The 126,691-nt window shown below is 42.7% G+C and overlaps 1 protein-coding gene across 3 annotated transcripts; it reads right to left on the bottom strand.

Annotated features, from left to right (window-relative positions):
* Positions 1-10,916: 10,916 nt before the first annotated feature.
* virma (vir like m6A methyltransferase associated) lies at positions 10,917-115,696 on the bottom strand. Of its 3 annotated transcripts, none has more exons than XM_073026185.1 (26): positions 115,604-115,696; positions 101,445-101,560; positions 99,271-99,357; positions 92,259-92,307; positions 89,244-89,466; positions 86,040-86,159; positions 83,070-83,315; positions 79,393-80,536; positions 76,928-77,404; positions 71,752-71,906; positions 68,218-68,300; positions 60,324-60,426; positions 58,382-58,926; positions 54,589-54,824; positions 51,872-52,124; positions 50,309-50,526; positions 45,270-45,402; positions 44,666-44,818; positions 38,029-38,189; positions 32,323-32,419; positions 29,791-29,957; positions 28,177-28,499; positions 20,443-20,502; positions 13,580-13,642; positions 13,012-13,146; positions 10,917-11,279 (listed from the first exon to the last, which is right to left on the bottom strand). In XM_073026185.1, exons 1-26 carry the CDS (start codon positions 115,661-115,663, stop codon positions 11,143-11,145), a joined length of 5,544 nt encoding a protein of 1,847 aa, XP_072882286.1. In that variant the 5' UTR covers positions 115,664-115,696; the 3' UTR covers positions 10,917-11,142. The 3 variants fall into 3 exon arrangements, with proteins under 3 accessions (XP_072882286.1, XP_072882365.1, XP_072882452.1); XM_073026264.1 differs by having other exon boundaries at positions 83,070-83,312; XM_073026351.1 differs by lacking the exon at positions 13,580-13,642.
* Positions 115,697-126,691: the final 10,995 nt, after the last annotated feature.

The following is a 126,691-nucleotide window of genomic DNA, read 5'->3' as shown; positions in this document are numbered from 1 at the left end:
CCTGCACAAGAACTCCCAAGTCCCCTTTAAACCTTTTTTTGTATTCTCTCTCCATTCAGAAAACAGACAATCCTTTTATTTCTTCTACCAAAGTGTATGACCATACACTTCCCAATACTGTATTCCATCTGCCACTTTGCCCATTCTGCTTATCTTGTCTGTCCTTCTGTAGCCCCTCTACTTCCTCAAAACTACCTGCTTCTTTACCTGTCTCCATATCATCTGCAAACTTTGCAACAAAGCTATCAATTCCATCATCTAAATCATTGACATATGTAAAAAGAATCAGTCCCTACACAGACCCCTGTGGAACACCACGAGACACTGGAAGCCAGTCAGAAAAGGCTCCCTTTATTCCCACTCTTTGCCTCCTGTCAATCAGCCACTGCTTTATCCATGCTAGAATCTTTCCTGTAATACCATGGGTTGCAGCTTGTTAAGCAGCTCATGTGTGGCACCTTGTCAAAGGCCACCTGAAAATCCAAGTACACAACATCAACTAATTCTCCTTTGTCTACCCTACTTGTTTTTCTTCAAGGAATTCCAACAGATTTGTCAAGCAAAATTTCCCCTTGAGGAACCCATAAGCATCCAGGTACCCTGAGACTTCATCCTTTATAATCAACTCCAACGTTTTCTCAAGCAGTGAGGTCAAACTAACTGGTCTAAATTTCCTTTCTTCTGCCCCTCTCCCTCTTGAAGAGTGGAGAGACATTTGCAATTTTCCAATCTTCCAAAACCATTCCTGAATCTAGTGATTCTTCAATGATCATTACTAATGCCTCCACAGTCTTTTCAGACATCTCTTTCAGAACTCTGGGGTGTATACCATCTTAATACCTTTCGGTTTCACTAAAACCTTCTAACTTCCCTCTTAATTTTTGCTCTCTTGGGTTTTTGTGTTGGCTTTGACTTCTCTTGTTAGCCACAGTTGTGTCATCTTACCTTTAGAATACTTGTTCCTCTTTGGGAGTTTGAATGGGGCACGACTGCGCAAGTGCGTGAAGGTCGGCCTTTGAGACAGCAGGAGAGTTTAAAAAGCAAACAGATTAACGGAGCGGGCGATGGAGTAGTGGGAGACAGAGTAGGAAGGCTTTGGCTCGAGAAGCTTCGGCGAGCAGAGGCTGAGGACGAACTTGCTCCCCAGTCAGGTAAGGCCGGTCAGCTCCTTTAATTAATCTAATTAACTTAGAAGTGGGTCTTTTTTTCCCCTTGGCGAATCGGCCCAGACAGACGGAGGAACAGCAGGGCTCACACAGCTAACGGTATGAGCTAACGGTTTAAAAAGTTTGTGTGTTTGGTGAATTAAATAGGTGAGTAGACTTATTTTTCCTTGTTTCATTCCTGTGGAATTAGGTAGCATGTCTGCAGGGTTAGTACTTTGTTCAGGGTGTCAGATGTGGGAATCCCGGGAGACCTCCAGCCTCCCTGATGGCCACATCTGTGCCAGGTGCACCGAGATGCAGATCCTCAGAGACCATGTTAGGGTTCTGGAGCTGCAGCTTGATGACCTACTGCTTATTAGGGAAAGTGAAGAGGTGATAGACAGAAGCTACAGGGAGATAGTCATCCCGAGGCTACAGGGGTCAGAAAACTGGGTGACTGTCAGGAGAGGGAAGGGAAACGCCCAGATAGTGGAGAGCACCCCTGTGGCTGCCCCCCTCAGCAACAAGTACATCGTTTTGGATGCTGTTGAGGGGAATGACCTGACAGGGGACGGCCACAGTGACCGGGTCTCTGGCACTGAGCCTGGCGCTGTTGTGCATGAGGGAAGGAGGGAGAAGAGAAACGTGGTAGTCATAGGGGATTCCATAGTCAGGGGAACAGACAGGAGATTCTGTGAGCCTGATAGAGATACCCCCATGGTGTGCTGCCCCCCAGGTGCCAGGGTACGGGATGTCTCCGATTGGGTCCAGAATATTCTGAAGGGAGAGGGCGAGCAGCCAGCTGTCTTGGTACATATTGGTACCAATGACATAGATAGGAAAGGGAGGAGGTCCTGAAGAGAGATTTCCAGGAGTTAGGAAGGAAGCTGAGAAGCAGGACCTCCAGGGTATTAATCTCAGGGTTGCTACCTGTACCACATGCTAGCGAGGGCAAGAATAGAAGGATCAGGCAGATGGATGTGTGGCTGAGAGACTGGTGTAGGGGGCAGGGCCTCAGATTCTTGGATCATTGGGATCTCTTCTGGGGGAAGTATGACCTGTTCAAAAAGGACGGGTTACACCTGAACTCAAAGGGGACCAATATCCTGGCGGGAAGATTTAATAGAGCTGCTAGGGAGGGTTTAAACTGATTTGGCAGGGGGATGGGAACCAGAATGATAGAGCGGAGGAGGTGGAAAACAGAAATAAATCTAAGATAGTGAGCAGTTAAGATGTCAGGAAGGACAGGCAGGTGATGGAGCAAATTTGCAGCCATTGGGATGAGTTGCAGTGCAATAAAGTTGCAGTACAATCAAAGCAAAAAGTACCAAATACTGGACTTAAGGTGTTATACTTAAATGCACACAGCATACAGAATAAGGTGGATGATCTTGTCGTACAGCTACAGATTGGCAGGTATGATATTGAGGCCATCACTGAGACGTGTCTAAAGAATTCATGTCTCTGGGAGCTGAATGTCCAAGGATACACAGTGTATTGGAAGGACAGGCAGGTAGGCAGAGGAGGTGGCGTGGCTTTATTGGTAAGAAATTATATTAAATCATTAGAAAGAGGTGGCATAGGATCGGAAGATGCCGGATCTTTATGGGTTGAGCTAAGAAATCGCAGGGGTAAAAGGACCCTGATGGCAGTTATATACAGGCCTCCTAACAGCTGCAGTGATGTGGACTACAAATTACAACAGGAAATAGAAAAGGCTTGCCAGAAGGGCAGTGTTATGATAATTGTGGGGGATTTTAACATGCAAGTGGATTGGTAAAATCAGGTCGGCACTCGATCTCAAGAGAGAGAATTTATAGAATGTCTATGAGATGGCTTTTCAGAACAGCTTGTTGTTGAGCCCACTAGGGGATCGGCTGTACTGGATTGGGTATTGTGTAATGAACCATAGGTGATTAGAGAGATTGAGGTGAAGGAACCCTTAGAAGACACTGATCATAACATGAGTGGGTTCACTGTGAAATTTGAAAAAGAGAAGCCGAAATCTGATGTGTCGGTATTTCAGTGGAGTAAAGGAAATTACAGTGGCATGAGAGAGGAACTGGCCAAGGTTGACTGGAAAGAGACACTAGCGGGAAAGACGGCAGAGCAGCAGTGGCTGGAGTTTATGTGAGAAGTGAGGAAGGTGCAAGACAGATACATTCCAAAGAAGAAGAAATTTTCAAATGGAAAAAGGATGAAACCATGGCTGACAAGAGAAGTCAAAGCCAAAGTAAAAGCAAAGCAGAGGGCATACAAGGAAGCAAAAATTAGTGGGAAGACAGAGGACTGGGAAGTTTTTAAAAGCTTATAAAAGGAAACTAAGAATGTCATTAAGAGGGAAAAGATGAACTATGAAAGGAAGCTAGCAAATAATATCAAAGAGGATACTAAAAGCTTTTTCAAGTATATAAAGAGTAAAAGACAGGTGAGAGTAGATATAGGACTGATAGAAAATCATGCTGGAGAAATTGTAATGGGAGATAAGGAGACATCAGTCTTCACTGAGGAAGACATCAGCAATATACCGGACACTCAAGGGCGTCAGGGAAGAGAAGTGTGCGCAGATACAATTACGACAGAGAAAGTACTCAGGAAGCTGAATAGTCTTAAGGGTAGATAAATCTCCCGGACCAGATGGAATACACCCTCGTGTTCTGAAGGAAGTAGCTGTGGAGATTGCGAAGGCATTAGAAATGATCTTTCAAAAGTCAATAGATTCTGGCATGGTTCTGGAGGACTGGAAGATTGCAAATGTCACTCTGCTATTTAAGAAGGGGGCAAGGAAGCAAAAAGGAAACTGTAGACCTGTTAGCTTGACATCGATGGTTGGGAAGTTGTTGGAGTCGATTGTCAAGGATGAGGTTACAGAGTACCTGGAGGCATATGACAAGATAGGCAGAACTCAGCATGGTTTCCTTAAAGGAACATCCTGCCTGACAAACCTATTGTAATTTTTTGAGGAAATTACAAATAGGGTAGACAAGGGAGATGCAGTGGATGTTGTGTATTTGGATTTTCAGAAGGCCTTTGATAAGGTGCTGCACATGAGGCTGCTAAACAAGAGCCCATGGAATTACAGGAAAGTTACATACGTGGATAGAGCGTTGGCTTATTGGCAGGAAACAGAGAGTGGGAATAAAGGGATCCCATTCCGGTTGGCTGCCGGTTACCAGTGGTGTTTCACGGGTCTGTGTTGGGGCTGCTTCTTTTTACGTTGTATATCAACAATTTGGATTATGAAATATATGGCTTTGTGGCTAAGTTTGCTGATGATACAAAGATAGGTGGAGGGGCCGGTAGTGCCGAGGAAACAGAGAGTCTGCAGAGAGACTTGGATAGATTGGAGGAATGGGCAAAGAAGTGGCAATTGAAATACAGTGTTGGAAAGTGTATGGTCATGCACTTTGGTAGAAGAAATAAATGGGCAGACTATTATTTAAATGGGGAGAGAATTCAAAGTTCTGAGATGCAACGGGACTTGGGAGTCCTCGTGCAGGATAGCCTTAAGGTTAACCTCCAGGTTGAGTAGGTGGTGAAGAAGGCAAATGCAATGTTAGCATTAATTTCTAGAGGAATAGAGTACAGGAGCAGGGATGTGATGTTGAGGCTCTATAAGGCACTGGTAAGACCTCACTTGGAGTACTGTGTGCAGTTTTGGGCTCCTTATTTAAGAAAGGATGTGCTGACATTGGAGAGGATTCAGAGAAGATTCACGAGAATGATTTCGGGAATGAGAGGGTTAACATATGAGGAACGTTTGACCGCTCTTGGACTGTACTCCTTGGAGTTTAGAAGAATGAGGGGGGACCTCATAGAAACATTTCAAATGTTGAAAGGCATGGACAGAGTGGATGTACCAATTTTTTTCCCATGGTGGGGGAGTCTAGTATGAGAGGGCATGACTTGAGGATTCAGAACAGAGATGCGAAGAAATTTTTTTAGCCAGAGGGTGGTGAATCTGTGGAACTTTTGTCACAGGCAGCAGTGCAGGCCAAGTGAAGGCAGAGATTGATAGGTATCTGAGTAGCCAGGGCATCAAAGGTTATGGTGAGAAGGCGGGGGAATGGGACTAAATGGGAGATTGGATCAGCTCATGATGAAATGGCAGAGCAGGCTCGATGGACCAAATGGCTGACTTCTGCTCCTTTGTCTTATGGTCTTATCCTGTGCCTTTTGGATCACTTCCAGAAACTCCAGCCATTGCTGCTCTGCCATCAGCCCTGCCAGTGATTTTTTTTCAATCAATTCTAGCCAGCTCCTCTCTCATGACTCTGCAATTCCCTTTATAATACTCCATTATAATACTGATACATATGACTTTAGCTGCTCGAGGTTATTTTACCTTAAGCTCTCTAATCAATTCTAGTTTGTTGCACAACATCCAATCCAGAATAGCTGATCTGCTGGTGGGCTCACCCATGAACTGCTCTGAAAAACTATCTGGTAGGTATTCTAGAAATTCCTCCTCTTGGAATCCAGAACCAGCCTGATTTTCCCAATATACCTGCATATTGACGTCCCCCATGATTATTTTAACATTGCCATTTTGGTATGCATTTTCTATCTCTTGTTACAATTTGTAGTCCACATTGTTACTACCATTTGGGGATCTGTACACAATTCCCATCAGGGTCTTTTTATCCTTTCAGTTCCCTGGCTCTATCCACAATGATTCAACACCTTCTGACCCTATGACACCTCTTTCTAATGATTTGATTTCATTGTTAACCAACAATAGTAATGCTGCCCCCTCTGCTTTCCTGCTTGTCCTTTTGATACAATGTGTATCCTTGAACATTACACTCCCAGCTATAATCTTCCTTCAACCATGAATCAGTGATGCCTAAAACATCATACATGCAGACCTGTAACTGTGCTACAAGTTGATTGACCTTATTCCATATACCTCACACATCCAAATAAAGGACCTTTAGTCCTGTATTCACCCTTTTCAATTTTGTCCACCTTTTACATTGCAACTTATCCAGCTACCATCACTCCAATTTCCATCCCCCTGCCAAATTAGTTTAAAACCTCCAGAACAACTCTAGCCAACCTACCCACAAGGATATTGAATCCCTCAGGTTCAGGTGTAACCCATCCCTTCCCCAGAAGAGATCCCAGTGATCCATAAATCTGAACCCCTGCCCCCTGCACCAGATCCTCAGCCACAATCATCCTATTCCTTCCCTCACTGGCATGTGGACAGGCAGCAATCCAGAGGTCCTATTTCTCAGCTTTCTACCTAGCTCCCTAAAATCTCTGTTCAGGACCTCCTCACCTTGTCTACCTATGTCATTGTGCCAGTATGCTTACCCTCACCCCTAAGAATCTCTATCGCGCCCATAGAATCTCGTCTCTGTTCCTCTGACTAGGGAATCTCATATCAACACTGTGGTCCTCTTCACCACTCTGCTCTCCTGAGCCACAGCACTAGATTCATCGCTAGAGACCCACTCACTGTGGCTCCCTCCTGGTTTAGAGAATTTGATTGTGGAATGATCGCTGGTGCCAGATTGGGTGGTTTGAGCATTTAGAAACTACTGGTCTCCTGGGATTTTCATGCACAACATGATCTAGAGTTTACAGAGAATGGTGCAATAAAAAAAACATCCAGCAAGTAGCAGTTCTGTGCACAAAAACGCCTTGTTAATGATAGATGGGTGGTTCACACTGACAGGAAGGCTACAGAAGCTGAAATAACCACACATTACAGCAGTGGTGTGTCAAAGAGCATCTCTGAATGCACAACACATCAAACCTAAATGTGGATAGACTACAGCAGCTGAAGACCACAAAGACACTCAGTGGCCACTTTATTAGGTACAAGAGGAATCTAATAATGTAGCCACTGATTGTAGGACAACACTACTCAATAAAGGTCCTTTGGCACATGATATTGTGCCGACTGTTTGTCCTTTCCCTCCATTATAGTCCTCCATTTTTCTATCATGCATGTGCCTGTTTCTTAAATGTCCCCAGTAGGCCTGCCTTTCCCACCACCCTTGGCCAGTACAATGCAAGAATTTAAATATCAAAGCTCCAGGCATATTACATGCATATCATTCTCAGAGCAGAAATGAAGATGTAGTGCGATCACATGAATTGAGACGGGCAGCTGTAGAGAATGATATGGGATCCACATATGCAGAATGTTAGGGTGGATTCCCTTCATGGGGAACTGTGTGACTTTGGTTAATGTGGGGAGGCTGATGCAAGGGCAGCCACCACATGGTCCTTGACAGATTGGGGTCAGGGTCCAGTAGCATGGAATGCAAAATGACTGGGGTCCCTCACTGCTGCAGCGTTCCTCCATTTTCACTGTTGTTGTGATATGTCATCATCTTCCACCAGCTCCACCACTAGGTAGTCTTCATCTGGAACCTCCCCTTGGCCTTACCACTGTGAGTGACCCTTCCAGGACCATAAGACATAGAAGCAGAATTATGCCATTCAGCCCATCGAGTCTGTTCTGCCAGTCCATCAAAATAGGCCCTTCTGTCTCTTAGATCCGTGCTGCCCAGCAATCCTATGATTGAACCCTGACCTATTCACTGGACAACTTAGAATGATCAATTAACCTAGTAACCAGTACATCTTTGTTTCTGGGAGGAAACTGGAGCACCCAGAAAAACACACGCAGTGACGGGGAGATTGTACCAACTCTGTATGGACAGCAGCAGGGACTGGTATTGTAAAGTGTTGTGCTAACCACTATGCTACACTGCCTCGTCTCCCTCTGAACCCCATTCTCCTGCCTTCTCTCCATCATTTTTGATGCCCTGATTAATCAACTTCCACCATAAATTTATTCAATGACTTGGCCTGAGCTGCCATCTATGGCAATGAATTACACAAATTCACCACCCTCTGGCTGATATTTTTCCTTATTTCTGTTCTAAACAGACATCCTTCTATTCTGAGGCTGTGCCCCCTGGTCCTTGACTCACCCACTATAGGAAACATCCCCTCTATCCAGACCTTTCAATATTCTGTAGGATTCAATGAGACACCCCCACCATTCTTCTAAATTCCAGTGAGCACAGAAACAGCCATCAAATGCTCCTGATATGTTAATCCTTTCAAAGAGAATATTTCCTGTCGTGGGAGAGTCTAAGAACAGAGGACACTGTCTCAGAATATTGTGTGCAGTTTTGGTCACCGAATTACAGGAAGTATATTAATAAGGTTGAAAGAGTGCAGATAAGGTTTACAAGGATGTTGCCGGGACTTGAGAAACTGAGTTACAGAGAAAGGTTGAATAGGTTAGGACGTTATTCCCTGGAGCGTAGAAGAATGAGGGGAGACTTGATAGAGGTATATAAAATTATGATAGGTATAGATAGAGTGAATGTAAGCAGGCTTTTTCCACTGAGGCTAGGGGAGAAAAAAAACCAGAGGAGATGGGTTAAGGGTGAAGGGGGAAAAGTTTAAAGGGAATATTAGGGGGGGTTTCTTCACACAGAGAGTGGTGGGAGTGTGGAATGAGCTGCCATTTGAAGTGTTGAATGCGGGCTCATTTTTAACATTTAAGAAAAACTTAAATGGGTACATGGATGAGAGGTGTATGGACGGATATGATCCAGGTGCAGGTCAGTGGAACTAGGCAGAAAAATGGTTCGGCACAGCCAAGAAAGGCCAAAAGGCCTGTTTCTGTGCTGTAATGTTCTGTGGTAACAGAGGGGCGTCCTTTTAGAACAGAGATGAGGAGGAATTTCTTTAGCCAGAGTAGAACCCTTTGCCACAAGCAGCCATGGAGGCCACGTCTTTATACATATTTAAGGCAGGGGTTGATAGATTCTTGATTGATCTGGGCATGAAGGAATATGGGGAGGAGGCAGGAGACTGGGGCTGAGAGGAAACTGGATTAACCATGATGAAATAGCAGAGCAGACTCGATGGGCCAAATGACCTAATTCTGCTCCTATATCGTATGGTCCTATAAAGCTTCAGCACATCTTTGCTTTTATATTCTCATCTTCTTGAAATGAATGCTATATTGCAATTGCCTTCCTTAGCACTAACTCAGCCTTTAGGGAATCCTGCACGAGAACTCCCAATTCCTTTTGCACCTGATTTTTGAGTTTTCTTGCCATTTAGAAAATAGTCCACACCTTTAATTCCTTCTACCGATGTTCATGACCATACACTTCCCTACACTAGGGCAGCGCAGTAGTGTAGTGATTAGCAAAATGCTTTACAGTAACTGGAACCCGGGATTTCCTCTGGGTGCTCTGGTTTCCTCCCACAGTGCAAAGACGTACCTGTTGGTAGGTTAATTGGTCATTTTAAATTGTCCCATGATTAGGCTTGGGTTAAAACAGTTGCTGGGTGGTGTGGAAGGATCTATGGACCACTGTATCTTAAATAAATAAATTATATAAGCCACTTCTTTGTGCATTCTCCCAATCTGCGTCGTACTGAAATAATACTGTTACGAGCTAAAATGAAAGATCATTGAAAAGACTGCATTCTAATTAAGAATGTTCTTATTAATTGTTAATGTGGATATCATCAGTGGGGATGTAAAGGTACATTAATTATTTCACGTCCATTTGGAGTAATGTGGGCGATAGATTTCCTGAAGTAAAGAACCTTAGTGAATCTGTTTTGGGCTGATGACAATGAGAATTCTACAGTCAATATTCATCAATAAATCACCAAATTAATCAAACTCAGTTTTACAATATGCCAAGTTGGAATTTAAACTCTTGGCCAAGGACCTGGAGTGAAATTACCTGTAGTGTACACACACACACACTTGAATTCAACACAAGGGGCTCGTTCCACTTTTTCATAACACGACTGATCAATTTGTTAACTTGACTCTGCATTCCTGCTCAATTTGTTCCATTTCATCCCTTGATACTCAATCTACTTTTGCCTAAGCAATCCACTTCCAATAAACATGAGAAAAAAGACCCAAAATTTTGTGAGAGTGAGTAAGGCCTCCATTGGTCAGGATCGACCCTGGATATTGCATCCTAGCTGTCTAGATATGCAAGCTTGGGCAGTATGACATGGAGAGAAGCTCTCCCTCTCCACGCAGATGATGAACCCAAAGGAACGGCAGAGACTAATACAGTTTGGCACCAGTGGCATTCCAGAAGTTGCCAGTCAGCGTTTAACTCAAGGCTTACTCCCAAAGCCTTCCCAAGGGTGGGTGTAGCCACAAGGCATCAGAGGTTTGAGATCAAAGTTTTCCTTCTCCTTCGTGAGCTACCAACCATGGCCGACAAGCTCCATGTGCCCGAAGCGACTGGTTTTAAGGCACCTTTGTCCCTTCTGTATAGCATACAAATACTGAAGTAACTGAGCAGGTCAGGCAGCCTCTATGGAAAGGAATAAACAGACAAGACCCTCTGCTGGAAACTTAGACTGTTTATTCCCCTCCATAAATGCTACCTGACCTGCAGAGTTGCTCCAGCATTTTGTGTGTGTTGCTCTGGATTTCCAGTATCTGCAAAATCGCAATTGAGTACATCTTGTACCAAGGCACTAAATGTCCTACTTTAACCTCCAGTTTTAAAGTACATTGCTAACAGTCATAAACACAAGGTACATACGTTAGGGCATCAAAAGTTATGGCGGAGAATGGGTTCCTTTCCAGTCCTGATGAAGGGTCTCGGCCCAAAATGCCAAATCTTTATTCCTTTCCATCGATGCTGCATGACCTGCTCCAGCATTTTGTGTGCGTTAATCTGCTCAAATGAAATTCGTGGAACCGCTTTTGTTCAATACACAGGGTTTCATCAATTATGAAATACATCTTTTTGATCAAGTTTATTAAAATTTCAACAGTTATAAAAGAACAACATCTTCCAAATTTCTTCAACAAAAATAACCACTTCTTTCAACTAAATCCCACTGCCAGAATTTACTGGCGTCAAACGTTGGTCCATCAGTGCCATGTACTCCACTACAGAACTCCTTTCAACTTCACCGTCGAGTGGGTAAACACTTAATTGTTCACGGATGAAGAGAAAATCTCCATTTAACGGGTAAATGATCGCACGTGTCTTCCCCTTCCACTACTTCCTCCACTGAACTTTCCTCGGGAACCACCTCCTCCCCACGATGGCCCTGCTCCTCGACCCCTTGATGCACGGTCACGGGGACTCTGTCGATAGCCTGGAACAACAAATCTCGTCAGGTAACAATTGGCAAGCATGTATTATTAAAATAGAGCAGCAAGTAAAGCGACTTTATCTACAAAGGAATGTTACAACTTCTAACATTCTGTAGTTACATTTCAAAAATTGTTAACCATTTTGAGATGCCTTTTGTTAATAGATCATTTAACTGTGTAAGTTATATCAAAAGCCTCTTTGGAGCGTACTTTTTCATAAACTCAGAATCGGGTTTTTTCATCACTGATGCAACGTGAAATTTGTTCTTTTGCAGCAGCAATACAGTGCAATACATGGTTGGGTTGAGTTGTTCTCCGATCTTGGCAACTTACTTGCAAATGTTTCGACACCGTTAGAGAAGACATCATCAGTGTGCTGTTAATTGTGTGTCCTCTGAATGCTTGGCCTTTATATACTAATCAATCAGCTGATTGGTTGTCATTTCAGAAACTCTATTGTGATGTGGGGAGGAAATTTCATCGCTGATTGGTTGTGTGGCAAACTTCATGCATCAGTAATTTTGCCTGTATTAGCTCATAAATTGGATAAGATCTACGTGTTTGTTTACAGAATTGTTCACAGAAAACACACCTCATGGAATTCTCTTGCATGCCGCATGTCTTCTTGCTCCACGACTTTCACTGATGCCCAGTCAAATCTCTGCCCCTCTTGATCTCCACGGGTAGAGACCAAGGAGAACTGGTCATCACAGCCAGTTGATGCTTATGGATCCTTGTTGATAATTTTCTCACAGTTTGGCCAACAATAGAGTTTCTGACATGATGACCAATCAGCTGATTGACAAGTATCTAAAGGCCATGCATGTAGAGCTCACACTTCACCACAATTAACAGCGCACTGATGATGTCACCTCGTATGGTGACAAAACATTTGCAAGTAACTTGCCAAGACTGAAGAACAACTCAACCCAACCATCAGTTTTTTCCAAATTATTTTCAGTGCAAAACATATATATAAAAATTAAAATAACCACTTTTTAATGTTATTTAAATTGTAAATATACACTGATATTTATGTATTTATGCACATTTCATTCCATATGTGCAGTTCTAACTTTATTTTTATATAATTCTTTATTGTTGAATTGTTGAATGTTTTTTTGTTGCATGTCGCATCCTGACCAGCACACTACAGCAAATTCCTGATACATGTAAATGTATATGGCAAATAAAGCTAATCTTTGATCCTTATCTTTGTCTCTGGCCATTAGAAGTTTAAACACTTCTATTTAGTAAGTGAACCATGAGTTTGTATGCTACACCTATTTGTTAGATTTTCATTTATCTATTCACGTTAAGGAACGGCACAGTAGAGATATGTCTCTACCAAAGGAAGTGTAAGGCATTCCTATCCTCTGCTAGCCTGCAGGTCTTGCTTGGACAAGGTGTAGCACCTGCTTAGCCCCCGATCAGGGTCACCTGAAACTATGTGAACAGGTGATGGATGGTTGTATGACCAGATATTGCATGTCACAAGTCCTGGTTATGTGACCACTGACACCAGGCAGGCAATCTCCGAAGAGTATTGATAATGCCTGGGGTTACCCGTCTTGTAAAGACACTGTCCAGAAGAAGGCAATGGCAAACCACTTCTGTAGAAAATTTTTTCCAAGAACAATCATGGTCATGGAAGATCTTGATCGCCACATCATATGACATGGCACATAATGAACAAACAATTCATATGTACTTTTGTAAAGTAGGCAGTCGTACCTGCAGACGGCTGCCTGGATGGAAGTGTTTTGTTAAAGTTGCCCTGAGCCCCTCTGTTTTCACCGTAGATGATCCGGGGGCTGTTTTGTGCATTCCAGCCAGAGCCACGCCCTCCTTCACGTCGGCTGTAACTTCCTACAAGGGAAAAGGAAACAGCTGTTCAAAGACCAGACCAGAAACAACTAATGGACACACAGTGCTTTAGAAGAAAGAACAGAAATTACAGCTGAAAACAGCTGCCTCAATGTCTAATGTTTGTAACGAGTGTACCTTCACCATGCAATCATTAAATACAGACACAGCAGGGCTTCCCGAGGGGGTGGGGAAATGGCACGTTTTAAAAGGTCAAAGAAGCCACGAGAAGACAAACAGCTATGCACAGAGGAGTGGGAGATTGATTTACAAGCCAAACCATCGCATGCTTCCCACTATTATCCTGGGTAAGTAGCGCTGTAATGGGCTTCCTTCTACAGAAGGACACCATCTTTTCTGTTGCATTTTCTTGATTTTTGTTAACAGTTAAATACTGTGCAAACAGAGAGAAGTAGGAAATGTAGTATTATAGTACCCCGTTCATCCTGACTTTTTGCTGCATAAAAAGGGCTTGAAATACCAGCGCACAAATGAAACTCTGTAGAAATGAAAGGGACTTTAAAAAAATTGCTTATTCATCAGAAAGCACAATTTTGATACTGTTAAATTCACAAAATAATCTGCAGGTGAAACATTTTAGCAGCAGTGACAAACACTTGCAGGAAGCTTGGCAGTTCTGAATCTGACATTTACAGGCAGACTGGGAATTAAATTATTTACAGGGCAGGATGCAAATTCACGTTAGCATGTATGTTATTTTTCTCTAGATAGTTTGCATTGCTGGAAGACATATTGAATGGAGTATTGTAAGCAGTTTTGGGCCCCTTATCTAAGAAAGGAGGTGCTGGCATTAGTGAAGGTCCAGATGATGTTCACGTAAATGCTCCCAGGAATTGAAGGGTTAACATATAAGGAACGTTTGATGGTTCTGGGTCTATACACTGGAATTTAGAAGAATGGGGGAGGGGGGAAATCACATTGAAACCTATAATTTCTAGGAGCAGAAGGCACAACCTCAGAATAGAGGGACATCCATTTAGCAGCAATTTGTTTAGCAAAGGGTGGTGAATCTGTAGAATTCATTGCCACAGGTGCCTACAGAGGCCATATCATTGGGTATATTTAAAATGGAGATTGATAGATTCTTGATTTTCTGGAACCTATCAGCCTGATCTTGAAAAGATTTGATTTGATCTTGAAAACCTTGGTTTTTGAGAGATACTGAGAACCTGGTTAAGAGAAAGGAGATGCATAGCATGTATAGGCAGGTAGGAACAACTGAGGCACTTGAGTATAAGAAATGCATAAGAACACTTGAGGAGGAAATCAGGAGGGCTAAAAGATATGAGGTTGCTCGAGCAGACAAGGTGAAGAAACATAAGGGCTTCTACAAACAAATATATGAAAAGAAAGGGAGGTCTTAAATGGATTTTTTGCATCTGTATTTATTTGGGAGATGGACACAAGAGTCTGTAGATGTGAGCAAGTGCAGTAGCGAGGTCATGAACCCGATACAGATTACAGAGGAGGTGTCTGCAATCTTGAGACAAATTAAGGTAGATAAATCTCCAGGGCCCAACATGCTGTTCCCTCAGACCCCATGGGAGACTAGTGGAGAAATTGCAGGGCCCTAGCAAAAATATTTACAACATTCTTAGCATTAGGTGAGGTGTTGGAGGATTGGAGAATAGTTAATGTTATTCTGTTGTTTAAGAAAGACTCTTAAGAATAGCCAAGAAATTACAGGTTGGTGAATAGTGGCAAAGCTATTGGAAGGTATTCTAAGGGACCAGACATACAAGGGATAGTCAATGTGGCTTTGTGTATGGTAGGTCGTTTCTAACCAACCTTATAGAGCTTTTCAAGGAAGTTACCAGGAAAGTTGACAAAGGCAGGCAGTGGTTGTTGTCTACTTAAGACTTTAGCAAGGTCCCGCAAGGGAGGTTGGTCAAGAAGGTTCATTCGCTTGGCATTCAGGATGAAGTAGTAAACTGGATTAGAGATTGGCTTCGCAGTAGAAGCTACAGAGTCTTTGTAGATGGCTGCCTCTCTGACTGTAGGCCAGTGACTACTGATGTGCTGCACGATTCGGTGCTGGTTCCATTGCTGTTTGTCATCTATATCAACAATCTGGATGATAATGTGGTAAACTGGATCAACAAATTTGTGGATGACACCATGATTGGAAGACTACCACTTAATGTGGGTTCTGGACTAGATGGGAAAATGGGCAGATGGAATTTAATGTACACAAGTGTGAGGTGTTGCACTTTGGGAGGACCAACCGGGATAGGTCTTACATGGTAAGAGGTAGGACACAGTGGAATGCGGGAGAACAGAGGGACCTGGGAATACAAATCCACAATTCCTTGAAAGTGGTGTCACAGGTAGATAAGGTCATTTAGCACCCCACTCACCCTGCTCAGGGACTGTTTGTCACACTCCCATCAGGGAGGAGGCTACAAAGCATCCACACCAGAATAACTCAAAGAGTTAATTTCCCCAAGCAGTAAGGCTGATCCACACCTCCACACCCCAACCACCACTACTTTATCACTTCCTTTCAGAGTCACCTTCTGTACAGACACTCCTGTACCTACCATCACTTTATGGACATTCAATCAATGTATATAAGCTATCTTATTTATTTACTTGACATACAGTGCAGAATAGGCCATTCTGGCCCTTTGAGTTGCACCATCCAGCAACCCGATTTGGACTGTGGGAAGAAACCAGAGTACCCGGAGGAAACCCCTGCAGCCACAGGGAGAATGTACAAACTCCTCACAGGCAGTGCTGGGAATTGCTGGCACTGTAAACCATTGTGCTGACCACTACGCTACCATACCGCCTCAAATTATGTATTTATATTTATTGTGCTTTTTATTATTTTATTTTTATTATTTTCAGCTCTTTATCTTACTGTGTTTTTTTGTGTGCTATTTATTTTGTTCCCCTTCACTCGTGTACTGGAAAAGACAATAATCTTGAATCTTGAAACTACACACAGGGCCTTTGGGTATGGATCCTGTTGGACAAATTTATCCAAAGCACAGGCCATGTAGACATTTCTGGAACCAGGAAAAATTTATTAACAGTATCACTCTTGGAGTACGACACTCCTCACACATCTTTATCCAACCCTCTATCTGCACAACAAATTGTAGCAAAATATCACACTTCCATACACAGACTTTAGAACTATTCAGTCAGTGAGTGCACAAGAGCATGTACTTTATTCACTTAGCAAGTGATGCCAAGCAGATCCACTGTTGTTTGTCATCCAAATCAACGATCTGGGTGATAATGTGGTAAACCGGATTAGCAAATTTGTGGATGACACCAAGATTGGGGGTGTAGTGGACAGCGAGGAAGACTATAACGGCTTGGAGAGGGATCTGGATCAGCTGGGAAAATGGGCAGGAAAATGGCAGACAGAATTTAATGCAGACAAGGTGAGGTGTTGCACTTTGGGAGGACAAACTAAGGTAAGACTTACGCAGGGAACAGTGGTACACTGAGGACTGCGATAGATCAGAGCGAACTGTGAATATAGATCCATAATTCATTGAAAGTTGCATCACAGGTAGATAGGGTCATAAAGAAAGCTTTTGGCCAAATCTGGAGTATTGTGTGCAGTTTTGGTCACATACCTGCAGAATAGAATGAAAATTTACAAGTACCTTGTCAGGACTGCAGGACCCAAGTTATAGGGAAAGATTGAATAGGAAATGAGATGAGATTTGATAGAGATATACAAATTGATGAGGGATAAATGTAAATAGTCTTTTTCCACTGAGGTTGGGTGAAACTAGAGCTAGAGGTCATGAGTTAAGGGTGAAAAGTGAAATGAGCTGCCAGTGGGTGGTGGATGCAGGTTGTATAATTTGTATAAGTACAAATTTGTATAAGTTTGTATATATTTGTACAAGTACATCATTGGGAGAGGTATGAAGGACTATGGTCCAGTGGTCCGGGTGCAGGTCGATGGGACTAGACAGATGAATAGTTTGGCATGGACTAGAAGGGCCAAAGGGCCTGATTCTGTGCTGTAGTGCTCTATGACCTCATATATCTCTCTCTAGCAACTCCAAAGGCAGAGCATACATTGGTGACCAAACTTTGTAAATGAAAATTCTCCAAACATCTCCATCAGAATCCTTTAAAACTAAAAGTTTGATCCAAGTCTTCCCTTATCCAGTGGAAATAATTCCGCTTTGATTAATTATCCCTCTACCCAATTCTCCTGCCTTCTCTCCCTAACCTTTGATGCTCTGACTAATCAAGACCCATCTACCTCTGCTTTAAATTTCCCAATGACTTGGTCCCCCACAGCAGTTTGGGGCAATGAATTCCACAGATTCATTTTTCACTACCTCAGCTTCTTTAATATACAGTACTTGTTTTTGCACATTTTAAAAAATAATCTATTCAATATATGTTATTGATTTACTTGTTTATTTATTGTTTTATTTTACTTTTTTTTTCTCTCTGCTAGATTATATATTGCATTGAACTGCTGCTGCTAAGTGAACAAATTTCACGTGACGTGCTGGTGATGATAAACCTGATTCTGAGATTCACCACTCTCTGGCTAAAAAAATTCCTCCTTATTTCTGTTCTAAATTGATGCCCTCTGTTCTGAGGCTGTGCCTTCAGCTCACCACTCTATCTAGGCCACAATGAGATTCCCTTTGTTCTTCCAAATTCCAGGAAGTAGAGCTGTCAAATGCTCTTCCTTCACTAACTCTTTCATTCCCAGCATCATTCTTGAGAACCTCCTCTAGATGCTCTCCAATAGCAGCTCATCTTTTCTTAGATAAGGAGTCCAAAACTGCTCACAATACTCTTAAGTACAATCTGACCAACGCCTTATAAAGCCCCAGCATTACATCCTGGCTTTTATATTCTACTCCTCTCAAAATAAAGGCTAACATTATACAGTAAAATTAGAGAACACCACATGAATTGGACTTCATGATCAAAACTGTGAAAAATGCGAGATTCAAGTGTTATTTTAATTTCCATTCACTAAATTTACCTCTAAATACAATGAACTTTGGTGAAATTAGTTCAGGGTCAGAACCCATAGCAACCCAGCCTAAATCTCAATTGCCCGGGAACAAAATGGTTAACACTGAGGAGTATTTGATTGCTCTGGGCCTGTGCTCACTAGAGTTTAGAAGAATGGGGTGGGGGGGGGGGGGGGTCTCACTGAAACCTATCAAATATTGAAAGGCCTCAAGAGAATGGATGTGGAAAGGATGTTTCCTATAGTGGGGGTAGTCTGGACCAGAGGGCACACCTTCAGAAAAGAACAATGTCCATTTAGAACAGAGATGAGGAGGAATGTATTTAGCCAGAGGGTGACGGGTCTGTGCAATTCATTGGCTAAGGAGGCCAAGTCATTGGATATATTTAAAGTGGAGGTTAATAGGATCTTGATTAGGCAGGGCATGAAAGGTTTTGGGGAGAAGGCAGGAGAATGGAATTGAGAGAGAAAAATCAGCTGTTATCAAAGGTGGAACAGTCTTGATGACCCTAACTCTGACCCTATCTTTTATGATCTTATGGTCTTAACGTCACCAGTTTATTATTTCATCAGCCACCAGATCAGGAGGCACAAGGACCGGTCAGTTGGCACACTCAGAGTTCAAGCCATGGGGTTCCATCATTGGCTAGTCCAAGGGTCGAAACTGAAGATCAATGCTCGAAAGCTGATCAGGTGTCCCAAAGTCTTAGCCCGTGGCTGAAGCCTGCAGGGCTGGAGACCTGTCCTGGAGTTGGAGAGCTGTCCGTGCGTGTGGGTGGGAGAGGGAGGGAGATTGCTTTGCTGTTGTTGTTGTTTTGTTGCTTGTTGTGTTCTGTGTTGTTCTGCTGAACATTGTGGCCATGCTAATTTAACGCTGGAATGTGTGGCGACATGCATGGGCTGCCCTCAGCACATCTACGGGTGTGTTGCTTGTTAACCCAAACAAGACATTTCACTGCAAGTTTCCCTGTACGTGATAAATCAGAATCTGAAACGTATATAGTTTTGAATTCGAAAAAGAATTTTGGAAAATCAGACAATTTAACATAGAGTAACACACACAAATTGCTGGAAGAACTCAGCAGGTCAGGCAGCATCTCTGGAGAGTCAAAGTTTCTCACCGAGACCCTTCATCAGGATTGGAAATGAAGGGGAAATGCCAGAAGAAGGTGTGCGGGGAGGGGAATGAGGACAAGCTAGAAGGTGAAGCCAGATGGATACTGTTGTCATATTCAGGCATGGTAATTTGAATGTGAAAGCTGGTGGAAAGACGTTTGTTCTGGAGCCACAATATGTAGTAACCCAAGCTCATGAATCATTTCATTTTAGTTATTTTTAGTGATATGGCACAGAATAAATAGACCCTTGAGTCACACAGCCGCAGCACTGAGCACATCTACACAGGAAAGCAGCATCCAACACTAGGGACCCCCCACTATCCAGCCCATGTTCTCTTCTCACTGCTGCCATCAAGGAGGAGGTACAGAAACCTCAGGATTCATACCACCAGGTTCAGGAACATTTATTACCCCTCAAGCATTGGGCTCTTGAACCAGATGGGATAACTTCGCTAACCCAACACTGAACTGTTCCCACAACCTATGAACTCACTTTCAAGGACTCTTCATCTCATGTATTTGGACTCTACCTCATTTTTTTAATATAAGCATTTCTGTTTTTGCACATTTTAAAAAATCTATTCAATATATGTAATTGATTTACTTGTTTATTATTATGCTTTATTTTACTTATTATTTTTTTCTCTCTCTGTTAGATTATGTGTTGCATTGAACTGCTGATGCTAAGTTAACAAATTTCACATCACATGCCGGTGATAATAAACCTGATTCTGATTTATTATTATAATATTATTTTTCTTTTTGTATTTGCAGTTGGTTATCTTTTGCACATTGATTGTTTGTCCATCTTGTGTGCATTTTTTCACTGACTATTGTGTTTCTTTGTATTTACTGTGAAAGCTCACAAGATAATGAATCTCGGGGTTGTATAAGGTGACATACAGGTACTTTGATAATAAATTGACTTTGAATTAATCAAATTTAATATCATTAGTCAGGGATGGATTCAAGCCCCTTTGCGCCAATAACCATGAAGGATGGAATAAGGTATAGGAGCAATTACAGTCAAACACCTAATACAAGGAAAGATATTTATTGCCCAAATAAGCTCTGATAAATGTAACTATGATTAATAATTATAACTGATAGTGAGTTATAAATTCTTTTGACTGGACACTTGAAACAACGTATTACCCCATATGCAGATTTAGACAACAAATTACTTACGATTTCTGGTGCTGGGGTGCAGTAGTCCTACAGCATGACCTGGAATAAAAGGCAGACCTTCTACAGAGAGACAGAGTAAAAAGATTAATAAATGCACCATATATATTGCACCTAACTTAAGCCTATAGTCATTGAATGAAAATATTGCATCTTCCTGAGCTAAAACATGGATATAACTTAGCAATAGGTCATCAAAATATTCTCCAATAACTGGCACTTTACACCACTTTAAACTGCAATGGAAATTAAAGTGACACCAATTTACAAAGTAACGTTCACACAAAATGCTAGAAGAACTCAGCAGATCAGGCAGCATCTATGGAAAGGAATAAATTGTCCAATCAAGACCCTTCCTTTCTACACTGGGTGAGGAATCTCGACCCAAAATATTAATTCTTTATTCCTTTCCAAAGATGCATGCTGACCTGTTGAGTTCCTGCAGTGTCTTCTGTATGTTACGCTGGATTTCCAGCATCTGCAAAATCCATAAGACCATTGGATGCATCCTCCAAATCATTTACCAACTTACAAACTGTGGTTAGATGTATTTTTCCCTTAAAAGATAATTTGTTTTTGTGGGTGAAAAGAAGTTTTTAGATATACAGTGGATTCCAGTTAATTGGGGCATCCGTTAATCGGGGTAGCTGCCTATTTGGGCCAACGCTGAGAAAACAAGAACTAATTAAGAAAATAACTGGGATTCCCATAATTTATTTGGGGCAGGAGACTGTTGTCAGGTTCTAACTGGCTTCAGTCACATGCACTTAAGACCATAAGATATAGGAGCAGAAGTAGGCCATCCGGCCCATCGAGTCTGCTCCGCCTTTCAGTCATGGCTGATCCAATTCTTCCAGTCATCCCCACTCCCCTGCCTTCATGCCATACCTATTGATGCCATAGCTAATCAAGAACCTATCAATCTCTGCCTTAAATGCACCCAATGACCTGGCCTCAACATCCGCTGGTGGAAACAAATTCCACAGATTTATCACCTTCCGACTAAAGTAATTTCTCCACATCTCTGCTCTAAATGAACGTCCTTCAATCCTGAAGTCATGCCCTCTTGTCCTAGACTCCCCCACCACAGGAAATAACTTTGCCATATCTAATCTGTTCAGGCCTTTTAACATTCTGAACATTTCAATGAGATCCCCCCCCTCATTCTCCTGAACTCCAGGGAATACAGCCCAAGAGCTGCCAGATGTTCCCCATATGGAAACCCTTTCATTCCTGGAATCATTCTCATGAATCTTCTCTGAATCCTCTCCAATGTCAATATATCTGTTCTAAAATAAGGAGCCCAAAACTGCACACTTCAAATGTGGTCTCAGGAGTGCCTTATAGAGCCTCAACATCACATCCCTGTTCTTATATTCTATACCTCTAGCAATGAATGCCAAAATTGCATTCACCTTCTTCACCACCAACTCAACCTAGAGGTTAACCTTTAGGGTATCCTGCACAAGGACTCCCAGGTCCCTTTGCATCTCTGCATTTTGAATTCTCTCCCTATCTAAATAATAGTCTGTCCGTTTATTTCTTTCACCAAAGTGCATGACCATACACTTTCCAACATTGTATTTCATTTGCCCCTTCTTTGCCCATTCCCCTGAACTATTTAAGTCTCTCTGCAGGCTCATTGTTTCCTTAACACTACCCACTCCTCCAACTATCTTCGTATCATCAGCAAATTTAGCCACAAATCCATTAATACCGTAGTCCAAATCACTGACATACATCGTAAAAAGCAGTGGTCCCAACACCCGACCACCAAACTCCACTGGTAACTGGCAGCCAGCCAGAATATGATCCCTTTATTCTCACTCTCTGCTTTCTGCTGACCAGCCAATGCTCCACCCATGCTAGTAACTTCCCTGTAATTCCACGGGCTCTTATCTTGCTAAGCAGCCTCACGTGCGGCACCTTGTCAAAGGCCTTCTGAAAATCCAAGTACACCACGTCCACTGCATCTCCTTTGTCTACCTTACTTGTAATTTCCTCAAAGAATTGCAGTAGGTTTGTCAGGCAGGATTTTCCTTTCCAGAAACCATGCTGGCTTTGGCCTATCTTGTCATGTGCCTCCAGGCACTCCGTAATCTCATCCTTAACAATCAATTCCAACAATTTCCCAACCGCTGATGTCAGGCTACCAGGTTTACAGTTTCCTTTCTGCTGCCTCCCACCCTTTTTAAATAGTGGAGTAACATTTGCAATTTTCCAGTCACCCGGTACAATGCCAGAATCTATCGATTCTTAAAAGATCATCGTTAATACCTCCACAATCTCTTCAGCTACTTCCTTCAGAACCCGAGGGTGCATTCCATCAGGTCCAGGAGATTTATCCACCCTCAGACCATTAAGCTTCCTGAGCATGTTCTCAGTCGTAATTTTCAATGCACAAACTTCACTTCCCTGACACTCTTCATGGTCCAGCATACTGCAGACGTCTTCCTCTGTGAAGACTGATGCAAAATACTTTCATTACAATATCTCCAGCACCATTTTGTATTGGTCCTATATTTACCCTTGACTCTTTTACCCTTTATATACTTAAAAAAGCTTTTAGTATCTTCTTTGATATTAGTTGCCAGCTTCCTTTCATAATTCATCTTTTTCCTTCCTAATGACCTTCTCAGTTTCCTTCTGCAAGTTTTTAAAAGCTTCCCAATCCTCTATCTTTCCACCTGCTTTGGCTTCCTTGTTTGGCTCTCTTTACTTTGGCTCTGACTTCACTTGTTAGCCATGGTAGTGTCCTTCTTCCATTTGAAAATTTTTTCTTATTCGGAATATATCTGTCTTGCACTTCCCTCATTTTTCACAGAAACTCCAACCATTGCTGCTCTGCTGTCCTTCCTGCAAAAGTCCCTTTCCAGTCAACTTCGGCCAGTTCCCCTCTCATGCCATTGTAATTTCCTTTATTCCACTGAAATACCAACACATTGAATTTTATTTTTTCCCTCTCAAATTTCAATGTGAACTTGATCATATTGTGATCACTGTTCCCTAAGGCTTCCTTAACCTTCACTTATCACTTCTGGATCATTGTACAACACCCAATCCAGCACAGCCGATCCCCTACTGGGCTCAACAATAGACTGTTCTAAAAAGCCATCCCTTAGACACTACATATTCTCTCTTGAGGTCCGGTACTGACCAGGTTTTCCTAATTCACTTTCATGCTAAAATCCCCAACGATTATAATGATATTGCCTTTCTGACACGTCTTTTCTATCTCCTACTGTAATTTGTAATCCACATCCCTGCTGATGTTTGGAGGCGTGAATACAACTGCCATTAGGGTGTTTTTACCCTTGCCATTTCTTAACTCAACCCATAGAGACTCTACACCTTCCAATCCTATGAGTTAGTTAGAGCTCTTATAGATAGCGGGGTCAAGGGATATGGGGAGAGGGCAGGAACGGGGTACTGATTGTGTATGATCAGCCATGATCACAGTGAATGGCGGTGCTGGCTAGAAGGGCCGAATGGCCTACTCCTGCACCTGCTGTCTATTGTCTATTGTCTACTGTCATCTCTTTCTACAGATTTAATATTATTTCTTATACACAAAGCCTCACCACCCCCTCTGCCAACTAACCTATCTTTTCAATACACCGTATATCCTTGGATATTCAGCTCGTAATGGCAGCCATCCTTTAGCCAAGTTTCAGAGATGGCCACAACGATATATTTGCCAATCTGTAGCTGAATTGCAAGATCGTCCATGTTATTCCTTATGCTGCGTGCATTAAAATTTAACACTTTCAGCCCAGTATTTGTTGCTTTCTGTTTTAACTGCACCACGCCTCTATTGCCCTGTAATTCATCCCACTGGCTGTGATTAAGCCTCATCTCCTACCTGTTCTTTCTATAATCTGTTGCATGTTATCTTTGATTTATTTCTGTTTTCCCCTTCCTCAGCCTTATTACTCTGGTTCCCATCCTCCTGCCAAATTAGTTTAAACCCTCCCTAACAGCTCTATTAAATGTTCCTGCTAGGACATTGGACCCCTTTTGGTTCAGGTGTAACCTGTCCTTTTTGTACAGATCATACCTCACCCAGAAGATGCCCCAATGATCCAGGAATCTGAAGCCCTGACCCCTACACCAGTCTCTCAGCCACACATTATTCTTGCACTCACTAGCATGTGGCATAGGCAGCAATCCTGAGATTACTACCCTAGAGGTCCTGCTTTTCAGCTTCCTACCCAACTCCCTGAATTCTCTCTTCAGGATCTCCCCCTTTTTTCTACCTATGACATTGGTACCACCATGTACCAAGACTTCTGGCTGTTCACTCTCTCCCTTCAAAATACTCTGCACCCAATCCAAGACATCCCGTACCCTGGCACCTGGGAGGTAACACACCATTGGCTATCTCTATTATCCTGACAGAACCTCCTGTCTGTTCCCCTCACAATGGAATCCCCTATGACTACTGCATCCCTCATCTTCATCTCTCTCTTCTGCACCGCGGAACCAGGGTCAGTTCCAGAGACCCGATCACCGTGGTCGTCCTCTGTCAGGTCACTCATCTCAACAGCATCCAAAACGAGATAATGATTACCGAGGGTGATAGCCACAGGGGTGCTCTCTTTTATCTGAGCTCTTCCCTTCGCTTCCCTGTCACTCACTTGTCTAACTCCTGCAGCCTCTGGGTGACTAGCTCCCTGTAGCTCCTCTCCATCTCCTGTTCACTCTCCCTAATAAGCTGTAGGTCATCAACCCGCAGCTCCAGATCCCTAACACAGTCTCTCAGGAGCTGCATCTCCGTGCATCTGGCACAGATGTGGAGATCTGGGAGACTGGAAGACTCCCAGGATTCCCACATTCGACACCCAGAGCAAAATACTAACCCTACCAACGTGCTCTCTATTCCTCAAAATAAATGCAAAGAAAAACCAAAAATGAGGTCCACCTACCCACTTACCTCGCCGAAGCCTGAATGAGCCAAAGCCTGTCACTTCTACTCTCGCCACTGGCCTATTCCCCACCTGTGGGGCCCGTTAAGACACTACACCATGCTTAGAAAGAACAGTTTCTAAGTAGCGTCAGTTGCATGTACTTATGTTCAAAAAGCAGTGATTCCTGTCATTAATAGTTGGCAAGAAATAAAGCAGTGTCAATTCAGAATTGTTCACCGTGTTTTCAAGCATTCAGGCTTGGAGATGCCAGAAACGGACGGGAGTAAAAATGAAACAATCTTACTACTTCAACAGGTTAGGTACTACAAAGAATTTCAAGATATCTGCAATCATCCTGAACGTTACAATGAAAATGAGGATTTGGAGGATGTAATCATCAAAAGCAGTGTATGGAGGCAGTCCATTATCTACACTAGGCGTCTGCGTCGACCTTGTTCATTTACAGTCAATCAAAAGAACAAGGCAGTGTACACTGGATGAATTCCTCCGATAGTAACTATTAGGAACTAATACACAGTTTTATAGTACTGTAATAGTAGTGTTCTAAGTTGTTTTCTATTTCATTTAAATACATAATTTGTTATTCAGCTAAATAGTAGTCTTGTTATACCTTTTTAACTAAATCCATGAAAATTTGGCTAATTGGGGCAGCCAGTTAGTTAACTGTACCAAAATGTACTGGTCCTAATTAACCAGACCCCACTGCATATTACATTCATAATCAGTTGGGAGAAAACTGCATCTAATAAAGGAGAAGTTAGGGCAGAAAGGTAGTACAGTAGCTCTCATAATGCTATTACAATGCCAGTGACTTTGTACGTTCTCCCGTGTGGATTTCCTACTAGCGCTCCAGTTTCCTCCACACTCCAAAGACCTACGGGTTAGTATGTGAACTAGTCATATATGGGTGTATTTGGGTTGCTAGGACTCACTGGGCCAGAAAGAATTGTTACCATGTTTCCTTCTTAACCTGGGGTCCACGGATCCCTCAGTTAATGGTAGGGATCTATGACATTAAAAAGTGTACAAAACCCTGCTTTAAATTGTGCCAGGAAAGGAGAATTTGGATAGGAACTCAATGGCCAGTTTATTAAGTACACCTGCTCATCACTTTATAAAACCATACAGATGTGGTCAAGAGACTCAGTTGTTGTTCAGCTCAAATAGAATAGGGAAGAAGTATGATCTAAGTGATTTTGACTGTGGAATGTTTATTGGTGGTTGATAGGGTGGTTTGAGTATCTCAGAAACTACTGATCTGGAATTTTCACAAACAACAGTCTCCTAAAGACTATTTCTAGTTGGAACTTCAGTGGGCAAAAACATCTTGTTAATAAGACAGGTCAGAGGAGAATGGTCAGACTGGTTCAAGCTGGTACCAGTAATTCAAATAATATTGCATTACAACAGTGGTGTGCAGAAGAGCTTCTCTGAATGCACAACATGTTAAACTTCAAGTGGATCGGGTACAGCAGCAAAAAACCAGCGGGACATTGATAGGATGCAGAACTGGGCTGAGAAGTGGCAGATGGAGTTCAACCCAGACAAGTGTGAGGTGATTCATTTTGGTAGGTCAAATATGATGGCAGAATATAGCATTAATGGCAAGACTCTTGGCAGTGTGGAGGATCAGAGGGATCTTGGGGTCCAAGTCCATAGGACACTCAAAGTTGCTACACAGGTTGACTCTGTGGTTAAGAAGGTGTACGGTGCACTGGCCTTCATCAGTCGTGGGATTGAGTTTAAGAGCCAAGAGGTAATGTTGCAGCTATATAGGACCCTGGTCAGACCCCATTTGGAGTACTGAGCTCAGTTCTGGTCACCTCACTACAGGAAGGACGTGGAAACCATAGAAAGAGTGCAGAGGAGATTTACAAGGATGGTGCCTGGATTGAGGAGCATGCCTTATGAGAATAGGTTGAGTGACCTCGGCCTTTTCTCCTTGGAATGATGGAAGATGAGAGGTGGCCTGATAGAGGTGTACAAGATAATGAGAGGCAGTGATCGTGTGGTTAGTCAAAGGCTTTTTCCCAGGGCTGAAATGGCTAGCATGAGAGGGCATGGTTTTAAGGTGCTTGGAAGTAGGTGCAGAGGAGATGTCAGGGGTAAGCTTTTTTTACGCAGAGAGTGGTAACTGCATGGAATGGGCTGCTGGCGTCGGTGGTAGAGGCGGAAACGATAGGGTCTTTTAAGAGACTACTGGATGGATACATGGAGCTTAGAAAAATAGAGGGTAAGCCTAGGTAGTTCTAAGGTGAGGACATGTTCAGCACAGCTTTGTGGGCTGAAGGGCCTGTATTGTGTTGTAGGTTTTCTATGTTTCTAACCACGAACATACACTCAGTGCCATTTTAATAGGTACAGGAAGTAGCTAGTATGCACACAAGCACTGTGGGGAAAAGAGTGCAAGTGCCACCATACTTCTGGCATCGACACAGCATACCCATAACTCACTGATCCTAATCCATACGTCTTTGGAATGTGGATGGAAACTGGAGCACCCGGAGGACTTTCAGGGACTCTGCAATTTATGTTCAATGTATTATTTAATCTTTATATATACATATGGTATATGTAGTTTGATAATAAATGCACCTTAAACTCCACACAGTCATGGGAAGAACGTACAAACTCCTTATGGACAGCCTTGTGAATTGAATCCGAGCTTATCGCTGCCACTGTAAATTGGGGGCGCTAACTTCTACACAACCAAGCCATTCCATTTATACTATATATAAATCATGAATTGTATACATTTATATATTGCAAACACTGTATCATATTAAATCAATGGACAATATTAACAAACCTTTGGGTGCAGGAGGCGAGAAGAAGCGGTTTTGACTGTGAAAGACACCTCGTCCCCTATTCCCAGAGAACCCACCACGAGGAGCTTTCTGCAGCCCTTTATTTGCCCTCTTTGGTGGAGGCGGCCCAGAGGAAGGAACATCTTTGCATTCTGCGGCAACAAAATCGTCCACGTGCATTGAGGGTGGCCGACTTGTATTCTGCTTCCGTTGCCTGAATATATCGTGAGGTCGGCAATTCGGCCCAAATCCCCCTCTGCCTCGTCCTCGTGGAGGTGGTACCACATGAGCGCGTTTAGCGGGCTCTATATATTCTGATTTTCCACTGTAGCGTAGATAAAAATCACAGAAAATTTTTAAATAGTTCTACAATGTTCTACTATGCAAATTATTAGATAGCACCACAAGACACAGGAACAGAATTAGTCCATTCAGCAGACTGGGTCTGCTCCACCATTCCATCATGGCTGACTTATTATTAAAGAGAAATTTCTTCAGCCAGAGCGTGTGAATCTGAGGATTTCCTTGCCATAGACGGCTGTGGAGGCCAGGTCATTGGGTATATTTAAAGCAGAGGTTGATAGGTTCTTGATTAGTCATGGTGTCAAAGGTTACGTGGAGAAGGGAGGGGAATGGGATTGAGAGGGATAATAAATCAGCCATGGTAAAATGGCAAAGTAGACTTGAAGGCCTAATCCTGCTCCTATGGTCTTATGGGTAAGACGGAAGCCAAAACAGGGAATGGAAAAAAGGGAGAAGAAGAGTAGGAAGTGGGGAAGAAATTACTGGGAGATGGAGAAATCATGTCGTAAGCTTGTATGCTACCCAGACGTGGAGTATGAGGTGTTGCTTCTCCAACCTGAGTGTGGCCTCATCGAGCTCATAAACCAAGATGGACAACAAAATGAATCCCTGGAGCATTCAAATGGCCTCTCACTACCAGCTACTTTCAAAGGGTTTTTAGCTGCTTCAAAAATCTCCTGGGTAATCAGTAGATTGAAATTAATTGACAAGGTTAGAAATCACATATAAATGAGTGAACTTAGTCTCAACATGCTGCACAGTCTGCTGAAGGTTTTCGGCATTTCATTGTTAACTTGGGATTTCAGGCATCTGGAGTTTTTAATTTTCAAATGACTGAAGACTAGATAGAGTGGATGTGCAAAGATGTTTCCAAAAAAGATGATCAGAAAAGAGCCCATATTTCCAGCTTAACTAGAAATAAGCCATACATTATAAGAAAACTATTTTCACATTGCAATAATATGGCTAGGAAAGTGGAAATTACTTGAACCTTATTCAGTTCTGAGGGAAGAAAAAGAACAGTTTTAATGTATTTTAGAATATTGATAAAACTAGTCAAAAGTGAGTAGTGGAATAAGAGAACCACCTTAAAGAGTTAAGAAGTTCTCTCTACAAACATGAAGATGTGAATTTTGAGTCCACACAATTGGCACATCAATATGGGATAATAGATAACCAAAAGCCAAGTATAATCTGGTTTTATATTCATACAATATGTATAAATGTACGGCATCAACAGAAGATTCAATTTATTTTCCTGTTTCTTAACCGTGTATATCAAATGAAAGCTGTTAAGTTTATTGACATCTCACCTGGAAGTGATGAAGGTCTCGTGTTTATGTTTTCCCAATTTAAAGCCCTTGGACACCTTGGCTCTACCAGGGGAGGGTGGCTCTGAAAGGAAAGATCTCTCCAATTCTGCCTTCAAATCCATATCACAGCAGCACTTCTCAGCCAAGTCAATCAAGTCAACCTTGACCTACAAAGAAAATTGTTGTAAAGATGATGATGTGTGAAAGCAACTCTCAGCTCATACAGTAACACACACAAATTGCTGGAGGAACTTGGCAGGTCAGGCAGCATCTATGGAGGGGAATAAAGAGTTGGTGTTTTGGGGTGAGACTCTTCTTCAGCAATGGAAAGGAAGGGGGAAGATCCTAGAATAAGAGGGTGGAGGGAGGGGAATGAATATAAGCTACAAGATTATAGGCCTTCTTACATTATATGTCAATGATTTGGATGATGGAATTGATAGATAGATAGATAGATAGATAGATAGATAGATACTTTATTCATCCCCGTGGGGAAATTCAACTTTTTTCCAATGTCCCATACACTTTTTGTAGCAAAACTAATTACATACAATACTTAACTCAGTAAAAAAATATGATATGCATCTAAATCACTATCTCAAAAAGCATTAATAATAGCTTTTAAAAAGTTCTTAAGTCCTGGCGGTAGAATTGTAAAGCCTAATGGCATTGGGGAGTATTGACCTCTTCATCTTGTCTGAGGAGCATTGCATCGATAGTAATCTGTCGCTGAAACTGCTTCTCTGTCTCTGGATGGTGCTATGTAGAGGATGGCTTTGTTGCAAAGTTTGCAGACGACACAAAGATAGGTGGAGGGGCAGGTAGTTTTCAGGAAGTATCGAGAAGCTACAGAGGGACTTAAGACAGATTAGGAGAATGCGCAATGAAATGACAGATGGAACACAGTGCTGGGAAGTGTATGGTCATGCACTTTGGTAGAGCAATGAAAAGGTTGACTATTTCATAAATAGAGATAAAATACAAAAAACTGAGGTGCAAAGGGACTTGGAAGTCCTTGTGCAGGATTCCCTAAAGGTTAATTTGAAGGTTGAGTTTGTGGTGAGGAAGACAAATGAAATGTTCGCATTTATTTCAAGAGGACTAGAAAATAAAAGTAAATAACATTGAGACTTTATAAAGCACTGGTGAGGCCTCACTTGGGAGTATTGTGAGCAGATTTGGGTCCCTTATCTTAGAAAGGATGTGCTGAAACACAACACCTATGTCAAGATGCTGTTCATCAACTATAGCTCAGCATTAAATACCATCATTCTCACAATCCTGACTGAGAAGTTGTAGAACCTGGGCCTCTATACCTCCCTCTGCAATTTGATCCTCGACTTCTAACCCGGAAGACCATAATCTGTGCGGATTGGTGATAGCATCTCCTCCTCACTGACGATCAACACTGGTGCATCTCAGGGGTGTGTGCTTAGCCAACTGCTCTGCTCTCTATAAAACCATGACTGTGTGGCTAGGCATAGCTCAAATACCATCTATAAATTTACTGATAATACAACTATTGTTGGTAAGGTGACAAGAGGGTGTACAGGAGTGAGATAAGCCAACTAGTGGAGTGGTGTTGCAACAACAACCTGGCACTCACCGGCAGTAAGATGAAAGAGCTGATTGTGAACTTCAAGAAGGGCAAGATGAAGGAACACATTGGAGAAGGCGAATGAGGGAGGCTACCAGAAGGGTGTGATTGCTGGGTGAGAAGAGGTTAGAAAGAAAGAGCGGGAAATTGAAGAAGAGGGAAGGGGAAGGAGGAAAAAATATTACCAGAAATTGGAAAAATCAATGTTCATACCATCAGTTTGGAGGCCAACTCATAGCACTGCCAATGTGAACGTAAATAAGAATTGCAACACATTCTATAAAATTCCTTCCCCCCCCCCCCTCCCCAAACCCCGAGTCCCACATTCTGTTTGTGACACCTAGCTCCTCCAGCGGATTGTTGGATGATGCCAAAGCCTGTTTCTTCTCTGAAGAACTCAAATCAGACCTCTCCAACATCACTGGCATATAAGAGGATAAGATATAGGAGCAAACTTACACCATTTGGCCCATCCAGCCTGCTTTAAATATACTCAATAACTTGGCCAACACAGTTGTCTGTTGCAATTAATTCCACCGATTCACCATCCTCTGACTAAAGAAATTCCTCCTCATCTCTGTCCCTCTTTTCTGAGACTGTACCCTCTAGTCCTAGACTCCTCCACTATTATAAATATCCTCATTATATCCACTCTTATCTAGTCCAATCAACATTTGAAAGGTTAGGAATAAATGGTGCTGTTAAAGATCTTTTGATGTGACACCCTGACTAATCAAGAACCTATCAACCTCCACCTTAAACAGACCCGAAGACTTGGCCTCCACAGCCGTCTGTGACAATGAATTCCCCAGATTCACTACCTCCTGGATAAAGTTGTTCACCCTTATATCTGTTCTAAAGGTGTCCCTTTTGATAAAACCTGTTTTCCTCAGATCAGCGTTTACAAAACTGAAGATGTCTATTTTTGCACTTACCATATCCAAATCAGTTTCAAGCTCCTCAGCTTGGAATGGTGAAAGCCAGAGGGTCTTTAATTGGTCATCCACTACATCTGCTAACACATATACAGTCCTAGAATAACCAAAACATTTTGTCACTTTGTTAGAAATACAAATGTGTGCAGCTGAAAAAAACTCAAATTTAACACTGAAATCTTAAACACAAGAGATTCTGCAGATGCTAGAAATCCAGAGCTACACACACAAAATGCTGGAGGAACTCAGCAAGTCGGACAGCATCTAAGGAGGGGAATAAACAATCAACATTTCAGGCCAAGGCCCTTCATCAAAACCTCTCCACAGATGCTGCCTGACCCGCTGAGTTCCTCCAGCATTATGCATGTATGGCTCTAAAATTCAATGCTTATTGCTTTTTCAGAATACAAAATGATTTGTGCCATTTTAAATTTGAGGCAGGAATTCCAATGATACAAGAGATGTTACAGACCCATTATAAAAATGTTTTAAATGAAATTTACGACTTGTATTATGTTTCAATACATTGTACAAAAATGGAAATATATCACATAACCATAATTAATTTGGGAGTGACAATCTCAATTTGAACAAATTCAAATTACAATATCTTTGTCTCATAATTTTTTCCACACAAAAGTGACATGAAGATAATTTAGTTTTAGTAATAGCTAGTCTTCAAATAAGGCAAATTTTGAAACTTTAAGCCTTTAAAAGTTAAAACAAGATTATATTGGTTTGTAATTCAGTTTTCATTCAAGTTGTTAAGCGTACACCAGACACTAAAATTTCAATAACGACTAACCAGCAAGCAGCAATGATTAATCTATTTTAAAATCAAAAATCAAAAGCCAAGTCATTTGTTCCTAGTTAGAATATTTAAATTATAAACCAGTTTTCCACAAGGAAAAATAACTTTTCATTATCATCTTAATATTGAGAAATCATTTTCCAGTATGTTTTTATGATTTCTTTCTTGATTTCCTTAAGAGTCTGTGGAGATTTGGCATGACATCTAAAACTTTGATAAACTTCTATAAATGTGTAGTGGAATGTGTATTGACTGGCTGCATCCTGTCCTGGTATGAAAACACCAATCCCTTTGAATGGAAAATCCTACAAAATGTAAAGGATTCAGCCAGTACATCACAGATATAGCCCTTCCAACCACTGAGCCCATCTACATGAAATGACATCAGGGAAAGCAGCAGAGATCTGCACCACCCAGGCTTTCTCACTGCTGCCTTTAGGTAGAAGGTACACGTGCCTCAGGAATCTCACCACCAGGTTCAAGAACAGTTACTACCCCTTGATCATCAAGTTCTTGAATGAAGGCGATAACCACACTCAACTTGTCCCATCCATTGAGATGGTGCTGCAACTAACGATCTCACTTTAAGTACTCTTTACCTTGTTATCTCATGTTCTTGTTATTTATTTATATTTGCATTTGCACAGTTTGTTGTCTTCTGCACTCTGGTTGATCTTTCATTGATCCTGTTGAAGTTGCTATTCTATAGATTTGCTGAATATGCCTGCAGGAAAATGAATCTCAGGGTTGAATATGGTGATGTATCTGATAATAACATTTACTTTGAACTGAACACCCTTTTGGAACTGAAGAATCCAGTGAGGAATGAATATTGTGTCCTACTGAATGAGGCAGATTAATAGTAAATCTGACATAAGACAGCCAATATAACTTCCTTAAATTCTTCATTTCATATAAGCCAGCAACAAATATACAGAATACTATCACCACTATTCTTAAAATACTGGAAGCTTGGAGATGAATCTGTGACTGGACCTTGGACTTGTTGACAGAAAGACCAGTCAGTCCGTGTTGTGAAGGTCCATCAAGCTGAGGGCTGTGTGCTCAGCAAGTAGCTGTTTATGCCACTGATGCACAACTATGCTGCTAGATCAAGTTCAAGCCAAATCAAATTCACTGTTGACACAATGAAGGTTGGAATCATCAACAATGATGTAACATCTTACAAAGAGTAGGTAGAGTGACTTCTAGAATGTTGTGAGCACAAAAACCAGAGTCTCAACGTGCATACAACTGAAGAGATGATTGTGGACTTTAGGAAGGTGCAGGCTGGCCACTACTCACTACACATAAACGATTTCTCCAAGGAGAGAGTTAGGAGTGAGGCTCCTCCCCCCCACCTCCCCCCCCCCACCCCCCCCCCCCCCCCCATTCTAACCAATTTTCACAGGAGCACCACTGAGTGTCCATACATCAATGTCTGGTATGGGAATTGCTAGGCATCTGACCGAAAGTCCCTAGTCATGGCCTTAGCATTGGCAAAGATAACTCCCATCCATCCCACAATCTCTCTGACCCCTTACCATCATTGAGGAAGTACCACAGCATTAGAACAGGAACTGTTAGGCCATGAGACCACTGAACTCCCTACCACCACCCAGATCTCATCATGTATAAACGCCAGTAGCATTATACTGTTTACTTTTTAAATTGTGTTGTAAATGCACCTCATGTGAAATGTCAATCATCTGAAATATATTTTAATATTTGTTAATTTATTTGTGGTAATATTACTTTATGTATCGTGTGTAAGTTATATGTACTGTGTTGTGCACCTTGGTCCAGAGGAACGTTGTTTAATTTGGAACAAGGTGCAGCTATATGGTTGAATGACAATAAACTTGAACTTGAATTTTCCAATATTGTGCCATTGCTATTTTGTGCCTTCTCCTTCCTCCACTGCAAGAATCATCCAAGTGAGAACTAGCACCAACCAATACTACATCATCTTGAAGCTTACTGGCAATGCCAGATAGATGCTGAAGACACATCTAACTACTTCCAAACTGATTCACTGCATTTAAAAACAAAATCAGGGCTTCCAATAATGACAACAGTAGTTGGAAAGTTATTGAAGTCGATCCTCAAGGACAAGGTTATGAAATACCTCGAGGTGCATGACCAGATAGGCCAACCTATTGGAATTTTTTGAGGTAATCTCAAATAAGATCGACAAGGGAGAGGCTGTGGATGTTGTGTATTTGGATTTTCAAAAGGCCTTTGATAGGTGCCACATAAGAGGCTGCTTAATAAGATGAGAGCCCATGGAATTACAGGAAAGATATTGGAATGGGTGGAGCATTGGCTGATAGGCAGAAAGCAAAGGGTGGGAATAAAGGGATCCTATTCTGGTTGGTTGCCAGTTACTAGTGATGTTCTGCAGGGGTCGGTGTTGGGGCCGCTTCTTTTTACACTGTATATCGATGATTTAGATTATGGATTACATGGTTTTGTGGCTAAGTTTGCGGATGACACCAAGATAGGTGGAGAGGCAGGAAGTGTTGAAGAAACAGAAAGTTTACAGAAAGACTTGGTCAGTTTAGGAGAGTGGGCAAAGAAATGGCAGATGAGATACAATGTTGAGAAATGTACGGTTGTACATTTTGGAAGAAGAAATAATCAGGCAGATTATTATTTAGATGGGGAGAAAATTCAAAAATCGGAAGTGCAAAGGGACTTGGGGGTCTTCGTGCAGGATGCCCTAAAGGTTAAATCGACACGTACAACACGCTGGAGTAACTCAGCAGATCAGGCAGCATCCGTGGAAACGAGCAGTCAACGTTTCAGGCCGAGACCCTTTGTCAGGAGGGAGGGGGCAGGGGCCCTATAAAGAAGGTGGGGGGAGGGTGGAAGGTGCCAGGTGAAAAACCAATCAGAGGAAAGATCAAGGGATGGGGGAAGGGGAAGCAGGGAGGGGATAGGCAGGAAAGGTGAAAAAGGAATGCAAGGGGAAAGTACTAAGGGTAGTAGAAGAAGGCAGAATCATGAGAGAGGTGATAGGCAGCTGGAAGAGGAGGCAGAGTGAAACTGGGATGGGGGAAGGGAGAGGGAGGGAATTACCGTAAGTTGGAGAATTCAATGTTCATGCCTAGGGGCTGGAGACTACCCAGACGGTATATGAGGTGTTGCTCCTCCAGCCTGAGTTTGGCCTCATCATGGCAGTAGAGGAGGCCATGTATGGACATATCCGAATGGGAATGTGAAGCAGAGTTGAAGTGGGTGGCAACCGAGAGATCCTGTCTGTTGTGGCGGACGGAGTGGAGGTGCTCGATGAAGCAGTCCCCCAATCTGCGTCGGGTCACGCAATGTAGAGGAGGCTGCACTGGGAGCACCCTAAAGGTTAACCACCAGGTTGGATTGGCAGTAAGGAAAGCGAATGCTATGTTGGCATTCATTTCAAGAGGAATAGTGTATAAGAGTAAGGAGGTGTTGATGAGGCTTTATGGGGCATTGGTGAGACCTCATTTGGAATACTGTGTGCAGTTTTGGGCCCCCTATCTTAGAAGGGATGTACTAATGTTGGACAGAGTTCAGAGACGATTTACGAGGATGATTCCTGGAATGCAGGGGCTAACATATGAGGAGCGTTTGTCGGCTCTTGGACTATGTTCATTAGAGTATAGAAGAATGAGAGGGGATCTCATAGAAACATTTTGAATGTTGAAAGGGTTGGACAGAGTAGATGTGGAAAGGCTGTATCCCTTGGTGGGTGAGTCCAGGACAAGAGGCTACTGTCTTAGAATTAGAGGGTACCCATTTAAAACAGAGATGAGGAGAAATTTTTTTAGCCAGAGAGTTGTGGATTTATGGAATTTGTTGCCACATGCAGCTGTGGAGGCCCGATCTTTGAGGGTGTTTAAGGAGGAGATTGATAGGTATCTAATTAGTCAGGGTATCAAGGGATATAGGGAAAAAGCCAGAAATTGGAACTAGATGGGAGAATAGTTTAGTTCATGGTGGAGTGGTGGAGCAGACTCAATGGGCCGAATGGCCTACTTCTGCTCCTTTGTCTTGTGATCTTGTGAATGATGTTAAGGATATGTTTAAAATATTTTCACCACTATTATAGAGTCTGGTAGCCTTTAAACTTTTCATTGTTCAGCTGTCATTTAACCACTAACTATCCTGAGCAGCACAGTAGCATAGTGGTTAGCACAACATTTTACAGTACAGGCAACCTGGGTTCAATGTAAGGAGTTTGTACATTCTCCTTGAGAGTTTCCTCTGGGTGCTCCAGATCCCTCCCAGAGTCCAAAGACATACCAGTTGGCAAGTTAATTGGTCACTGCAAAATGTCCTGTGATTAGGTGAAGACTAAATTCAGGGATTGGTGGGCGGCATGTCTCGAAGGGCCAGAAGGGCCTATTCTGCACCGTATCTCAATTAATAAATCAATCAATAAATAATAGTAAATATATAAATAAATAGCACATAAATAATAGGTTTAAAATAAAAAAATTAAACACCAAATATATTATACAAAATCAGCCTTTAATTGATATATATTAATCAATTTAATAAATTATACCAAATCAGCCTTCAGCATATAGTAATCAGAATACAGAGGCCTGTTCAGATGTTGTTGTAAAATGAAAGCTTTACAGCAGTATAGCAGACTGTCCCCATCAATTCATCAGGGTGTGTTGGTTGTTAATGCAAACTATGCATTTCAATGTACGTGTGATAAATAAATTACTATGATTCTGAAGAGTATTTGTAATGTTTCATTTACATTACACAACTAGGCTTTATGATAGGTTCCTGTCTGAAAGAACAGTTCAGATTTATTTTTGTTTAGTCCTCACCACATTAATTTAGATTTGGAACGAAACAAGAAGATAACACTTGCAATTATTGAGATGCATAGTGTGTACCTGTTGTTAAACTGGACAGGAAGAGCTTCTGGAGCTGGAAGAACGGGTTCCACATCCTGCTCAGTAGTGGGCAAAACATCTGGAGTACTTTCCAAGATCTGTCGCAATCCAACAACACTTTCCAGTAAAGAGTCAAAACTGTCATCCTCTTTACACAGCTCCTGTGACAAAAATAAATGTTTGTTTGTTTGTTTATTTATTTATTTACAGGCTTTTACGCTTGGAGCATTGTGTTCATTTCTGGTCGCCTCATGAGAGGAAGGATGTGGAAGCTTGAGAAAAAGTGTACAGAAGATTTACCAGGAAGCTCTCTGGACTAGAGAGCACATCTCATGTGGGTAGGTTGAGCAAGCTGGAGCTTTTCTCTTTGGAGGTAACTCGATAGAGGTGTGCAAGATAATGAGAGGCATAAATAGAGTGGACTGCTGAGGATACTAAATTGAGTGGAAAAGCAAATTGTGCAGAAGATACAGAGAATCTGCAGAGAGATATAGATAGGTTAAGTGAGTGGGCAAGGGTCTGGCAGATGGAGTACAATGAAGGTAAATGAAAGGTCATCCTCTTTGGAAGGAAAAATGGAAGAGCAGATTATTTCTTTACTATAGCACTGGACAGAGATAGGCACAGAGACGTTAGGAAAGCATTTAAATGGAGTAAGGGGAAATATGAGGCTATCAGGCAGGAACTTGGAAGCATAAATTTAGAACACAATGTGACTAAACACATTGATGAAGGTAGAGCCATAGCTGCAGTGTATATGGATTTCAGCAAGGCATTTGATAAGGTACCCCATGCAAGGCTTATTGAGAAAGTAAGGAGGCATGGGATCCAAGGGGTCATTGCTTTGTGGATCCAGAACTGGCTTGCCCACAGAAGGCAAAGAGTGGTTGTAGACGGGTCATATTCTGCATGGAGGTTGGTGACCAGTGGGGTGCCTCAGGGATCTCTTCTGGGACCCCTACACTTTGTGATTTTTATAAATGACATGGATGAGGAAGTGGAGGGATGGGTTAGTAAGTTTGCTGATGACACAAAGGTTGGGGTGTTGTGGATAGTGTGGAGGGCTGTCAGAGGTTACAGCAGGACATTGATAGCATGCAAAACTGGGCTGAGAAGTGGCAGATGGAGTTCAACGCAGATAAGAGTGAAGTGGTTCATTTTGGTAGGTCAAATATGATGGTAGAATATAGTATTAATGGTAAGACTCTTGGCAGTGTGGAGGATCAAAGGGATCTTGGGGTCCGAGTCCATAGGACACTCAAAGCTGCTACACAGGTTGACTCTGTGGTTAAGAGGGCATATGATGCATTGGCCTTCATCAAACATGGAATTGAGTTTAAGAGCCGAGAGGTAATGTTGTAGCTATATAGGACCCTGGTCAGAACCCACTTGGAGTATTGTGCTCAATTCTGGTCACCTTACCACAGGAAGGGCATGGAAACCATAGAAAGGGTGCAGAGGAGATTTACAAGGATGTTGCCTGGATTGGGGAGCATGCCTTATGAGAATAGGTTGAGTGAACTCGACCTTTTCTCCTTGGAGCGACAGAGGATGAGAGGTGACCTGATAGAGGTGTAGAAGATGCTGAGAGACATTGATTGTGTGCATAGTCAGAGGCTTTTTCCCAGGGCTGAAATGGCTAACACAAGAGGGCACAGCTTTAAGGGGCTTGGAAGTAGGTACAGAGGCGATGTCAGGGGTAAGTTTTTTTAAGCAGAGAGTCGTAAATACATGGAATGGGCTGCCGGCAACAGTGGTATACGCAGATACAATAAGGTCTTTTAAGATACTCGTGGATAGGTTCATGGAGCTTAGAAAAATAGAGGCCTATGGGTGACTCCAAGTCATTTCTTTTGATCGGCACAGCTTTGTGGGCGGAATGGCCTGTATTGTGCTGTAGGCTTTCTATGTTTCTATTATTATTTAAATGGTAAAAATTGCAGCATGCTGCTGTGCAGAGGGACTTGGGAGTGCTTGTGCATGAATCACGAAAGGTTGCTTTACAGATACAATGGAATGTTGGCCTTCATTGCTAGAGGGTTTGAATTTAAGAACAGGGAGTTTATGCTGCAACTGTACAGGGTACTGGTAAGGCCGCACCTGGAGTACTGTGTGCAGTTCTGGTCTCCTTACTTGAGGAAGGATATACTGGCTTCAGAGGTAGTGCAGAGGAGGTTCACCAGGTTTATTCCAGAGATGAAGGAGTTAAACTATAAGGAGAGATTGCCTGGGACTGTACTCACTGGAATTCAGAAGAATGAGAGGATATCTTACAGAAACATATAAAATTATGGAAGGGATAGATAAGGTAACGGCAGGAAAGCTGTTTCCACTGCTAGGTGAGACTTGAACTCGGGGACATAGCCTCAAGATTCGGGGGAGTAGTTTTAGGACAGAGATGAAGAGGAACTACTTTGCCGAGACAGTGGTGAATCTGTGGAATTCTCTGGCCAATGAAGCAGTGGAGGCTACTTCAGTAAATATATTTAAGACAAGGTTGGATAGATTTTTGCATAGTAGGGGAATTAAGAGTTATCGGGGAAAAGGCAGATAGGTAGAGATGAGCCCATGGCCAATTCAGCCATGATCTTATTGAATGGCAGAGCAGGGTCATTGGGCCAGATGGCCTACTCCTGCTCGTATTTCTTATGCTCTTTTTGAAACTTGCTAGAAATCTATGACAGAGAACAAGAATGGAGGGAATCTGAAACAAGGGAGTACATTGGCAAAATCAAACAGATCAGACATGAACTTGGAGAAAAATTAATGTTACAGGTGTACAGTTGTAAAGAATTGTGAGAACTTCCAGGAGTTGAACTGAAACAAATATTAGTTGCTTATCCTCAAGCTTACACTGTACATTGCAGTCTTCAACCAGGCAAGGTCAACATCGATTTCTCTAACTTCTGATAACCACTTCCCTCTGTTCTCCCACTCCTCTAACACCTCTGGCCCCTTCACCCCTTCTCTTTCTCCTGCCAGCTCCTGGAACCAGCCCATCTTCCCACCCTTTCTTCCATGGTCTACTGTCCTCTCCTATCAGATTCCTTCTTCTTTTGCCAAGTAGCTTTTTATTGTCATTTCGACCACAAACTGCTGGTACAGTACACAGTAAAAATGAAACAATGTTCCTCCAGGACCATGGTGCTACATGAAACAACACAAAACTACACTAGACTATGTGAGACAACATAAAAACTGTTCTAGACTACAGACCTGCACAGGATTACATAAAGTGCACAAAACAGTGCATGGCAGTACAATAATTAATAAACAAGACAACAGGCACAATTCAAATTTCAATATAATTCAAAAAGGACAAATTTCAATATAATAATATATGATGTAGATGTCAGTCCAGGCTCTGGGTATTGAGGAGTCTGATGGCTTGGGGGAAGAAACTGTTGCACAGTCTGGTCGTGAGAGCCTGAATGCTTCGGTACCTTTTGCCAGATGGCAGGAGGGAGAAGAGTTTGTGTGAGGGGTGTGTGGGGTCCTTCACAATGCTGTTAGCTTTGCGGGTGCAGCGTGTGGTGTAAATATCTGTAATGGCGGGAAGAGAGACCCCAATGGTCTTCTCAGCTGACCTCACTATCCGCTGCAGGGTCTTGGGATCTGAGACAGTGCAATTCCCTGTAGAATGTGATGAGGACGGGGGGGGGGGGGGGGGGGGTGGGAGATGAACTTTTCTCAGCCTTCGCAGAAAGTAGGGACACTGCTGGGCTTTCTTGGCTATGGAGCTGGTTTTGAGGGACCAGGTGAGATTCTCCGCCAGGTGAACACCAAGAAATTTGGTGCTCTTAACGATCTCTACAGAGAGCTATCGATGTTCAGCGGGGTGTGATCGCTCTGTGCCCTCTTGAAGTCAACAACCATCTCTTTTGTTTTGTTCACATTAAGAGACAGGTTGCTGGCTCTGCACCAGTCCGTTAACCACTGCACCTCCTCTCTGTAAGCTGACTTGTCGCTCTTGCTGATGTGACCCATTACGGTCGTGTCATCGGCGAACTTGATGATGTGGTTCGAGCTGTGTGTTGCAGCACAGTCATGGGTCAGCAGAGTGAACATCAGTGGACTGAGCACACAGCCCTGGGGGGCCCCCATGCTCAGTGTGATGGTGTTGGAGATGCTGCTCCCGATCCGGACTGACTGAGGTCTCCCAGTCAGGAAGTCTAGGATCCAGTTGCAGAGGGAGGTGTTCAGGCCCAGCAGTTTCAGCTTTCCAATCAGGTGCTGAGGGATGATTGTGTTGAATGCTGAACTGAAGTCTATGAACAGCATTCGAATGTACATGTCTTTTTTTGTCCAGGTGGGTGAGGGCCAGGTGGAGGGTGGTGGTGATGGCGTTGTCTGTTGAGCGGTTGGGACGATACACGAACTACAGGGGGTCCAGTGACGGGGGCAGCAGGCTCTTGATATGCCTCATGACAAGCCTCTCGAAACACTTCATGATGATGGATGTGAGTGCAACGGGACGGTAGTCATTGAGGCAGGACACTGAAGACTTCTTCAGCACGGGGATGATGGTGGCGGCCTTGAAGCACGTTGGAACAATGGTGCTGCTCAGGAAGATATTGAAGATGTTAGTGAGAACATCTGCCAGCTGGTCTGCACACCCTCTGTGCACTCTGCCAGGTATATTATCTGGCCCAACAGCCTTCTGGGGGTTGACCCTGCATACAGTTTTCCTCACATCAGCCACAGTAAGACACAGCACCTGGTCATTGGGAGGAGTGATCTTCCTCACCACCACATCATTTTCCGCCTCGAAACGAGTTCAACGCATCTGGAAGGGAGGCATCACCAGCACAGGCAGGTGATGTTGTCCTGTAGTTGGTGATGTCCTTTGTCTCTTTTACTTATCACCTTCTAGCTCCTTACATTAGCCCTGCCTTCCATACCTTCCTGCCTTCACCCTCTCACCTGGATTCACCTATTATACTCCAGCCCCTCCCTTTTTATTCTGATATCTGCCCTTTTCCTTTCTGTTAGACTAGGAGGCTTAGCAGCAGAATTAGTCTATTTGGCCCTTCGAGTCTGCTTCGTCATTCCATCATGGCTGATTTATTATCCCCCTCAATCCCATTCTTCTGCCTTCTCCCCGTAATCTTTTTCACCCAGACTAATAAAGCTACGCTTTAAAATAACGTAGCCTCCACAGCCACCTATCGTAGTGAATCCCACAGAGTCATTGGTTAGTAAAAACTGACAAGAGGATCACTGGTGTCTCCCTCTCCCCTATTTGTGTCATTTACCTGGAGCAAAGGGCCCAAGGCTTGTTGAGGATCCCTACCACCCATCCACAATTACTTTGACCAACTACCATCAGGAAGGAGGTACAGGAGCTTTAGGACTAGGACTGCCAGACTGGGTAACAGCTTCTTCCCTCAGGCTGAGAGACTAATGAAAACCCTGTCACCACCAAGATCTTGTCACTAGGACAGTGAGCTGTTTACTGTTTACCTGTGCTGTGCATGACATGCATTCAGAATTATATTTTATTAACATATTTGTGGTAATACTTTGTTTCATGTGATATATGTTGTGTGCTGCACCACGGACCAGAGAAACATAGTTTGATTTGGTTGACTATATGTGCAGTCAGATGAAAATAAACTCAAACTTGATTAACCACCCTCTGGCTAAAGAAATCCCTTTCATCTCTGTTCTGATGGGATGTTCTTTTAATATGAGGTTATGCCCTGTGGCCCTAGACTCTCCCACTATTGAAAACTTCCTCTTCATGTCCATTTCCAATCCTGATAAAGGGCTTTGCACAAAAAGGTCAACTGTTCATTTCCCTCCATAGATGCTGATTTGGAACACTCAGTGTTTAAGATGCAGCTTTGCCCCTTCTGTCATCAGATTTCTGAATGGTCCATGAACACAACCTCATTAGTTTCTTCTCCTTTTGTACTATTTCTTGATTATGTATATTCTTAATGTAATTTATAGTAATTTTAAGTAACGAACTATACCGCTGTCGTAAAACAACAAATTTCACGATATAAGTCCCGATTCTGAGTTCCTCCAGCATTTTGTGTGCATTGCTCTAGTTTTCCAGCATCTGGCCTGTCTCGTGTCACCACTGCACACTGGTGGAACCACACAGGAGGCTAAAGACAGAGCTCTGCGTTGGAATAGGATGCAGAATTAAAGTGATAGGTAATTGACAGCCATTTAAAAACTATCCAGGAAAGAATTTGACAACTCTTATTTTCCTTGGATGTGCTGAACCAATTAAATTAGTGATCAAAACTCTTGCCCCTCAAATCTCCTTTGAAATTACCCCCCTCTCATCTTAAAATGCATGCCCTCTGGAATTAGTCATTACAATCCTGGGAAGAAGATACTCACTATCTATCTGTGCCTCATGATCTTATAAACCTCTACCAGATCTGCCCTCAGCCTCTGCTGCTCCAGAGAAAACAACCCACATTTCTCCAACCTCCCATTACAGCACATGCCCTCTAATTCAGGCATCTCTTATGATGTTACGGATTCTCATCATTAGGCTCCAGATAAAAGACGTAATATTCATGAGAAATACAAATAGCATTTTACACTGCTGTTATTTCAAAAACTTAAAACACAGGTGGGCTGCTGAAGAAAACCTGCACAAACAGAAAACTCCTACCGTTACAACTTTATCCAGTTCCAATAGCAAGTGATCGTCAGTAGATTCTTTCCACTTTAACAGCTGCTTCACTTCCGCAGCACTGAGTGCTGAAGATCGGGGGGTCTGGAGCCCATCTACCTCCATAGGACCACCTTCTTCTCCACTGCTGGCCTACGAGACGATTTACAAGCACCATTCAATCAAACTTACATAGCACGCCTACAACCTACTAATCCTAACCTGTATGCCTTTGAGTGTGGAATTTAAATGGAGCACCTGGAGAAAATCCATGTGGTCACGAAAAGAATGTACAAATGCCTTACAGACAGTGGTGGGAATTGAATCCCAACTGGAGATCGCCGGCATTGTAAAGCAATTGCACTAACCATGGTGTAGTGTTGAGGAGGTCCAGTACTGCACTCTCCTGAGCAGGGCTCTATATATTGTCTCATTTACCTATACCCCAAACAGCAAAGATTTGAACATTATCTAATTTTACAGTAAAATGCACACTCACAAATATATTGCCACATTTTAAAAAGACACAACTATGAATGTAGGATTGTTAAGATCTTTTTTTTAAGCTGAAGTACTGATGAAATAAGTTATATTCATCACTTACCAAGTTGTCTGTATTTATGATCTGCCGCAGGAAGTCTAACAAAGTGGAAGCCAGGTCAGCCATTTCTTTGTTGAAATTATGAACCACACGTTTTAGCAGAGAATAAAGTGCGTTATTAAATTGTCTCAAAGCACTATAGGAGAGAGAAAAAGATTAAAACCATTCAGGTTAATTCCATGTTCATATTCAAGCTTTCTCCAACATCTATTCGTTCAGATAGGTAAACCTGAACAAGGTTTTCAAGAAAAGGTTAAGATGTCAGCAAGATTAACAAATTCCCATTATGGTAATGACGCTTTCAGTTATATTTAAAGACTAGATTTATTTGCCACATGTACATTGGAACATACAGTGAAATGCATCGTTTGCATCAAATGTCTCTCATATCAGTGAGGATTGTGCTGGGGTGTACACGTACATGTATCTCCACACTTCTAGCATCAACATAGCTAGAACACAGTAACCTTAACTTTGGAATGCAGCAGGAAAGTGGAGCAAGTGGAGGAAACCCACGTGGTCATGGGTATAAAGTACCACTCATTACAGACAGCAGTGGTAATTAAACCCTTATTGCTAGCGCTGTAAAGTGCTGCACTAGCTAGTACACTACCACACTACCCACATTACATATACATATCATTACATAATGCATCAAAATGGTTGCATCACAACGTTTGCCAGGGAGGGACCATTGCACAGGATCAGAAAAAGCTGCAAAGTACTGTAAACCCTGCCAATTCCAACACGGGCACTAGCCCTCACCACCATTGAGGACATCGTCAGAAGTTGATGCCTTAAGAAAGCTGCATCTATCATTAAGGAACCTCACCATCCAGGGCCCGCCCTCTTCTCAATGCTACCATCAGAGAGGAGGTATAGGAGCCTGAAGACACACTCAACGTTTTAGGAACAGTCTCTTCTTCTTCACCATCAGATTTGTGAAAATAACCAATTGCGGAAAATTGCAAAGGTGCAAAGGCATGCCAACAAATCAGAAGACAACTGATAGACAATTGTAGCAGTTAGCGCACTGCCTTACAATGCCAGCGATCACTGATGGGATTCAATTCCTGCTGCTGAAATTGTACGTTCACCTCGTGACAGCATGGGATTCCTCTAGCTGCTCCAGTTTCCTCCCACAGTCCAAAAATGTATGGGTTAGGGGTATGCTGGCACTGGAGGCATGATGACACTAGCACAATCCTCGATGATGTGATTTGATGCAAACGACGTATTTCACTGTATGTTTCAACATACATGTAACAAATACAGCTAATCTCATCTTTAGAAGCATATGCTAAGCGATCATATTTTAAAAAGTGAAAGGTATATGCATATGGTTGAAATGACAATAATCTTGAATTTGAACTTGAACTTGGAATGTACCTCCAGGCGGAGAGTCAAGCATCAAAAGTTAGCACAGACAAGACAGTTACAGCAAGATGTCAAATTTGGTTTTGTATCAAGAGATGCTGAATACAAAATCAAGAAGGTAGCACTGAACTTGCAAAAGATCTTGGGCTAAATTTGAAGTCCTCTTTTCAGTTACGATTAGAATACAAGAGCAAGGGTATAATGCTGAGACTTTATGAGGCATTGTTCAGACCACACTTGGAGAATTGTGAGCTAAGAAAAAGATCTGCTGGTATTGGAGAGGGTCCAGAGGGGGTTCATGAGTATGATTCTGGGAATGAACGTGTTAACGTATGAGGAGTATTTCATGGCTCTGGGCCTGTACTCACTGTAGTTTAGAAGTATGAAGGTGGCTCTCATTGAAACCTATCATATATTGAAGGGCCCGGATGCAGCAGATCTGGAGAGGATGTTTCCTATAGTGGGGGAGTCTAGGACCAGAGGGCACAACTTCAGATTAGAGGGACGTCCACTTAGAACAGAGATGAGAAGAAATTTCTTTAGCCAGAGGGTGGTGAATCTATGGAATTCATTGCCAAGGACAGCTATGGAGACCATGTCATTAGGGTTATTTAAGGCGGAGGTTGATAATTCTTGATTAATAAAGGGCATCAAAGGGAGAAAGCAGGAGAATGGGGTAGAATGGTGTAAATCAGCCATGATGGAATGGCAGAACTCAATGGGCTGAATGGCCAAATTCTGCTCCTATGTCTTATGGCTAACCCAAATTATCCTTAAAAGAATTATTTTTTTTAAAGTTATTTTTTAAAAATCATTTTTCTTAAATTTCTCTGATTTCTCGGAAGAAGCAGCAGATGGTTGTAAACTCAGCCAAGCTCCATCATGGGCACTAGCCTCCGCAGTATCCAGAACACCTTCAAAGGGCAATGCCTCAAGAAGGCAGTATCCAACATTAAGGACGCCTATCACTCAGGACATGCCCTCTTCTTGTTGCTACCATCAAGGAGGTACAGAAGCCTAAAGACACACACTCAATGTTTTAGGAACAGCTTCTTCCCCACCACCATCAGATTTCTGAATGGACACTGAACCCATGAACACTACCATGCACTTTTTTTTTGCACTACTTATTTAATTTAATTTTTATAGTTTTGCAAGATGGCACATGCGAACATGGCAACATTCTGGTGGCATGGTATTTTAATTGATTATATTAAAATTATTAATCTATTATGGATTAATTGAGTGTGTCTGCAAGAAAATGAATCTCAGAGTTGTATATGGTGACATATCTGGACTCTTGGTAATAAATTTACTTTAGATTTTATATATATATATTTCTCTTAGTGTAATTTACAATTTTTTTTATTATTATGTATTGCAATGTACTGCTGCCGCAAAGCAACAAATTTCATGACATATGCCAGTGATATCAAACCTAATTCTGATTCTGAAAAAGGAATCAAAACTGAATGAGGTATTCAAATATATTACACAGTTCTCCATCATAGTCCTGCAAGAGAATAGGGTACAAAATCAGCACCAGAAACTGTAAGCCACCAGCTATAAGCTGTACCAAAGACTAGCATTCCAGGAAGATACAATGAGGACATTACTTCAACAGCCATTTCAAAATACTGTAAAGATGAGCAGCAAAAGCCGATCTTTAGACTTTGTCATTTTATTAATTTATTCTAATGACATCCCTTCAAATCACCATGAATTCTCAACTTCAGAACATAGAAAAGTACAGGAACAAGCCCTTCAGCCTACAATATTGTTGTAAACCAATTAAATTAGTAATCAAATGGCCAACTAAACTAATCCATTCTGCCCACACAATGTTCATATACTTCCAATTTCCTCACAGTCATCTGCCTACCGAAACGTCTCTTAAAAAGTTTCTGATATATCTGCCTCTACCACCACCCCAGGCAACGCATTCCAGGCACCCAACACTCTCTGCGTAAAAAAACCTGCCCCTCACATCTCTTTTGAAATTACTCCCTCTCATCTTAAATACATGCTCTCTGGTATTAGACATTTCACCCCTTAAAAAAGACACTGTCTATTCTATCTATGCATCTCATAATCTTATAAACCTCAAGATCTCCCCTCAGTCTCCACCACTCCAGAGAAAAAAATCCTAGTTTATTCAGCCTCTCATGATAGCACATGCCCTCTAATCCAGGCAGCATCTTGATGAACTTCTCTGCACCCTCTGCAAAGCATCAACATCCTTCCTATAGTGGGATGACCAGAACTGTATGCAATTCTCCAGATATACCCCAACTAGAGTTTTATAAAGGTGCAACATGCTAATCGGTAAATTATATGAGTGCTAAATTTTAGTAATGATAACAATTCTAACAATGGTTGATTCTTACAGGAATCTACTGCAGAGGAGATTGAGAATGTTGCCGGGATTCAAGGGACTGAATTATGGAGAGAGGTTGAGCAGGTTGGAGCTTTTATTTCACTGGAGGGTAGGAGATCTCAGTGAAACCTATCAAGTCTTCAAAGGCATAGTTAGAGGAATTTTCTTGTAATGGGGGAGTCTAGGACAAAGGGCACAACTTTAGAAACGAGGGACATCCATTTAGAAAGAGATGAGGAGGAATTTCTTTAGCCAGAGGGTGGTGAATCTGTAGTACTCATTGCCACAGATGGGTATGGAGACTGAATCATTGAGTGTATTTAAGGTGGAGATTGATATATTCTTGATGTCGAATAACCCATTTTGTAATTAAGACTCATCTTTGGAGGTAATTAAATGGTCCAAACAGTATAAATGGAATTATCCTGTTTGCATCTATCTTGTGAGGCACCACAGCAGCACAACACCATTACACTCAGGGGTTTGGATTTCAGTTCTGTCATCATCCGTAAGATATTTGAATATTCTCCCAGTGAACTCCCCCCAGGTGCTCCCGTTTCCTTCCAGTCCAGAGATGTACCAGTCCATCGGTCATTGTAAATTGTCTTGTGATTTGGCTAGGGTTAATTCGGTGTGTTAGGCAGTGTGGCTCGTTTGAGCCAGAAGGGCCTGTTCTAAGTTGTATCTCCAACTAACAAACTACATAAATGTCTTTCACCATTACTGACATGTTATCTTAGTCTGTAATTATTGGCTAAGATTCTTTCAAATGGAATAAAATCCTCTTCGCCTCATCAGAAGCTTATTCAGAGCAAATCCACTCATGCCATCATTTTAATTAGCAGCTTACAATTTTTTAAGCAATTTGAAAGACCCTCTCAATCCCATTCTCCTGCCTTCTTCCCATAGCCTTTGATGCCCTTACTAATCAAGAATCTATCAACCTCCGTTTTAATTATACCCAATGACTTGGCCTCCACAGTCATCTGTAACAACGAATTCAACATTCACCACCACTGACTAAAGAAATTCCTCCTCATCATCTCTGTTCTAAATGGAATCTGAAGCTCTGACCTCCAGTCCTAAACTCCCCCTGCTATAGGAACCATCCTCTCAATGAGATTTCCCCTCATTCTTTTATAGAGTACATGACATCAAATGTTTCTCATACGTTAACTCTATAATAAATCAGCCATGATGCAATGGCGGAGCAGACTTGATGAACCAAATGGCCTAATTCTGCTCCTATGCCTTATGGTCTTTTGGAAAGCGAGTCCAATAACATTACCTTTTCAAATAGAAAAATCCATATTCATGTTCTGCCAAAAATATCATGGTCCTGAGGCAGGTAAGAACTGTGGTAAACGTGGTCTCATTATTAGCCAGTGCTTGCAAGAAAGTATCACAAATTAATGACAAAAACTCTCCACTGGGCAGGGAACTGGACAGCTGCTCCAGATCAGTACCAGATCCCTCAGATGAATTATTCAAGATTAATGAAATGTCCTGCAAAGGTGATAAGAATTTAAAAAACTTATTAGAACACTGTTGATAGCTTACATTCCACTTGCATTAAAATGTAACTCAAGAACCCCCCCATATATTTAAGTCTAATATTTCCACTTCCTATATGTAATATTTTACACTTACCGGTACTTACATTAAATATCATCTGCCATTTATCTGCCCACATCTGGACTTTGTTTACATCTAACTGTACTGATTCTGCTGTGTGAATGTTACCAGCCTGCCCCCCCCCCCCCCCATTTTGTGTCATCTGCAAACTTAATTAGTTTATTTGTTATCTGCTTATCCAAATTATTAATGTAAATTAAAAACAGCAGTGGCCCCAAAACAGATCGCTGTGGAACCCCACTTTTAACATTTTCTAGGTGTGAAAATGATCCTCTCACCAAACTCACTGCTTTCTGTTTTTGAGCCAAATCTGCACCCATTCGCACATCTTACCCTGAACCACTACGTCCTGAAATTTGATTATTAACCTCTCATGGGGCACCGTGTCAAAAGCCTTCTGAAAGTCCAAGTAAATGATATCAGCCATTCTATTGTTATCATAAAGATCTTCTTCTTATCGCCAGCATATTAGTGAAACATTATTTCCCCTTTATGAACCCATGCTGGCTTTCTGCTAGCAAGCCTGTTCTTTTCAGCTGTTTTTCCATCTCATTCTTTATTAATGCTTCCATTATCTTACCTGCAATACATGTTAAGCTTACTGGTCTATGGTTACCAGGGTCAGTGCAGTCACCCTTCTTACATATTGTGTATATTGCAACATATATGTACTTTGTTAATAAATCTGCTTTGAACTTTGAACTTGCTTATACAGAATAAGCAATGTAAAGATTTGTAATTGTTTCTTAATAACTTGGCACTTGTTGGATTAGCATTTACTGTAGAGTTGTTATTTTTCTTGTAGTTTAATTCTCCTAAGCTTGCTTATAATTCTTATATAATCATCTACTGTAAATACATATCATTATTTCTAGTAATTGTGGTGTAGCTACATATTTTTCTAGAAGCTTCTCAGTGTTTTTTCTGCAGTAGGTGTTATGTTACTTGAATCTATTTCATAGGTTAATTGTTATCACTGGAGAATTGTTATGAAGTATGAGAATGAAATAACCATGACATATTTTTCTTTGCCTTCCTTGTTTGTCTCTGTTCTGGTAATAACTAGTAAAACATAAGCAGGTTTTATGCCTTATTCTTTACCACCAAAGAACCTCTGGATCAATATCACCTCAGTGAGGAAAAGATCTCCATTTAAGTAAGCAGGATAAATGCAAAAGCAATGCGAGTCAACAATCAGATTTTTAAATAAGTTTACCTGGTCACAGAGGGATTGCACTAAAGAAGTGACATACTCAGCACAATGCTGATGATGTACATTGTCACCCACTGTCGGTAACAATTCCAACATCTCCCGAAATACTTCTGCAAATCTCTCATCACCCTTGCTTGCTCCACTTAGAAGATGCAGGAGAGCAGCTTTGCAAGCTCCATGGGAAGCTAGGGAATCCAGCAATGCAATTAGCCGTCCAGTCTGGGCAGTGAAGGTCTTCTCTTTCCCTTCTAAAGGACTGTAAGATGAAAGCATTTGATTATTACAACAAAACATTTCTAATCTGTCTCAAAACAAAGATTTGTGCTGACATTAAGAAAACGTGTCAAGAGCACAAGAACCATAATACATAAGCAAAATTCAGCTCATCGAGTCTACTCCACCATTCCATCAAGGCTGATTTATTATTCCTCTGCCTTCTCCCCTTAACCTTTGACAGCTAATTAATCAAGAACCTTCAACCTCAATGACTTGGCTTCCACAGATTCATTACCTTCAGACAAAAGAAATTCAGTAAGTTCAAATTGGCAACAACATCTCCTCCACAATTTCCATCAGCATAGGTGCATCACAAAGCTGTGTGCTTAGCCCCCTGCTCTACTCGCTTTACACTTATGATGGTGTGGCTAAGCACAGCTCCAATGCCATATTTAAGTTTTCTGATGACACGACGATTGTAGGCCGAATTAAAGATGGTGATGAATCAGCATATAAGAAGGAGGCTGAAAATCTGGCTGAGTCATCCCACAACAACGATCTCTTACTCAACGTCAGCAAGGCCAAGGAGCTGACTATTGCTTCAGGACGAGGAAAGTGGAACTGGATATCCTTATCAGAGGTGAAGAGATTCAGCAACTTTAAATTCCTCAGTGTTATCATTTCTGAGGTCCTGTATGGGCCTAGCACATAAGGGCAATTGTGAAGAAAGCACAGCAGCATCTCTACTTCCTTAAGAGTTTGCGAAGACATGGGATGACATTTAAAACTTCTATAGATGAGTCGTGGAGAGTATATTGAGTGGCTGCTTCATAGCCTGGTAATGGAAATATCAATGCCCTTAAATGGAAATTGTACAAAAAGTAGCAGATACTGACCTGTGCATCATGGGCAAAACCATCCCCACCATTGACAACATCTACACAGAGCGCTGTCGCAGGAGAGTAGCATCCACCACACGGGCCATGCTCCCTTCTCATTGCTGCCATCAGGAAGACGATACTAGAGACTCAGAACCCACACCACCAGGTTCAGGAAAACATACTACACCTCAACCATCAGGTTCTTGAACCAAAGAGGATAACTTCACTCACCCCATCACTGAACTGTTCCCACAACTTATGGACTCAGTTTCAGGGACTCTTCATCTCATGTTCTTGATTTGCATTGCTTATTTATTATTATTTATTTTTTGTATTTGCACAGTATTTTGTCTTTTGCACACTGGTTGTCCACCCTGTTGGTGCAGTCTTTCATTGATTCTATTACGGTTTTTGGATTTATTGAGTATGCCCTGAAGAAAATAAATCTCAGGGTTGTATATGGTGACATATATGCACCATTACAATAAATTTACTTTGAACTTTGAAATTCCTCCTCGTGTTTGTTGCAAATGGACATCACTCTATTCTGAGGCTGGTCCTGCACTCCCGCACTATAGGAAACATCGTCTCCACCACTTCGGCCTTTCAATATTTGATTTTTCCTACCCCCAGCCCCCCCCATTCTTCTAACCTCCAGCTAGTTTCTCATATGTTAACCCTTCTATTACCAGAATCATTCTTGCGAACCTCTTTTGGACCCTCTCCAAAGCCTGCACATCTTTTCTTTGATAAGGGGTCCAAAATCGTAAGAGTTCCTTTACCTTAAACTCCCTAATGAAATCTGGGTCATCACACATCACTCAATCCAGAATTGCTTTTCCCCTAGTAGGGTCAACCACAAGCTGTTCTAAAAAGCCATCTCATTTCCTCTCCTGGGATCAAGCACGATCCTAATTTTCCCAATTCCCCCATGTTTATCGTAACATTGCCCTTTTTACATGTCTATTTTCTCTTCCAAATCAAAGAAGCTTTTTCAGAATTTTAAAAATATTCCTTAGCAGCTCCCATGAATGAAACACAGAGAAACACACCACAATAATCAAGTACACAAAATGCTGGAGAAACTCAGCAGGTCAGGCTGAGCAACCATGGAAAGAGGCAACACCTGGGTAGCCTCCAACTTGATGACACGAACATCAAATTCTCTAACTTCCTGTAATTTCTCCCCCCTCCCCCATCTCTCTCTTCCACTCCCCATTCTTGCTCCCCTCTCATCCCTCCTCTTCTCCTCACATGTACATCACCACTGTGCCCTATCAGATTCCTTCTTCTTCAGCCCTTTACATCTTCCACCTATCACCTCCTAGCTTCTCACTTCATTGCCACCTCCCCCACCCATCCACCTTCCCCGTTGCTTGGTCTCACCAATCACCTGTGAGTTGGCACTCCTTTCCCTCCCCCCCACTTTCTTATTCTGGCATCTTCCCCCCTCCTTTCCAGGGCTGTTGAAAGGTCTCGGCCTGATAAATCAACTATGTAGATTTGTCAGACCTGCTGAGCTCCTCCAGCATTTTGTGTGCATTGCTCTAGACTTCCAGCACCTGCAAACTCTCGTGATTACAATCAGATAAAATTGCATGAAGTACATGAACAAAAAATTACCTGCTTAATTCTTCAATGATCAGATCTAATACGGTCCTCAGGATAAGAAGGGCTGTGGGAGAAGCCAGATCACAGAGTTGTATGCACACGCGCCTGAGAATCTGTTGTAAAGGCTGACAGATGGATGCAAAGCTGGACCGAACTATCTCCTGCAAAAACTTTCCCTGTATCTGGAGGTGAATACTCCACAGTTTCCTGGTATTCAAGGCAATAGCTACACCTTCTGCTGAAATCGGCTGTCAAATTAAATACAAATCCTCTGGTTAATAAACAAAATACAAAAATATATGCCACTCTCAAAAGCTTCAAAGATATGCTATATATTAGCAAAATGGCAGTATTAATGTATAAATTGCATTTCAGGTAACAGTATGCTAGAACTTCTGTGACATGGCATACAAAATCAACCTGAGAAAATTGTAGCCATTGCCATCTTCTCAGTGTCATAAAAACTTAGAAGAGAACCCAGATTATGGCTAATATAAGAGGAAATAACTTTAAGGTGATTGGAGGAAAGTATAGGGGAATGTCAGAGGTAAGTGTTTTTTTTAAAACACAGTGAGTGATGGGTGCATGGAATGCCCTTACAGGGGTGGGGGTAGAGGCAGATACATTAGGAGCATTTAAGAAACTCTTAGATAGGCCCACGAATGATAGAAAAATTGAGGGCTATGTAGGAGGGAAGGGTTAGGAGCACTACGTGGGAGGGAGGGCTTAAATAATTTGGCAGGGAGGTGGGAACTAGAGTGAAGGGGCTCAGGATAGCACAAATAATAAAAATGCAAAAATAGCATGCAGACAGTCAAGAAGGGCAGGCAGATGAAAGGACAAAATTGCAGCCAGCAGGGTGAGTATCAGTACATTAGAGATGCAGAATCAGCAGGGGAAGCAAATACTGTACTCAAAGTGTTTTATCTCAATGCACAGAGTATAAGAAATAAGGTGGATGATCTTGTTGCACTATTACAGATTGCCAGGTATGACACTGTGGCCATCACTGAATCGTGGCTGAAGGATGGTTGTAGTTGGGAGCTGAATGTCCAAGGTTACACGTTGTATTGGAAGGATAGGAAGGTAGGCAGAGGGGGTGGCGTGATCTGCTGGTAAAGAATGGCATCAAATCAGTAGAAAGATGTGACATAGGAAGATATTGAATCCTTCTGGGTTGAGCTAAGGAACTGCAAGGGTAAAAAGTCACATGGTAGCAGCTATATACGGGCCTCCAAACAGTAGCTGGGATATCACAGATTACAGCGGTAAATAAAAAAGACGTGTCAAATGAGCAATGTTATGATAGTCATGGGCGATTTCAACATGCAGGTCAATGGGGAAAATCGGGCTGATAGTGGATCTCAAGAGAGTGAGTTTGTTGAATGTCTAAGAGAAAGTTCTTTACAGCAGTTTGTCATTGAGCCTATAAGGGGATCAGCTACACTGGATTGGGTGTGATGTAATAAACTGGAGGATTAGGGAGCTTAAGGCAAAAGAACCCTTAGGAGGCAGTGATCACAATATGATTGAGTTCAAATTGAAATTTGATAGGGAGAAAGTAAAGTCTGACGTAGCAGTATTTCAGTGGAGTAAAGCAAATTACAGTGGTATGAGAGAAGAGTTGGCCAAAGTATATTGGAAGGAGATGCTGGCAGGAATGACAGCAGAGCAGTAATGGCTTGAGCTTCTGGGGAAAATGAGGAAGGTGCAGGACAGATGTACTCCAAAAACAAAGAAATACTCAAATTGCAAAATAGTACAACCGTGGCTGACAAGGGATGTCAAAGATAATGTAAAAGCAAAAGAGATGGCAAACAACAAAGCAAAAATTCGTGGGAAGTCAGAGGTTTAGGAAGCTTTTAAAAACCTAGGGAGAGAAACTAAAAGAATCATTAGGAGGGAAAAGATGACATATGATAGTAAGATGGCAAATAACATCAAAGTGGGTAATAAAAGCTTCTTCAAGTAAAAGAGATAAGAGTGGAAATAGGACTGCTAGAAAATGAGGCCGGAGAAGTAATAATGGTGAACAAGGTGACAGCAGATGAACTAAGTGCATATTACGCATGTCTTCATTGTGAAAGACACTAGTAGTGTGCCAGATATTGAAGGGAGTGAAGGAACAGAAATGGGCGCAGTAACTATTACAAGGGAGAAGGTGCTCAAAAAGCTGAAAGACCTAAGGGTACCCGACCCGATGAACTGCACTCTAGGGTTCTAAAAGAGATAGCGATAGAGACTGTGGAGACATTAGTAATGATCTTTCAAAAATCACTGCAATTCAAAAATTGCAAAGGTCATTCCACTCTTTAAGAAAGGAGGAAGGCAGCAGAAAGGAAATTATAGACCTGTTAGTCTGATCTCAGTGGCTGGGAAAATGTTAAATCAATTAATAAGGATGAGGTTATGGACTACTTGGTGACAAAGGACAAGACAGGACAAAATCAGCCTGGTTTCCTTAAGAGAAAATTTTGCCTGACAAACCTGATGGAATTCTTTGAGATTACAAGTAGGATAGAAAAAAGGGGTGCAGTGGATTTTCTATATTTGGACTTTAAGAAGGCCTTTGACAAGGCTGCTCACCAAGTTAAGAGCCCATGGCATTACAGGAAAGTTACTGGCATTGTTAGAACATTGGCTTATTGGTAGGAGGCAAGTGGGAATAAAAGGATCCATTTCAAGTTGACTGCAAGTGGTCAGGGTTGGCGTTGAAACCGCTTCTTTTTATGCTGTATATCAATGATTTAGATGATGGAATAGATGGCTCTTTTGTCAAGTTTGCAGATGATACGAAGATTGGTGGAGGGGTAGGTAGCGTTGAGTAAACAGATAGGCTGCAGAAGGACTCTGATGAAGAGAATGGGTAAGAAAGTGGCAAATGAAATACAATGTTGGAAAATGCATGGTCATGCACTTTGATAGAAGAAATAAATGTGCAGATTATTTCTAAATAGGGAGAAAATCCAAAAATCTGAGATGCAAAGAGACTTGAGAGTCCTTGTGCAGAATACCCTAAAGGTTAACTTACAGGTAGAGTCAATGGTGAGGAAGGCAAATGCAATTTTGGCATTCATTTCAAGTCAAGAATACAAGAGCAGGGATGTGATGCTGAGGTTTTATAAGGCGCTTATGAGGCCTCACCTTCATACTGTGAACAGTTTTGGGCTCCTAATCTAAGAAATGATGTGTTGGCATTAGAGAGGGTTCAGAAGAGGTTCACAAAGACGATTCCGGGAATAAAAGGGTTATCATACGAGGAACATTTGATAGCTCTGGGTCTGTACTCGCTGGAATTTAGAAGGATGAGGGGTTATCTCATTGAAACCTTTCAAATGTAGAAAGGCATAGACAGAGTAGATGGGGAAAGGATGTTTCCAATAGTGGGGGAGTCTAGGACAAGAGGGCACAGCCTCAAGATAGAGGGGCACCCATTTAAAACCAAGATGTGGAGTAAGTTCTTTAGCCAGAGGGTGGTGAATTTGTGGAATTTATTGCCACAGGCAGCTGTGGAGACCAGGTCATTGGGTGTATTTAAGGCAGAGCTTAATAGGCTCTTGATTGGACATGGCATCAAAGGTTACAGGGAGAAGGCTGGGGAGTGGGGCTGAGAGGGGGAAAAAGGGATCATCCATGATTGAATGGGTGAGTAGACTTGATGGGACAAATGGCCTAATTCTGCTCCATATCTTAAGGTTAGATTGATCTTAGAGTAGGTTAAAAGTTCAGCACGACATCATGGGCTGAAGGGCCTGTACTGTGCTGCAGTATTCTATGTTAGGTGCAAGCAGATGCTGAATCTCACCTGAGTTGTCTGCATGGGCAATGGGAAAGGTAGAAGCTCAGAAAGTAATGACATCCCAGAGAAAAATCCTTCTGGACTTTTCAGTACAAAGGAAAGGACTTCCTTTAACATTAACGACCATGTGTTGTTTGCCAGAGACTCTTCAGAGTATGCGACCTGTTCATTAACGCCTTGAGTAAAAGTAAGTAGAATATCAACTATGTCATTTTGAATCTTTTGTTCTTCATCATCCAGTCGCCCAGACAAAGGTATGGAGCAAAGGACCATGTGGAGGGTTGCCAGTGCAGTAGGGATACGTACATCCTTAAATTCAAAAGACCCTCCCTTCAGAAGTTCAGTCAGCATTGCCTTTAAAAGGGAAAGGGTGCACCTTGTAATGGAAAGGATCATAATTCTCTGCAAAGTAGTTCCCATGTTTGCATGCAGCCTCCAAGGCAGTAGAAGGACATTGTTTAGCTTTTGCAGTATTCGAATAAATATGTCAACTCCTTCGGCTGAAAACAACTGGATAATTGCAAGGTTCCACTTTAGATCTTTCTGTTGACCTAGTGAAATAAGTATCAAAAAATACAAGTCAAATATACAGCTTGTTGAAAGAAAATTAAAACTAGTTTGTTCACTACCCATCAGCTTTCTGGAATGTGAGTTAAACTAAATTGATTTTAAGACTGATTGCTTAGAAATTTGCACACGCGCGCACGCACACACACACAGATACAAACAGTATATAAAGTGAATCATGGCAAGCATTAACAACAGTGTTTCTATTGCAAATATGAAAGCAGCCTTGTCACAAACAGTACTTAGCTTGATACATCAGAGGAATTCATTGCCACCAACGGCTATGGAAGCCAAGTTATTGGGTTTATTTTAACAGGGGTTGATAGGTTCTTGATTAGCCAGGGCATCAAAGGTTACAGGGAGAAGGCAGGAGAATGAGGTTGGGAGGGATAAAAAATCAGCTGTGACTGAATGGCAGAGCAGACTCAGATGGGCTGAATGGTCTAATTTGCTCCTACATCTTATGGTCTTACATGACAGGGTCGTAAAGGATATTGTTAGAGTTACTGACAAGATAAGATAGCATGTAACATTTTTAACTTAGTTAAGTGAGGTTACTTTAAGAAAATAGTGTTAAAACATAATTACCATTCTGTCAACAAAAGACTATAGATGCTAGAATATGGAATAAAAAATTGTGGGAGCAATGCAACATCTGTGGGGTTGGGAAGGAGTAGGGCGAAGAGGTAGTGTAGCAGTTATTGTAATGCTCAATTCCCACTGCTATCTCCAAGGAGTTTCTTCCCGTGAGCATGCGGGTGCTCCCACAACGCAGAGATGTACCGGTCAAGGTTACTGAGTTGTGAGCATGCTGTGGTCCTTGTGGTCTGTCCCATGCTTCTGGCACATTCCTGAACAGTGCTGGTCATCGATGTAAATGACAAATTTCACTGCACATTTCGCGTACACTTGACAAATAAAGCCAATCTATAATCCTTTCACTGTACATTCACGACTACATGGCCAGATCATGCTCCAACTCCATCTACAAATTTGCAGATGATACTATTGCAAGGGGCTGTTTCTCAAATAACAATGAGTCAAGAATAGAATGCTAAGGTCACTGAGTTCCGGAAGAAAGGCAATCTAATTCATCTAAAATTAGATTAAAATCAATCTCAATTTCATTTAGATTAGATTCAACTGAAATGAAATCTTTACCTCTAGTATCGTTAGTTTTTCAAGTCATGACCCTGCATCATAATCGAGTGTGGAGAGGGAAGATAATCAACTTTCCTTTCAACTCCCCATCTTTATGCAGAGTCTATAACCGAGCTGTCCACAATTTCTTCCCCACCTCACAAATGCACTCTAACTACTGAGTTCTTTGAGCAATTAGTTTTTCATGCTACCATGCTATCAATTTCATCATATATCATACCTTCAAGTGGCAGAGGTGGGCAGGCAACATGGCAAAGGACACGCAGAGCGGTGGTTAAACCAGCACCTTCCTGAGTCATCTGAATGGTCAGATTATCCAGGTTCTGAAAAAAACAATGAAAGCCAATTTAAGTAATCTTAATCTGAACTGGCAGATACCTGAAACAATTTATCAAACATTTCTTTGATTAAAAACAGTGGTAACAATGAAGGCTGTACCTTGAAAATCAATCATCTTGCAGAATAATAAACACGATTTTTTAATTAAATACATCTTAGAATATTTGGAGTTTACCGAAATAAAACTCAGGACCACTACCTATGTAGCTTGTAGCCTTCAATTCCTAGAGCAAGCAAACATCAAATTATTTACATCTTCCACTAGAGAAAACAAGAATACAAAAAAAATGCGGACAGCACAGTGGCTGCATGCCAGTGATTAGGGTTCAATTCCTGGCGCTATTTTTAAGGAGACCTGATTGCATGTGTTTCCTGTGGATGATCCAGTTTTCTCCCACATTGCAAAGACGTACAGTATCATGCAAAAGTCTTAGTCACAGATATATTGCTAGGGTGCATATTACCATATTTGTCTATGTGGAGCACAGAGTGAGTTTGGTGACGGCAAAGCATATTGGGAATGGTGAGTGTGGAATGTCGTGGGAAGGGTGTGGGACAGATGGCAGACAAGGAGTGTGAGGGGCAGGAGGTGGCGCAGGTACAGACACACCCAGGCAAGATTATTTAATTCCAAACATTTCATTGATTGATCATTACAGAATGTCTCTCTGGTGTTTCCTGCTCCCTCCTCTTCCTCTTCCTTTTTTCCAAACAATGATTCCCTTCTCCCTGTTCCTTTCCCAATCTGTACTCAATAGAGAAGTTGTGGTACATATTGATACCAACGACAAAGGCAGAAAAAGGGAGGTGGTCCTGAAAACAGAATACAGGGAGTACGGAATGAAGCTAGGAAGCAAGACCTCAAGAGTAGTACATTCCTCCTTAGAACACCTGGAGAATACAGACGCATACGTAAGGCTCCTTTTCATCGACTACAGCTCTGCCTTTAATATCATCATTCCAAATAAACTGATTCCTAAGCTCCGGAACCTGGGTCTTAGCACTCAGATCTGCAGCTTCCTCACAGACAGGACCCAGGCTGTAAAAATAGAGGACAAGCTCTCCTCTACAATCACTCTGAGCACCAGTGCCCCACAAGGCTGTGTACTCAGCCCCCTGCAGTACTCACTGTACACCCATGATTGTGTAGCCAAGTTTCCATCAAACTCAATATATAAGTTTGCTGATGACACCACAATTGTAGGCCGCATCTTGGGTAATGATGAGTCTGTGTACAGAGAGGAAATTAAAAACCTGGTGGCATGGTGCGAAGACAATAACCTATCCCTCAACGTCAGCAAGACGTAGGAACTGGTTGTTGACTTCAGAAGGAGTAGTGGACCGCATGACCCCAACTACATTGGTGGAACAGGTCAAAAGCTTTAAGTTCCTGGGGTGAATATCACAAATGACCTGACTTGGTCTAACCAAGCAGAGTCCACTGCCAAGAAGGCCCACCAGCGCCTTTACTTCCTGAGAAAGCTGAAGAAATTTGGCCTGTCCCCTAAAACCCTCACTAATTTTTATAGGTTCACCATAGAAAGCATTCTTCTAGGGTGCATCACAACCTGGTATGGAAGTTGTCCTGTCCAAGACCTGAAAAAGCTGCAGAAGACGGTGAACCTAGCCCAGCACATCACACAAACCAATCTTCCATCCTTGGACTCACTTTACACCACATGCTGTCGGAGCAGTGCTGCCAGGATAATCAAGGACAAGACTCACCCAGCCAACACACTTTTTGTCCCACTTCCCTCCGCGAAGCATGAAGACTCGTACGGCCAGATTTGGGAACAGCTTCTTTCCAACTGTGATAAGACTGCAGAATGGATCCTGACCCGGATCTGGGCCGTACCTTCCAAATATCTGGACCCGACTTGCCCTACCGCACTTTCCCTTTTCTATTTTCTAATTATGATTTATAATTTAAATTTTTATTATATTTACTTTGATTTGTATTTCAGGGAGCACGAAGCGCAGAAACAAATATCGCTATGATGATTGTACGCTCTAGTGTCAATTGTTTGGTGACAATAAAGTAAGTAATAGTAATAGTAATATCGGGACTGCTGCCTGTACCACGTGCAGTGAGGATAGGAATAGAATGAAGTGGCAGATAAATGTGTAGCTGAAGAATTGGAGCGGGCACAGGGATTCAGATTTTTGGATAACCTGAGGATCTAACCTGGCCAAACATACTGATGTAGTTATAAAGAAGGCAAGACAGCAGCTAGACTTCATTAGAAGTTTGAAGAGATTTGGCATGTCAACAAATACACTCAAAACTTCTATAGTTGCACCGTTGTATTGTGGAGAGCATTCTGACAGGCTGCATCACCGTCTGGTATGGAGGGGCTACTGCACAGCACCGAAAGAAGCTGCAGAAGGTTGTAGATCTAGTCAGCTCCATCTTGGGTACTAGCCTACAAAGTACCCAGGACATCTTTAGGGAGTGGTGTCCCAAAATTTCTCACTGTTACCATCAGGTAGGAGGTACAGAAGCCTGAAGGCACACACTCAGCGATCCAGGAACAGCTTCTTCCCCTCTGCTATCCGAATCCTAAATGGACACTACCTCACTTTTTTTAAAAATACACAGTATTTCTGCTTTTGCACATTTTTAAATCTATTCAATAAACCTAATTGATTTACTTGTTTGGTAAAGAAGGGAAATGCAATGTTGGCATTTATTTCAAGGGGAACAGTATATAAAAGCAAGGAGATTAGGTTAGTTAGGTGGCATCCGTCGGTCTCAAGAGACCATGGATCTGCGCCTGGAGTTTCCAGGGTGCAGGCCTGGGCAGGGTTGTATGGGAGACCGGCAGTTGCCCAAGCTGCAGGCCTTCCCCTCTCCATGCCACCGATGTTGTCCAAGGGAAGGGCACTAGGACCCATGCAGCTTGGCACCGGTGACATCGCAGAGCAATGTGTTGTTAAGTGCCTTGCTCAAGGACACAAACACGCTGCCTCAGCTGAGGCTCGAACCAGTGACCTTCAGGTTACTAGTCTGATGCCTTGCCCACTAGGCCAAGCGCCAACACACAATGCGCAAGGAGATAATGCTAAGGCTTTATAAGACACTAGCCAGGCTACACTTGGAGTATTGTCAACAGTTTTTGGCCCCATATCTCAGAAAAATGTGATGTCATTGAAGAAAGAGCCCTCCAGAGGAGGTTCATAGGGTTGTTTCCAGACTGAGAGGGGGTTAGCATATGAGGAGTGCTTGGCAGCTTTGGGCCTGTGCTCACTGAAATTTAGAAGAATGCGGAGGGATCTTATTGAAACCTACCGAATGTTGAAAGGACTAGATAAGGTGGATGTGGAGAGATGTTTTCTATGGCGGGGGTTTCAAGATCTAGAGGGCACAGCCTCAAAATTGAAGGGCGACCTTTTTAGAACAGAGGTAAGGAAGGATATTTTTAGCCAGAGAGTAGTGAATCTGTGAAATGCTCTGCACAGACAGTGGTGGAGGCCAAGTCCTTGGGTATATTTAAAGCATAAGTTGATAGCTTACTGACTGGTCAGGGCACCAAAGGTTATGGTGAGAAGAGAGAGTATGGGGATGAGTGGGATCCAGGATCAGCCATGATAGAGTGGTTAAGCACACGCAATGGGCTGAATGGCCTAATTCTGCTCCTATGTCTTATGGTGGGCCACTGCACAGGATCAGAAAATGCTGCAGAGGGTTGTAAAGTCAGCCCGGTCAGTCATGCACACTAACCTCCCCAGCATGGAGGATAACTTGAAAAGGTGATGGCCCAAGAAGGGGTATCCATCCTTAAAGACTCCCATCACCTAGGACATGCCCTCTTCTCATTGCTGCTATCAAGGCCTGAACTTTTGAGATTAAGGCCAACAAGGTTTATTTACAGCAATAGGGACCACAGTCAGGTGAGAAGCTTTTGAAGATGGGATGGAACTTAAGTTCTGTGTGTTCCTGTTAGAGGATAAGATTGACACGAACGGGGACATTGACCCCCTGGCCAGGAAAAAGGAGGCATGGGCACAGTGCCAAGGTAGTGTACTGGTTAGCAAGATGCTACTATAGCTTGGGGCGTCAGAGTTCAATTGCAGCATCCTCTGTATGAAGTTTTGCACCTGTAAGTGTCTAGGTTTTCTCTAGGTGCTCCTGTTTCCTTCCACATTACAAAGACATACAGATTAGTAGGTTAACTAGTCATTGTAAATTGTCCTGTGATTAGGCATTGGTGGGTTGCTGGGCAGTGCGACTGTTTGGGCTGCAAGGGTCTGTTCCACATATATAGATGAAGTGTTGACAGTGGAGTGCAGCGACTGAGGTCATAGATAGAGGGGAGTGGGGCTAACTAGAATATTAATCAGAAGAACTGCCTAATAACAAATAATAAAGGAGGCATGAGTAGGGCACCATGGTAGCATAATGGTTAGTGCAATTTTATTACAGCATGGAGCGTAGTTCAGAGTTCAGTTCCAGTGTTCTCTGTATGAAGTTTGCATTCAGTGCCTCCTCTACTGTGATGTGGACTATCCCCACGAACTCTCCACTTACTTTTCCTAGCTCCATGTCTTTTCCAGGATCTTGCTCATACCCTGCAGCTCCACCAAAGGAGTCCCTTTTGGTTAATGAAAGGTTTTTGTATTTTCCTTAATCTTCTCTGCCAAAGCTATCCTGCTTTGTGATCTCCTGATTTCCTTCTTGAAATCTTTATACTCCTCCAGGGATGTGCTTGATCTCAGCCGCCTGCACCTGACCCATGCCTTCTTTTTCCTGGCCAAGACCTCAATATCCCTCATCATCCATGGTTCCTTGCTCCTGCCAGCCCTACCCTTCACACAAACAGGAACATATTAGTTCTTCAGCTCTATCTTATCTTTAAAAGCCTCCCACTTGCCTGTGGTCCCTATTGCTATGAATAAATAACTCCAATCAACCCCTTCAACTCTGCCATGGATGGTCGCAAGCCCGGCTGTGGGAGGGGGGGGGGGGGGCTAACAACCCCAGTGCTATGGAAATATCAACAGAAGCTGCAAAGATCTCGTTCCTGAGAAAGATTTTCACCCTAAAGATGTGTGAAGTTGCATGATGCAAACAAAAGCCACGAGGCCGATCAACCACCTAACAGCCCAGAACAAAAGATTCTGGAGAGCTGCTGTCAGCAACCTCCGCCCCAATAAGGGTGATGGGCTTAAGAAGAGGAATCAACCTCTTCATATTACTGTCTCCTACTGCCATGGTTAGAACATGAACCTGTGGATCAGTTCTGTCCCTTTCCATAATCAGTTTAAAACTAATAGAACCATGGTCATTGGTCCCCTACTGTCACCTCAGTGATTTGCCCCACCCTATTGCCCAAGAGCTGGTCAAGTCATAGAGCAGTACAGCACAGAAACAGGCCAATCGACCTACCTAGGCCATGCCAAACTTGTATTGTGTCCGATCCCATTGACCCATACCTGCACCATAGCCCTACGTACCGTTCCCATTCATGCACTTATCCAACAGCTTGCTGTCCATATCTAGATAGCTAGGATGCAACATCCATGGTCAACCATGACCAACAGAGGCCTCACTCACTGATCTAAACTTTGACCTCTCCCTATATATTCCCCAAAGGAGGATTTCTGAACATTTTTTTTTATTTATTAAATTTTAGAAATTACAAAGAATAAATGTGATGATAAAATAATAAGAAAAATAATATTAACCCTCCCCCCCTTAACCCTTATCTAAAGAAAGAAAAAAGGAAAGAAGAGAAAGATTGCCTGGATATCGGAGAATCCCCACATGCTCCATGGAGTTCAAAATAATTTTGATATTTATTTTTACTTTCCCCCATTACTTTATAATTTTATCTTCAAAGGACCTATGCATTTAATCCTATCTTTTGTAAGTATGGGAACCAAATTTTCAAAAATATATCATATTCATTTCTTAGATTGTACGTAATTTTTTCAAGTGGAATACAACTATGTATTTCATTATTCCAACGATCCATAGTTAAATATAAATCAGATTTCCAAGTAACTGCGATAACTTTTTTGGCTACTGCCAATGCAATTTTTATAAATTTTTTCTGATACTTATTCAATTTAAGTTTCAGTATTGTCCCTTCAATGTCTCCTAATAAAAATAATAGTGGACTATGTGGGAGTTGTACTCCAGTAATTTGTTCCAATAAAAGTCTTAAATTTATCCAAAATGGTTGAATTTTAAAACAAGACCAAGTAGAATGTAAAAAAGTACCAATTTCTTGATTACATCGAAAACATTGGTCAGACATATTTGAATTTAATCTATTTATTTTCTGTGGTGTTATATATAATTGATGTAAAAAATTATATTGTATTAATCTAAGTCAAACATTTATTGTATTTCTCATACTATCAGAACATAATCTTGACCAGTTTTTTCCATCAATTTTAACATTCAAATCAGATTCCCATTTTTGTCCTGATTTATGAATTCCTGATTTAATTGTCTGTTTTTGAATCAAATTATACATACAAGATGTAAACTTTTTAATTTTTCCTTTCTGAATTAATATTTCTATTTCACTAGGTTTTGGTATCAACATTGTTTGACCCAGCTTTTCTCGTAAATAAGCTTTTAATTGAAAATAACAGAAAAGAGTGTTATTTGATATTTGATATTTATTGTTTAATTGATCAAACGACATCAATATACCTCCTTCAAAACAATCACCTATATATTTAATCCCCTTTTGGAACCAATTATGTAAAAGTTTATTATCCATTGTAAAAGGAATAAGCCTATTTTGAATTAAAGTTCTTTTTGCTAATAAAGATTTCTTTATCTCATCGTCCATATTTACCTTATTCCATAAATCAATCAAGTGTCTTAATATAGGAGATTCTTTTTTTTCCCGTATCCATTTGGATTCCCATCTTTAAAAGAATTCCACCCCATCTAAGCCCCAGTATGGCTGTCCCAGTCTAAGTTAGGAAAGTTAAAATCTCCATGACAGCCCAAAAGATGATCACATCACTTTAACCACCTCTCTAATTGTTGCAATTTATTCGGTATTGTTATTGTTTTACCTTGTACTCTCAATGAACAGTGTAATGAACTGACCTGTGTGAACAGTATACAAGACAAGCTTTTCACTGTACCTCAGTATATAAGGCCCTCCCTCCATTGGTCAGGGTCGAACTTGGACGTTGCATCCTAGCCTTTCATGTTGCATATGCAAGCCAGGCCAGTATGATGTGGAGAGCAAGCCCATATCACAGACCCTCCCTCTCCACATAGCTGATGAATCCAAAGGAACAGCAAAGCCCAATACAGTTTGGCATCAGTGGATCGTACAAATTGCCAGTCCACATTGAACTCAACATAAGCCTGCTTTAAGGACTCCAGCTCCAGAGTTTTCCCTCAGGGTTTACTCCCAAAGCTTTCCCCATGAGTGGGTATAACCGCAAGGCAGCGGAGGTTTGAGATCAGAGATTTCCTTTGATTAGATGAGCAGCCAACCATGGCTAACAAGCATCATCTGCCCAAAACGACAGGTTTTAAGGCACCAGTAACCTGCCATTGCCACTTATGTCAGTAGAAATGATCCCACTGGGCTTAGTAACTGAGCCACACGTGAAGGCCAGGAGATGGACTTCCCAAAGTCTATTCGAGATGCATTCCATAGGGAGTATTTACCTCAGTGCACGTGACAATAACAAACCAGTGTCAATGATTAACAGATAAATAAGCAAAGTAATCATGAAATTTAGTGGAAGCACCAATACAATGAGGTATAAAAACAGACACCTAACAAACAACTCACCTGCTTGATATATTCAAGAAGTGTAGGAATACAATTAATTTCAAACTTCAGATTTTTCAGTGGTTCCAGCCATTTACTTAACTCTAAAAATCAAGAGACATTGAATAAGTTAGCAGAGAAAATACATTTCAAGATAGTTTATTTCATTCTTCAGTACACGAGTACAAAGGAGAACAAAATGATTATTACTCCAGATCCGATGCAGTAGAAAGTACAAGAATAAGCATAAAGAACACAATTGAAGAAACATAAATTCAATATAAACATAAAGCAATCCTATAAAACACAACATATACTCAGTGGCCACTTTATTGGGTACACCTGCTTGTTACTGCAAATATCTAATCAGCCAATCATGTGGCAGCAACTCTATGCATAAAAGCACGCAGACATGGTCAAAAGGTTCAGCTATAGTTCAGAGCAAACATCAGCATGGGGAACAAATGTGATCTAAGTGACTTTGACCATGGAATGATTGTTGGTGCCAGAGTGGTTTGAGTATCTCAGAAACTGATCGCCTGGGATTTTCACACACAAGTCTCCAGAACTTACAAAGAATGGTGTGAGAAACAAAAAAAAACATCCAGAGAGCGGCAGTTCTGTGCACGAAAATGTCCTGTTAATGAGAGAGGTTAGTAGAGAATGGCCAGGCTGGTTCAAGCTGACAAGAAGGTGACAGTAACACAAATAACCACCTGTTACAACACGAGTGAATCTGCAGATGCTGGAAATAAATAAAAACACAAAATGCTGGCAGAACTCAGCAGGCCAGACAGCATCTATGGCAGGAGGTAGTGACGACGTTTCAAGCCAAAACCCTTCATCAGGGTTGAAACTCCTGATGAAGGGTTTTCGTCACTACTTCCTCCCATAGATGCTGTCTGGCCTGCTGAGTTCTGCCAGCATTTTGTGTTTTTACACGTTACAACAGTTGTGTTCAGAAGAGTATCTCTGATTGCATACATGTTGAACCTTGAAGCGGACGGGTTATAGTAGCAGAAGACCACAAACATACACTCAGTGGCTACTTTATTGGGTACAGGAGGTACAGTATCGTCAGGTCATTCCACGACAGCATTATGGCCAGGATCATCAAAAATGGCTGCACCTCTGATTCCTGCCAAGTAACTAACAGTGTCAAGCAGGGCTATGTCCTCGTGCCTACTCTGCTCAGCTTGCTGTTTGCCACGATGCTGCTCTCTGCTCTCTCACAGACTGATGCAGGAATAACAATTTGCTACAGGTCTGATGGACGCTTCTTTGATCTGCAACACCTCAAGGCCAAGACCAGACTTCCACTTTGCAGGCGACTGCACTCTTGCAGCACACAGTGGAAGGAATCTGCAGGACCTCGCTGTGGCAGCAAGAAAATTCGGCCTAACCATCAGCCTACAGAAGACAGAAGTTCTACTTCAGCCCGCGCCCCATATCAACCCTCTGGAACCACAAATTGAGATTTAAGGCTCTCAGCTCAACAACGTTGATGCCTTCACCTACCTGGGAAGCTGCCTCATCTCCTCCTGCAGCCTAGATCGAGAGGTCTCAGAACTGCAAAAGCTGAGGCATCCTTTGGCAGGTTATGAACATGTGCATGGGGAGAATGTGGCATCCAGCAGAAGACCAAGATGGCAGTCTTGTCCTGACATCTCAGCTGTATGGCTATCAAACATGGACCCTATACCACAGTCACATCAAGATGCCTGACCAGTTCCACCTGCAATGCCTTCACAAGATCATGGATATCTCATGGTGAGACAGTCTCCGCCACAGAAATGCTACGAAGGGCTGAGGGCTTTGGCAAAGAGACACTGGTCATGAAGGCTCATTTTCAATGGGTTGGACATGTGGTCTGGATGGAAGACAACCACCTTCCAAAGATGGCATTCTTTTCTGAGCTGGCACAAGGCATCAGAAAGCAGGTAGGCCCCACAAAGCACTATAAGGACTGTGTGAAAGCATCCTTGAAGGCATGCAATATCCCTGTGACTGGTTGGGAGGCCCTGGCGAATGACTGCAATGCCTGGTGCCTGGCAGTCTACAAAGGCACCAGCACATTTGAAGAGCAGCGGTTGAAAGACCTTGATCAAAAGTGCCAGGGCCACAAGGAGAGACAACCTAACCCTCCAATGGCTGTAATGTGCCTGAGCTGCTGACGCATCTGTGCTTCCCAGTTCATCAGAGTCATCACTGACATTATCATCGTTCCTGATGGGCTTCCAGGAAGAAGATCTATATGAAGTGACACTTGGTGATATAGCGATGGTGGGGTGGGTTAATGAATGGAGATGTTGATCAGTCTGATGACTTGGGGGCCATTAGCTAATTTAGCAGTTAATTTGCTAATTTGGTCATTTATCAGCTATTGAAGGATTTCTGTAATGTATTTCATATTCTGAAAGTTGAATTTAAAATTTCCAAATGTATTACAAATTTTTAAGTTAAATATTTATACTTGGATGCAGTACATATAACTGTTTTGAATTGTAGATTTTCGAATTTCTTCTTTCTGAGAAGGGTGAAGGAAGCTGGAATATATACATTTATACTCACATCAATCTACTAATGTAGAGCATCTACAGAGCATCCTAACATGTTGCATCACTGTGTTGTACAGAAACTGCACTGATGGACAGGAAGGCTCTACAACAGGTAGTCTAAACTGCCCAACGCATCACCAGCACCAGCCTACCGGCCATCGAGGAGATACAGACCGAAAAGTGCGAGAAAAGGACCAGTAACATCATGAAGGATCCCACCCACTCTGCTCATGGACTGTTTGTCCCACTCCCGTCAGGGATGAGGCTACTCATACTCACATTAGGACCACCAGACTCAAAAACAGTTACTCCCCCCAAGCAGTTAGGCAGATCAACACTTCCACCCACTAACCCACCCCTCCATACCCCCAACCACCGCTACTTTATCATTTCCTGTCAATCACCTTATGTACAGACACACCTGTACCTGCTGTCACTTTATAGACATAGACATATTTTCAATCTAATGTATATAAGCTATTTTATGTATACATCGGGTCATAGTTAGAGAAGCGCAGAAAAGTACAGTTCGGAAACGGACCATTCAACCCATTTTGTCTGTGCTGAACCATTTAACTTGCCTATTCCCATTGACCTACACCCTGACCACAGTCCTTCATAGTCCTCCCATCCATGTACCTATTTATTTATATATATTGCTTTTTAATTATTACTGTGTTCTTTATCTTATTGTGATTTTTAGAGCTGCATTGGATCCGAAGTAACAATTATTTAACTCTCTTTTACAGGTGTGTACAGGAAAGAACTTTAAGCAATCTTGAACAATCTTAAAAAATATTGAATCTGCTTTAATCCCCTTATGAATGTTAAGCACAACTTGTACTTAAATACTTGGGAGGTAAGTGACTTTCCTGTATTCACCCAATATCTATAAATGAGCTAAGTACTTTGACAGCATCATAAATAAAGGATGAACCCACATTTAATCATTCCATGTAGACAGAGTGTGAAAAGAAAATGATTAATGTGACCTTACCCTGTAGTTTGGGGTTGGTGTCATCAGCTTTGCAGAGTCTCAGAAGTCCAGCAGAATGCTGTTCCAACATTTGTCCATCGTGGATAGACTGCACTGTTAGCAGAATAAGCATGCATGCATAATTGCATGCAACAGATTTTCTGGACTTTGTGTCCCTGGAATTTTAAATAAATGGAATGTATCATTTATCTTAAACACAAGAGGTTCTGCAGATACTGAACCTATAGTAAAATCTATAGTGAATAGATTTTAAAAATTGTGCAAGAACAGAAATAGTACATATTTAAAAAATGAGGTAGTGTTCACGAGTTCAATGTCCATTTAGTAATCGGATGACAGAGGGGAAGAAGCTGTCCCTGAATCACTGAGTGTGTGCCTTCAAGCTTCTGCACCTCCTACCTGATGATAACAGTGAGAAAAGGGCATGCCCTGGGCGCTGGAGGTCCTTAATAATGGACGCTGCCTTTCTAAGGCACAATTCCTTGAAGATTTCCTGGGTACTTTGTAGGCTAGTACCCAGGATGGAGCTGACTAAATTTACGAGCCTCTGCAGCTTCTTTCTGTCCTGTGCAGTAGCCACCCCCCCCCCCCACCCCACCTCCATACCAGATAGTGATGCAGCCTGTTAGAATGTTCTCCCCAATACATCTACAGAAGTTTTGAGTGTTTTTGTTGACATACCAAAACTCTTCAGACTCCTAATGAAGTATAGTCACTGTTTTGCCTTCCTTATATGCATCAATATGTTGGGACCAGATTGGGTTCTCAGAGACCTTGACACCCAAGAACTTGAATCTGCTCACTCTCTACACTTCTGATCCCTCTAAGAGCATTGGTATGTGTTCCTTCGTCTTACTTTTCCGGAAGTCCACAATCAGCTCTTTCGTCTTACTGACGTTAAGTGCCAGGTTGTTGCTGCGACACCAATCCACTAGTTGGCATACCTCACTCCTTGAGCCTCATCTCCATCTGAGATTCTACTAGCAATGGTTGTATCATCAGCAAATTTATAGATGATGATATATGAGCTATAGCTAGCCATACAGTTATGTGTATATAGAGAGTAGAGCAGCGGGCTAAGCCTGAGGTGCACCAGTGTTGATCGTCAGCGAGGAGGAGATGTTATCACCATTCTGCACAGACTGTGGTCTTCTGGTTAGGGAGTCAAGGATCCAATTGCAGAGGGAGGTACAGAGGCCCAGGTTTTGTAACTTACCAATCAGGATTGTGGGAATGATGATATTAAATGCTGAGCTATATTCAATGAATAGCACCCTGGTTCAACACAGGTTGCTTGTATTGTCCAGCTAGTCTAAGCTATTGAGATTATGTCTGCCGTTGACCTATTGTGACGATAGGCAAGTTGCAATGGGTAGGTGAAGGAGGACTAGCTGAAAGTGTGATAGGTGAAGCCAGATGAGGGGGAAGATGGATGGGTGGAGGAGGGGGATGATCTAAGAAGCTGGGAGGTGATAAATAGAAAAGGTAAAGGTCTGGAGAAGAAGGAATCTGATAGGAGTAGAGTGTGGATCATGGGAGACAGGGAAATGGGGGCACCTGCGGGAGGTGATACGCAGGTTAGGAAAAAAAAGGTTAGGAAGCCACAACGGGGAATAGAAGAGGGAAGGGGGAGGAAAAAAATTTACCAAAAGGAGAATTCATTATTCATGCCATCAGGTTGGAGGCTACCTAGACAGAATATCAAGTTAGTAAAATGAGTAGGTGGCAAAAAGTCAGAGGAAAATCCGGAATTCCAAAAGTTAGGGATAATGTGGCTTAAGACCTTAAGATCTAGGAACAGAATTAGGACATCTAGCCCATGGAGTCTGCTCTGGCATTCGATCATGGCTGATTTATGTTCTCTCAAAAATCTATCATTCTTAAGGATGTTCCTCTAGAACAGAGATGCAGAGAAATATCTTCAGTCAGTGGGTGGTGAATCTGTGGAATTCATTGCCACAGACGGCTGTGGAGGCCAAGTTATTAGGTATATTTAATTCAGAGATTGGTAGATTCTTGATTAGTAAGGACATGGGGGATATGGAGAGAACAGGAGAATAGGGTTGAGAGGGAAAATAAACAAAAATAATAGCTCATTTATAGAGCACTTTCCATACAGATGATGTATTTCAAAGTGCTTTACAATGGGATAAAGTGCAAACATGAAAATAAAATAAAAATTTAAAATAAACATGAAAATAAAAGACAGAAAGATGAAATGGAAAGAAAGATGCAAGCTAAAAGCAAGGTTAAAAGCAAGGACCGAGGGTCTAGTGAGATGGAGGAACTGAGGAAAATACATGTTAGTAGGGAAGTGGTGTTAGGTAAATTTAAGGAATTAAAGGCAGATAAATCCCCAGGGCCAGATGGTCTGCATCCCAGAGTGCTTAAGGAAGTAGCTCAAGAAATAGTGGATGCATTAGTGATAATTTTTCAAAACTCCTTAGATTCTGGATTAGTTCCTGAGGATTGGAGGGTGGCTAATGTAACCCCACTTTTTAAAAAAGGAGGGAGAGAGAAACCGGGGAATTATAGACCAGTTAGTTTGACATCGGTGGTGGGGAAAATGCTAGAGTCAGTTATCAAAGATGTGATAACAACACATTTGGAAAGAGGTGAAATCATCGGACAAAGTCAGCATGGATTTGTGAAAGGAAAATCATGTCTGACGAATCTTATAGAATTTTTGAAGATGTAACTAGTAGAGTGGATGGGGGAGAGCCAGTGGATGTGGTATATTTAGATTTTCAAAAGGCTTTTGACAAGGTCCCACACAGGAGATTAGTGTGCAAACTTAAAGCACACGATATTGGGGGTATGGTATTGATGTGGATAGAGAATTGGTTGGCAGACAGGAAGCAAAGAGTGGGAGTAAACGAGACCTTTTCAGAATGGCAGGCAGTGACTAGTGGGGTACCGCAAGGCTCAGTCCTGGGACCCCAGTTGTTTACAATATATATTAATGATTTAGACAAGGGAATTAAATGCAGCATCTCCAAGTTTGCGGATGACACGAAGCTGGGCGGCGATGTTAGCTGTGAGGAGGATGCTAAGAGGATGCAGGGTGACTTGGATAGGTTAGGTGAGTGGGCAAATTCATGGCAGATGCAATTTAATGTGGATAAATGTGAGGCTATCCACTTTGGTTACAAGAACAGGAAAACAGATTATTATCTGAACGGTGGCCGATTAGGAAAAGGGGAGATGCAACGAGACCTGGGTGTCATTGTACACCAGTCATTGAAGGTGGGCATGCAGGTACAGCAGGCGGTGACAAAGGCAAATGGTATGTTGGCATTCATAGCAAAAGGATTTGAGTACAGGAGCAGGGAGGTTCTTCTGCAGTTGTACAAGGCCTTGGTGAGACCGCACCTAGAATATTGTGTGCAGTTTTGGTCCCCTAACCTGAGGAAAGACATTCGTGCCATAGAGGGAGTACAGAGAAGGTTCACCAGATTGATTCCTGGGATGACAGGACTTTCATATGAAGAAAGACTGGATCGACTAGGCTTATACTCATTGGAATTTAGAAGACTGAGGGGGGATCTTATTGAAACGTATAAAATTCTAAAGGGATTGGACAGGCTAGATGCAGGAAGATTGTTTCCGATGTTGGGGAAGTCCAGAACGAGGGGTCACAGTTTAAGGATAAAGGGGAAGCCTTTTAGGACCGAGATGAGGAAAAACTTCTTCATACAGAGAGTGGTGAACCTGTGGAATTCTCTGCCATAGGAAACAGTTGAGGCCGGTTCATTGGCTATATTTAAGGGGAAGTTAGATATGGCCCTTGTGGCTAAAGGGATCGGGGGTATGGAGAGAAAGCAGGTACAAGGTTCTGAGTTGGGTGATCAGCCATGATCATACTGAATGGTGGTGCAGGCTCGAAGGGCCGAATGGCCTACTCCTGCACCTATTTTCTATGTTTCTATGTTTCTAAATAAATAGGTTTTGAGCTAGCGTTTAAAAGTGTCAACTGAGTCTGCATCCCTTAGACTTTTAGGTACTCAGTTCCATAGTTTAGGAGCGTAGTTCAAAAAAGCTGACTGGCCAATTACTCTGTGAAGATTATTTAAATCTGGTGGAAGTCGTCCTGAGCGCTTGAGCAGGATTATAAAATAAAAACTATTGTTACATACTTCGATCCGACATGATTGAATGGTGGAGCAGATTCAACGGGCTGAATGACTGAATTCTACTTCTAAAATGTTTTTTTTTAAAATGCTATTCAGTGAGCTTATGATGATCTGCTTTCACCTCTCACCACCCTTTGAGCTTAACTGTAACCATCTCAGCACTCCTTTCCCATTCACCACCCAATCATATGTGGTTCTCCATAACAAATCCTCCCCACCTTCTCAGCTTTAGCCCTGTAAAGCAGGCTTCCTGCTCGATAGGCCAGACTGCGTAGAGCAGGAAGTTAAAAGAACACAAACTTGGCGACCATACTTCTTCTTAAGCTCATCACCTTTACCGAGGCGTAGGCAGCTGAAAGAAGCTCACCCCAGAGTCCTCTCTCCTGGGCCAGTCTTTCAGGGTGTAGCCCATCAAAGATCCTTCCTCTCCCTGCAATGAAGTCTTTGGAGCTTCTGTTGGCATTTCTGTAACTCTGTGTTTTTACCCATGGTTTCACTATCACCTCTTTCCACTCCCTCTCCACCCTCACCGCCCCATCTCCCTATTCTGGCTTCTGCCCTCTTCCTTTCCAATTCTGATGAAGGGCCATAGATTCAACTCCATAGATGCTGTCTAACCTGCTGAGTTTTTCCAGCAGTTTGTGTGTATTGAACGAGAAATAATTTAAACATTGTTATAGACCTAAAAAATAAACTAACTCACCATGGACAGTCCCAAGCTCGGCTGCAAAGGGAAGGGAGGTGTGGTTGGGCATGGGGCTAGCAACCCCATCCTAGTCCCATACTATAGAAATGGCAATAGAAGCTCCAAATAACTCATACCTGAGAGGAAGGTTCTCTGAAGATGGGCTACACCTGGGGACATCTTGATATTGGATAGAGAACACTGGTGAGCTGCTGTTAGCTGTCAATTCCAGTAGGGGAGATGGGCTTAAGAAGAAGAAAAAAGAAACTACAGAAAAAAAGTACCTGCAAAAAGCATTAAAAGCATTCATCGATGGTACAGTCAACAACATAATGATTCATTGAAAAAGATGCCTTACCCCAAGAGTTCTTTGGAATAGTATTCCATTAGTGTAATGAGACTGGAAAGATTTTTATCCAGGTGTAGAACGTGAGACACAGCACTTCTTCCAATCGGATTGAAAGTAATGAGGTAGAGGCTATGAAGAGTTCCCAATACATCCGCACGGTCAGATTCTTCAGTTGCCAAGCCTCGATTCAGATAATCAAACAGTTCAGAAACATACTGTAATGCCTGTAATGAGTACAAGAGCCAGATGGCCAAGGCATCATCATTGCCGCTGTCATCTTGATCCTGATCAGATATCTGAGCCAAAGCATTGATCAGCAGATTGGTTACTTCACACTCTGCACTGAGGAATAAAAGGCCATTCTGTATCTGAATGAGGAACTTAATAAATTCTTTAATGGACTGCAGTAAGCCAGGGTGAGCATTGGTTGCAGGAATAGACAGAAGCAGGGTGAGCGATTCCAGAAAACGACAGCTGTTGAGATACCTAAAAGAAAAACAGATCAATAAACAAAATACTCCAGATTACTAAATCTTGAAATAGTTATAAAACCATAAGATATGGGAGCAGAATTAGGCCATTTGGTCCATCAAGTCTGCTCTGCCATTTTGTCATGGCTGATTCATTTTCCCTCTCAGCCCCAATCTCCTGCATTCTCTCTGCAGCCTTTCATGCCCTGACCAATCAATCTCAGCCCAATGACCTGGCCTCCACAGCTGCCTGTGGCAAACGAATTCCACAGATTCACCACTCTTATCCATCTCTCTGTGATCTGTTCAATTGTCAATGAATATGGAAGACTCACTGATGTGTTTTTGATTTTATTTATTTAGCCCAGTAACAAGCCCTTCTCTCCCAATGAGCCCATGCCACCCAATTACACTCTTGTGACCAATTAACCTACTAACCCGTACATCTTTGGAACGTGAATGGAAACCAGAGCACCCAGAGGAAACCCATGCACTCCTAGAGAAAATGAACAAACTCCTTACAGAGCAGAGTAGGAATTGAACCCAATCTTACAGCTGGTGGTGTAAATCGTTGCACTAACTGCAAGGCTAGAGTGCTGCAAGTGAGATTGGTATTGATAGGCATAATAGTCAAGATAGAAAAGATGAGCAAAAGGGCCTGTTTCAATGCTTTACAACTCTGACTCTGTGATTGGCAAGGGAGCTTAGGATGTCATAGCCAGGGGTGGTAGTGATGATAAGCTCCCACTATCTATTAAAAGTTTCCAATGGCAGGCATCTCAAATAGTCTTTGACAACTATCCAGCCCATGGCCTTCATGTGTGGCTTAGCTACAAAGTCCAGCGGAACTGTTTTTACTGAAAGGAGGGGCAGCATTACAGCACAGTGGTTAGCACGACACTTTACTGTAACAGCCACCCACTGCTGTCTGTGAGGAGTTCCTCCGTTTTCCTTGTAACTGCATGGGTTTCCTCCCAGTGCTTCAGTTTCCTCCCACAACCTGAAGACATACCAGTAGTAGGTTAACTGGTCACCGTAAAATGTCCCATGATTAGGCTAGGGTTAAATTGGGAGTTGCTGGGCTGCCACTCAAAGGGCCAGAAGGGCCTGTTCCGTGCAGCATCTCAATCAATCAATCAATAAATAAAGGGCAATGGTAAGTTACTGGCACCTTAAAACCAGTAGCTTCAGGCAGGTGAGGTTCCTCAGCCTTGGTTGGCAGCTCATCAAAGAGAAGGAAAACTCTGATCTCAAACCTCCGCTGCTACCCATGGGGAAGACTTCAGAAGTAAACCAAGGAAAAATCCAGAACTACAGTCCATAAGGGATTCCTAAGTTGAGTTCAATGTTGACTGGCAACTTCTGCAATGCCACTGGTGTCAATCTGTCTCTGCCGTTCCTTTGAATTCATCAGATATGTGGAGAGGGAGAGCTTGCTTGCTCTCCATATCATTCTGTCCTGGCTTACATATCTAGACAGCTTGGACACAACATCCACATTTGACCCTGACCACCCAACCCTTTTTTTAAAATCCATAAATTTGACTCATTTGAATATTGGAGCACCCAAAGGAAACCAACACGGTCACAGGAGAAAGTAACAAACTCCAAACAAAGACAAAAATTGAACCCCAATCTTAAAGCTGGCACTGTAAAGCAAAGTACTAAATGTTAAGGTACTGTGACATGTGTTGCTTTCATCAAATCAAATCAGTGAAGACTGTACTGGGGACACCCTGCAAGTACCACCACACTTCCAGCACCAACATAAGATGCCCACAGCTTTACTAACCTTAACCCTTACGTCTTGGGACTGTGGGAGGAAACCAGAGCACCAGGAGGAAACCCATACAGTCACGGGGAGAACATACAAACTCCTTACAGACAGCGGGTGAATTAAAGTACTGTAGTTCAAACGGATATTTCACCACACTCTTCTCAAAGGCAATTATCCTGAATAATGACTGATTAAATTAAAATCAAAATACACATTCACAGACTCACCTGAACAAAGCAGGTGCAGGATCATCCCTTTCTGGGGGACCTGTGATTCGAGCTGCTGTAGGAAATGACTTAACAGGTGGTTGTATCATAGAGTAAGGTGCAGCCTCCAACAAGTGCAGAAGTTCATCAAGAATGCTTACAAGTTTTTCCATTTCCACCTCACTAATATTGGAAGCTTCCAACAAATGGTCCAAATCCGTGGGAGTCTCAAGATCCCCTTCGTCGTTATCTTTACTCGTTTTTTCTCGTCCAATATCATGATCTGCCTCGTTTATATTTGATGGGACAGGAGTACTCTCTGCAATGTGGGCTGCCGTCTTTTCGAGATCTGATAATATTTCGTAGAAATGGCATTTCTGAACGATAGCACTGCCAGCAGTCACAACTCTCACGGTCTGGTCAGTCAAAATTAGCTCCATTAATCTTTGATATCCACTCTTTCCTTGCTCGCTTACTTTGGGATTCAAGAATTCTTCCATGCCTTCTGTAATACTAATGACACTGTCCAAAGCTTTGAGTGTGTTTAGCTTCAACGAAGATGACATGTGTTCTGCAAACAGCAGAACAAAGAGTCTATCAATAATACCTGCCTCTGAAAGGGCCGAAACGCCTTCAGAACCACATTCAGCTAAAGATGAAACAAGTTTTGTCCCAGCCTTCAGCTGTCTTACGTTCAAAGCTATGGGCTGTGTTACAGCTGTGGGAAGGCTTAAAGCATCCATAGTACAGTCTACAAGTTGTTTGAGATAGTCCTGGTCACTTTCAAATATCTGAATATAACTCAAACCTTTAACCAGTAAACTCGGTATCTCTTCCAATGCCATTACCCATTTGGCACCTCTATCATCTTTGTAGAGTTCAAGAAGCTCCTTTAACTTAACTGCAGCATCTATATTCCCCACACTTGCCTTCTCTAGATCAAGTTCCTTTAATCTAACCACTTCATTCTCATATTTAGTCCTATAGGGAGGATTAAAGTACAAAAGAGGTCCTATCTCTCGGTCATATGAGTCATACGCCAAGGGAGGCACAGATGTCAGGTCTTCGACAGAATAGTCGAGGTCAAAACCCAGTTTATAATTTTCACGTTCCAGATCTGCAATTCCATCTTCATCACTGGATATTTGTTCATACCCGTCATCTTCTACAAGATAAAAATCAGAAACGATTACACCGTTTTTCAGAATCAGATTTACCATAACTGACATATGCCATGAAATTTGTTATTTTGAAGCAGTACACAAGAACATAAGAAATAGGAGCAGGAGTAGGACATCTAGCCCATCAAGTCTGCTCTGCCATTTAATAAGATATCATGGCTGATCTGGCCATGGACTCATCTCCACCTATCTGCCTTTTCCCCATAACACTTAATCACCCTACTATGCAAAAATCTGTCCAACCTTGTCTTAAATATATCTACTGAAGTAGCCTCCATCACTGCACTGTGGAGGGGTGAGTTAGTGGGTGGAGGTGCTGACAGACTCACTGCTTGGGGAAAGTAGCTGCTTTTGAATGTTGAGGTCCCTGATGGGAGTGAGACAAACAGTTCATAAGCAAGGTAGGTGGAATCTTTCATAATGTTATTGGCCCTTTTCCGGCACCTTTCGTTATATATAAGACCATAAGATATAGCAGCAGAATTAGTCCATTTGGCCTATTGTGTTTGCTCCGCCATTTCATCATGGCTGATCCAATTTTCCTCTCAGCTCCAATCCTTTTGTGTGCTGGCCAATCGAGAATCTAATAAGCTCTGTCTTAAACATACATAAAGACTTGGCTCCACAGCCTTCACCTCATCTTTGTTCTAAAGTATGCCTCTCTATTCTGAGGCTGCATCTTCTGATCTGAGACTCTCCCACCATTGGAAACATCCTCTCCACATCCACTCTATCGAGGCCTTTCACCATTCAGTGATTCCTTGGTGGCGGGTAGGCTGATGCTGATGTTGCATTGGGCAGTTTTCACTACCCATTGTACAGCCTTGCTGGGATAGGTTGCAAAGATGAAATGGCACAAAGATGCTAATTCAAAGCAAGGTTAAATAAATAGGTTTTGAACTGGCATTTAAAAGTGTCAACCAAATCTGCATCTCTTACAGTTTTAGGTGGTGAATTCCAGTCTAGGAGCGTATTTCAAAAAAGCTGACCCAACAATTATCTTTTGAGGAAGATTGTTTAAATTTAACAGACTGGCAGTGGACATCTCTTTGTAGGTACAGAGGGATATGTACTTGCAGATGTTCAGATGGGAGGACTGATAATGCTAGAACAATTGGGTAGTCTATTATGTAATGCAAAGTGCTACCGACATAAAATTGTCAGATTCAGATTTATTTATCAAAAGTATTGTGAAACATGTTGTACACATTCACAACCAACACTCCAAGCTTGCGCTGGGGACAGCCTGCAAGTGTTGCCACACATTCCAGTGCCAGACTAATATGCCCACAATGCTTAGCAGAACAACACAGAACACAAGCTTCTTCGAATTTTTTTAAATTCCCAATGTAGATTCCCATCCTATTTATTTAACCTTGCTTTTAACTAACATCTTTTTGTCTTTTAACATGCTCTCTAAACCAGGCAGCATCCTGGTAAGCCTCTTCTGCACCCTCTCCAAAGCCTCCATGTTCTTCCTATAATGCGGTGACCAGACCGTATGCAATACTCCTGATGCAGCCCAACTAGTTTTATAGAGCTGTAACTTAACTTCCTGACCTTTGAACTCAAGTTTGTACAATAAAGAGATCTCTGGGCTGGGGAGAGCTAAGCAGCAACTTCCACAGTATCTCATAAGAGTGGACAAATGAAAACAGAGTAGAGGAAGTAATGCCAAATTATCGTTTTCAAGTTATCCTTTAGAACAGGGGTTCCCATCCTGGGGTCTATGGACACCTCAGTTAATGGTATCAGTTCACAGCATAAAAAGATTTGGGAAACTGCTTTGGAACACAGAACATTATACGACAGTGCAGGCCCTTTGTGTGGCTCATTGGGCCGGAAGAGCCTATTCCACGCTGTATTTCTAAATAAATTAAATGTCCCAAATGATTCTGCCTCTACCACCATCCCTGGCAGGGCCTTGGACTGGCCTTTTAATAATAAGTACAGCATATTCAAGGAACCATGTTTATAATATTGTGACCTCTGCAGTTTAGTATGAACTGCAAAGGGTTTATGAATTTATTCACAGTAAAGCTGAGGTACAACTCTGTCATGGAGAGCTCAGCTGTGAAAGGAGGAGGGTTGCGCATGCAGCTTGCAACCCTATCCTGTAAAAACCCAGAGCTGCATAAATGCCAAGAGAAGCTCCAAAGACCTCACCCCTGGGAGAGGAAGGATGTTCACTCTGAAGACATATGATGTCGTGCGGTGAAAGGGGAAGCCACAGGGCCGATTAACTTTCAGCCCAGGACAGAGGACTCTGCTGAGCTGCTGTTAACGACCTATGCCCCAGTAGGGGTGATGGGCTTAAGAAGAAAGCTGAGGTACAAAACACACTGTTATTTTGCACTTCCAATGCTCTCATAGCTAGCTGACAAATCAAGTACTGCACCTCAGTTTCCCTCATTTTCTTCAATTTGCTCAGATGCTGACTTTATTTCACAATAACATACCCAATTTTTCCTTTTGAATGTGGAACTTGTTTTTTTTTTAAATGAAGAATTCACATACCATCAACTTCCGCTTCTTCCTCTACATCCTCTTCTTCTTCAGCACTCTCCACAGTACGCTCATCTTCGTCCTCCCCCTCTGCTGCTGCATCTTCCTCCTCCTCCTCTTCATCTTCCTCCTCTGGCGGTTCTACCTCTTCCTCACCATCAGAAAACTGTGCCTCTTGCTGATTGGAAGAACGATCTGGAGAAATGGGTTCAAAGTAATCCTCTCTGGGCTCACTTTCATCCACTTTTTCCGCACCTTCTGAAACAATAAATTAGATCGATCACCTTAAACTTTGATCTTAATTTCAATAGTGCATATAAAATCAACAACATTATTATAGCATCATATAACAATACACCACAGAACAGGCCTTTCCACCCATCTAGTCTGTGCCATACTGTTATTTTGCCTCGACTCACTGGCCCACATCTGGACCAGAGCTCTCAACACCCCTCCTGTCTGTGTACCAATCTAAATGTTGAAATCAAACCCACATCCGCCACTTCCACTGGCAGCTCGCTCCACCCTGAGTGAAGTTTCCCCTTAGGTTCCTCTTAAATATTTGATCTTTCACCCTTAACCCACGACTTCTAGTTTGGGTCTCAATGATTCAGAGTGAATAAGCTTTCTCTGAGAATAGTTATTGAACAATGAAATCCCTGGATATTATTCATTGTTTTGTGCCCTCAGAGAATAAAACAAATTACTTTCTGTTGCACAAACCATTCCCTTTAAGTATGTCTACAGGTGACAATATAAGAAACAGAAATGGGAGACGGACTTCTGGACCCCTTCAAACCCTGTTCCACTGATCATAGGATTATGACTGATTTTTTGCCTCTACACCATTTTCCTCCACTAGTCAGGTGTCAGGTCTCTCAATGGGAGAGCATTTTGGAGATAGATAGATAGATAGATAGATAGATAGATACTTTATTCATCCCCATGGGGAAATTCAACTTTTTTTCCAATGTCCCATACACTTGTTGTAGCAAAACTAATTACATACAATACTTAACTCAGTAAATTCTATCTCCTTTACCATAGTATTGCAGAGGGATAGGAACAGACAAGTTAGGGAAACGCTTAACTGGAGTAAGGAAAAATATGAAGCTAACAGACAGGAACTTGGAAACAGATGTTCTCAGGGAAACGTACGGAAGAAATGTGGCAAATGTTCAGGGGGTATTTGCGTGGGGTTCTGTGTAGATATGTTCCAATGAGACAGGGAAAGGATGGTAGGGTACAGGAATTGTGGTGTACAAAGGCTGTTGTAAATCTAGTCAAGAAGAAAAGGAGAGCTTACGAAAGGTTCAAAAACACAGGTAATGCTAGAGATCTAGAAGATTATAAAGCTAGCAGGAAGGAGCTTAAGAATGAAATTAGGAGAGCCAGAAGGGGTCATGAGAAGGCCTTGGCAAGCAGGATTAAAGAAAAGCCCAAGGCATTCTACAATTATGTGAAGAGCAAGAGGATAAGACATGAGAGAATAGGATCAATCAAGCGTGACAGTGGAAAAGTGAGTACGGAACGAGAGGAGATGGCAGAGGTACTTAATGAGTACTTTGCTTCATTATTCACTACAGAAAAGGATCTTAGCTACTGTAGAGATGACTTGCAGCGGACTGAAAAACTTGAGCACGTAGATATTAAGGAAGAGGATGTGTTAGAGCTTTTGGAAAGCATCAAGTTGGACAAGACACCAGGACCGGACAGATGAACCCCAGGCTACTGTGGGAAACAAGGGAGGAGATTGCTGAGCCTCTGGCGATGATCTTTGCATCATCAATGAGGACAGGAAAGGTTCCAGAGGATTGGAGGGTTATGGATGTTGTTCCATTCTTCAAGAAAGGGAGTAGAGATAGCCCAGGAAATTACAGACCAGTGAGTCTTACTTCAGTGGTTGGTAAGTTGATGGAGAACATCCTGAGAGGCAGGATTTATGAACATTTGGAAAGACATAATATGATTAGGAATAGTCAGCATGGCTTTGTCAAAGGCAGGTCGTGCCTTATGAGCCTGATTGAATTTTTTGAGGATGTGACTAAGCACATTGACGAAGGAAGAACAGTGGATGTAGTGTATATGGATTTTAGCAAGACATTTGATAAGGTACCCCATGCAAGGCTTACTGAGAAAGTAAAGAGGCATGGGATCCAACGGGACATTGCTTTGTGGATGTTGCCTAGATTGGGGAGCACGCCTTATGAGAATAGGTTGAGTGAACTCGGCCTTTTCTCCTTGGAGCGACGGAGGATGAGAGGTGACCTGATAGAGGTGTACAAGATGATGAGAGGCATTGATCGTGTGGATAGCCAGAGGCATTTTCCCAGGGCTGACATGGCTAGCATGAGAGGGCATAGCTTTAAGGTGCTTGGAAGTAGGTACAGAGGAGATGTCAGGGGTAAGTTTTTATACAGAGAGTGGTGAGTGTGTGGAATAGGTTGCTGGCAGCAGTGGCGGAGGCGGAAACAATAGGGTCTTTTAAGAGACTCCTAGATGGATACATGGAGCTTAGAAAAATAGAGGACTATGGGTAAGCCGAGGTAGTTCTAAGGTAAGGGTATGTCCGGCACAGCTTTGTGGGCCGAAGGACCTGTATTGTGCTGTAGGCTTTTTTTTGTTTCTATGTAAATTGACATCCCTCTTTTCTAAAGCTGTGCCTTCTGGTCCTAGACTCTCCCACTCTTGGAAACATCACCTCTACATCCACACTATCAAGGCCTTTCAATATTCAATGAGATCTCCACTTATTCTTCTAAACTTCAGCGAGTACAGGCCCAAACCCATCATATACTCCTCATATGTTAACCCTTTCATTCCGGGAATCATTCTCATGAACCTCCTCATGGTTCTCACCAATGCCAACACATCTTTTCTTAGGTAATATATTTTCTCAAAGGATATTAGCAACACTTTATGTCAGAACATTTTGGATTGGGAATTGAATTTTAGTACCAGTACTGAATTATTTTGCTTTACCAGTCTGAGGTAATGCTTCTTCTTCATCATCATCGGGTGGAGGGGGACCTGGAGGTGTTCGTGGTCCCCTTGGCTGTGGTCTTGGGGGATTTTCATTGTATTGATCCTCCTTGTCCCAATCTAAAAGAATATACAAAAGAAAAAAGAAAAAGCATTAATCAATGTATAGTAAATAGTATACATTGTTCAGGCTTTTATTTTCGAAATATAGCCCTGCCGACTTTTATTTTGAAATTCAGTTGGACCTCATCAGGAGAGCAGCCATTTTGATTTTAGTGGTGTTTTTCAGTCAGACTGATGTAAATATTCATAATCCTGTGTTTCCTTCTTCTGTATGTGCCACTGATATCATCATCTATGTGTTGTTTTAGTTCACAAAGGGGAGAACGCTATCTGAGCAATATTTTGAGTTAACATCTTTGATTAGTGTTTGACCACTAATGGCAATAGCAAACCAATTCTGTAGAAAGATTTGCCAAGAAAGATCACAGTCAAGGATAAAACCATATAAGGAGCAGAATTAGGCCACTTGGCCCATCGAGTCTGCTCCGTATTGATCGCCCATGTCAATACACACGACAAATGATGTTAAGCGTTTGACCAGTCTTAGTAATTTAAGGAACACCTACATGATATTAAACTTCCTGCATACTTAGAAACTTTGCCTAATCGTGGTGTGTATAATATTTGGCTAGTTTCATATATTCCAAATTTTTTTGAACGTGTAACATTCTGCATTATTCTATTTGCTGCTTTAAACACTTACAGCAATTTTCTGGTTCTCTCTGTTTTACTCTAATTGAGTTGTATATGTGAGTGCTGAATTGTGTAATTCGTACTTCACGCACAAGGAGAGCACTACAAGCACATTAAGAAGCGACACAGCAGCATAGCAGTTAGCCCAATGCTACTACAGCACCAGCAACCTGGTTTCAGTTCTGCCTCTGCCTGAAAGGAGTTTGGGTGTTCTCCCTGTAATCGCATGGGTTTTCTCCAGCTGCTCCAGTTTCCTCCCATATTACAAAGACACATGGTAATGTAATGCTCCAGACGCAGCCCAACTAGAATTTTATAAAGCTGCAGCATAGCTTCCTGACTTTTGAACTCAATGCATTGACTAATAAAGCATGCCATATGCCTTCTGAACCACCCTACTATCAACTTGTGTAGCCAGGCTGGAGGTCAGGGGCAGGAGCCAGTGTTCAGAGTTCAGGTTGGAACGCTCCATGGTTGAAGGTCAGTGATCCAGAGGTCCGGTCGACAGGGACTAAAGAAACCAGTGATTCCTAGGTCAGAGAAGAACTGGTACGTCACCAGTGACCCAAGTTCAACTCCCGCTGCTGCCAGTAAGAAGTCTGTACGTCCTCACCGTGATGACGTGGACTTCCTCCGGATATTTTGGTTTCCTCCCACAGTCCAAAGACATATTGTTTACACAAACACAAGAAAGTCCAAAGCAACACACACAAAATGCTGGAGAAACTCAGCAGACCAGGCAGCATCTATGAAAAAGAGTACAATTGACGATTCGGGCCGAGACCCTTCATCAGGTTCAGATTAAGTAAATCCGAATCTGAATGCCTCAATACCACAGCACGCAGCATATCTAAACACTTATTTTTCAACAGAATAATCAAGCTTTGTTGGTTGTCTGTTGAATACGACAATGCTTTGTGGATCCAGAACTGGCTTGCACATAAGAAGGCAAAGAGTGGTTGTACATGGGTCATATTCTGCATGGAGGTTGGTGACCAGTGGCGTGCCTTAGGGATCTGTTCTGGGACCCCCTTCTCTTCATGAATTTTATAAATGACCTGGATGAGGAAGTGCAGGGATGGGTTAATAAATTTGCTGATGACACAAAAGCTGGGGTGTTGTGGATAGTGTGGAGGGCTGTCAAAGGTTATAGTGGGACATCGATAGGATGCAAAACTGGGCTGAGAAGTGGCAGACGGAGTTCAACCCAGATTAGTGAGAAGGGTTCATTTTGGTAGGTCAAATATAATGGCAGAATATGGTATTAATGGTAAGACTCTTGGCTGTGTGGAGGACCAGAGGGATCTTGGGGTCTGAGTCCACAGGACACTCAAAGATGCTGCGCAGGTTGACTGTGTGGTTAAGACGGCATATAGTGTATTGGTCTTCATCAACCATGGGATTGAGTTCAAGAACCGAGAGGTAATGTTGCAGCTACACAGGACCCTGGTCAGACCCCACTTGGAGTACTGTGCTCAGTTCTAGTAACCTCACTACAGAAAGGATGTGGAAACTATAGAAAGTGTGCAGAGGAGATTTACAAGGATGTTGCCTGGATTGGCAAGCATGCCTTATGAGAATAGGTTGAGTGAACTTGGCCTTTTCTCCTTGGAACGACGGAGGATGAGAGGTGACTTGATAGAGGTGTATAAGGTGATGTGAGACATTGATCGTGTAGATAGTAAGAGGCTTTCCCAGGGCTGAAATGACTAACACGAGAAGACAGAGTTTTAAGATGCTTGGAAGTAGGTACAGAGATGTCAGGGGTAAGTTATTTTATGCAGAGACTGGTGAGTGCATGGAATGGGCTGCCGGCGACAGTGGTGGAGGCGGATATGATAGGGTCTTTTTAGAGATTCCTGGATAGGTACATGGAGCTTAGAAAAATAGAGGGCTATGGGTAATCTGAGGTAATTTCTAAAGCAAGTACATGTTTGGCACAGCATTGTGGGCCAAAGGGCCTGTATTGTGCTGTAGGTTTTCTATGTTTCCATGTTTCTAATGACATGAAACCTGTGTGGAAGAATTTTTAAAGTGAAAAGCTATTGCATGGTACAGTTCCATGACCTTGACTTCGGAAGTCTAGGTCCAGTGGTATGAGGTGTCTCACAAACTGGGATCTTCCTTGGTTGCAGTGGATAACCATGATACCCTCAGTGCCTTATCAAGCCCCTCACTCTCCTCGGTGCCCTGCAGAATCGCTTTCCTTGCTGTTGGATCTTACATTTGATCTCATCCACCCAGTCCATCGGAGCTGACTTCACATGCAAGGACAGTCCGCCGGCTACCTCACTCAGCCCACCTGTCAAAGTGGCTTATCAGGGAGTGGTTTCTGTCACATGCAAACATCTACTTGGAGCCACAGGTGAGAGCCGAGTGTCCAATGGGGATCAGAGGTTTTAAATAACACAAAAAGACACCCTGACAAACTTTCCAAGCATGTCTTACCATGTTTTACACTCCTTTTAGGAGTCGGTTGCTGTTGCGGTGGTTGCTGCTGCTGAGCCTGTGGTTGCTGTTGTTGTGGCTGCTGCTGCTGTGATGGAGGGGGAGGAGGTGGAGGTGGAGGAGGAGAGTCTCGGTCATGACTTATCACACGGTCTACAGTCCCATAAATCGCCAAGGTCAGACAGTTGTACCAACCTCTCAGAACAATTCCATCTGTATTCACCTGTGCAAATTAAGAAAGTAATGTTGAAAACAAACTCAAATGAGTAATGACCAAGCAAAATTGCACCACACCTCTGATCTAAACTTATATATGACTCAATAAAATGACTTGAGTTGTAGAAAAATTTGGAAAACTGTCCTGAAGCTGAACGTTATCATAAAAACATTTACAGTACTTTTCCTGTAGAAAATTACAAAACAATTGTCTAGAAAGTGTGGATATTTTGTTTTATTTAGAGACACAGCATGGAATAGTTCCTTCTAACCCAACAAGCCACACCACCCAGCAACCCCCCTACTTAACCCGAACCTAAGCACAGGACAATTTACAATGACCATTAACCTACTAACCAGTACATCTTAGGACTGTGGGAGGAAAACAGAGCATCTAGAGAAAACACAAGTGCTCACAGGGAGCATGTTCAAACTCTTTACAGACACCACCAGGGCAGACTCCAAACTCCGGAATGCCACAATGCGCTAAGCTGCAATGTTGTCGCTCTAACCATGATGCTACTGTGCACATAAAGCTGTTCTGTGCAAATATATTTATGCAGCTTTTAATGCACATCTCTAATTTTCATTAATAAGTCATAAGACCTTGGATCTAAGTAGGCCATTCGGTCTATCGAGTCTGCTCCGCAGTTGATAATGGTTGATTTATTACTCCTCTCAACATCATTCTCCTGTCTTCTCCCGTTAACCCCTGACACCAATACTAATCAAGTACCTATCAACCACCACTTTAAATATATCCAAAGACCTGATCACCCTCTGGCTAAAGAAATTCTTCCTCATCTCTGTTCTTGTATTCTGAGGCTGTGCCCTCTGGTCTTAGATTCTCCCACTACAGGAAGCAACCTCTCCATGTCTATTCTATTTAGGCTTTTCGATGTTTCAATGAGACCCCCCCCCCCCCCATTCTTCTAAACTGCAGCAAGTACAGGTCCAGAACCATCAAATGCGCCTCACACATTATCCCTTTCATTTGCAATCATAAGTGCTAGTGGTACATCACATAGGGTTAACAAGTGTGAAATCAATTTAAATGATCTGTTCTGCACTGCAATGTCTCAGCAAAATGTTATGTAATTCACATAACTTCTTCCACCAATCACAGCATGTGTTTTCAAACAGTGCTTGCGATCTTCATCTAAAGATCACTCGCCCATTGAACTGCCTACAGCTTACTGCAATATTGTGCCACTTACATTCAGATATTTATCACAAGTACACTGAAACAAAGTGAAATGAGTCATTTGCATTTACAACCAATGTACTCAAGGATGTGCAGGGGTCTGACCGTAAGTGTTGCCACATATTGTGGCACAACACAACAAGCCCACAAGGCATGGAAGAACAATACAAGCAGCAATAAAAAGAAACAAGCCCCTTTACCACCCTGCCACTCACCAAATCCCCCCCAAATGTGCAGACACAAAGATGTAAAATTGTTGTGTGAGTGCTGTTTTTCTTTCTTCTTTAAAGTTCAAGTCCAATTTATTGTCATTCAATCATACACATGCATACCACCAAACGTGGACAGGCTTTTTTCCATTGAGAGTAGGGGAGATTCAAACAAGAGGACACGAGTTGAGAGTTAGGGGGCAAAAGTTTAAGGGTAACACGAGAGGGAACTTCTTTACTCAGAGAATGGTAGCTGTGTGGAACGAGCTTCCAGTAGAAGTCCATTTGGTCCATCTAGTCCATTCCAAAATAGTCCAAACTACCTGCACCATAGCCCACCATGCTCTTCCCATCCATGTACCTATCCAAATTTCTCTTAAATGTTGGAATTAAACCCACATCCATCACTTCTGCTGGCAGCCCATTCCACACTCTCACCACTCTCTGAGTGAATAATCCAGCACTTCCTACAGATGATTGGAACACAATTCCCCTTAAACACTTAACCTTTCACACTTAACCCATGACCTCTAGTTCTAGCCTCACCCAATCTCAGCGGAAAACACCTGCATGCGTTTACCCTATCTATACCTCTCAATTTTATTTACCTCTGTTGAATCTCCCCTTATTTTTCTACACTCCAGTGAATATTCAACCTTCCCCTATAACTCAGGTCCTCAATGTTCTCAGTTCAAAGCAAAGTTATTATCAAAGTATGTATACTATATAAAACCTTGAAATTCCTCAAGTCCTGGCAACATCCTTGTAAATTTTCTCTGTACTCTTTCAATCTTATTGACATCTTTCCTGTAGGTAGGTGACTAAAACTGCACACCATACTCCAAATTAGGCCATGACAAAGCAAAGGGAGGTCAATCAAGAATACATTTTTACACGTTGTAAAAAGCATGTACTTCTCAAAGTACAATACACTGTCAACACACTGTTAGACCCTGGTGATTTTAATCCAAGATTCTTTCAGAAGTCAGGAAAGAGGCACAAAACTTGTTGTTTCAAGATCATATTATTAAGCAATAATGGAACAAATAAAGTTGGAAGTTGATAGTGAAGAGGTCTAGTAAGTTAAAAGAAGGAATTGTCAAAAAAAAAGATGTGCTGCCAGGTGGTTAGCTTTTTATACCCATAGATAAGAAACATTCCATTCAGATTTTCACACAAGAGTCAGCCAACCAGATACCCCCTATTCAAATAATGCAGCAACAGAGAAGTTTCCACAGCTTTCCAGAATTATACAATTGTAACTACTATATACATATTGTGACCGTTAGGAAACATACATTTGTATGTAAGTAGCCATATACAAGCAACTAATTTTTAAACTGCAAAGAAGATAATAATTAAACAGGCTTTTCCAGCAACACATACCTTATTGTTTGGTCTGAAAATTATAGATGCATTTTCATCATAATCAAGGCTGAGGGAAGAAAAGCAAACAAATTGAAATAAGCTAAACCAATCCCCTGCTTCATGAAATCATGTATCTAAAATGGAGAACACCACAATCTTCATAGGATGTTTTATAATACACACCTTCAGATCACTTTTTAATTCTGCCAACTTTAAAAATTCATACATCATCTCAATAAAGTTTAAACTTACTTTATCTATCTCCAACATGAAATCGATGAAACCTTTATCCAAACCCAGAAAATGATACCTTCCTCTCGCAGAAGACAATACTAAAATATGCCCTTGAATGGAAGGTCCCACAAAAAATGGTGGATACAGCCCAATCCATCAGAGATAAAGCCCCTCCTCACCACTGAGCACGTTTACATGGAGTGCTATCACAGGAAAGCAACATCCATCAAGGACCCTAACCATTCAGGTGACGCTCTTTTCTCACTGCTGCCATCAGGAAGGAGTTACAAGGGTCTCAGGACCAGTTATTATCCCTCAACCATCAGGTTCTTGAACCAAAGGGGATAACTTCGCTGAACTGTCAATGACTCTTCATCTCATATTCTCAATATTTATCACTTGTCTATTTAGTATTATTATTTTATTTCTTTTTGTATTTGTACAGTTTGTCGTCTTTTGCATATTGGTTGTCCGCCTTGTTGAGTACACTCTTTCATTGATTTTATTGTGTTTCTTTGGATTTACTGTGAATGCCCGCAAGAAAATGAATCTCAGGGCTGTATATGGTGAAAGATATGTACTTTGATAATAAATTTACTTCTGAACTTTTGATCAGGAAAGGACAGATTTACTTGCCAGTTCCTTGGAAATTACTGCCACACATTTTGTGCAAGTGAGCCCACAATTCAACAGTTACTGATGAATGGCCATCGGGATATGGTGATAGCTTTAATGGAATACTTGAAGAGATGCACCAATATTAGCAGAATAATTTTTTTATCCATCCCTGACTCTGTCACAATGTGCACTGTTAATTATTCCATCACCACAAAATGAAAATTAGACAATTTAAAAACTGAAAATGCTGGAAACACTGCAGGATCAACAACATCTGTGGAAAGAGAAACAGAGGTAATGCCTCGAATCATAACAGGTAACGGTTATTAAATTCACGATTCAAGATTGTTTAATGTCATTTTCAGTACACAAATATAAAGAACAAAATAATTGTTACTCCAAATGTGAAGCAACACAAAAAACAAGATTTTAAAAAACACAATAACATAATAATAAAAAACAATAAATATAAATACGTAACATAGATTATAGATAGCTCAGAGATTGTATGTCCATAAGGTGACACTTGGTACAGGAGTGCCTGTACATAAGGTGACTCTGACAGGATATGATCAAGTAGTGGTGTTTGGGTGTGGAGGGGTGTGTTAGTGGGCACAAGTGTTGATCAGCCTTACTGCTTAGGGAAAGTAACCATTTTTGAGTCTGATGATCCTGGTGTGGATGCTACGTAGCCTCCTCCCTGATGGCGGGTAGGTGGGTATTGGTGATGCGTTGGGCAGTTTTGACTACCCGATGTACAGTCTTGCTGTCTGCCGCAGTACAGCTCTGTATCACACAATGATGCAGCGTGTTAGGACCCGAAAATGCTGAAACATCACCTGAAACATAAAGTCAGTTTCTCTTTCCAAAGATGCTGCAGTGTTCCCAATCCTTTTTGTCTTGTTTTCTGATTTTATAGAAAATTACAGCACAGTACAAGCCCAATGACCCATGATGTTATGCTGACCTTTTAACTAACTTCAAGATCAATCTAACCATTCCCTCCAGCATCTGCAGGTTGCTTTTAATATTGAATAATAGATTCATTGTTTTAAAATAAGCTGCACACTTTCAACACATTTTGACCTCCTATTAAATATACAGAGTTTGGGAATTATATAAGAAAATCATTTTAATAAAGTGGGCATTCATCAGAAACAATTGGAAACAAACCTCAGAAACAGTCAAAAACAGTTAAGTAATTAAGTAAGAAGGGGAATTATTGACTCTCTCCATCTCTCTGTTCTAGTTACAGAATTGATGCGTTACGATGGTGTGCCTCATTTTTCTTGCGATCTGTTGGACACTGGTAATGTAAATGTTTATTAAAAATTTCCAGGTCTCAGCCTATTTTTGAGGAAGATTAAAGATGTAGTTGTAATTTCACTCTATCGCTGAGTATAAATTTTCTCAAATAAATAAACAATTAACAGCAATTTTTTTCTTATTATCCTGATTAAAATGAAAAATAATTTTGCATCATCGCATGGGTGCAAGTCTTATTCTTTGCACAGAACAATGCTTCAGATGCCCATTAGAACACATATTAATTCAATGGCCACTTTATGAGGTACACCTGTACACGAGCTCATTTACACAAATATCTAATAAGCCGATCATGTGGCAGCAACTCAATCATAAAAATTTGTAGACATGGTCAAGAAGTTCAGTTGTTGTTCAGACCAAACATAAGAATGGGGGAGAAATGTGATCTAAGTGACTTTGACTGTGGACTGATTGTTGGTGCCAGATGGGGTGGTTTGAGTATCTTAGGAACTGCTGACCTCCTGAGATTTTCACAAACAACATCCTCCAGAGTCTACAGTAAATGGTGCAAAAGCAAACAAAAAAATCCAGTGAACAGAGATGGAAATACATCTCCAGAAAGAGGTGACATAGGGTCAGAGAATGTTGAACCTTTGTGGGTGGAGTTAAGAAACTGCAAGGGTAAAAAAAAATTATGGGAATCATATATAGGCCTCCAAATAGTAACCAAGATGTGGAATTGAGATTGCAAAGGAAATTGGAAAAGGCATGTGATAAGGGTAATGTCACAAATCTAATGGGGACTTCAATATGCAAAGGGATTGCAAAAATCATGTTGGTGTCAGATCACAAGAGGGAGAATTTGTTGAATGCCTACGAGATGGCCTTTTAGAGCAGCTTGTACTTGAGCTTACTCAGGGAAAGGCTATCTTAGATTGGGTGTTGTGTAATAACCCAGATCTTATTAGGGAGCTTAATGTAAAGGAACCCATAGGAGACATTGACCAAAAATGATTGAACTCATACTGCAACTTGAGAGGGAGAAGCACAAGTCAGGTGTATCAGTTTTGCAATGGAATAAAGGGAATTACAGAGGCCTGAGAGAGGAGCTTGCCCAAGTAGATCAGAGGAGGATATTGGTAGGAATAACGGCAGAGCAGAGATGGCTGAAGTTTCTGAGAATAGTTCACAAAGCACAGGATAGATATGTCCCACAAAAGGAGATTTTAAATGGCAGTAGTAGACCACCATGACTAACAACATTTCCATTAAGGGTTACATAAAAGCCAAGCAAAGGCCATATAAGATAGCAAAAGTGAGTGGGAAGTTAGATGATTAGCCAACAAATGGCAACTAAAAAAGCTATAAGAAAGAGAAAGATTAAATATGTTGGCAAATAAGCCAATAATATAAAATAGGATACTAAAAGTTTTTTCTGTTATATAAAGAGTAAAAGGGAGGCAAGCGTTGATATTGGAAAATGATGCTGGTGAGGTAGTAATGAGGGACAAAGAAGTGGCAGATGAGCTTAATGGGTACCTTGCATCAGCCTTCACAGCAGAATACTCTAGCAGTGTGCCAGAGGTACGTAAGGTCAAGGAGCAGGATTGAATGCCATTGCTACTACAATGGAAAGAGTGCCAGGGAAACTCAAACGTCTTAACGTGCAAAAGTCACCTGGACCAGATGGACTACATCCCTGGTTGCTGAGGAAATAACGGATGCCTTGTTCATGGTCTGTGAAGAATTACTTGATTCTGGCATGGTCCCAGAGGGCTACAAGATCTCAAATATCACTCCGCTCTTTAAGAAGGGATGAAGGAAAAAGAAGGAAATTATCGACCAGTTAGCCTAACCTCAGTGCTTGGGAAAGTGTTGGAATCAGTTACTAAGGACCAGGTTTCAGAGTACTCAGAGACTAATGATAAAAATGATATTATTATAAATTTTAGTTGCCTCTTCATAGAACTCCAGCATATTAGTAAAACATGATTTCTCCTTTCTGAACCCATGCTGGCTTTCTGCTAACATGCCTGCTCTTATCAGCTGCTTTTCCATCTCATTCTTTATTAATGTTTCCATTATTTTGACTGCGATACACGTTAAGTTGACTGGTCTATAGTTACCAGGATCAGTGCAGTCACCCTTCTCATATACTGGGATAACATTAGCCAATTTCTAGTCCTTAGGGATTTCACCAGTCTTCACTGACTTTTGAAAAATACATGTTAGGGGTTTGTTTATATAACACTGGACAACAAAGATTTTGCTTCCTGAATACCTTTAGGTGTACCTTATGTACTTTGAACTACTGATCATGAAAATCACCATGAAATTTCCCTATCACGCACCATTTTTTAAATAAACTTATGTTTATTATAATTAAAGTCAATTAAAATGTTGCCTACAATGTAAGCTGGAAAGTTTCCGATCTTATTCAGGCATGCTTGGGCGTGCTTAAGGCGGCGCAACTGCTGCATGGTAGGACAGGTTTTGGTAATAATTATTGGGTTCAGAACTGTAAGGATCACCAGGCACAAAAATTTCTATGAAGAATTTTGATATTTGAGACAGATGCTTCCCAGAATAATTGATGCCAAGATTTAAGGAAAGCATTTTTGTTGGTCCACAAATCAAACTGGTCATCAATGACAGGCAATTTGAAGAATTTCTAGTGGGACCGGAGAAAAATCACATGGAAGGCATTCAAGGAAGTTGTTGAAATTTTTCTCAGCATCTACATCATTCTCACCAAACTACATGCAGCTGGTTGAAAGCATGCTTCAAGCATATAAAACCATGAAACGCAACATGTCACTAAAGATTCATTTTCTGCATTCCCATTTAGACTTCTTCTCTACAAATCTTGGTGCTGTTAGTGACAAGCATGGTGAAAAGGTTTCACCAGGACATCACGGTCATGGAGAAAAGATACAGTACCAGAGCAACTGGAATCCATCAATGCTGGCGAATTACTGTTGTATACTTAAGCAAGAAGCCTCAGACACTGAGTACAAATGAAAATCATTAACAAACTATTTTTAACTTAGTTGAACTATTGCAAAGCATCAGCACCATTATGCAATTAAACACATTATATTCAATAAAAGTTAATTTGTTGTTTCTCTAAATTCCTACATGATATAAGTAGTCTGAAATTATATGTGTTCACCTTCAAGCAGTCTATCATAAACAAAAAAAAAAATTCTGAGGAAGCAACACTTTTGAAAAAATTTGTTGTCCAGTGTAATCACCTCTAAATATCCATGGATAAATGTTGTCTGGCCTTGGAGATTTATTAACTTTCAGCCTTTGCAGCTGAAGCAGAACCTCACTTTCTAAGATCTCCAAGTCATTTAAAACACATGCAACACATTCTAAAGCTTAAGAGAAATTATGAGCAGAAAATAGACAATAGGTGCAGGAGTAGGCCATTCGGCCCCTTGTGCCAGTGCCGCCATTCAATGTGATCATGGCTGATCATCCACAATCAGTACCCAACATTCCTGCCTTCTCCCCATATCCCTTGACTCCGCTATCTTTAAGAGCTCTATCTAACTCTTTCTTGAAAGCATCCAGAGAATTGGCCTCCACTGCCTTCTGAGGCAGAGCATTCCATAGATCCCCAACTCTCTGGGTGAAAAAGTTTTTCCTCAACTCTGTTCTAAATGGCTTACCCCTTATTCTTAAACCACGGCCTCTGGTTCTGGACTCACCCAACATCAGGAACATGTTTCCTGCCTCTAGCGTGTCCAATCCCTTAAAAATCTTATATGTTTCAATCAGATCCCCTCTCATCCTTCTAAATTCCAGTGTATACAAGCCCAGTCACTCCAATCTTTTAACATATGACAGTCCCACTATCCTGGGAATTAACCTCTTAAAACCTACGCTGCACTCCCTCAATAGCAAGAATGTCCTTCCTCAAATTTGGAGACCAAAACTGCACACAATACTCCAGGTGTAGTCTCACCAGGGCCCTGTACAACTGCAGAAGGACCTCTTTGCTCCTATACTCAACTCCCCTTGTTATGAAGGCCAACATGCCATTAGCTTTCTTCACTGCCTGCTGTACCTGCGTGCTTACTTTTAGCGACTGATAAACAAGGACACCTAGATCTCGTTGTACTTCCCCTTTTCCTAACTTGACACCGTTCAGATAGTAATCTGCCTTCCTGTTCTTGCCACCAAAGTGGATAACCTCACATTTATCCACATTAAACTGCATCTGCCCACTCACCCAACCTGTCCAAGTCACCCTGCATTCTCATAACATCCTCCTGACATTTCTCATTGCCACCCAGCTTTGTGTCATCAGCAAATTTGCTGATGTTACTTTTAATCCCTTCATCTAAATCATTAATGTATATTGTAAATAGCTGCTGTCCCAGCACCGAGCCTTGCGGTACCCCACTAGTCACTGCCTGCCATTCTGAAAAGGACCCGTTAATCCCTACTCTGTTTCCTGTCTGCCAACCAATTTTCTATCCATGTAAGTACCCTACCCCCAATACCATGTGCTCAAATTTTGCTCACTAATCTCCTATGTGGGACCTTATCAAGGGCTTGCTTAAAGTCCAGGTACACTACATCCACTGGCTCTCCCTTGTCCACTTTCATAGTTACATCCTCAAAAAATTCCAGAAGATTAGTCACGTATGATTTTCCCTTCATAAATCCATGCTGACTCGGACCGATCCTGTTACTGTTACATATAAAATGGTTTACATGATTCGATTTAATTCAGTTCCAGCAGAAAACTTAAATTAAAGAAAGAGAACTCAGCAAGTCAAGCTATGGAAGAGAATAAACAGTAAACTTTTCAGGCCAAGACTCTTCATCAAGACCAGAAAGGAAGGGAACAGAAGTCAGAATAAAGTGGATTATTATAAGGAGTTTGAATTACACTTACCTTCCCAATCGGTCGAAAACGGGTGCACTTGGTTTGCTTACGTTGTTGAAAAATAGATCCAACTGAAAAGCATGTGGGGAAGTCTCCCTGAAGAAAATTAAATATTACATTTCAAACAAAAGACTACATTCTGACCTGCAGAATTTACATAAAAAAATCAGTGAGGCACTCTTTTTATATACCGTAGATTCCGGATTTTAAGCCGCTACTTTTTTCCCACATTTTGAACAGCTTTGAACTTTGCGGCCTTTAAAACGGAGCGGCTAATACATGATTTTTTTCATGCCGCCTCGTAAACATTTTGCCTCGTAACAGTAGACCAATAAAATTGATGAGTAGTTCACAGAGGTCCAATGAAATTGTACGATAAATCAAGCGCACTTTCACAATTAAATTATTGTAAATCAGTCATTTGTACTCACCCTCATCAACATGGAAAACACTCGAAGAAAAGCATTGTGCTGCCTTTATGGCAGTTATTTAGTTTATAATATTTTCGCTTAGTAATTCATTTTCTAGTTAAAGTTAGAAGAGTTTTAACTATATTTGTTTTCTGTACTACATCGTGGGATGCTATGACGTCACACCCGGTTTCGCCGCGTCTTGTGGGAAAACGCCGGTTTGCGATAAAACGGGACGGAGGGAGGGAGCGCATTACGCGAGCGGCTTTGGATCTGAGCGAACGCTGCTTTTAAGTTAAAGGCGATCAATAACTTTTCCTGGTAGGCTGCAGTATATATATTTTTTACCAGTCGTTAGGAGATATTGGAATGTTGTTCAGTAAAGAAGTATACGCAACGTATATTTAAAAGTAGCCGCGTTACGGGCACGGTTCGAAAAAAAGCATTTGCAATATGTATTTGTTTTTGTTACCATATGGATTTAATTAAAAGTTAAAAAATCCTCACGTGTAATATCTTTCTGTGTAAATATCTCATATTACAACGTGGGACACCTGCGGCCGAAAATCCGGTGCGGCCTAAAATCCGGTGCGGCCTATACAATTAAAAAATTGATTTTATTTCTAAAATTAGAGCCAGCGGCTTTTAATCAGGTGCGCTCTGTAGTCCGGAATCTACGGTAAGTATAAAATCCTAATTATTTGTCTGCCAGTAGTTTAAATAATTCACAAGCATTTTTTCTCTCTTGATAGATAATTATTTAATCACCCATTTTAGATGCAAATATACATGAATATTAAGGTTGTCATAGCTGAGTGGGGCAGTGGAGATAAGCTGTCATGACGTGCTTCTCAAATAGCCTTTGCCAACCAAATCCAGCTCTGGCCTTCACATGTGGCTTAGCTGCTAAGACTGGCAGAATTGTTTTCTAACAGGAAAAGTGGCAATGGCAGGTTACTGACTCCTTAGAACCCAGTCACCATGAGCAGATGGGCATCATCAGCTGTAGTCGCCACCTCATCTAAGAGAAAGAAACTTCTGATCGCTGCTGTCTTGCAGCTATACCTATTCATGGGGAAGTCTTTGGGAGTAAACCCCGAGGAAAAATCCAGAGCTGAAGTCCCTACATTGTGTTCAACACTGACTGGCAACTCCTGTCACACTGCTAGTGCCAAACCGTATCAGTCTCTACCGTTCCTTTGGATTCATCTGCTGCATGAAGAGGAGGAGCCTGATGCCTGGGCAACAACGTGTTCTCCATATCATACTGTCCTGGCTTCTGTATGACAGCTAGGACACAACATCCATGGTCAACCCCGACTAATGGATAGTCTCTATACCAGGGGTGTCAAACTCATTTTAGATTACGGGCCGGATTGAGCAAAATGCAGCTTCATGCGGGCCGGATCAGTCGGACGCGTGCGAATGCAGCTTTCGTTGCCTCCGTTTTTTCAGCCTGCTCTCATGTGTCTCAGTCTCTGCTATAACTACAAAGTGTTTCACTTTACAAATTCCGTTTCTTATGAAGAAGACTGCCGAGCAAGACTGCCGAATAAACACTAAAAACCCTGAAAACCTGGTACCTGAATAAACTCAGCATTAGCCATATCATACGCCATAGGCGCTTCGATTACTGGGGCCAGCTTTAATAGTAATTAGATATTATCTCGCGGGCCAAAGATAATTCCACCGGGGGCCTTGAGTTTGACATATATGCTCTATACAAAAACAAGACCACGAGCCAGAGAGATATCCCCACCCATTGTCACTTACCCATACGCCCTGCTGTCAGGCAAGCTATTGTGAGCTTTAACTCCTGGAGGAATGACACGAACTTCATTTATGTAAACCACACAAGGAAAGCGGACTACATCCACATGGGTGTTTTGCTGAAAAATGTAAGAAAGAAAGCTTTTAAGTATGGTTTTTGTATTTGAGCTCCAATTTTCAACAACAGTGTTTTTCAGTTACATGAGTGACATTTGTAGATGCATGTCATATCTACATTTTTCTGTCGTTACACAATCCATCTTAGTGCACAAAACCTATATGGAGGAGTGGGGCCTGGAAAAAATAGGGCAAATGTAAGATATTGGGACTAACTAGGTGGACAACTTAACTCCGCCATGGACGGTCCAAAGCCCAGGCTGCAAAAGCAGAAGGGCTGGATATGAGGCTTGCAACCCCATCCCAAAAAACCCAGAGCTACAGAGTTGCCAACAGAAGCTAAAAAGGCCTCAACCCTGGGAGAGGAAGGATACATCAAGATGGGTTACACCTGGGGACACTTAAAGACTGGCCCAGGACAGAGGACTCCGGTGAGCTACTCTTAATGGCCTATGCTCCAATAGGAGAGATGGACTTAGGTAAGTTAAGTAGGTGGACAACATGGTTGGCATAGCTATGATGGGCTGAAGGGCCTGTATCCAGGCTGTATAGCTCTATAACCTTTGTAAGAAATTGACTGGAAAATCCTACAAGAAGTACTGGCAACTCCATCATGGGTAAAGCCCTGCACACAACTGAGCACATCCACATGGAGCACGGCCGCAGGAAGGAATCATTCATCATCAAGGACCCCCACCATCCAGGTCACCGCTGCCATCAGAAAGAAGATCAGAAGCCTCAGGGCCCACACCACCAGGTTCAGGAACAGTTATTACCCTTCAACTATCAGGCTCTGGAACCAGAGGGGATAACTTCACTCACCCTCACTTGCCTCATCACCAAACCACTCCCACAAGCCCTGTACTCACTTTCAATGACTCTTCATCTAATGTTCTCGATATGTATTCCTTACTTACAGTATTTGCACAATTTGCCTGCCTCGTCCCTGTACCGAAGATGCCGCACCCCAGTGGCTCCAATGACTACAGACCAGTGGCATTGACCTCCCACATCATGAAGACCCTGGAGAGTTTTGTTCTAGAGTAGCTTCGGCCTATGGTTAGGACACACTTAGACCCCCTCCAGTTCGCCTACCAGCCCCGACTAGGATTGAGGATGCCATCGTCTACCTGCTGAACCGTGTCTACGTCCACCTGGACAAGCCGGCGAGCACTGTGAGGGTCATGTTTTTTGACTACTCCAGTGCATTCAACACCATCCACCCTGCTCTGCTGGGTGAGAAGCTGACAGTGATGCAGGTGGTTGCTTCCCTGGTGTCATGGATTATTGATTACCTGACTGGCAGACCACAGTACGTGCGTTTGCAACACTGTGTGTCAGACAGAGTGGTCAGCAGCACTGGGGCTTCATAGAGGACTGTCCTGTTTCCCTTTCTCTTCACCATCTACACTTCGGACTTCAACTACTGCACAGAGTCTTGCCATCTTCAGAAGTTTTCTGATGACTCTGCCATAGTTGGATGCATCAGCAAGGGAGATGAGGCTGAGTACAGGGCTACGGTGGGAAACTTTGTCACAAGGTGTGAGCAGAATCATTTGCAGCTTAATGTGAAAAAGACTAAGGAGCTGGTGGTGGACCTGAGGAGGGCTAAGGCACCGGTGACCCCTGTTTCCATCCAAGGGGTCAGTGTGGACATGGTGGAGGATTACAAATACCTGGGGATACGAATGCACAATAAACTGGACTGGTCGAAGAACACTGAGGCTGTCTACAAGAAGGGTCAGAGCCATCTCTACTTCCTGAGCAGAATGAGGTCCTTTAACATCTGCCGAACGATGCTGAGGATGTTCTACGAGTCTGTGGTGACCAGTGCTATCTTGTTTGCTGTTGTGTGCTGGGGCAGCAGGCTGAGAGTAGCAGACACCAACAGAATCAACAAACTCATTCGTAAGGCCAGTGATGTTGTGGGGGTGGAACTGGACTCTCTGACGGTGGTGTCTGAAAAGAGGATGCTGTCCAAGTTGCATGCCATCTTGGACAAAGTCTCCCATCCACTCTATAATGTACTGGTTAGGCACAGGAGTATGTTCAGCCAGAGACTCATTCCACTGAGATACAACACTGAGCATCATAGGAAGTCATTCCTGCCTGTGGCCATCAAACTTTACAACTCCTTCCTCGGAGTGTCAGACACCCTGAGCCAATAGGCTGGTCCTGGATTTATTTCCACTTGGAATAACTTACTCATTATTATTATTTAATTATTTATGGTTTTATATTGCTATATTTCTTCACTATTCTTGGTTGGTGCGACTGTAACGAAACCCAATTTCCCTCGAGATCAATAAAGTATGTCTGTCTGTTATTGTTTTTTGCATATTGGCTGTTTCTAAGTAAATTTATTATCAAAGTACATATATCACCATGTGCAAGCTGAGATTCATTATCTTGCGGGCATACTCAACAAATCCATAACAGAATAGTAACCATAAGACTACACCAACTGGGCATACAAAAAGTGTGAAAAAGACAATAAACTGTGCAAATACAAAAAGAAAGAAATGATAATAAATAAGCAATAAGCATCGAGGACATGAGATGAAGGATCATTGAAAATGAGTTAATAGGTTGTGGGAACCGTCACTAGGGCAAGTGAAGTTGAGTAAAGTTACCCCCTTTGGTTGAAGAGCCTGAAGTTTGAGGAGTTCTATTCTGATCGATTCACTGTGTATGCCCACAAGAAAATGAATCTCAGGGTTGGATATGGTGACATATACTGTGTGCATTTTGATGATAAATTTACTTTGAACTTGATTTTCTGGTCTACATAGCACCCTGTCTACAAAACACTGTGCAGCATACCAAATAACAAGGAAATGGAGGCTTGGCTGAAACACACCTTATCTAAATCAGGTTTAATATCACTGGCATATGCTGTGGAATTTATTGCTATGCGGCAACAGTGCAGTGCAATACATAATAACAAAACTATAAATTAAAATAAATACATATATAAAAATTAAGTAAGTCGTGTAAAAAGAGCAAAATAAAATACTGAGGAAGTGTTCGTGGGTTCACTGTCCCCATTCAGAGATCCTATGGTAGAGGAGAAGAAGCTGATTCTAAAATGTTGACTGTGCGCCTTCAGGTTCCTGTACCTCATCCCTGATAGTTACAATAGGAAAGGACAGGTACTGGGTGATGGGGGTCCTTCATTATGGATGCCGCCTTTTTGAGGCATGAGGTAAGTCCCCTCAATGGATCAGGTTAAGTTTTGAACTTTCTGCAGCTTTTTCCAATCCTGTGCAGTGGCCCTTCCGTACCAGATGATGATGTAAAACCAGTTAGAATGCTCTCCATAGCACACCTGTAGAAATTTACGAGAATCTTTGGAGGGAACTCTTAAAGAACAAAAACAAAACTGAGAACACGACGCGATTCCCTTTATTTGGGACACTATGCTGCTTAATTGGGGCAGAAGACTGTTGCCAAACAGTTTCTAACTAGCTTCAGTAGTGTGTGCTTGCGTGACTGTTAGACCCTACCCCATGCTTAGATCAATCCGCTTTTAAATAATGTCAGTTGCATGCGTTTGTGTTCAAAAAGCACTGACTTTTGTCACTGATGTGAGGCCTCTGTCGGTCGTGGTCGACCATGGGTACTGTGCCTCCGGTAGTCACTGGTTTGTCGAGCAGCATCGACTGTGGCTACTGAGGCTGATCCTGGAACGGTAGGCTCTGCCACAGTTGCTGCATGTGTAGGGCATCGTGGAATTGTGGTCCGTTTAGCTCTCCACTCCTCAAACTGACTCAGGATCACTCTTTCGCCTTGTTCTAGGTGTTGCTGAAGAGTACCTCGCCACTTGTTGTGGTCATCTGCTGTGTCCTCCCAGCACTCAGTGCTGATTTTTAAGGCTTTCATATCGCGCTTGCAGATGTCCTTGAAGCAAAGCTGGGGTCTACCAATGTTCCTCTTGCCTGTTGCTGTTGCTAGAGGACGTGGCCCAGCCAGCGTATTCTGCGTTGTCTTAAAAGCATGAACGTTGTGGGAAGTCCAGCGCGGGAGAGGACCTCAGAATTTGGGACTTTGTCTCTCCGGGTGATGCTGAGGATGTGACGAAGGCTGCACAGGTGAAAACTGTTGAGTCTCCTCTCCTGTTTGGAGTAGATGATCCAAGTCTCTCTACCATACAGGGGGAGTGCTGATAACGCATGCATTGTACAAGGCAGTCTTGGTCTTTGTAGCGAGTTTTGGATTCTCCCAGACCTGCAAGGAGAGTCGAGCAAGGATCGATATTGCTTTGCCAATACGCCTATTGATTATAGCATCGAGGGACAGAGTGTCGCTAATGGTTGACCCCAAGTATGTGAACTCATGGACCACTTCTAGATCATAATTGTCGATGGTAATGACTGGTGTCTCCACTACGTTCTGGGCAAAGACATTTGTTTTCTTTAGGCTGATGGTAAGCCCGAAGTCCTTGCATGCCTTAGAGAAGCAGTCCACGAGAGTTTGTAGTTGCTGTTTGGTGTGTGAGGTTATAGCAGCGACATGAGCAAAGAGTATGTCACGTATTAAGATCTTTCGCAGCTTTTCTCTTGCTCTCAGGCGTGCAGGGTTGAACAGCCACTCATCAGACCTGGTGTGCATGTAAATGCCTTCTATCGACGTTCCAAACTCGTGTTTCAATAGTATAGAGAAGATGCTGCTGAATAATGTTGGGGCCAACACACATCCTTGTTTGACTCCACTACGAATAGCGAAGGGTTTTGATGAGCTGCCATCGTACTGAACAGTCACCCTCATGTTGTCATGGAATGACTTGATGATACTTCGGAGTTTCGGGGGACAACCGATCTTGAGGAGAATCTGAAAGAGCCCATCCTGCCACCACGGTCGAGTGCCTTGGTCAAGTCGATGAAAGTGACATAGTGTAGCGATGTGCTACACACAGAGCTAGAAATAACGACACACAGTCTGTAAGTTGCACTTGAGACTGGTTTATTCAAACTTCGCGGCACTGGCTTTTACGCAGTTCTGTTCCCGCCCTCTCTGGGCAGAAATGACGTCAGAGGTGCATTACAAAAGTCTCTTCCCGCGCACGGGCTTTCTCCCCTTGCTAGTGAAGAAGAAGGCCTAGCGCCATTTTGGGGCTGGCCACTCTGCCGACGCGCACACCATTTTGTGAGCCAGTTTGCCTGCGTAGAAAGCGGGTCGCCACATTATCCCCCCCCCCCCCCCCCCCGAACCGGCGATACACCCCCCAATATCCACAGTCTGGATCAGTCTCTGTTTGGGCGGTCTGCCTCTGCGCTGCGGTGCCTGAACCTCAACTAGCTGCGCCAAGTCCACACGGGCCGGTTTGAGTCGGTCCACCATGAAAACCTCCTCTTTCCCCTCAACGTCCAGAACGTACTTGGACCCATTGTTCCTAATCACCTTGAACAGCTCCTCGTACAGTCGCTGTAATGGTGCCCGGTGTGCGCTTCATACAAATACAAACCTACAGTTCTGCAGGTCTTTGGGTATGCAGGTCAGGAACTGTCTGTGCTGTGAAGTCGGTACGGGGGCCAGGTTGCCGAGCCTTTCGCATAGTCTGTCCAGGACTGCTGTGGGTTCTTCGTCCTGCCACCTTGGACCTGGTATGAACTCTCCTGGGACGACCAGGGGAGCGCCGTACACCAGCTCGGCCGACGAGGTGTGCAGATCCTCTTTGGGCGCCGTGCAGATTCCAAGCAGGACCCAGGGAAGCTCATCCACCCAGTTAGGCCCTTTCAGGCGGGCCATGAGAGCCAACTTCAAGTGACGGTGGATGTGTTCCACTAGTCCATTCGACTGTAGGTGGTAGGCAGTTGTGTGGTGTACCTGTGCTCCCAACAGGCTGGCCACAGCCAACCACAGGCTGGAGGTGAACTGGGCGCTTCTGTCGGAGGTAATGTGGGCCGGTACCCCGAAGCGTGCTACCCAGGTTGCAATCAGCGCTCGGGCACAGGAATCGGCGGTGGTGTCGGTGAGCAGGACCGCCTCTGGCCATCTCGTGAACCGGTCTACCATAGTTAGGAGGTACCACGCTCCTCGCGACACCGGCAGGGGGCCCACAATATCCACATGAATATGGTCGAACCTCCGGTGGGTGGGTTCAAACTGCTGCAGCGGGGCTTTGGTGTGCCGCTGCACCTTGGCTGGTTGGCACTGCGTGCACGTTTTGGCCCATTTGCTGACCTGTTTGCGAAGTCCGTGCCACACGAACTTGCTGGAGACCATCCGGATGGTTGTCCTGATAGATGGATGCGCCAAGCCGTGTATGGAGTTGAAAACTTGCCGCCACCAGGCTGCTGGGACCATGGGGCAAGGTTGGTCGGTAGTCACATCACGTAGGAGGGTCCTCTCACTTGGGCCTATGAGGAAGTCTTGCAGCTGCAAACCTGAGACTGCAGTCCTGTAGCTGGGCATCTCGTCGTCTGCCTGCTGCGCCACCACCAGTGCTGCATAGTCCACCCCCAGGATAGCTGGTCTGGAGAGTGCGTCCGCCACCATGTTGTCCTTTCCCGAGACATGCTGGATGTCCATCATGTACTCAGAGATGTAGGACAGATGTCGCTGCTGGCGGGCTGCCCAGGGATCGGACACCGTTGTGAACACAAAGGTCATCAGTTTGTCGTCCGTGAATGGCCTGCCTTCTAAGAAGTACCTGAAATGCCGGATTGCCAGATATAGTGCCAACAGCTCCCGGTCGAAAGCACTGTACTTGAGTTTGGGTGGCTGTAGGTGCCTGCTGAAGAACGCCGGGGCTGCCAGCGCCCCTCGATGAGTTGCTCCAGCACCCAATGACTGTTGTGTTGGATGCGTCCACTGTGAGGGCGGTCGGAACATCTGTTCTGGGGTGCACCAGCATCGCGGCGTCTGCCAAGGCTTCAACAAAAGTGGCCGCGGCCTCTTCGTCCCAAGTAATGTCCTTGCCTTTACCCAACATCAGGATGAACAAAGGGCGCATGAACTCCTGCAGGCCTTTGACTGTGTTGGGCCGGGCGAAGTGGCAGATCGCGTCTACCTTGGCGGGCAGAGGTGTTGCCTCGTCTTTGGTAATCCTGTGGCCCGGGAAGTCGATGGTGTCGAGTCTGAACTGGCATTTGGCCGGGTTGATCGTGACATAGATATCACTCAGGCGGGAGTAGAGCTGGTGGAGGTGGGACAGATGTTCCTGGCGACTACTGCTGGCTATGAGGATGTCGTCCAAATAGATGAATGCAAAGTCCAGGTCCCGTCCCACGGCATCCATTAGCCGCTGGAACGTCTGTGCGGCATTCTTCAGGCCAAACGGCATTCAGAGGAATTCGAACAGGCTGAATGGGGTGATGAGTGCTGTTTTGGGGATGTCTCCAGGGCGTACCGGGATTTGAAGGTATCCCCAGACGAGGTCTACTTTGGAAAAGATGCTTGCCCTGTGTAGGTTTGCTGCAAAGTCCTGTATGTGCGGCACGGGGTAGCGGTCAGGAGTTGCAGCCTTGTTCAGTCTGCGGTAGTCACCGCATGGACTCCAGCCCCCGGCTGCTTTGGGCACCATGTGCAGGGGGGAGGCCCATGGGCTGTCGGACCGCCGTACAATCCCCAATTCCTCCATCCTCTTGAACTCCTCCTTCGCCAGGCGGAGCTTGTCTGGGGGGAGCCCTCGTGCGCGAGCATGGAGGGGTGGTCCCTGGGATGGAACATGGTACTGTACTCCGTGTCTGGGCATGGCTGCCGTGAACTGCGGTGCCAGAACCGATGGAAAATCCGCCAGGATTCTGGTGAATTCATTGTCAGACAGCGTGATGCAGTCCAGGTGTGGGGCCGGCAACTTGGCTTCACCCAGGGAGAACATCTGGAAAGTCTTAGCATGGACCAGTCTTTTCCCTTGCAAGTCAACCAGCAGGCTGTGAGCTCGCAAGAAGTCCGCCCCCAGGAGTGGTTGGACCAAGGCGGCCAGTGTGAAGTCCCACATGAACCAGCTGGCGCCGAACTGCAGCTGCACTGTGTGGGTGCTGTAGGGCCATATCGTGCTGCCGTTTGTGGCCCTCAGGGTGGGTCCCAGCTCCCTGCTGCAGGTGTCGTACCCCATCGGGGGTAAGACGCTGATTTCCACTCCGGTGTCGACCAAGAAGCAGCGTCCCGACTGTTTGTCCCAGACGTACAATAGGCTGTCCTGGTGGCCAGCCACCGTAGCCATTAGCGGCGGCTGGCCCTGGCATTTCCCGGGAACTTGCAGGGCGGGCTTCTGTGCCCCACCACTGGTGGTAGAAACACCACTGTTCATTGGCCTCCTCACTTCTGCCTCTGGGTTGTGTGCACTCCATTGCCGGGCCTGGTCTGGTCCGCTGTTGGGCGCGTGGCTTGGTAATCTGTCCGATGGACGCCCCACTCTCCCTCTTGGCTTTCCACAGCACGTCTGCCCAGGCCGCCACCTTCCAGGGGTCACTGAAAACTGCGTCAGCCAGCAGCAGATGTACGTCCTCGGGCAGTTGCTCTAGGAACACCTGCTCAAACATGAGGCAGGGCTTGTGTCCTTCAGCTAGGGCCAGCATCTCACTCATTAATGCTGATGGCAGCCTGTCTCCCAAACCATCCAGGTACAGCAAGCGGGCACCTTGCTCACACCGTGAGAGGCCAAAGGTCCCTATGAACAGCGCTTTGAATACTGCATATTTGCCTTCTTCCGGGGGTGACTGTATGAAATCCTCAACTTGGGCAGCTGTCTCCTGGTCAAGGGAGCTCACCACGTAATAGTAACGCGTGGAATCAGAAGATATCTGCCCAATCTGGAACTAGGCTTCTGCTTGGTCAAACCACACGCGTGGTCGCAGCGTCCAGAAAGTTGGCAGTTTTAGCGAAACTGCGTGAACAGTTGATGAGTCAATCATCTTTGGTCCAAATCCCGTTTGGACCGTCAGGGTCACCAATGTAGCGATGTGCTACACACACAGCTAGAAATAATGACACGCAGTCTGTAAGTTGCACTCCAGACTAGTTTATTCAAACTTCGCGGCACTGTCTTTTACACAGTTCCGTTCCCGCCCTCTCCGAGTGGAAAAGACATCTGAGGTGCATTACAAGTCTCTTCCCACGAGCGGGCTTTCTGCCCTTACTGGTGAAGAAGAAGGCCCAGCGCCATTTTGGGGCTGGCCTCTCTGCCGACGCACTTGCCATTTTGTGAGCATAGAAAGTGGGTCGCCACAATAGAGGGGTTTCTGTTGTTCCCTGCACTTCTCCTGGAGTTGACTGAGTGAGAAAATCATGTCGACAGTTGACCTTGCACAAAAACCACATTGGGACTCAGGGTAGACCCATTCTGCCAGAGTTTGTAGGCATGCCAGAGCAACACGAGCAAAGACTTTGCCGACAATACTCAGGACGGAGATACCCTTGTAGTTGTTGCAGTCACTCCTATCACCCTTGTTCTTGTACAAAGTGATGATTTTGGAGTTGCGCCTACCTATCCTGTGGTACAGCTCCTTCCTTCCAGCACTTAATAGTTGGTGATAAATAAGCAGTAAGACAATTCAAAACCGTTTTGGTCACTGTGGTTTCAAACACTGAGGCTTGGATATGCCAGCAATTGCCAGGGGTGAAAATTAAATGATTTCACTACTTCAACAAGTTTGGAGTCGATAATTATCTTTTGGCTCAAAACATTGACTGTGCTCTTTTCCACAGATGCTGCCTGGCCTGTTGAGTTCTTCCAGCATTTTGTGTGTGTTGCTATGGAACAGACTAGGTTGATAAACTTATCAACTACGGCAGAGAGAAATGACAACTGAGGAAAAAGACATTAGTAAATGCACATGCAGATATGAAAGAAACAGAGTGGGAGAATGGAATGGAGCCCTTTCAGGGAATGATGTACAAAAAAGTCAAAGAGGGAAAGGAAGGAATCAAACAAAGATCACATCAAAGAGACAGCAAGGTGAAAACTGGTAAAGGTAATGAAACATTCAAGTTCTGTACAATAGCAGGAATGCAGCCGCAATATTTTTATTCAATGTTACAGAAAAAGGAAAGCAGGATGGTTTAAGTTGGACTGAAATGAGCAATGTCTTCTCATGCCTCAGTAAACACCCCACCCACCCCTGACATTCTCTCTTCTCCAGTCTCCACTAGGTAAAAGATACAAACACTTGAGACTGCATACTGCCAGGCTCAAGGATAGCTTCTATCCCACTGTTATCAGATTCTTGAGCAGACCTCTGATACAAGATATACTCTTGGCCTTGCAATCTGCCTCGTTATGATCTTTCACTTTATAATCTACCTGCACAACGCTCTTCAATAGCTTTTACTCTTTATTCTGCATTAATATTGTTTTACCTGATTCTAGCATATTGCATGAACATTACACAAGACAAGTTCTTTACTGTATCTTGGTACACATGACAGTAATAAACCAAAACCACATAACCCACAAAGATCTAGGTTTCACAGTTCAAAGTACAAAGTATGCTTCCCATACACAATTTTGAGATTCAATAGAACTGTGTAATAACTATGGAGGGATATGGAGGGCTGGGGTTCTAGTGCAGGTCGTTGAGAGTAGGCAATTTAAATGGTTTCAGCATTGACTAGATGGGCTGAAGGGCCTGTTTCTGTGTTGTACTTCTCTGTGATTCTAATTCACAAAACAAACATGCACCTTAAAGACAGTCAATGTGTGAAAAAGAACAAATCATGCAAACGATAAAAAGTAAACAAATAATACACAAAACATGAACTTCAGCGTCCCCAAGAGTGGTTGAGTCTACACTGGTATAAATCCTACAACCATGCCTTTTATCTGGAGATAGTGCAAGTTGCATGTTTAGGCTACAAAAAGTTGTTCAGTGCTGATAAAGTTTCCATCCAAGTGACAGATAGGAATTTATTTAGTGTGTAGTTTGCCATTGTTTTTATTGTTCTACTGTGAATAGCCACAAGAAAATGAATCTCAAGGCAGTATATGGTGACATAAACGTACACTGATCACGAGTTTACTGGAACTTTGAACTTTATTGGGCTTCCATTCAAGCAAAAAGGCTGTGCCATTCTGGGCTGGATTTGTCAATAGATTAAACAGCCATGGAAGCAGAAAACTATTGAAGACCTTGGACATGTTGCAAAATTCACATACAATGAGATCAAAGAAGAGAATATAAAGAACAAACAGGAGGCTCCAGTTCAATTTACCATCTCCAATAATACCAATTCCCATTCTCCTCACAGCTTTCCATTCTGCTACAGAAAATGCATCAACTGCCTTTTTCCTAGATGCCATTTTCAGGTACATCTAATTTAGCACTCTACTCTCATTATGGCATCTGTAACATTAGACAATTACTTTGCAAAACAGTTTAGTCCACAGAAGGATGTTATTATCTGTCACTTCAATCCTACATTCCACTCTTCACCAATGACCTCCGACAAAACTCAAAATAATTTTGAGGAACATCGCTCACTGGAAATATCAGTCTTCCAGACTCAGCAATGAATTCTACAATTTCAGATAATTAGTCATTCTATCCCAGTCCATTTATTGTATTTCTATTTTAGTCTCTTAAATGTTAACGATCTCCCTCAAAAAATAATTTGCAGGCCAGTTTTCTTGAACTACACTCCTAAACTGTGAAATCCAACACCTAAAACTATAAGGGATTCAGTTCAGTTGACACTAGCTCAAAACCTATTTATTTAAGCTTGCTTTTAACTGACGTCTTTTTGTCTTTTATTTTTACGCTTGCACTTTATCCCATGGTAAAGCACTTTGAATGCTATCATTGTATGAAAAGTGCTCTATATTTATTATTATCCTTATAGCTTTAATTTCCAGCAGTTAAGATTCTTTCCTTGCATGATTTATCATTTCACTCCTGTATGCCTTTACCGAGCTCACCTTTTGTAATCTCCCAGCCTCTAACTCCCTCTTCAGCCACTATCATCACACTAACACTCCCTTGTGTTCCCTTTTCTTTGGTTTGGTTTATTATCAATGTCATATGTACCAAAGCTCTGCCACGGACAGTCCCAAACCCGGCTGTGAAAGGAGGGGGTATGTGGCTAGCAACCCCATCCTGTAAAAACCCAGAGCTACAGAAACACCAGCAGAAGCTCCAAAGACCTCATTCCTGGGAGAGGAGAATATGAAGAAAATAGGGGCAACTTTAAAGACCGGCTTAGGATAAGAGGACTGTGACGAGTTGTTGTAGGGGTGATGGGTTTAAGCAATATACAGTGAAAAGCTTGTCTTGCATACCACTTGTAGAGATCATTTCACTGCAATGGCGCACTGAGGTAGTACAAGGTAAAACAATAACAGAGTAAAAAATGAAGTGTTATACTTACAGATAACTGCAGCACAGATCTTAGACCCTCAATAATTTTTATCAATGCACATAGAAAACACCCTATCTGGATGTTTCATGGTTCAATATGGCAACTGCTCTATCCATGACTGCTAAAACTGCAGAGAATTGTGAACACAGCTCAGCATATCACGGAAACTAGACGCTGCCTGCACTTTTCACTGTCTCAGTGAAGCAGCCAACATAAACAAAGACCTCACTCACCCCGGACATTCTCTCTTCTCCTCCCCTGACACTGCCTGAAAGCACATACCATCAAACCCAAGGACTGCTTCAATCCTGCTATTATCAGGGGATAAACAGTGTAACATCTCCCAGTTACGATGGCAGTTCATCCAGCACATAAATTCATAAAAACAAGTCATAAATCAATTACAAAGAAAGCATGACAGTGCCTTTGTTTCCTTGAGAATGTGAAGGCTTGGCATGGACATCTAAAACTTAGACAAAATTCTATGGATTGGACCCACTGTCATTTTCCTATTGCCACAATAGATCTGCTGTGGACACAATCTCATTGGCTCTTCATGTGGCCTAGGATCACCTGGACAAGACAAATACTTATGTCAGGCTGCTGTTTATTGACTAATGCTCAGCGTTTAACACAATTATTCCTACAGTTCTGATCGAAAAGCTCCAAGAGCCTGGAGCTTTGTACCTTCCTCTGCAACCAGATCCTTGACTTCCTAACTGGAAGGCCACAAGCTGTGTGGATCAGAAATAACAGCTCCACCTTGCTGAAAATCAACATTGGCGCACCACAGAGATGTGTGATTGGCCCACTTCTCTACTCTCACTACACCCATTACCATGTGGCTAGGCATATGCCAGTGATGTTAAACCTGACTCTGATATACTGCTGCCGCAAAATAACGTTGACGTAATACAAGTCTGTGGTAATAGAACCAATGCTGATTCCGAACAACTCCGTTTCCAGCGTTTTATTGCTCACCACTGAAATCATATGATTTATAGGGGATAGAGGTATAGTTAAGCTAAATGCAAGCACATCTATACTCACAATATTCTACAGAGGTGCAGTAAAAAGCATCCTGATAGCCTGCATTACTGCTTGGTATAGAAATGACACGGGCAGACAGGAAGGCTTTACACTGGTTAGTCAAAACTGCCCAATGCATCACTGGCATCAGCCTACCCACCATAAAAGACATATATACAGAAAGCTGCCAGCAACATGAAGAAGGATCCCACCCACCCTGCTCATGGACTGTTTGTCCCACATCCATCAGGGAACAGGCTGCGTAGAATCCACACGCCAGACTCAAAAACAGTTACTTTCCCCAAGCAGAACGGCTGATCAACACCTGCACCCACTAACCCGCCCCTCCACATCCCCAACCACCACTACTTTATCATTTCCAGTCAATCACCTTATGTACAGACACTCCTGTGCCCAATCAATCTACCTATATAAGCTACCTTATGAATTTATATTTACTGTGGTTTTATGATTTTGTTTTCTTTATATTACTATCTGCATCGGTACCAGAGTAGCAATTATTTCGTCCTTCTTTACACTTTTCCACGGGAAAAGACAATAAACAGTCTCGAATGTTGTTCCCTCCCCGATCCCAGTCCCTCCACTGCTACAGGCCCCAGTTCAAGCTTGTGATCCCGACATCGCTAAGACAGCATTTGCGGCAGAAGCCGCCGCTGGAGAGCACGACAACTAAAGTGAGTCCAGAGCGCGGACTTTACCTCAGAGCTGGTATGCTTAAAGGTGTCGAGGAACAGCAGCTCCGCCACTGCCTCCGCCATAGTTCCGCGCTACCTCGCGTCACTTCCGTCGCAGACACTTCCGCTCGGTGCTGCCAACGGCGCATGCGTGGTGCGGCTGTCGCCATGGAGATGGAAGAAAAGCTAAGAACTGTGCATTTGGGAAGCGTGCCTTGGAGAAGGGGTACTTCCGGCTATTAAAGTGTCATTCATTTTCAAACAAATAAATAGAGGTAAGGGGATTTCCTCGAGCAAGAGAAAATCTGCAGACGCAGGAAATCCAGAGCAACACACACAAAATGCTGGAGGAACGCAGCAGTCCGGGCAGCATCTTGGCAGAGTACAGTCAGCGTTAGTATAGTAAACGTCGACTGTCCATTTCCATTGATACTGCTTGGCCTACTGAGATTCTTCATCAGCACAGATGCACCACAGGGCTGTGCGCTTAGCCCCCGCTCCACTTACTTTATGACTGTAAGGTTAAGCAGAACAACAATGTCAGATTCAAGTTTGCTGGCGACATCACTCTAGTGGGCCAAATCAAAGATGGTGACGAATCAGTACAAAGGAGGGAGATTGAACATCTGGCTGAGGGGTATCATAACAACAATCTCTCACTCAATAGCAGCAAGACCAAGGAGCTGATTATTGACTTCAGGAGGAGGAAAGCAGAGGTCTATGGCCAGTCCTCATAGGGAGATCAGAGTTTTAGAGTTAGAGTGCTACAAATTACATTATTACAGATGACAATCCATAGTAACCATCCAGATATATTATTACCGGGTGAACGAGCAAGAACAATTTACTTAATAGATATTGCCATTCCAAACACACATAACATACAGAAATCAATTAGTGAAAAAAATATGCTGAATTAGAAGAGAAAATTGAAAGGCTTTGGAACATGAACAGGGTATACATTGTCCCGATAGTAATACCTACAACTGCTGTCATTCCAAAGTCACTACACAATGGTATTAAACAATTAGGCCTACACAGCAATATTTAGGTTAATCTCCAGAAAGCCACAATACTAGAATAGTCCAAAAGTTCCTAGCAATTGCTTGGCTATGCTACTATCTCATATTTTAGCGGCTTGAGTTACATAAGAACATAAGAAATAGCAGGAGTAGGCCATCCAGCCCATCGAGCCTGCCCCGTCATTCAATAAGATCATGGCTGATCTGTCCGTAAAATCAGCTCCATCTACCTGCATTTTCCCCATAACCCTTAATTCCTTTACTACGTAAAAACCTATCTAACTGTTTCTTAAATGTATTTAGTGAGGAAGCCTCAACTGCTTCCCTGGGCAGAGAATTCCATAGATTCACCACTCTCTGAGAAAAACAGTTTCTCCTCATCTCTGTCCTAAATCTTGTCCCCTGAATCTTGAGGCAATGTCCCCTGGTTCTAGTCTCACCTACCAATGGAAACAACTTTCCTACTTCTATCTTATCTATCCCTTTCAAACTTTTGTATGTTTCTATAAGATCCCCTCTCATTCTTCTGAATTCCAGAGAGTATAGTGATGCACCATCAATAACCCACTCTGAGACATAAGAAGCGAGATATCGGCTTTTATTGACTGGAAGAATGAACAACACTACATCCTGGAGAATGAGGCCGGGCTCAGGCCTCCATCGCCTTTATACAGGGGTCTGTGGGAGGAGCCACAGGAGCAGTCCAGACAGGTATATGTAGTTCACCACATATAGTCCCAGGCGACTCAGTCTCTCCTCATAGGTTAACCCCTTCATCCCTGGAATCAACCTAGTGAACCTCCTCTGCACTGCCTGCAAAGCCAGTACATCCTTCCTCAAGTATGGAGACTAGAACTGCATACAGTACTCCAGATGCGGCCTCACCATGACCCTGTATTGTTGCAGCATGACCTCCCTGCTCTTGAATTCAATCCCTCCAGCAATGAAGGTCGACATTCCATTTGTCTTGTTAATAACATGTTGTACCTGCAAGCCAACTTTTTACGATTCATGAACAAGCACTCCCAAGTCCCACTGCACAACAGCATGCTTCAATCTTTCACCATTTTAATAATAACCTCTTTTATTATTCCTTCCAAACTGGATGATCTCGCATTTACCAACGTTGTATGCCATCTGCCAGTTCTTGGCCCACTCAATTAACCTGTCTGTATCCCTCTGCAGACTCTCCACATCCTTTGTACAATTTGATTTTCCACTCAGTTTCGTGTCATCAGCAAATTTTAGAGTGTTTCAATGCTACACTCAGTCCCCTCTTCCAAATCATCAATGTAAATGGTAAACAGCACCGACCCCTGAGGCACCCCACTCACCACCAACTGCCAACTGGAGAAACACCCATTTATAACAACTCTCTGCCTTCTATTGTTTAACCAATCCACTATCCATGCCAATACACTTCCTCTGACTCCATGTATCCATATCTTATTTATAAGTCTCTTGTGTGGCACTTTATTGAACGGCTTCTGGAAATTCAAATATACAGAAGTTGCAGAACCTGGGCCTCTGTATCTCCCTCTGTAATTGGATCCTCAACTTCCTAACCGGAAGACCACAGTCTGTGCTGATTGGTGATAACATATCCTCTTCGCTGTCGATCAACACTGGCGCACCTCAGGGTTGTGTGCTTAGCCCAGTGCTCTACTCTCTGTATACACATGACTGTGTGGCTAGGCATAGCTCAAATACCATCTATAAATTTGCTGATGATACTGTTGTATTGTTGGTAGAATCTCAGGTGGTGACGAGAAGACGTACAGGAGTGAGATATGCCAACTAGTGGAATGGTGCAGCAGCAACAACCCTGGCACTCAACGTCAGTAAGATGAAAGAGCTGATTGTGGACTTCAGGAAGGGGAAGTCGAAGGAACACATGCCAATCCTCAAGAAGGGATCAGAAGTGGAGAGAGTAAGCAGATTCAAGTTCCTGGGCGTCAAGATCTCTGAAGATCTAACCTGGTCCCAACATACTGATGTAGTCATAAAGAAGGCAAGACAGCAGCTATACTTTATTAGGAGTTTGAAGAGATTTGGCATGTCAACAAATACACTCAAAAACTTCTATAGTTGTGCTGTGAAGAGCATCCTGACAGGCTGCATCACTGTCTGGTATGGAGGGGCTACTGCACAGGACCAAAAGAAGCTGCAGAAGGTTGTAAATCTAGTCAGCTCCATCTTGGGTACTAGCCTACAAAGCACCCAGGACACCTTTAGGGAGTGATGTCTCAAAAAGGTAGTGTCCATTATTAAGGACCTCCAGCACCCAGGGCATGCCGTTTTCTCTCTGTTTCCATCAGGTAGGAGGTACAGAAGCCTGAAGGCACACGTTCAGTGATTCAGGAACAGCTTCTTCCCCTCTGCTATCCGATTCCTAAATGGACATTGAAACTTTGGACACTACCTCACTTTTTTTAATATACACTTTTTGCACGTTTTAAAAAATCTATTCAATATACATAATTGATTTACTTGTTTTTTATTATGTTTTATTTTTTTCTCTCTCTGCTGGATTATGTATTGCATTGAACTGCTGCTGCAAAGTTAACAAATTTCATGTCACGTGCCGGTGACGATAAACCTGATTCTGATTCTGATCATTTATTTTTTCTGTTGTACAGTATTTGCACAGTTTGTTGTCTTTTGCACATTGGTTATTTGTCCATCCTGTTGGGTGCGGTCTTTCATTGATTCTATTATGCTTCTTGGATTTACAGTGAATGCTCGCAAGAAAATGAATCTCAGGGTTGTTTATATAGACGTACAGTATATGTACTTTGATAGTAAGTTTACTTTGAAAGTTGACATCAACTCACATGTACCCAGGAGGTCAATGTAGTGCAAGAGGAACTCAAACACAGGAGATTCTGCAAATACTTGAAAACTACAGCAACATATACAAAATGCTGGAGGAACTCAGCAGGTCCATGGAGAGATTGCACGTTAATGATGACATTAAGGTGAAACGGATCAAGAACTACTTTAGGAGATGGGCCTCCCTATAATTGTGTGACAAGAAGTGGGGCTGGTGATAGGCAAGCCCAGGTGAGAGGGAAAGGAAATTACGTGTGAACTCAGATCCTGCAGATGCTGGAAATCTGGAGCAACACCACGAAATGCTGGAGTAACTCAGCAGGTCAGGCAGCAACTGTGGAGGGAAATGAACAAATTAACATTTCAGGCTGAGACCCTTCATTAGGACTGGGAAAGGAAGAGGGGAATGGTACCATAAAAACAACAACCTCTTACTCAAAGACAGCAAGACCAAGGAGCTGATATTGACTTCAGGAGAAGGAAATCAGATGTTCATGAGCCAATTCTTATCAGAGGATCAGAGGTGGAGAGGGTCAGACTTGTCCTGGGCCCAGCACGTAACTGCAATTACAAAGAAAGCATGGCAGTTCCTCAACTTCCTTAGGAGTTTGTGAAAATTTGGCATGACATCTAAAACCTTGACAAACTTCTATAGATGTGCAGTGGTGAGTATATTGACTAGTTTTATCGTGGCCTGGAAAGGAAACACCAATACCCTTGAATGGAAAATCCTACAGAAAGTAGTGGATATGGTCCAGTCCTTCTTGGGTAAAGCCCTCCCCACCACAAAGCATATCTACACAAAGCATTGCCACAGGAAAGCAACATCCATCATCAGTGATCCCCAGCACTCAGGACATGTTCTCTTCTTGTTGCAGCCACCAGGAAGAAAGTACAGGAGCATCAGGGTCCACACACTACGTTCAGGAACAGTTACTACCCTCCACCATCAGGCTATTGAACCAAAGGGGATAACTTGATGAGGATGAAGATGTCTCCGAGTTCACGGATGGAGTCACGTGCTTCATCTGGAAGTGCATCGACGATGTTGTCCCCCAGAAGTCGGTCAGGGTCTTCCCGAACCAGAAACCCTGGATCAATAGTTCCTTGCGAGCAGCACTTACTGCGCGACATTGAGCTACATTGCCGGCAATCAGCAGGAACTCAAGAAAATCAGTTATAATCTGCACAAAGTTATCAAAGCTGCGAAACAACAACACAGGGACAAGATTGTGTCAAGACTCACAATGAATAGCACACGTGACTTGTGGCGAGGGTTCCATACCATCGCAGACTTCAGAGCCAAACGTTGTGGTGCCGCCAACATTGCGGCCTCTCTCCCAGATGAGCTCAATCGCTTTTACGCTCGGTATGTCACTAACTCTGAGCCTTCGAGGAAAGCCACCGCTACAACCTACAACCTGGTCATCTCTGAGGCTGAGGTACGCAGATGTTTCCAATGAGTGGACATTCACAGGTCTATGGGACCGGATGGCATCCCAGGGTGAGTACTCAGGATGTGTGCAGCACAACTGGCAGGTGTGTTTACAGATATTTTTAATCTCTCCCTCTCCCAGTGTAGAGTGCCCTCCTGCTTCAAATTATCTGCCATTGTCCTTGTACCAAAAAACACCATGGTAACATGCCTGAACGACTGGCGTCCTGTCACACTCACCTCAATAATAAGCAAATGTTTTGAGAGGCTAGTCAAGGATTACATCTGCATCATGCAAACTGGACCCCCTACAATTTGACTACCGACACAACCGATTGACAGATGACACAAAAGCCATTGCTCTACATACCATCCTTACACATCTGGAGAAGAAGGATACTTATGTGAGAATGCTGTTCTTGGACTACAGTTCAGTATTCAATACAATAATTCCTTCCAGGCTCAACAGGAAGCTCAGAGACCTCAGCCTTGTCCCTGCCTTGTGCAGCTGGATCCTGGACTTCCTGTCAGATCGCTGGCAGGTGGTAAGAGTGGGCTCCCTCACCTCCATCCCTCTGACTCTCAATACAGGAGCCCGCCAGGGCTGTGTCCTAAGTCTTCTCCTTTACTCCATGTAGACCCATGACTGTGTCACCATCCACAGCTTAATCTGCTAATTAAATTTGCCGACGACACTACACTGATTGGCCTAATCTCAAATAATAACAAGGTGGCCTACAGGGAAGAAATCATCTCTCTGACACAGTGGTATCAAGAAAACAACCTCTCCCTCAATTTCGCAAAAACAATGGAACTGGTTGTGGATTACAGAAGGAATGGAGATGGGCTAACACCTATTGACATCAACAGCTCTGGGGTTGAGAAGGTAAACAGCTTTAAGTTCCTCAGCATCCACATCACTGAGGACCTCACATGGTCTGTACACACCAGCTGTGTGGTGAAAAAGGCACAACAGTGCTTCTTTCACCTCAGACAGTTGAAAAAGTTTGGTATGGGCCTCCAGTCCTAAGAACGTTCAATGGGGGCACAATTGACAGCATCCTGACTGGATGCATTACTGCCTGGTGTAGGAACTGTACCTTCCTTAATTGTAGGACTCTACAGAGAGTGGTACAGACAGCCCAACGCATCTGTAGTTGTGAACTTCCCATGATTCAGGACATTTACAAGGACAGGTGTGTAAGAAGGGCCAGTAGGATCATTGGGGACCCAAGTCACCCCAACCACAATCTATTCTAGCTGCTACCATCCAGGAAACAGTACCACAGCATAAAAGCCTGGATCAACAGGCTCCAGAACTGCTTCTTCCACCAGGCCATCAGACTGATTAACTCACGCTGACTTGCGTGTACTCTATATTACATTGATTTTTCTATTATTATCAATTATTATAAATTGCTATGATTGCACATTGCACATTTAGACAGAGATGTAACGTAAAGATTTTCACTCATGTATGTGAAGGATGTAAGAAATAAAGTTAATTCAATTCAATTCATCGTCACTCAGCTTCACTTCCCCCATCAGTGAAACGTTCCAATTTGGTGTGGTGTTTCATTGATTCTGTTATGGCTATTATTGTATGGATTTATTGAGTATGTCCACAGGAAAATTAATCTCAAGGTTGGCCTCCAAAGAGCTATCAGAGATCAAATACGACAGAGTACCTAAACAGAAACATGGATTGTAAAGAGTAAATAAAATGAAAGGCAAGTAGAAAAACTCACAGCTGGAGAGTGTTTTAGAAACATAGAAAACCTACAGCACAATACAGGCCCTTCGGCCCACAATGCTGTGCCAAACATGTACTTACATTAGAAATTACCTAGGGTTACCCATAGCCCTCTATTTTTCTAAGCTCCATGTACCTATCCAGGAGTATTTTAAAAGACCCTATTGTATCCGCCCCCAACACCGTTACCGGCAGCCCATTCCATGCACTCATGACTCTCTGCGTAAAAAACTCACCTCAGACATCTCCTCTGTATCTACTTCCAAACACTTTAAAACTGTGCCCTCTCGTACCAGCCATTTCAGCCCTGGGAAAAAGCCTCTGACTATCCACATGATCAATGCCTCTCATCATCTTATATACCACTGTCAGGTCACCTCTCATCCTCCATCACTCCAAAGAGAAAAGGCTGAGGTCTTTCAACTTGTTCTCATAAGGCACGCTCCCCAATCCAGGCAACATCCTTGTAAATCTCCTCTGCACTGTTTCCACATCCTTCCTGTAGTGAGGCAACCAGAACTGAGCACAGAACTCCAAGTGGGGTCTGACCAGGGTCCTATATAGCTGCAACATTATCTCTTGGCTCCTAAACTCAATCCCATGATTGATGAAGGCCAATGAACCGTATGCCTTCTTAACCACAGAGTCGACCTGCACAGCAGCTTTGAGAGTCCTATGGAATCCGACCCCAAGATCCCTCTGATCCTCCACACTGTCAACAGTCTTACCATTAATACTATATTCTGCCATCATACTTGATCTACCAAAATGAACCACCTCACACTTATCTGGGTTGAACTCCATCTGCCACTTCTCAGCCCAGTTCTGCATCCTATTGATATCCTGCTGTAACCTCTGACAGCCCTCTACACTATCCACAATACCTCTAAACTTTGTGTCATCAGCAAATTTACTAACCCATCCCTCCACATCCTCATCCAGATCATTTATAAAAATCACAAAGAGAAGGGGTCCCAGAACAGATCCCTGAGGCACACCACTAGTCATCAACCTCCATGCAGAACATGACATGTTTACAACCACTCTTTGCCTTCTATGGGCAAACCAGTTCTGGATCCACAAAGCAATGACCCCTTGGATCCCATACTTCCTTACTCTCTCAATAAGCCTTGCATGGGGAACCTTATAAAATGCTTTTCTGAAATCCATATACACTACATCTATGGCTCTTCCTTCATCAACCAGTTAAGTCACATCCTCAGAAAATTCAATCAGGCTCGTAAGGCATGACCTGCCTTTGACAAAGCCATGCTGATTATTCCTAATCATATTATGCCTCTCCAAATGTTCAGAAATCCTGCCTCTCAGGATCTTTTCCATCAATTTACCAACCACTGAAGTAAGACTCACTAGTCTATAATTTCCTGGGCTATCTCTACTCCCTTTCTTGAATAAGGGAACAACATGTGCAACCCTCCAATCCTCCAGTACCTCTCCCGCCCCTATTGATGATGCAAAGATCATCACCAGAGGCTCAGCAATCTCCTCCCTCACCTCCCACAGTAGTCTGGGGTACATCTTGTCCGGTCCCGGTGGCTTATCCAACTTTATGCTTTCCAAAAGCTCCAGCACATCCTCTTTCTTAATATCTATATGCTCAAGCTTTTCAGTCCACTGCAGGTCATCCCTACAATCACCAAGATCCTTTTCCATAGTGAATACTGAAGTAAAGTATTCATTAAGTACCTCTGTTATTTCCTCTGGTTCCATACACACTTTTCCACTGTCACACATGATTGGTCCTATTCTCTCACACCTTATCCTCTTGCTCTTCACATACGTGTAGAACGCCTTTGGGTTTTCCTTAATCCTGCTCTCCAAAGCCTTCTCATGGCCCCTTCTGGCTCTCCTAATTTCATTCGTAAGCTCCTTCCTGCTAGCCTTATAATCTTCTAGATCTCTATCATTACCTAGTTTTTTGAACCTTTCGTGAGCTCTTCTTTTCTTCTTGACTAGATTTACAACAGCCTTTGTACACCATGGTTCTTGTACCCTACCATCCTTTCCCTGTCTCATTCGAACGTACCTCTGCTATACTTTCCCTGAAAACATCTGTTCCCAACTTATGCTTCCAAGTTCCTGCCTGATAGCCTCATATTTCCCCTTACTCCAATTAAATGCTTTCCTAACTTATCTGTTCCTATCCCTCTCCAGTGCTATGGTAAAGGAGATAGAATTCTGATCACTATCTCCGAATGCTCTCCCACTGAGGGATCTGACATCTGGCCAGGTTCATTTCTCAATACCAGATCAAGTACAGCCTCTTCTCATGTAGGCTTATCTACATATTGTGTCAAGAAGCCTTCCTGAACACACCTAACAAACTCCACCCCATCTAAACCTCTTGCTCTAGGGAGATGCCAATCAAATTTTGGGAAATTAAAATCTCCCACCACGACAACCCTGTTATTATTACAGCTTTCCAGAATCTGTCTCCCTATCTGCTCCTCGATGTCCCTGTTTCGATTGGGTGGTCTATAAAAAACACCCAGTCGAGTTATTGACCCTTTCCTGTTCCTAATTTCCACCCACAGAGACTCAGTAGATATTCTGTCAATGACTTCCTCGTTTTCTGCAGCCATGATACTATCTCTGATCAGCATTGAATTTTGAAGGCATTAAATTAGACTTGACATGAAATGGAAAAAGGAAAAGAGTGAACCTTTCAAGAGATCAAAATTTCAAATGATGAAGAGGAGGCACACAGGAGATAGTTCAGCTAGATGAGTGTTGTCGCAACAACAACCTTACACTCAACGTCAGTAAGACCCAGGAATTGATTGTGGACTTAAAACTTAAAGAAACATACACCAGTCTTCATCAAAGGAACAGCAGTGACAAAACTGGGCAGCTTCAAGTTCCTGGTTATCAACATCGCTGAAGATCTATCCTGGGCACAACATATTGATGCAATTACAAAGAAAGCTCAAGAGTGGCTATACTTAATTGGGAGTTTGAAGAGACTTGATATGTCACCAAAGACACTTGCAAATTTCTACAGGTGTACCACGGAGAGCATTCTAACTGGCTGCATCACTGTCTGGTATGGAGGAGCAGAAAGTTTTAAACCCAGTCAGCTCCATCATGAATACACACTCAACATTTAAGGAACAGCTTCTTCCCCACCACCATCAGATTTCTGAATGGACAATGAACACATATACACTACCTCACTATTGCTTGATTTTTTTGCTCTCTTTTCACACTAATAATTTAGTTTAATTTTGTTTATATCCTATGGTATATTGTTATCACAAATCAACATATTTCACAACATGTGCCAATGATATTAAATCTGATTCTGATTCAGAACCCCATCTTCCAACCATACAATCTGACTCCCCTACAAGGATTTTGGTCTGGAGTGACTGAAGTATAACTTGCCTGACCTGGCAGTATAGCGTTTAGCATAGCTCTTTACAGGGCCAGCCACTGGGGTTCTATTCCGAGCACTGTCTGTAAGGAGTTTGAATTCTCTCCCAGTAACTGCGTCGATGCTCCATCTCTGAGCTTGCTATGCTGGCAGCAGACACAAGGTGACACTCATGGGTTGCCTCCAAGCACATCGGATTGTGCTGGTTGTTGATGCAAATATTGTGTTTCACTGTACCTGTGACAAATAGAACTAATCTTTATCTTTTTAAATCTGTACATGCCACACCTCTCTCAGAATTGGTCTCAGTTTCCCCCAAGCATTTAAAGATTTCCTGTATACCATGTGTTAATTTGAATTATCCTCCAAGTTCTGTATGGCTTTGGTAGTAATTCTGAGACACTTTCATTCTCAGCTCCATGTTGGCTACTTCGAGTAGTGGCTAGTGTAACACTTTACAGTGCTAGCAATCGGGGTTCAATTCCTGCAGCTGCCTGTAAAGAGTTTGTGTGTTCTCCCCTTGACCGTGGGGTTTGCTCTGGATGTTCCGGTTTCCATTCACACTGCAAAGACGTACAAATTAAGGTTAGTGAGTTGTGGGCATGTTATTTTGATTCAGGTAGCGTGGAGACACTTGCTCTGTATCTATGTTTAAATGTGTGAGCTTAACCTCTCT

This window comes from Hemitrygon akajei, chromosome 1 (assembly GCF_048418815.1).
Source record: "Hemitrygon akajei chromosome 1, sHemAka1.3, whole genome shotgun sequence".
Taxonomy (NCBI): Eukaryota; Metazoa; Chordata; class Chondrichthyes; order Myliobatiformes; family Dasyatidae; genus Hemitrygon; species Hemitrygon akajei.
The sequence above is the reverse complement of the archived record's forward strand: the minus strand, read 5'-3'. Positions and strand labels throughout refer to the sequence as shown.

Coding starts and splice junctions, on each gene's coding strand:
- virma (XM_073026185.1), bottom strand. CDS start 115,663: ATGGCGGAGGCAGTGGCGGAGCTGCTGTTCCTCGACACCTTTAAGCAT. Junction 80,537..83,069: donor GGAAGAAGCGGAAGTTGATG/GTATGTGAATTC, acceptor TTTATCTTGTAG/AAGATGACGGGTATGAACAA. Junction 13,147..13,579: donor AAAAAGTCAGGATGAACGGG/GTACTATAATAC, acceptor TTTCCCTTGTAG/GAAGTTACAGCCGACGTGAA.